The sequence below is a fragment of the Pseudonaja textilis genome, chromosome 14, assembly GCF_049901715.1.
Source record: "Pseudonaja textilis isolate UNSWEBS1 chromosome 14, rPseTex1.2, whole genome shotgun sequence".
In the NCBI taxonomy this organism is placed as follows: domain Eukaryota; kingdom Metazoa; phylum Chordata; class Lepidosauria; order Squamata; family Elapidae; genus Pseudonaja; species Pseudonaja textilis.
Genome location: NC_142003.1, coordinates 15,039,360 through 15,161,255, shown reverse-complemented (window position 1 = coordinate 15,161,255; position 121,896 = coordinate 15,039,360). Strand labels below are relative to the sequence as shown.

The 121,896-nt window shown below is 44.1% G+C and overlaps 1 protein-coding gene across 1 annotated transcript; it reads right to left on the bottom strand.

The window, feature by feature from the left end:
- Positions 1 to 1,051: 1,051 nt before the first annotated feature.
- On the bottom strand, positions 1,052 to 64,681 carry HS3ST6 (heparan sulfate-glucosamine 3-sulfotransferase 6). The gene is made up of 2 exons (XM_026704571.2): positions 64,012 to 64,681; positions 1,052 to 2,001 (listed from the first exon to the last, which is right to left on the bottom strand). The coding sequence occupies exons 1-2, from the start codon at positions 64,467 to 64,469 to the stop codon at positions 1,383 to 1,385; spliced, it is 1,077 nt and encodes a 358-aa protein (XP_026560356.2). The 5' UTR covers positions 64,470 to 64,681; the 3' UTR covers positions 1,052 to 1,382.
- Positions 64,682 to 121,896: the final 57,215 nt, after the last annotated feature.

The window sequence follows — 121,896 nt, the reverse complement described above, 5'->3', positions numbered from 1 at the left end:
ATCACCTGAAAATTGAGATGCTGACTCACATTTATGACAGTTGCAGTGTCCCGGGATCCCCTGATCCCCTTCTGCGACCTTCTGGCAAGCAAAGTCAATGGGAAAGGCAGATTCATTTAACAACCGTGTTACTCATTTAAGAACATGCAGTGGCTCACTTAACAACTGTGGCAAGAAAGGCCGCAAAATGTGGCAAATTCATTTAAATGTCTCACTTAGCAACCTAAATTTTGGGCTCAGTCAGTGGTGAGCTGCTACCAGTTTGCAACGGTTCGAGCGAACTGGTATGAATGACGATCAGTTGGCCCCGCCCGCCCTCCCCTGGGCTGTTCTGTCTTACATTTCCCTGCTTTTGCAGCTCAGCTAATTCGCACGGCAAAGTGGATTACCGCACCTCAGCTGTTCTCCTTACCAGGGAAGGCTAGAAGGTGAGCGGGAGAGGTTCAAATGGCTGTTTAATGAATGCTGCATGCGCTCACGAAGCGCACGCTCGCAGAACCGGTTGTTAAACCGGTTGCAAGCCCACCAGTGGGCTCAATTATGGTTGTAAGTCGAGGACTACCTGTACAATCAATCCCACGTGCAAGAACAAAACTGACTGGATGACACCAAGGACATTTCTGACCCAGGCAAACCCACTGTCATGGCTCCAACAAATCCACCCCCATTCAAAACGTAAGTTTCTAGCTGCATCTTTCAGAGTAAAAAATAATTGATTCATTAGGAGTGGCCATGTTGGCGTTAGCTGGGTGCAGCCAACACTAAAATACATCATTCATTTCCCCCTAGACTCTGGTTTTTCCCCCACCCCCTGCAGGTGTATTATCCAATGGGACACATCCATAGCCAAGAGTCATCAATCACGCTCTCCAGTAATAATCTTGCATGCGGACAGTTTTGGGCTGCCAAGGTGATTATCTGAGGCATTTAAGGAATGCACTGCTTTCCCGCACAACCCTTTCCACTGGCAACTAAAAAAACCAAAGGAGTCTTATTTTAGTTGACACCCTCTTTGACTTATTTTCTCTCACCCAACACGAATTCAGAAATCTTATCCATTTTGGCCAGATTTATTTAGCAGGGATATTTCAACCGATCTATGTTTCCCGTCCTTCGCTCTCGTCTTGCGGATGTCAGCCGGGCGAGGCTTAATGTCTTTCTCTCCACTACACCGTAAGCGTAACAATTCTCTCTTATTGGAAGGAAATTATATAAATTAGTAAGGGTCAGACTCAGAAAACGTTCCTCGGATGTTGCATTTCAGATGCCACCTTTGCCCAACAGGCTTTGGGGAGAAGTTAAGTCCTTCATGGGAGCTTAGAGAAGGCCTTCTGTTTGCTCCCACGGCACTCCCTCTTGCCTCCTTGGTTCCAGGAGATCTCTCAATCCCACCCAAAATCCTGCCCTGTCATTTGATAGAACTTCAAGTTGAAGGGCCTGTAAAATTCCTGCAGGCGTTGGACAATCTGCAGGTCAATTTTGGGGTGTGGCCGTCCTTTGGACTTCCCCAAACACCGGGGCCTGCTGCTCCCTTCCGGTTTCTTCAGGCAAGGGAAACCCTTGGTTTCATTGAAGTAGAAGTGCTTGTCCGTCACCACGCGTTTGAGGCCCAGGAAGTCCTGAACGCGGCCCATTTCCCCAGCTGGGTCGCTCACCAACCTCTCTCCGCTGACAAAGAGAAACTTGGAGAGAGGGAAGTAACGCAACCAGTGGTCCAGATGTTTCACGTAAAGACCAATCCTCACCGCGCTCCAGGTGATATCAATAAGACCCATGCTCAGGTTCTTGAAGGCCAGGTTTTGGAAGCTGGGGATGGTGGGATTCTTGGAAAGGGTCTGAGTGTAGTCCGAAATGGCCCTGGTCACGGGGTTGCGAACCACCACGATCAACTTGGTGTCTCTGGACATATTGTAAATGCGCTGAGGGGCTTCCTTGGTCACAAAATAACTTGGCGTTTTCTCCATGGTGATCTGTCCCTCCAGGGTCCTTGGCATCAGGTTTCTGTAGGGATGAAAACCAGACAGTTTCCTTCAAATAAACATTTTCCATTGGTTTATCGTGTTTCAGAACATGATAACTGCAGGAGCATTGAATTTTATAGGAAAACTAAGCTCACCTTTGGAACTGGGAGCTCCTAATAAATCCTTCCCATTTAAGCAAGGTTTTTAGGGCAAACTAACTTTCTTTCTTTCTTTCTTTCTTTCTTTCTTTCTTTCTTTCTTTCTTTCTTTCTTTCTTTCTTTCTTTCTTTCTCTCTCTCTCTCTCTCTCTCTTTCTTTCTCTCTCTCTCTTTCTTTCCTTTCATAAACATTTTTGAATACAGCATTTTGTCTAAGTTTACTGTTTACAAGAAAGAAAAACCATATCTAATACCATAAAATATATTTTCCCATTTACTAATAATAGTACTAATCAGAGGTGGTACTCAGCCAGTTCTGACAGGTTCTGGAGAACCGGTAGCAGAACTTTTGAGTAGTTCGGAGAACCGGCCAATCCCACCTCTGACTGGCCCCACCAACCCCATCTCTTCTCTGCCTCCCATTGAGCCCCAGCTGATCGGCTGGGTCTCCTTTGGTTGCCCTGCACAGGAGAACGGAGCTGGAAAGCAGGTTAGTGGGCTGGGGAGGGAAGGGGGATTTTACCATATCCTTCCTCTGTCATGCCTACCAAGCCCCGCCCACCAAGCCTCTCCATGCCTACCAAGCCACACCCACAGAACCATTAGTCAAAATTTATGAATCCCACCATTGCCAAGTGTACTGTTTACAAGAAACAAAAACCATAGCTAATGCTATAAAATATATTTTCCCATTTACTAATAATAGTACTAATGATACAAAAACACATAAAGTCATTTTTTCTTTATGTTTAACTCATTCATATTTTGAGTGCTTATAGCGATTATAGTTATACACCATCTCTGTTTTTAAATAAAAGCGTTCATCATTTTTCTTCCTCTAACTTCTACCCCTTGCTTCTAACCACTCATATAATCTATTCCATATCAAGTGGTAGTTGTTCCAGTTGTAGTTTTCTTAAAAGAATTTGGGATTTTAAACTTTTCATTTATGTTCATTTTGAGAAAACTCATCGAAGCCTTGCTTAAATGATGCTAATTGATACTACCTAGGCAGGGTCCCTCCCATTCTAACTTGCCATCAGAATGGTACCATCTGTGATGGGATAGAAAATTTACTTAATTTTGACCAAAATATGCATTTAGTGAAAGCTTTAAAAATAACAACAACTGGAAATACAACCAACTTTAATAATTGCTGCTAGTTTGATTTTATTGTCTGTTTTTCTAAGGACGTAAAACAATGGTGCAAAAAAACAACAACCCCTAACTAATTTATTGTTAAGGTTTATTATGGCCAAATACTGGATACGGAGATCCATCTTTATTGGGTTCAATGTTATTTAAAAATGTAGAAAGAGGATGTAGAAATGTATTTAAATATGTAGAAACAGAAAATTTATCCCAGCGGCAAAGAGCCTTGAAGAATCTTTTAACTAAACATAGCTTTATTAACATTTGGTTTGTATTTTAAATACTTCAGCCAAGTAATTATTAAAAGATTTCTTCCTTTAAATGTAACTGTACTTTTCTGTACTAAGAGTGATATGATAGCAGTCATCTGATATCTCAGGGGCTGCCACAAAGAAGAGAGGGCCGACGTCTTTTCCAAAGCACGTAAAGCGGGACAAGAAGCAATGGATGGAAATTAATCTTAGAAGATTAAAAAGCTCATGATATATTTAATCTTTTTCCTATATTTCCCTTTCATTATTCCCAACAAGAACAATTCTGGTTTAAACTCTAGGTTGCTCCTCTCCTTGATTAGTTTCCATCCGTTGTTTTTTGTCTTGCCTTTCAAGATGGTGGTCTTCAACTGAATAATTGAATTCGATTGAATATTATTCAATTATTATTCAATGGAATAATTCTTCTTCTTTGCAATCATTCAGTTGAGTTCAATTATCCAAGTCAAGGCAGTGTCCTGCTTCTACTGCAACCCCACCCCACAGAAGGGAACTAAGCGCCACAAACAAGCCACGACTTCACAACGCATCAGCCAGCAGTTGTTGCAGCAGCACAGTTGCTCAGAAAGGCAGAAATAACAAGCAGAGTAGGCAGCTCATTTTCTGGTATGACTAAATTCAGAATTATCTTGAACGGATATTTTTTAAGCTGCATCCCCTTCAGCTAATATCTGTTGATGATCCCATTCTCCATACATGCTTAGATTATTGAAAAAAATTAGGTTTCAATTTTGTCTCTCCCTTCTTCCCATCATGCTGTGCCCACAGGGTTCACATGTCAAACATTTGTGCAAATTTTTTCATTGTTCACAGGGCATTTCCAAGTGGGCAAGACAGCTGTGAACTCTTTCAGCAAGTTTTTATGGAGAAATACAGTTCTCTTTCTCTCTCTCTCTCTCCCTCCTCCCTCTCCCTCCCTCTCTTTCTCTTTCTCTCTCTGTGCCTCCCTCTCTTTCTCCCTCCCTCCCTTACCCTTCATTTCCCTCTCCCTCTTCCCTCCCTCCCTTTCTCTCTCTTTCTCTCTCCATCCTGCTCTCCCTCTCTTTCTCTCTCTTTCTCTCTCTTCCCTTCCCTCTTTCTCTCCCTCCCTCCCTCCTTTCTCCCTCTCCCCTTCCCCTCCCTCCTCCCTCCTCCCTCTCCCTATCTCCCTCCCTTTCTCTCTTTCTCTCCCTCCTTCTCTCTCTCTCTTTCCCTCCCTCTTTCCCTCTCTCTTTCTCTCTCTTTCTCTCTCCCTCCCTCCTTCCCCCTCCCTCCCTTTCTCTCCCTCCCCCTCCCTTTCTTCTCTCTCTCTCTCCCTCCCCCCGCTCTGTGCATGTGCATGTTTTATAAAAAAAGATATCGCAAGTAGTTTTGTGCCAATTAGCCTGATGGAAATTAGAGGTCAGAAATTAGGATGACTTTATGGAGTTAGATAAGACAAGCTTTATATGCGCTTGAAATATGTAAGAAAAATGCTCTTGGTTTTAAAGAGGTTAGCTCTGCTCTCCCATCTTTCTTTTTAAAAAGATCTAAATTGCTTCATGCTCATTCTCAATCCACATTCCTCCCCCCAACAGGGATAAAAAAAAACCATCAAAGATAAAATTAAAACCAGAGCTGTTTGTCAACTTCCCTCTTATGCTGTAGTCCTGTAGTAAGTTTTTAAAAGGATTTATAAAATCTTTTCTTTTTTTTCCTAAAGCAATGTTCTCTTTCCTGGTTTTTGAAAGGACATTTTCCAGAATTCCCAGAAAACATTCTTATAACTGTTTACATTTGCACTTTTTATGACATCTTTTAACTGCATCCCTACTTTAAAGAGAGGTTTAGGACAGAAGTCCAGAGAGGGGAGGTTACAAGGACAAAAGGAAATGAGGCAGGGATCAGGGCTGCAGAAACTCTGCCATAAATAACCTTTTCGACATTTGCATTTATAATGCAAATTTATAATGCAAATGTGATTAAAGCTTCGCCTCCTTTTAAATACAGGTAGTCCTCAACTGACAACAGTTCATTTAGTAACTGTTCAGAGTTACAACTGAGAAAAGTGACTTATGACTATTTTCCTTACTTACAACCCTTGTAGCATCCCCATGATGAGGTGAACAAAATTCAAATTCATACTTATGACCTTTGCTGTGTCCCAAAGTCATGCGGTCACTTTTTGTTCTGGTAACCACTTGCTCTTTCTCTTTCTCCCTAAATGTTCTGACCCAAACGCTTTTCCAATAAAACAAACACAAACCAAAGGGAACAGAAACCTTTTAAAGATTCTTACGAATCCCTGGTTAAAAGGCTGCTGCAAACTAATTAACTTTGATAAGTACGAGCTTCGCCAAAACTGTGCGAGACTGCCAAGAATCACAGATAAGAAATATTTCACAACACAAGAGTCTTCAAATACCAACTTAAGATACTGTAATGTCCACAAGGCTGAGTTTCAAAATGTCTTTGCTTCCTGCAAAGAACGTCCAATTCACAGCTGCCTTTTATCTTCTTGAAGGAGGGGCTGTTACCTTGCAGCCTTACTCCTGAGTTGCCCATGCTGCTGCAGCTGCTATTTCCTGTGAGCAATCCTGCATGCACGTGCACTTGGCACAGGCTCCTCGGGAACCTCCTCATTGCTGCTGCCAGCCCGTACAATCTCTGAAGGCAGCAGTCCACTCCTTAATGGTCCTGGCCCATCATCTGAGTCCTCGCTCTCCTCAGCCTTCTGCACCTGCTGCTGGCTAACCACAACACTTAAAGCCAGGAGAAAAAGATCAGACATGGAATTCTCCTCTCTGTCTATGGAGATTCTCAACAGGGGTGGGCTGCTGGGGGCTCACAGGAGCTCGGGAGAGCCCCTCACTAAGATTCTCTGCAGCTTGGAGAACCCCCAAATCCCACTCCTGGCTGGCCCCACCCCTCCCAGAAGTCCCCATCTGGCCTGTTTTGGATGCAGGTAAATGCAGGGTGTGCACGGAGGCTCGGGGAGGGTGAAAAATGGGCCTCCTGGAAGTTTGGGAAGACTGGAAATGGGCCTGTTTCCTGCTTCCAGAGAGCCTCCGGAGCCTGGGAAGGCTGTTTTCGTCCTTCCAGAGGCTCGAGGAAAGCCTCCGGAGCCCAGGGAGGGCAAAAATGCCCCACCCCCACTGTGGATGCAGGAGGCTGACTAGCAACTGGGCAGAGAACCCCTTGCTAAAAATTTTTTGAAATTTTTGGTTTCAAAACCTTTTGATTGCTAAATTTTTTGAAAAAAAATGCAGAGAAGAGCAACCAAGATGACAGCAATCGCAAGGGCGCTTAGACTTCTATACCGCTTCACAGTGCTTTTAAAAAGCCCTCTGAGCGGTTTACAGAATCAGCCTCTTGCCTCCCCAACAATTTGGGTCCTCATTTTACCCACCTCGGAAGGAGGGAAGGCTGAGTCAACCTGGAGCCTAGTGAGAATCGAACTGCCGAACTGCCGGCAGGTGGCAATATAAGCAGAAGTAGCCTGCAGTGCTGCATTCTAACCATTTCACCACAATGACACGTCCACTCAGTCAAATGGTCCACCTAGCCACACCCACAGAATCAGTTGCTAAACAATTTGAATCCCATCCCTGGGCTAAACCGTATGACGAACCATTGCAGGAACAAGGTATGAGAAGAGAAGGACTAAGGGTGAAATGCTAGCAGTTTTCCTGTACTTGAGAGAGTCAACCCTTTATCCTAAAGGCAGAACAAGAAATAGTGGGTGGTGTGCTGTCCAGCCAGTGTATGGGAATTGGATAGGTAGGTAGCAATTGTGAGCTGTCCCCTTAAGGGAATGCATCATGGTAAATGTAGTTAAGGCTACCTGGGAAATGTAGTCCATATCATGTGACCACATCTGTAATCCTGTTTGGTCACTCAATTGACCCTCGATGGGTTGGGGCAGTTTTCCTCACTCTTGGCTGAACTCATGGACTCATGGTAACTATTGTACTTCTATCGTTACAAGACGGGAGAAAAAGGATAGGAGATAAGCCATCCTTTTACCTACAAGACAGATATGCAAAGGATTGGTCATGAAAGAAGAACTTCATCACAAATGTGAGTTATGAGGATACCTGATGAACCAATAAAAGTACTTTGTTGTGGATGTTTTGTGGAGTTTATCTGTCTGCATCTGTACAGGATACAGAACCGGTGGAAACTAATCAAAGAGAGAAGCAACCTAGAAAAAATATTCCGGAATGTGAGAACAATTCATCGGTGGAACAGTTGGCCTTCAGAAATTGTGGAGGCCTCACCACTGGAGGTTTTCAAAAATAGATCGGAGAAGCATTTGACTGGGATGGCTCAGCGCTCCTACTAAAGTTTTAATATGGACACCATGAAAATAACAATACCCTCATTGTATTTTCATCCCATTCATTTCTTCCCAGGACTCTTTCTTTTGCTGCTTTCAATTTTCCATGATACCTGAGAATGGTTGCTGAACTCTCTGGGCCGTAGCTTTCCACAGTCTTTGGGAAAGCGAAAGGGGTACCTGCGGCTTTGTTTTGTTTTGTTTTGCAGGCTTGCTTTCCTTTCCCTACACATATTAGCCACCCAGTGAGCATCTGTTGGAATTGAATCAGCCAATAATCAACGGATCAATGAACATCCCGAGCTAGACACAGCAGGCAAAAAAAAAAAAAAAGGTGTCAGTATCTAAGAGAGAGATGGCTGGATGAGCCACAGTCAATCGTCACGGGTAAAAGATTCGGCAGCTGAAAGCACAAAGAATTAGACTGCCAAAAATGAGAAAAACATTTTTTTCTAGTGTCCAAAACAACGGCCTCTGGTTTGCAGAGCCAGATCTGAATTAATTGTGATGGAACTGTTGTCTTAGGTTCTTCGGCACCATCTAATGGATTAATGCGATGAATATTTTTAAATATTGCAAGCCTGGTTAAATGAACCTGAGGTCAATAAACCACAGAGTTAATTAATTAACCAAATGAAAGGAAACAAAGGAAGGAGTGACAGAAACACCTCTGGGAATGTTTCCTGTCATGTCAAGGGCCTCTTGAAAAAAGAACTCTGCTCACACCTCTGAGGGAAATGGTCGTCCCCTAAATACTTCAGATTAAAGTTCACTCTTATAAGTAGTCCTCGAATTACAATAGTTCATTTAGTGACCGTTTGAAGTTACAGTGGCACTGAAACAAGTGATGTAGTACCGTTTTTCACACTTATGACCATTGCAGCATCCCCAGGGTTGGTCAGATGATCAGAATCCAGATCCTTGGCCACTGGTTCATATTGCAGTGTCCAGGGCTCATGTGATAGAATAGAATAGAATAAAATTCTTTATTGGCCAAGTGTGCACGGGTGACTCAGGAGTAAGGCTGCAAGATAATGCCCCCCACCCCTTAAGAGAAACCGAGAAACCGGAGTTCTTTGCCGGAAGCAAAGAAGTTTTTGCACTAAAGCCTTGTGGACGTTCGGAGTATCCTGATTGGTGTTTGGAGACTCTTTGTGTTTGAACTATTTCTTGGCAACTTTATGTAGTGTTCTTGGCAGCCTTGCACCACCTTAGCAAGGCACATTCTTATCAGAGACAATTAGTTTGAAACAGCTTTTTAACTGGGAAGGAACGGAATGATAAAGAATCATTAAATCATTAAAAAGGTTTTGCTGTTACCTCTGTTTCGTGTTTGCTTCCTTGGAACAAGGTTTGGGTCAGAACAGATTGTCATGAAGATAAAATATGTAAGCGACAATGGCTTATGAGGAAAATGTGATTACTGATAGTTTGGCAAGAAAAATATGTTAATTATAATTGTTAGCACAAGATATATGTACCCAGTCAACACACTGTTTAAATGAAAGATGGATTTGTTGTAAATTTAAAATAAAAACTTAAAAGAAAAGAAGAAAAAAGAAATTTTGGGCTAGTTACCTGTATTAGATTACTGACTTAAAATCAGTTATATTTATTTATAGATATATGTAGCTTGATGATGAAATTAACATATTACAGGCGTACTACTAGAGAATGATCCTAAATTGAGGACTACCATATATTCCCCATGGCATGTTACTAATTTTTACAGAAGGATTTTGTTTTGTTTTAAAAGACAAAAGGCCTTCTTCCCAGGGTTTCATGTGGCAGGAGCATCTGCATTCATTTCCAATTCCACTTTAGGAAACCACAGGAAGAACCAATTAGCAAGATTTTCAGGGCAGAGTCTGTACAATTTCTCTTCTTCTCTTCTTAAAGGCTTAAAGTTAACTGAGAACGGAGGGTCAGAACAAGCAGCGTATAAAGAGATGGACGAAGACAGACTCACCCAACGTTATTTGGCCGTGTCCACCTGCACTGAATCACTAGAAAAGATAGGTAGCGGTAGTACTCAGCTTAGGACCACAATTGAGCCCAACATTTCTGTTGTTAAGTGAGAACATTGATTTAAGTAAGTTGTGCCTTGCCACATTTGTCAAGTGAATCGTGGGATCTGCTTAGTTGTTAAGTGAATCTGGCATCCCCATCGACTTTGCTTATCAGATACAGATTACAGATTAACAGAATTGGAAGGGAGCTTGTAGGTCATCTAGTCCAACCCCCTGCCCAAGCAGGACACCCTATACCATCTCTAACAAATGGCAATCCAATTCCTTCCTGAAAGCCTCCAGTGATGAAGCTCCCACAACGTCCAAAGGCAACTTCTGTTCCATTGGTTTATGGTTTTCACTGTCAGAAAGTTTCTCCTTATTTCCAGGTTGAATCTCTCCTTGTTCAGTTTCCATCCATTGTTCCTTGTCTGGCCTTGGAAAACAGCTTGACCCCCTTCCTCCTCCTCTCTATGGCAGCCCTTCCAATATTGGAAGGCTGTTATCCTGCCTCCCTTGATCCTTCTCTTCCCTAGACTAGCCAGGCCCAGTTCCTGCAACTATTCGTCGTATGTTTTAAGCTCCCATCCCCCAATCATCCTGGTTGCTCTTCTCTGCACTCTTTCTAGAGTCTCAACATCTTTTTTATAGTGTCACAAAAGGGGATCACATGACCTCCGGGATACTGCGACCGTCATAAATATGAAACCAGTTGCCAAGCATCTGAATTTTGATCACGTGACCCCAAGGATGATACCATGGTCGTAAATGGTGTGAAAAATGGTTATAGGTCACTTTTGCCAGTGCTGTTGTAACTTCAAATGGTCACTAAATAAACTGTTGTAAATCAAGGCATTTGGGTTGTTGTTGTTTTCTGCTTTGAAGGAACAACAGCAAAAATAAAATAAATCCTCAGAAAAACATCTTTCCTGATTATGAAGTGTTGCCTTTTAAAGCTCTTACAGTATAAGATCGATTTCCTGACAGAACAATTGATCAGTGGAACAACATGCCTCCAGAAGTTGTGAATGTTCAAACACTGGAAATTTTTAGGATAAGATTGGATAACCATTTGACTGAAATGATATAAGGTTTCCTGCATAACCGAGGGGTTGGACTAGAAGACCTCCAAGGTCCCTTCCAACTCTGTTATTCTATTCCATTCCATTCCATTCCTAGTCCTAGTCCTAGTCTTACTCTATTCTATTCCTATGCTATGGTATTTTATTTCTATTCTATTCTATTCTATTCTATTCTATTCTATTCTATTCTATTCTATTCTATTCTATTCTATTCTATTCCTATTCCTACTATACTCAACTCACTCTACTCTATTCTAATTCTATCCTGTCCTACCCTATCCCATATTCTATTCTATTCTATTCTATTCTATTCTATTCTATTCTATTCTATTCTATTCTATTCTATTCTATTCTATTCTATTCCTTATTCTCTACTCTACTCTACTCTACTCTACTCTACTCTACTCTACTCTACTCTACTCTACTCTACTCTACTCTACTCTACCAAGAAAACAGAAGCCTCCACCAAAACCCTACAGAAATAAACTTTTGTCTCAGTTTCATGGCCTCAATGACACCCCTCCTTCCATCATTTTCACACAGTTTTGTCCACACAGACAAAAGGGTTCCGTTCTCCATGAAGTCTAGAAGCAGCACATTTTTTCAAAGGCAAAACTCAAGATTAATGGGGACAGAACCCTTTTTTTTTTTGTACCAAAAATGTAAACTAGGCTGGGGAGGGGGGGAGGGTCCATTCGAAAAGACGACAGGCAAAGGCTGGGGAGATGTGAACCATTTTACCCTGATCCTCCCTCCCTCTGGAAAGAGAGAATTTCCCACATCAGCACATCAATTGCAAGATACAAAGGGAGCTGCAGAAACAAGACGGCCTTTGTGGACCCAGGGAAAAATCACTTTCTGGAATGGTCTGAGGGAGCTAATATGGGCCTTCTCCAGATTGTACTACATTTGTTCTGTCTTAGGCTTCCCCCAAAAGCACTAAGCAAACTCTGTGTCCCGGCAAAACCTCTTTTATTAAACGAATGTGAATTTATTGCATTCACATTCAGCCAACGGCCTGGCAGACAGTCTTGCAAAGGTATAATCATTAGCTCAGACCTTATCTATCTTGGAAAGCTGCCCAGTAAATATTTACACACTCAGTGCTGACAGGGAAGGTTTGGATTACACAGACAAATCTTCACGAGGCTGGAACGAACGAATGAACAAACAAATGAACGAACTGTTTCCTGCAAAAGCCTCCTCCCCTTTTGCTCCTCTTTTAATCCTTTTTTAAAAAATATATTTTTATTGTTTCCATTATTACAACATAAAACATCATAGTTTCAGCAGTATTTTTTGACATCTATACAGGTTTTTATCTGATATATCTTAACACAGTGTATTTACATTTATCTGATATTGATTAATGACTTTTTCTATAATTATTATTCTTAGGTTCTTATATATTGTACATATTTACATTTTACTTTCTTAAGGCTTCTTACAGTTAGATTTCTTGTCTTATTTCTTGTTTCTGCTTGCTACCCAATCATACCATTTATTCAAAATTAAAAAATATTCAAAGTATTTTCTTTCTTTCAGTTTCAGTGCTAACATATTCGTTTCAGTCCCTCTTTTAATTCTTATGGGAGGGGCCATTCGTTGTCCACCTGTGGCCTTACTCCCACGTTGACCCTGAGTTCTTAATTGTTCCTTCCTTTTGGCAGCTCTGTGAAGGCTGGGAACCAGTCCCAGAAGCTCCCACTGCCTCACTGCTGTCTGACTCCAAAGGCAGCTGATGACTGCCAGCCTGCCCTGGCCTCATCTCTGCCTCTGATGCAGAGCCCTTGTCTGAGCCCTCCTCAGCCTCCAAGACTGGCCCAGGTACCTCCAACCGGCAGGTCACAACAACATTGCCCAGAATGGTGGAGCTGGAGAAAGACTGCTAGCAGCTCCCTTAGCAGCTGGAGAAAGACTGCTGATGTCCCCCTCCCTGAGAGGATGGTGGTCCTTGACTTACAACAGTTTGCTTAGTGACCATTCAAACTTACAACGGCACTGAAAATCATGACTTTGGGCTGTTTTTTTCCCCACCGTTATGACCGTTGCAGCAGCATCCTGTTCACGTGATCCAAATTTGGACGCTTAGCAACTGGTTCATACTTATGACCGTAGCTGTGTCCCAGCAAGGTCACATGATCCCCTTTTGCGACCTTCTAACAAACAAAGTCAATGTGGAAGTTAGGATTCACTTAACAACCAGGTTACTAATTTATCAATGGCTGTGATTCATTTAACAACGGTGGCAAGAGAGATTGTAAAATGGGGCAAAATTCACTTAACAGCTGTCACGCTTAGAAGAATGGCTGCAGGATTTGGGTTTGGCCAGTCAAAAGAAAAGAAGAATTAGCGGTGACAAGATAGCAGTATGTCATGCCCTTGTTAGACTCTGAGGAAGAGGAGGAACAGCCGACAGGGTGTAGAGGTGTGGCTCCAGAGGTTGTGGAGGAGGCTGGGGAGGGGCAGAGGCCAGCTGGGCAATCAGAGGAAGAACCAGGCCCATCCCCTTTCCATTCTAGGACACGCAGGGAGGAACGGAGAAGGAAACAACTTGGCTTATGAGAGAGGAAGCGGCCATGATACCCCTCATTGGTTGCAGCTGGGGAGAGTGGTATATAAGAGAGACGGTTAAAACACAGTGTTGCCAGAAGCAAAGCATGTTTTATTTTGGGCTGAAGTTATCTTGATTGGCATCCTTCCAACAGACTGTGCCTTGTTATCTCCGTGAAGTTGGTAATTACTTATCCTGGTCCGTTGTGGAAATTCCTTCATCGTAGTTTGTTTTAGTTTTTTATTTCACCTCTATCTGCTCATTAAATTCGGACTGTATTGCTTTCTTCTGAAGATTATTTTTGAATACGTTTTATTTCCAACTGAGAATTATTGAACAGTGGGGCCAAGTTGGAGGCATTAAAGGACATTTATTTACGTTTTGGATTTTGTTACATTTGTGTTACGCTTTGAGTCATCACAGTATTCCAGTATTTGAGGGGCTGCCACAAAGAAGAGGGGGTCAATCTATTCTCCAAAGCCCCAGGGGGAAGGACAAGAAGCCATAGATGGAAACGAATCAAAGCGAGAAACAACTTGGAATTAAGGAGAAACTTCCCAAAACTGAGGACAACTAATCAATGGAACAGAAGTTGCCTCCAGAATCATGGGCGCTCCATCACTGGAGGTTTTTAAGAAGAGACTGGACAGTCACCTGAAATAGTATAGGTTCTCCTGCTTGAGTAGGGGGCTGGACTAGAAGACCTCCAAAGTCCCTTCCAGCTCATTATTCCTATTCAACGAATGGCAATTAGTAATAAAAAAGGAGAACTCTTTGATATTCTAGGACGCTGGGTCTACAAGGACGCTGTTTTACGGTGCATTAATGGTGCACAATCGCCAGTCCAAGAAGGCGTAATCCATCCTTCACCAATAGGAAACCCGTTCTCCCTCTTAATTGCTTCCTTTCTCTCCCACCCACCAGCCTTGGGAGCTCCCAGTGTTTTCCTTGAGCCTTTTCAGAAAAGCGGCCCCCGAGGAAAGGCCCGTAGGCCAGCCGACGAATCCCCGAATCGTTCTTCCTGAATCATTCTTCCTTTTGCAAATGAGTCCAGAAGGTTTCCAGGTCAGTTCAGCCCACCAGCTAATTGGCTTGAAGAGGCTGAACCCAGACGGTGTTAATGGAGACCGAAATGAGGTGATGATGACCCCTCCCCCTTTGGCAGGAGAGCTGCCCCCCCCCCTTGTCCTGCCTTGGGAAGGTCCTCATTTTGAGGCCTCCCCTCCCTTCTGCCAATCCGGTAATCTGCCTTCAATCCCTAATTAGACTTTGATAAAAAGGAAGGACCCACCGTGCTTTTCCTTCCTGCATGTAAAAAAACAAAACCCCCACAACAATAACAGGCTAAACAATATATCTTTTGGGAACAGACTGGGGCTGTTTTGGAAGGCAGAGACAAAGCTAGCATTCCAAGGGGCTAGCAGAGCCAAAGGCTAATTGGCACCCAGTGAATTCATTGGGGCCAGATTTCATACCAGGTCCAGCAAAAAAAAAAAAAAAAATAGTCCATTTGGGAGTGACCAGAGGGTGAGTAATGTGAGCAGTCAATCAATCCAGAATAGACCTGGAAGGGACCTTGGAGGTCTGCTAGTCCAACCCCCTGCTCAATCAGGAGACCTTCTACCATTTCAGATAGCTGGCGGTCCAGTCACTTCTTAAAGACTCCCAGCGATGAAGTGCCCACAATTTCTGAGGGCAAGCTGTTCCACTGGTTAATTGTTCTCACGGTTAGGACATTATTTCCAGGCTGCTTCTCTCCTTGATTAGTTTCCATCCGTTGGTTCTTGTCCTGCCTTCAGGTGCTTTGGAAAATAGGATGTCCCCCTCTTCTCCGTGTAGCCCCCTCAAATATTGGAACATTGCTACTCCAATATAGGTTAGAACCTATACCGGGGCCGATCCTACACTTTTCTCTTCGTTGCTACCTTCTTTGCTACCTTTGCTACTTTCTCAGTTGAACTGGGCCAAACCGGTAGCATTTCACCACTGCTTTGAATGCGCTGTCAGGAATCCAGCAATCACCCTAATTAAATCATGATTCTCGAGCCAACCTTCAAAAAACTTCAAAGGGTTCATTAGAGGCGACATATTGGCACTGCCCTGTATCAAGCCAACTCTGGCATATGTCATTTACAGTCCCCTATGACCCTGTTCCCCCCCTCCCTCCCCTCCGGGTGTCTCATAAACCAGATTCTCCAATTGAGCACATTCAGGGGCTGGATGTCATCCTTCATGTTCTCCAATTAAATATATTCACGGGCAAAAGCTCTGGTAGTTTAGTTACAATCTTTTAAAGATAAGAGTTGGAATGTACTTTTGCTTTCCCCCCCTTTTTATGGCAACTACTAAAACAGGCGTAGGAATGTTTTATGAGTTGACACTCATTAAATGAACTTTTGTAGGTTAAGCATTACATGAAGTTATAAACTTTCTCATCCTCATTTAACACGAAAAATAGATCGTACAAATAAATGTGGGGCATCTCTTTCTGAAAACAGAAGAGATCTCTCTGAACTTTGCTTATGAGTGCTGAATGAAACGGGGAGTTTCATTGGAACGCTGAGCGTTGGTTTATTGAAAGGAAAAACCACTTACTAAAGTCATGGTTGATTCTTGGGCAATTCCATGAACTTTCCTTGGTAAGAACACCACATCTACATAGCTGTTACACAATCAAGGAAAAGATGAGCTTGGTTTAAAGAACTGCATAGCCCCCTCATGTTCTAAAACCTCCTTTTGGCCTCTAAATCTGAAGTACTGCACAGAGTCTGTCTGTCTTCCTATACATCTGTAAGTGTGCATGAATGCGTGCACACAAACCATCTCTCTCTTTCACCTTAATATATTAAGGTCACACCCTAGTAGTTTGATTAATCTACCCCAAATTCTTTATGCAGTACACTCTTACGACTGTTCATTCAACAATAGACCCTGGGATATTCAATGGAACTTATTCATTTGCAAGCATGATTAAAATTGCAGCTTTGATACACTTACAACCAAACAAGGCAGACACAGACTTCAATGGATAATTAGAACTGCAGAAAAAAACAATTGCTACCTATCTGCCTTCCACTGAGGACCTGCATACTGCACGAGTCAAAAAGAGGGCTGTGAAAATATCCTCAGACCTCACATCCTGGACATAAATTGATTCAACTTCTACCCTTAAAACAATGCTATAGGGCACTGCACACCAGAACAACTAGATACAAGGACAGTTTTTTCCCACATGCCATCACTCTGCTAAACAACTAATTCCCAGAACACTGTCAAACTATTTACTAAGACTGTATTACTATTCTTCTTCTCATCCTTCCTATTACCCATCTCCTTTTCTACTTATGACTATAACTTTGTTGCTTGTATCTTTACGATTTATGTTGTTTTATTTAGTTTCTTAGTACAATTTATGTTGATTGCTTATTTGGTATCCTAGGACTATCACTAAGAGTTGTATCTTGTGATTTATGATGAATGTATTTTTATGATGACTATGATTTATCACTTATAGCTTTTATGTACAATGAGAGCTTATGCACTGAAGACAAATTCCTTGTGTGTCCAATCACACTCGGCCAATAAAGGATTTCTATTCCAGTCCTACCACCAGTTTCTGATTACCAGTTTCCCAGGAGTTCCAACATCAAGCTTTTCTAAAACAAAGATACTGGAACTGTAAAAAGCAGAAACTGGGTATGTCTGGTCTAGCAAAGAGAAGGACTAGGGGTGACATGATAGCTGTCTTCCAATATTTGAGAGAAGAAAGGGTCAACTTATTCTTCAAAGCATCTGAGGGCAAGACAAGTAATAAGTAGAAGCTTGTTAAAGAGAGACCTAACTTAGAAGGACAAAGAACTTTCCTGACAGCGAGAACAATTAATCCATGGAGTAGCTTTGTTTCCAGAAGTTGTGGGTGCTCTATCATGGAAGGTTTTTAAGAAGAGCCATTTGTCTGAAATAATATACGGTCTCCTGCTAGGGCAAGAGGTTGGACTAGAAGACCTCCAAGATCCTTTTCAAGTCTGTTATTCTGTATTTTGTTTTGCAAGTCCTCAGGGCAGATGAATTGTAGCCTGATATTCTTTTTCATGTCTAAATCCACCTTGGTCTTAAAAATCTAGCATTTCCCTACTTCTGATCTGAATCGCCTTTAGCTGTGTTTGTGTTCAAGGGAATTTTCTCAGTTGTTCTGATGCGGTCAAACAATATACTGGTATAGGGGTTTTTGTGTGTGTGTGTGTGCACCAACTCTGCAGGGGAGAAAGATACCAAGAATATCTCTGGGATCAAGTAGAGAAACTGGTTTTAAACACAGGTCTTCAGTTCTCCTGTTACTTGGAACTGACAGATAAAATTAAGTCAGTAGACAAAAGGAAACCTCGCTAATCAGCCATGATATGTACATGAGTCAAATCAAGAGGTTTTGTGATCTCAATTTCATCTTGTTGTTAATCAAGACCAATGGTTTAAAAAAAAGTGGTTCGAATGAACAATGATTTGTCACAATGTGCAGAGAAGTCACAACTTGTTTGGGTCGGTATGTATGCAACTGTTAAGGAATAATTCCTGAATTCTGGGAAAACCACATAAATCTTGAATTTCAACCGAAAGCTTTGAAATTCCCCAGTATTTTTGTATTGAGCTAAGACTTTTCGGCCAATACACTGGTTTCCTTTTTATCTCCAAGCCCTGGAGATGGTGACAAGCAAGCATTGAGCGACACTGAGTGAGATTCATGGGGCACGCAGAGCCATTTCCTCCGGCACGTGAGAGTTCAAGGTTATTCTGTGTGTCGTATTAAGAATTTCCAGTTGCAGATAATTGGTTCTCGTGATTTATGAAGTGTAGAAATGGGAGGAGAGAAAGGAGGAAAGGAGGTGGATTCTGTGTAATGCATGAAAAAACCTTCATTTGGGAAATTGCTTTTGACATGCCAGATCTGTTCCTAATAAATCAATTGGAGTGATAACTTCTTGGAGTGATTGATATCATGGATACTTTCTGGATGCTTGACACCTGGAAGAGCCTCACTGTGCATGCCTGCATGCGCTGCCGGCCGACAGCTGATTGTCGGGTATCTGGCAAGCATGCGCAGGGGCCGGAGCGGGGTGCACGGGGGGCATGCATGCATGCACAGGGATGCACTGCACGTGAAGGGATTGTGCATGCATGTGCAAAGACATGCGGCATGAGAGGGGGCAATTGCACGTGCATGTGCAAAGACGCACAGCGTGCAAGGAGGGAGTCGCGTGTGCATGCACAGATGCGTGGCACACAAAGGAGGGTCATGCACGCATGTGCAGGGGGCATGGGGGGGGTAGCACGCATTGCCTTCCGGTTGCTGGCATGTGAGCGTGCACACAATTATTGGCACGCGAGCTGAAAAAGGTTAGCCACCATTGCTCTAGAAGATCTCTGAGGTCCTTTCCAGCCCTAGGATTCTATGTTCAAAATCTAAATTGGAGAGCAGCAATTTTGCAGATTTTGACTGGAGAACTTTCTTTTCTAAATATACATTTGTGTTGGATGGAATGAGCCTGTAGTTGACTAAAGATGATGCATTTTAAGGCTCCTGATTTCCTGGAATTTGAGCATATATCATTATGCATATCTATGTCATATATCCGTGTTGTTCAAACTTGCAAGTTTAAGGTGCATTGACTTCACCCATCTTAAAACTGCCAAGTTTGAAAAACACCAATGTACAATCCAGACTCAGTGATGCACAAAAAAAGTAACCGATGCAATCCGGGGGCAGGGAGAGAAGACCACCAAACTGTAGCACTTCAGATGGTGGTGGGGAGGGGAGGGGGACATCATGTGTTTAGGTGGCTTACCGGGCTCACATTTATGCAATGTTAATAATGGGTAGCTCACAGGGGAGGGGAGTTGCCCTCTGTACAGCGCCCTCTGCTCTGATGGTGTCACCTAGGTGGGTAGTGAAATGTCTGCGAGAATACCCCGATCCCTTTTAGCACGGATGGTGTTACCTAGGGGGGTCATGAAATGTCTGTAAAGAAAAAATACAAGCTCAGATAGCTCCAAGGTTCCCACAGTTGTTGTTTCCTCCTCCTCCTTCTCCTCCCAGCACTGACGATGCTCCCTAGTTGGGTCATGAAATATCTGCAAGAAAGCCACCTAGCTCAGAAGTGCACCAAGGACCCCACATTATTATTATTATTATTCCTCCTCCTCCTCCTCCTCCTCCTCCTCCTCCTCCTCCTCCTCCTCCTCCTTGCACTGATGATGCTCCCTAGTTGGGTCATGAAATATCTGCAAGAAAGCCACCTAGCTCAGAAGTGCACCAAGGACCCCACATTATTATTATTATTATTCCTCCTCCTCCTCCTCCTCTTCCTCCTCCTCCTCCTCCTCCTCCTCCTCCTCCTCCTCCTCCTCCTCCTCCTTCTCCTCCTTGCACTGATGATGCTCCCTAGTTGGGTCATGAAATATCTGCAAGAAAGCCACCTAGCTCAGAAGTGCACCAAGGACCCCACATTATTATTATTATTATTCCTCCTCCTCCTCCTCCTCCTCCTCCTCCTCCTCCTCCTCCTCCTCCTCCTCCTCCTCCTCCTCCTCCTTCTCCTCCTTGCACTGATGATGCTCCCTAGTTGGGTCATAAAATATCTGCAAGAAAGCCACCTAGCTCAGAAGTGCACCAAGGACCCCACATTATTATTATTATTATTCCTCCTCCTCCTCCTCCTCTTCCTCCTCCTCCTCCTCCTCCTCCTCCTCCTCCTCCTCCTCCTCCTCCTCCTCCTCCTCCTCCTTCTCCTCCTTGCACTGATGATGCTCCCTAGTTGGGTCATGAAATATCTGCAAGAAAGCCACCTAGCTCAGAAGTGCACCAAGGACCCCACATTATTATTATTATTATTCCTCCTCCTCCTCCTCCCTCCTCCTCCTCCTCCTCCTCCTCCTCCTCCTCCTCCTCCTCCTCCTCCTCCTCCTCCTCCTCCTCCTCCTTCTCCTCCTTGCACTGATGATGCTCCCTAGTTGGGTCATGAAATATCTGCAAGAAAGCCACCTAGCTCAGAAGTGCACCAAGGACCCCACATTATTATTATTATTATTCCTCCTCCTCCTCCTCCTCCTCCTCCTCCTCCTCCTCCTCCTCCTCCTCCTCCTCCTCCTCCTCCTCCTCCTTGCACTGATGATGCTCCCTAGTTGGGTCATGAAATATCTGCAAGAAAGCCACCTAGCTCAGAAGTGCACCAAGGACCCCACATTATTATTATTATTATTCCTCCTCCTCCTCCTCCTCCTCCTCCTCCTCCTCCTCCTCCTTCTCCTCCTTGCACTGATGATGCTCCCTAGTTGGGTCATGAAATATCTGCAAGAAAGCCACCTAGCTCAGAAGTGCACCAAGGACCCCACATTATTATTATTATTATTCCTCCTCCTCCTCCTCCTCCTCCTCCTCCTCCTCCTCCTCCTCCTCCTCCTCCTCCTCCTCCTCCTTCTCCTCCTTGCACTGATGATGCTCCCTAGTTGGGTCATAAAATATCTGCAAGAAAGCCACCTAGCTCAGAAGTGCACCAAGGACCCCACATTATTATTATTATTATTATTCCTCCTCCCTCCTCCTCCTCCTCCTCCTCCTCCTCCTCCTCCTCCTCCTCCTCCTCCTCCTCCTCCTCCTCCTCCTCCTCCTTCTCCTCCTTGCACTGAGGATGCTCCCTAGTTGGGTCATGAAATATCTGCAAGAAAGCCACCTAGCTCAGAAGTGCACCAAGGACCCCACATTATTATTATTATTCCTCCTCCTCCTCCTCCTCCTCCTCCTCCTCCTCCTCCTCCTCCTCCTCCTCCTCCTCCTTCTCCTCCTCCTCCTCCTCCTCCCAGCACTGCTGATGCTCCCTAGTTGGGTCATGAAATATCTGCAAGAAAGCCACCTAGCTCAGAAGTGCACCAAGGACCCCACATTATTATTATTATTATTCCTCCTCCTCCTCCTCCTCCTCCTCCTCCTCCTCCTCCTCCTCCTCCTCCTCCTCCTCCTCCTTGCACTGATGATGCTCCCTAGTTGGGTCATGAAATATCTGCAAGAAAGCTACCTAGCTCAGAAGTGCACCAAGGACCCCACATTATTATTATTATTATTCCTCCTCCTCCTCCTCCTCTTCCTCCTCCTCCTCCTCCTCCTCCTCCTCCTCCTCCTCCTCCTCCTCCTCCTCCTCCTTCTCCTCCTTGCACTGATGATGCTCCCTAGTTGGGTCATGAAATATCTGCAAGAAAGCCACCTAGCTCAGAAGTGCACCAAGGACCCCACATTATTATTATTATTATTCCTCCTCCTCCTCCTCCTCTTCCTCCTCCTCCTCCTCCTCCTCCTCCTCCTCCTCCTCCTCCTCCTCCTCCTCCTCCTCCTCCTCCTTCTCCTCCTTGCACTGATGATGCTCCCTAGTTGGATCATGAAATATCTGCAAGAAAGCCACCTAGCTCAGAAGTGCACCAAGGACCCCACATTATTATTATTATTATTCCTCCTCCTCCTCCTCCTCTTCCTCCTCCTCCTCCTCCTCCTCCTCCTCCTCCTCCTCCTCCTCCTCCTCCTCCTCCTCCTCCCTCCTCCTCCTCCTCCTTCTCCTCCTTGCACTGATGATGCTCCCTAGTTGGGTCATGAAATATCTGCAAGAAAGCCACCTAGCTCAGAAGTGCACCAAGGACCCCACATTATTATTATTATTATTCCTCCTCCTCTTCCTCCTCCTCCTCCTCCTCCTCCTCCTCCTCCTCCTCCTCCTCCTCCTCCTCCTCCTCCTCCTCCTCCTCCTTCTCCTCCTTGCACTGATGATGCTCCCTAGTTGGGTCATGAAATATCTGCAAGAAAGCCACCTAGCTCAGAAGTGCACCAAGGACCCCACATTATTATTATTATTATTCCTCCTCCTCCTCCTCCTCCTCCTCCTCCTCCTCCTCCTCCTCCTCCTCCTCCTCCTCCTCCTCCTCCTCCTCCTCCTCCTCCTCCTCCTTCTCCTCCTTGCACTGATGATGCTCCCTAGTTGGGTCATAAAATATCTGCAAGAAAGCCACCTAGCTCAGAAGTGCACCAAGGACCCCACATTATTATTATTATTATTCCTCCTCCTCCTCCTCCTCCTCCTCCTCCTCCTCCTCCTCCTCCTCCTCCTCCTCCTCCTCCTCCTCCTCCTCCTCCTTCTCCTCCTTGCACTGATGATGCTCCCTAGTTGGGTCATGAAATATCTGCAAGAAAGCCACCTAGCTCAGAAGTGCACCAAGGACCCCACATTATTATTATTATTATTCCTCCTCCTCCTCCTCCTCCTCCTCCTCCTCCTCCTCCTCCTCCTCCTCCTCCTCCTCCTCCTCCTCCTCCTCCTCCTTGCACTGATGATGCTCCCTAGTTGGGTCATAAAATATCTGCAAGAAAGCCACCTAGCTCAGAAGTGCACCAAGGACCCCACATTATTATTATTATTCCTCCTCCTCCTCCTCCTCCTCCTCCTCCTCCTCCTCCTCCTCCTCCTCCTCCTCCTCCTCCTCCTTGCACTGATGATGCTCCCTAGTTGGGTCATGAAATATCTGCAAGAAAGCCACCTAGCTCAGAAGTGCACCAAGGACCCCACATTATTATTATTATTATTCCTCCTCCTCCTCCTCCTCCTCCTCCTCCTCCTCCTCCTCCTCCTCCTCCTCCTCCTCCTCCTCCTTCTCCTCCTTGCACTGATGATGCGCCCTAGTTGGGTCATGAAATATCTGCAAGAAAGCCACCTAGCTCAGAAGTGCACCAAGGACCCCACATTATTATTATTATTATTCTTCCTCCTCCTCCTCCTCCTCCTCCTCCTCCTCCTCCTCCTCCTCCTCCCAGCACTGATGATGCTCCCTAGTTGGGTCATGAAATATCTGCAAGAAAGCCACCTAGCTCAGAAGTGCACCAAGGACCCCACATTATTATTATTATTATTATTCCTCCTCCTCCTCCTCCTCCTCCTCCTCCTCCTCCTCCTCCTCCTCCTCCTCCTCCTCCTCCTCCTCCTCCTTCTCCTCCTTGCACTGATGATGCTCCCTAGTTGGGTCATGAAATATCTGCAAGAAAGCCACCTAGCTCAGAAGTGCACCAAGGACCCCACATTATTATTATTATTATTCCTCCTCTCCTCCTCCTCCTCCTCCTCCTCCTCCTCCTCCTCCTCCTCCTCCTCCCAGCACTGATGATGCTCCCTAGTTGGGTCATGAAATATCTGCAAGAAAGCCACCTAGCTCAGAAGTGCACCAAGGACCCCACATTATTATTATTATTATTCCTCCTCCTCCTCCTCCTCCTCCTCCTCCTCCTCCTCCTCCTCCTCCTCCTCCTCCTCCTCCTTCTCCTCCTTGCACTGATGATGCTCCCTAGTTGGGTCATAAAATATCTGCAAGAAAGCCACCTAGCTCAGAAGTGCACCAAGGACCGCACATTATTCCTCCTCCTCCTCCTCCTCCTCCTCCTCCTCCTCCTCCTCCTCCTCCTCCTCCTCCTCCTCCTCCTCCTCCTCCTCCTCCCAGCACTGATGATGCTCCCTAGTTGGGTCATGAAATATCTGCAAGAAAGCCACCTAGCTCAGAAGTGCACCAAGGACCCCACATTATTTCTCCTCCTCCTCCTCCTCCTCCTCCTCCTCCTCCTCCTCCTCCTCCTCCTCCTCCTCCTCCTCCTCCTCCTCCTCCTCCTCCTCCTCCTTCTCCTCCTTGCACTGATGATGCTCCCTAGTTGGGTCATGAAATATCTGCAAGAAAGCCACCTAGCTCAGAAGTGCACCAAGGACCCCACATTATTATTATTATTATTCCTCCTCCTCCCCTCCTCCTCCTCCTCCTCCTCCTCCTCCTCCTCCTCCTCCTCCTCCTCCTCCTCCTCCTCCTCCTCCTCCTCCTCCTCCTCCTCCTCCCTATAAGCCCTACTCCCTCTAAAGGGTGCCTGTTTTATTTCAGAGAGACGGGTATGACCATTTGTCTTGCCCTCTTCCAGTCAGGAAGCTTCTGATGTGACTGCTACGAAAGCCCACCTGGCTTTGCATGCTGCAGAAGCCCCCTCCCCACCATTCCTCTCCCCCTTCCCGAGACAGCAGGGATCCGGGGCAAACCCCTGCACAAGCTTGTTCGTTGCTTTTTCCTCTGCCAGGAAAGCAAGCAAGCCGACTGTGGTGAGAACAAGCCTCCCCCAACCCCCCGCCCACCTTCCCGGTTTTTAATTGTGTGCAGCCGAGGCTGACAGAGGCGGTAGTAAAGTCTTTGAAGGGGAGAAGTGGACCTTTTACTCCCCCCTCAGCTGGCCGGACGCATCAGCCTCCAGCTGTTCAGAGCTTTGGATGGAATGGACACCGAGCGATCACAGCGTAAAACTGACCTAAGATGCAGGCAGGGCACCTGTCCCTGGGTGCCTCCCCTGATTCTGCCTTCTGTTCCCACCCCCAGACCTGTCTGCCGTATATAGAATATACGTAGAATAACAGAGTTGGAAGGGACCTTGGAGGTCTTCTAGTCCAACCCCCTGCTTGGGCAGGAATCCCTGTACAATTTCAGTCGAATGGTTCTCAGATCTCTTCTTGAAAGAGTGATTGCAGGAACTGGGCCTGGCTAGTCTAGTGAAGAGAAGGACCAGGGGAGACAGGATAGCGATCTTCCAATAGTTGAGGGGCTGCCACAGAGAGGAGGAAGGGGGTCAAGCTATTTTCCAAGGCCAGACAAGGAATAATGGATGGAAACTGAACAAGGAGAGGTTCAACCTGGAAATAAGGAAAACTTTTCTGACAGTGATAATAATCAACCAATGGAACAGAAGTTTGCCTTTGGAAGTTGTGGGAACTTCAGCCTTGGAGGCTTTCAAGAAGAGACTGGAAATTGTGTAGGGTCTCCCGCTTGGGTGTGGGGTTGGACTAGATGACCTACAAGCTCCCTTCCAACTCTGTTAATCTGTTAAGAAAGAGCCATCCTGGTCCATAGGACAGAAAACGGATTGCCTGCAAGCAAATACCAATCACCAAAGGCTACATATGACAGATTTGCCTGCTGAATTTGGGTGGCTTGATAGGGTGGGCTTGCTTCATGATTTGTGTATTTAAATATTCCCTTTTTTTTCCGTACAAAAACAGCAGCCAAAACAACCTACAATTACCAGTAGAAATAAGAGTCCCCGCCCTCAGGCTGACATGTAAAGATAGTCTATCCTGGCAGCAAGAGAAATGATTAAAAAGGAAATTAAATAAGGCTACCATCTGATATAGCCTTCTTACCTGGGGGAAACCTCTGGTTTCATTCATTCAGACTCCACCTGATTTTAAATACTCCTCTGATCTCCCTGATATGCATTCCTAAGGCTTGCAAAATTACTCTTGACACTGGGAGTTATTAAAAAAATATAATATATGTTGAAAAGGCACCCCCATGGAAATTTTGGAGGTGAAGGTGCTAGGACCACCTTCTTCTCCACCGGGAATTTTTTCACAGTAGTTTCCCCACAGCAAAAGTATATTGCGACGACACACAATCTCAAAGCTAACAGAGCATAATCCAATAGAGCCACTTTGGGGAACCCTGGTTTCATTGGTCTTCTTGCATTGCTGCAGTGCATGGTCCCTTCTAGTGGTGGGATTCAAAAATTTCTTCTACCAGTTCTGTGGGTGTGGCATGGCTTGGTGGGTGTGGCTTGGTGGGCATGGCAGGGGAAGGATACTGCAAAATCCCATTCCCTCCACACTCCAGTAACCTGCTTTCCAGCTCCGTTTTCCTGTGCAGACAGCCAAAGAAGACGCAGCTGATCAGCTGGGACTCAATGGGAGGCAGGGAAGAGATGGGGTTGGCGGGGCCAGTCAGAGGTGGGATTGGCCGGTTCTCAGAACTACTCAAAATTTCCGCAACTGGTTCTCCAGAACTGGTCAGAACCTGCTGAATACCACCTCTGAGCCAAACCCAAATCCTGCAGCTGTTCTTCATATATTTTAGTCTCCAGGCCTTTAATCGTCTTAGTTGCTCTTCTTTTCACTTTCCCTACCCCCCAACAAAAAAAGACTCTCAACATCTTCTTTAACATTGTGGCATCCAAAGCTGGATGCAATATTTCAAGTGTGGTATTCACATGTTGACTGTGCTGTGATTTTTGTTCCCCTAAAATAAAAATATTCTGTGCATCGTCATGAGCCATTCGAAATCCCTACTTTAAAAAAAGAAAGAAAGAAAGAAAGAAAGAAAGAAAGAAAGAAAGAAAGAAAGAAAAGAGTGCCAGCCCTTTGAACGCACCAGTTTCTCACAGATGGAGCTCCAAGGTGGAAGAGGTTAGAAGCTCAGCCTCTGGAGATTCCAATCTGGAATGAATGACGGAACTGTTGATAGCTTAAGTGTACATTTGCTATATGTGCCATTTAAGCCACTTAGCACTTCTGTTCTCCATTAAACATTCTTTCTCAAAAGCCCCCATTTCAGAAAAGAGACCTACCGCTGAAGGAGAGCCTCTAATGGAAGCCAGACCAGAGAAGCTGTGATCTGCCTTTCATCAGCCCCCAAAGGAGGGGAAAAAATATAATCCCCAGATCAGCATTGAGGACCGTAGCAGCTTGTAAGAGCCGCGGTGGTGCAGTGGTGAGAGTGCAGTACTGCAGGCTAGTTCTGCTGCCTGCCGGCTGCCTGCAATTTGGCAGTTCGAATCTCACCAGGCTCAAGGTTCGGAATCTCACCAGGCTCGGCCTTCCATCCTTCAGAGGTGGGTAAAATGGGGACCCAGATTGTTGGGGGGCAAGAGGCTGACTCTATAAATTGCTTAGAGAGGGCTGGAAAGCCCTGTGAAGCTGTATATAAGTCTAAGTGCTATTGCCTTTCCTTCCTTCCTTCCTTCCTTCCTTCCTTCCTTCTTTCTTTCCTCTTAGAATGCAGCATTGCAGGCTAACTCTGCTGATTGCCAGCAGTTCAATTCTGACCAGCTCAAGTTGGCTCAGCTTTTCATCCTTCTGAGGTGGGTAAAATGAGGACCCAGATTGTTGGGGGCAAGAGGCTGACTCTATAAATTGCTTAGAGAGGGCTGGAGAGCCCTGTGAAGCTGTATATAAGTCTAAGTGCTATTGCTATTGTAAACACTGCAAGAAACCCTAACAAAGTTGTGGACCTGGAGGCATTTCCATCACAACTGCTTGCAATCACAGGAGGTGGAAAAAGCAGATGGTCGAACAAGAACTTATTGCAGTCAAGACACTTTGTTGGTTGTGACGGCGTAGGGGAGAGCTGCTTACCCTTTGCAAGATTTATCACAGCGTGTAAAGTTCTTTTCTATTTAATCACTATTCCTTTCCTTTTGGTTGACCGGGTCAAAAGCAACAAATAAGGTACCCTGGAATAGAAACTATTAAAAAAACAATAACATTGTTCCCTAAGAAGATTTTTAAACTGCGAAGCAGAGAGAAAAGGGAAAAGATTTGGTTTTTTTCCCTCCTTTTCCTATACTGACAGCTAAGAGACTTAAGCAAGAAATTGGAAAAAAATCCACTTTGACATTTAATGCTGAAAATAAAAAGTCAAAGGGATAATAAAGATTTCTGGATAATTAAAAGCTTTTGAAAACAGGAAAGGAGAGAAAAAGAATAAAAGGGCAGGATCTGGAAGGGAGGAGACTTCCTGGAATTAAAAAGAACTTACAGCAAAATCTCAACGAGACTTCCAAAAGATACATCTTAACTGAAACATCACAACAAAATAGTAAAACCCCAGGAAGAGTAAGTGGAAAAAGAGATAAGAAGAAACAGCTTGGGACTATTTGGATTACTTGGTGATCTCTGGATTCTTGGTTATTGTATTTGAATGATTAAAATCAATTGGGTGGTTGTTTAAAACTGTTTAAAATGGCTCCACTTTTAGAAGAATTGAAAATGGAACTTAAAAAGTACAAAGAAGATGCACAAGAAGGAAGAGGTTCTTTTGGCTTTGTATTTCAGTTCTTAGAAATGGAGATTTGGAACTATGAGAAACAACAAGAAATGCCTGCAGAACAAGAAGATTGCGACAAAGAAGAAGCCATCTTTAATGAATCTTAGGCGGGGGAAGAGAATGGAAAGCTTAAGATTGGGAAAAATAACCCCAAAAAAGAATAGAGTAAAAAATAAGTATAAAATCAGAAAGCAACAGAAGAGGGAAATGCAGAAGAGGGAAATGCAGAAGTAGAGAGACAAGCGGGTAAAAAGGGGAGGGAAAAGAAGAGAGGGAAGAAAGAAAGGAAAAGAAGTTATAAAGGACAGAAACAAAATATAGAGAAACAGGGCCTATTTAGAGATAATGGGTGAAAATCTAATGGAAAAAGGGATTCTGCAAAGGTACATAAGATAGTATTGTTATATTAGAAATAAAAATAATTTCAGAAAATATGAAACAATGTATGATTAAAATGTTTGATAAAATAGCTATCGTAACTCAGTGGAATGCTTGTCAATAAATAAATGTAACAAAATGAATATTTAATGATTTACAAAACATATGGGAATAGAAATAAGGGAAAAATTAATTATGGAGATTATATGTGTCTTTAAGGAAGTATGATATTTAACTGAAAAGAAATGTTAAAGATGTTAAGATTTTAATGATTATTAATGATGGAACTGAATTGGAATGGAATGAGGGTTTATAATTACATATATTTATAATCCTTTTTTAAAAAAGAATATAGTGTGCATTATAAGAATGTACCAAGCAGAATTCGATTGGAAGTTATGCATTATGTGTCATATTGAAGGTCATAACCTTAAGGTATATATTGAAGTTTAAATAAGAGTTGAATGGATATAATTAAAAGCTATAAAGGTGTCATACTCCAATTAGTAACTATAGGAGGAAATTTATTAATGAGAAAAGATAATATGAAATTGAAACAGAACAGAAAAAAGTATAAATATAATGATTTGAATTGAGATGAGATAATCAAAATAAAATTGAGAAAATTAAAAGAGGGGAAAAACTATATAGAAAATGTAGAATAGTATAAGATGTGGAATAGAAAACAAAAATGAGCATGAAATTGAGTTTGTGTCTGTATAAAGAAGTTCAACCCGGGATCATGCTATTTTCAAAAAAGATGTTGTATTTTGTATGTGTGAAAACGCAAATAAAACTTTATTTAAAAAAAGAAGAAGAAGAAGAAGAAGAGTCTGGACAACCATTTGTCTGAAATGGTGCAGGGTCTTCTGCCTGAGCAAAGGGTTGGACTAGAAGATCTCCAAGGTCCTATTCTATTCTATTCTATTCTATTCTATTCTATTCTATTCTATTCTATTTTATTCTATTCTATTCCATTCCATTCCATTCTATTCCATTCCATTCCATTCCATGCAAGAAAAGTTGTAAAACAAGACAAAATTCACTTAACAATTTTCTTACTTAGCAACATAAGTCAATTGTGTTGTAAGTTGAGGACTACCTGTACAAAACACAAAATATAATTCTAATAAACTTTGTATTTCAATAGCTCTAGGACCAGAGAGAACGGCCAGATTGTTCTCTGCCACAGACCTTAAAGACTGTACATGCTCATGTGTGTTAATGTGTAAATTTCTGAGTTCATACAACATCATAATTATAAACTGAGCAAATCGGCAAGGCTTATGCCATACCTTATTAGAAATTAGCCCAAGATTAACACATCCCAGACTTGTAACTTGTACAATGCAGCCAACCCCGTTAAATATGAAGTGCAAACCCACCCAATGAATGCTACCAGATGCTTTGTGCTGAAAAGGAAAAAATGCAGATGAGAAAAACCTGATGACCCAAAGGCTGGAATGCAGACATTTCCCATGGGTTTCTCCCAGAAATTTTGCTACCAATCTACGTTTAGAAAAAATGCAGATTGCATTCACCCACCTTTTAAACTGTATGACCAAAAGCCAACCTTTCAATTTTACATTTTAACCACCGTGTTTTCCTGAAAATGCGACCTACCCCGAAAGTAAGTCCTAGCGTGATTTTTTTTACACACATGCCCAATATAAGCCCTACCCCTAAAATAAGACCTAATTAAGTTCCTGCCCACTCGAGTGGATGGGTGAAAATTAAGCTAGGGTGGGGATGGAGGGGTGGAGCTGCCTTACTACTTACCTTTCGACAATTGTAGCCAGGCCTTGCACACCCCGACACCTGCCTTGCTGGCCCATTTCTTCTGCAGCCAGCAAGGCTGGCAAGTCTTTCTTGAAGGCCTTTGGAGGTGAGAACAAAGCTCTGGATCGATCCTGAGCTCTGTTATTGGCTGCAGAGGCCTTCAGGAAAGCCTTGCCAGCCGCAGAAGATGTTCTTGAAGGCCTCTGACAGCAAAAAGGAGGCGGGGTGTGTGTGATGCACATAGGTGAGGTTAATTCGTGGATGACATCCCCCCCAAAATAAGACCTGGTGCCTTTTTTGGTGGCAAAAAAACCTATAAGACAGGGTCTTATTTTTGGGAAAACATGGTATGTTTAAAAAAATTCCTTTTTGTTAATTTATCATTTGTTTCCCCTATATTTTTCTATTTCTCTAATTCTATATTATATCCAAAGTTTTTGGCCCACTGTCTCATTGTTTCTTTGACTTGTTCATCTTCCATTTTCAAATTTAGTAGCAAGTTATATAGTTTCTTAGTCAGTTTTTCATTGGAGTTCAACAATACCTGATCGAAGATTGCAATCAGAGAAAATTAATAAAAGTTTATTTTTTAAAAAAATCCTTTTTGAGCCTCTGGACAGGAACAACCTAGCCATCATAACAAAGACACACACACACACACACACACACACACACACAATGTCTCTAAATATATTCTTTTCTTTTCTGTTATTTCTTTAAGGATGGCTGGGGAAGGGGAGGACACCTGTCACTTCTCCTCTGCAGGTGTTTCTCCTCCAACTCCTGGGGGATTCATGCAAACAGCATCCATTAGAATGCAGAAGGCATCAAGCCCCCCCCCCCCCGGTCCATCCCCCCGTCCATCACGGGGGAGGGGGGAACAGCTTTGACTGCACCCGATACACTTGTGGTCCTCAGCAACAACATCTGTTCTCTTTCAGCCACAATGGGGAAATCAAAGCTTTTGTTGGGTCAAAAACTTGTTTAAGGAATTTTAAACAGGGGGCAGATTAGCCAGTACACAGGCCGCAATCCACCTGGGAGGGTTTCCTTAGCTGCCGTTGCTAATTCAAAGCTGGCTTGCGCGGTGATTCTTTGGTGAAAAGGGCCACCCTCTGAACTTGTTCGGCAGCGGCTGATGGAAACCCAGAAAGGAAGCCCAGATTGTGATGAGGCCCGGAGAGCTGTCATAAAACTGCTGGAGCTGAGAGAACAGCTTGGCATGGGGGTCTGAAGAACTCCAGGTGTTTTTAAAACTGACCTCAGAGAGAGAGGGAGAGGGAGGAGGGAGGGAGGGAGGGAGGGAAGGAGGGACACAGAGAGAGAGAGACATGTGGGCAGCCCCAATGAAGAGGAGAACTTGAAGGAGGCTGAGAAAGTGTGCTGGCAGATTTAACTCTTTCTTTCTTTCTTTCTTTCTTTCTTTCTTTCTTTCTTTCTTTCTTTCTTTCTTTCTTTCTTTCTTTCTTTCTCTTCCCTTCCTTTTCTTTTTCTCTTTCTCTCTTTTCCTTTCTTTCCTTCCTTTCTTCTTCCTCTTTCCTTCTTTCTTTCAGTTTCCTTCTTTCTTTTTTCTTTTTCTCTTTCTTTCTCTTTTTCTTTCTTTCTTTCCTTCTTTCTTTCTCTTTCCTTCTTTCTTTCTCTCTTTCCTTCCTTCTTTCTTTCTCTTTCCTTCTTTCTTTCTCTTTCCTTCTTTCTTTCTCTTTCCTTCTTTCTTTCCTTTTCTTTCTTTCCTTCTTTCTCTCTCTCTCTCTTTCCTTCCTTCCTTCTCTCTTTCTTATTTTCTTTCTTTTCTTTCTTTCCTTCTTTCCTTCTCTCTTTCTCTCTTTTCTCTCTCTCTGTCTCTTTCTCTCTCTCTCTCTCTCTCTCTCTACTAAGGCTAAAACATATAAAGAATAGTTGCAGGAACTGGGTTTGTCTCCTTTAGTGAAACATGTAACGTGACACTCCTAGAAATACGGCATCCTTCACTTAACCCTCCCAAGGAAAGATTGAAGGCAAACGAGGTCCAGGCTGAGGAAGAACATCAGGGCTTCAAAATCTAAGGGACCGGTTTGGTCAAAACTTAGCAGTACTTTTTGGTGATTAAAATAGGATCACCAACATGATTGCTAATGTCCGATGACGGATATGGCAAAAAGAAGTCTAGTGAAAAGAAGTAACTAGGGGTGACGCGATAGCAGTCTTCCAATATTTGACGGGCTGCCCCAAAGAAGAGGGAGTCAAGCTATTCTCCAAAGCACCAGCGAGCAAGACAAGAAACAATGGACAGCAACTAATCAAGGAGAGAAGCGACCGAGAAACAAGGATAAATTTTCTGAGTTAGTACCATTAATCAGTAGAACGAGTTGACTCCAGAAGTTGTGGGTTCTCCAACACTGGAAGTTTTTAAGAAGAGATTTGACGATTATTTGTCTGAAATGGCATAAGGCTTCCTGCTTGAGCAGGGGGTTGGACTAGAAGACCTCCAAGGTCCCTTCCAACTGTTTTATTCTGTCATTACTTACGATGTGCGCCTTCTCACCTTCAGAATGCCAGCATGTACCTAGTTAGCGGGGTCTCTCCATTGGCAAACTTCCCAGAAATGCTTATCTTGTAATGCTAGTATAAATTTCTCCCCTCAAAAATAATAATTAGATCACTCATTCGCTGCTGCTTTTATCTTGATTTCATTGGCTGTTATGACCAGGAGAGAATGGAATAACAACAGTTGAGGTTTTAATTTTAACCGATTTCTTTTACTGCTGTGTATTAAAATGCTCAGCCCATCTGGTCATTTCAAGCAATGAAGCTCTTTATAAGTGTGTGGCCAGGAGCAACTTCCCCCACCCTTCACCTTATGCTTTGCCAGAATGCCTGTACTTTCTTACCAACAAATATAAAAACACCCGTGTTAAATTTATATATATTTTAAAAAGGGTAATTAGGACAATACCAGGAAGTTCAGCACTTTACATTATTTCCTACTCTCCAGAGAGAAATTTTTTCTCATTTTTTTTTAACTTCTTTTGGTGTCCCCCATCCTAAATTTATCAGCAGGAAAATGCTTCCATGTGTTTTGGGGCCTGCTCCGTTTGTCAATCTGGCAGGGGGAAAAAATGCTCCGCGAGTAAATTACAGTCGGTGATTTGAGGGGATGTTTGTGGCTTTGGGTCCTGTTTTGGGTTACTGATGCTGGGATGGGCTCCGTCGAATTGGCCAGGAAAAGCATCTCTCCAGACAGAGCAATGAGCCAAGAGAGAGAAGAATGAAGCTCTACCGCCCACAGCAGACACCGGCAAAATGGCAGTAGCCAAAATAATTCAGAATTAGAAGAAACTTCTGAAAAAAAATAATAATAAAAACTACGGTAACACACACACATACACGTACACACATCATGTTTGAAGTACAGGCATCCATGACGAACAAGCAAAACCTTTGCAAGAAGCATGAAGCAACCGCATGCGAAGCCCTCTCTCTGGAAAAATTCACATCATTCTATTTTGTTAATAGAGGAACGGGGAGCCCACTGCCAAAGATCTGGGTTTAAATCAACACCGTGAAAATCTGCTTTAAATCAGTCGCTGAAACAAATGAAACGTATCAATATTTTTTTTTTTTAAATGGAATGCCATGAATAAAAAAAAAGAATGCTGGGCCATGCAATGTTTTAATACATTTTTTTTTCATCCCTGGGATTACATAATTTGCATCATTCACAAGATGGTATGATGTATCTGATATCATTCACCCCGGGAGCATGTCTTTTCTTCCAATAATATTTTGCAATCTGATAGGCTACATTCTGAATTCTGAATTCTTTATTGGCCAAGTGTGATTGGACACACAAGGAATTTGTCTCAGTGCAAATGCTCTTAGTGAACATAAAATAAAAGATACATTTGTCAAGAGTCAAGAATCATAAGGGACAACATTTAATAATAGTCATAGGGTACAATAAGCCATCAAATCATACTAGGAAGCAGTCAATATAAATCGTAAGGATACAAGCGACAACGTTACAGTCCCACAGTCACAAGTGGGAGGGGATGGGTGATAAGGAGTGATGAGAAGATTAATAGTAATAATAGTGCAGACTTTGTAATAGTTGGACAGTGTTGAGGGAATTATTTCTTTAGCAGAATGATGGCGTTTGGGGAAAAAACTGCCCTTGTGTCTAGTTGTTCTGGTATGCAGTGCTCTATAGCTTCGTTTTGAAGGTAGGAGTTGAAACAATTTATGTCCAGGATGTGAGGGGTCTGTAGATATTTTCACAGCCCTCTTTTTGACATTATACAGGTCCTCCATGGAAGGCAGGTTGGTAGTAATTGTTTTTTTCTGCAGTCCTAATTACTCTCTGAAGTCCGTGTCTGTCTTGTTGGGTTGCAGAACCAAACCAGACAGTTATAGAGGTGCAGATGACAATAAACCCTCTGTAGAATTGAATCAGCAGCTCCTTGGGCAGTTTGAGCTTCCTTTTAACAAAGGAAAGCTTTAATCCTTAGGACTGTATTTCCTGTCATCTGGCTTTGTATCACAAGCCAATTTGTTTTCATGAACTGCATCTGTTTTCAGCCTTGCCTTGCAGGAGGGGAGGAAGATAAGGGTTACCTTATGCCTTGCCAGATTCTCTTGTCTTCTGGTTACAGTGTGGTCCATGCAAAATATAGAATACAGAGTAATAGAGTTGGAAGGGACATTGGAAGTCTTCTAGACCAACCTTCTTCTCAAGCAGAAGACCCTGTACCACTCCAGACAAGTGGCTGTCCAGTCTTTTTTTTGCAAATCTCCAGTGATGGAGGACCCACAACTTCTGAAGGTAAGCTGTTGTTCTGCTGGTTAATTGTTCTCACTGTTGGGAACGGTTGCAGGAATAGGTTATGTCCAGTCTAGTGAAAAGAAGGAACTAGGGGAGATATGATAACAGTGTTCCAGTATCTGAGGAGCTGCCACAAAGAAGAGGGAGTCAAGCTATTTTCCAAATAACCAGAAGGCAAGACAAGAAACAATAATCAAGGAGAGAAGCAACCTGGAACTAAGGAGAAATTTTCTAACAGTGAGAGCAACCAGTGGAGCAGCTTGCCTTCAGAAGTTGTGGGTGCTCCATCCCTGGAGGCTTTCAAGAAGAGATTGGCCTAGGGTCTTCTGCTTTAGCAAGTGGTTGGACTAGAAGACCTCCAAGGTCCCTTCCATCTCTGTTATTCTGTGAAATGTTAAAGGAGAGTGTGCCTGACTGTGTTCTGGGACAGCAGGTGAGGGTAGAAGGAGGAAGACGGCTCAGGTCAAAGGACTCCTTCCTTCTTTCCCAGAACAATCAGGCAGCAATCCAGTGTGGCAGTGCAAGGCTGCTGGTCACACGCATCTCACAAGACAGGCTCCGTGGGCTGCTGGTTTCCACTGGCAGAAGGAGCGGCTCTGCCCATGTACCAGACAGCCATCTGCCTGAAAAAGATGCCACAAGGGATTGGCTCCAGCTCTGCGGGCAGGCAACTGCAAGTGTGCAGAAATTTCCTAACAGTGAGAGCAATCAACCAGTTTGCTTTCAGAAAGTTGTGGGTGCTCCGTCCCTGGAGGCTTTCAAGAAGAGATTGGCCTAGGGTCTTCTGCTTTAGCAAGGGGTTGGTCTAGAAGACCTCCAGGGTCCCATCCAGCTCTATGCTGATGGTTTGATTGTTCTGGGTGGCCTCAAGGAGCCTCCCTCGCTTCCTCCCGGGATTGCTGCATCCGAAAGCAGCCAAAGAAGCCTGTTCTTGCAAAAGATCTGACAATATTGACATGTCCAAATCCCATTTTCCGCTTGTCCAAAGTTTGCGAAAGGCGATCACATGACCCTGGGACACTGCTACCGTTGTAAATATGAGTTAGTTGCCAAGTGCCTGTATTTTGATCCCATGGCCATGGGAATACTGCAACGGCCATAAGTAGAAAAAAACAGTCATAAGTCACTCTTTAAAGTGCCGTTGTAATTTTGAACAGTTATGAAATGAACTGTTGTGACTACTTGTAGATGACATGTCACAAAAAATATTCACGTACCTCTACAGTATAAAGCCCCAGACAAGGAAAAAGGGGAGGAAAGTACTAGAAACGCCATCTTTGCACCCCCCAGGAATGTAACAGCATCACTTACCACTCAGAGCACACTTTGGTAATCAATCAGTCAATCAATCAATCAATCAATCAATCAATCTCTCTCCAATTCTATTCTCTTGCTTTCCACTTTCCATCAGACCTGAAGGGAAATCGGCACTTGCAAACAAATTATCTTTCAGAATCAATCAGCACTGGATCTTTCAAAAGTTGAACAGTGTCACCTTGGCAAGAAATTAAACAAACAGCATTGAATTTAAACAAGCAAACAAAAAAAAAATGCTCCTTGGGGAATAAAAAGCCTAAGAAATTATCTGTTGGCAACTGTCTCCAGGGTGAGGAAATGACCCTCTCTCTTTTTTCCACAAGAATAAACAGAGAGAAAAAATTAAAGAAATATGTCACAAGTCCTAAATGGAGGTTCATCTTATGAGCGAACCACAGTGGTACATTGGTTAGAGTGCAGTACTGCAGGGCTACGTCTGCTGATTGCCAGCTACCTGCAATTTGGCAATTCAAATCTCACCAGGCTCAAGGTTGGCTCAGCCTTCCCTCCTTCCGAGGTGGGTAAAACGAGGACCCAGATTGTTGGGGGCAAGAGGGAGACTGTAAACCACTTAGAGAGGGCTGTAGAGCACTGTGAAGTGGTATATAAGTCTAGGCTATAACTAATCCTTCCTCCCTCCCTCCCTTCCCTCCCTCCTTTTCCTCCCTCCCTCCCTTCCATGTTGGTGCAGTGGCTATAATTCAGTATTGCACGCTAATTCTGCCAACTGCCAGCAGTTCGATCCTCACCAGCTCAAGATTGACTCAGCCTTTCGTCCATCTGAAGTGGGTAAAACGAAGACCCAGATTGTTGGGGGCAAGAGGCTGACTCTGTAAACCACTTAGAGAGGGTTGGAAAGCCCTGTGAAGCGATATATCAGTTTAAGTGCTAGTGCTATTATCCTTCCTTCCTTCCTTCCTTCCTTCCTTCCTTCCTTCCTTCCTTCCTCCCTCCCTCCCTCCCTCCCTCCCTCCCTCCCTTTCTTCCTTCCAAGGTATACAGTGGTTAAAATACAATATTGCAGGCTAACTCTGCCAGCAATTCGATCCTGACTGACTCAAGGTTGACTCAGCCTTCCATTCTTCCGAGGTAGGTAAAATGAGGGCCCAGGTTGTTGGAGGCAAGAGGCTGATTCTGTAAACCCCTTAGAGAGGGCTGTAAAACACTGTGAAGCGGTATATAAGTCTAAGGGCTATTGCTATCTTTCTGCGTCTCTTCTTTCCCAGCTCGTAAACCTAAGATCAAACAATAAAACCATGGTGGGTTTGCAGGACAATTCACCACGGCCAACTTGCTGCAGGACAACTAACCACATCCAACTTATCATGGGATAACTTGCTGTGAGACAAGAGTTACATGAATATCAAAAAAATAATAATAGTGGAATAAAATCATTAAAGAAAAGATGCAAAAGGAGGGACAGAATGAAATGCAAACGACTAAAATTAAAATATTTTTTAAAATTTATTTCAAATAATTAAATCGAATCGTCCAATTGTCCTGGGGCGAGTTGGCTGGGGGCTAGTTGTCCCATTCCGGGTTTACAGCCCTGGGGAATGTAAGGAACAAAAGGATCCGATTCCCAGCAAGGAGCAGCAGAGAGAAATGGCTGAAGGCCGGAACAAAGGACATTCCATGGCAGGCAGCTCTGATGGCATTCCTGGGGCAAAGGCAGAGGGAACAAGGCCCACTATTCTATCCAGATGGCTTTCCTATGGGAAATACTGAATTAGAATAAAATAACAGAATTGGGAGGGACCTGGGAGGCCTTCTAGCCCAACCCCCTACTTAGGCAGGAAACCCTACGCCACTTCAGACAAAAGGTTGTCCAATCTCTTCTTTAAAAACTTCCAGTGTTGGAAGGCGGAGCTGGCGTCGCAGCGGTACAGCGTGCGATCTTGAGGCTCCAAGTTCACCGCTGATATCTCCGTTGCAGGACGGTCCCGCTAGATCTAAATCGTCCCACAGAGACGGTGATTGAAAAGGGCACATCCTGTCGATCCCAGGGACATTGCAAAGTCCCTGGTAGATCCAGGAGAAGCCCCTTTTTCCCGTGGCGGAGAGGCAGCCATTTAAGCTTCTGAAGCTGGGACAGGTCCGGAACGGAAGAAATCGGAAGAAAGCATGTCAGCTTGGTGAGATGAACTTTTACTTATTTTCTTTTGGAGAGAACACCCTAAAAGACTTAAAGTTGAATTAAAAGTGAAGAGAAAGGAGCTTAAGAGATTAAGCTAGTTAAATTGAAAGTTTCTTTTTCCCCCTTTTTATTGGAACTTGGAATTTGGCAAAGCTTCTCAATTTTAAACCAGACTGGACTTTTTATTTTTTATTTTTTTTTTAACAATTCTTTTGAAAGTCTGCTTTGATTAAGACTCTTCTTTCTGATTTGAGATTTATTTATTTCTTTTCTTAAAAAAGAAAAAGATCTTACTTTTTTTTTCTGTTCCTGGTTTTGGATACATGAGGGGAAGTGAAAGTGAAGAAAAATAAGTAGCACTGCCATCTAGAGACTTGGACATATTGTTTTCTTTTTTCTTTTACTTGTTTGTGTATTTGTGTTATACTCAAGGATTCTGAGCTTTGCAACTGAAAAAGATAGTGGGATGAGCATGGCAGTTTGTTTATACAGGTGCTCATCTGTGAAACTATAGCTAGCCGGCGTCTGGAGTTGAAGTAGAAAAAAAGAAGATTGAAGTGACCTTGAAAATACTGGAACTGGAAAATCTGAGCCTCTGTAGCCCGGAGAGGGCAAAAACGCCTCCCCCCCAGCCATGGCGCATGAGATCAACTAGGCCACGCCCACCATGGCCACGCCCACTCAACAACCAGGCAGAAAACCCTTTGCTAAAATTCTTGAATCCCACTCCTGTTTGAAAGGCATTTATGGAGTCGGGAATTAGTCTCCTCTCCAATTCTTTTCAAAACACAGTTGTGATTTATTTAATTTTTGCTGACGGCAAGGGGAAAAAGGATGCAATACCATGGACACAGGTCCTCTATTCTTTGAAGCAAGGAAAAGACTAAGGGTTGATGAAGCCTTCCTCTCCCCAAATATAGAGGAATGTACAATGTTCGAATTTAAGAAACAGCATGCAGGGCTCCCCAACCTCTCCCCATTTGTCCTGGGTGGAATTCAAAAACGCCCTCAGTCTGGTAGCCTCAAGATCATAATTTTTATGCAACACAGAAGGAAAAAGATTATATAAAGGGAGTAATCACACTCTATTAATTACACTTTAAGTGAGTTACACTGAATCAAATTAGATTTTGTCCTGGCTTGATGGTCTCTAGAGTATGACTTTGGTTGGCTAAAAGGTTGTGCCCTTTGCAATGCAGCTTCAGAACTGTGTATATCACCGACTTAAAACCAGTAGAATTAATTTTAAAATGTTTCATATTCCTCTCAGTTCACAGCTAATCCGCCCCCACTTTCCTCAGTCTTTTACTGTTTTTTTTTTTAAAAAGAAGTCAGTCACAGGGATAAGGCCACATCTTCATATCATTTGTGACTCTCCTGCATCTTCCTATTCTTTTCTACCCCTCTCCCTTACCCCTCCCACTTCACCCATGCATGTTCGCACCCTTGCGAAGAAAAAAAGTAGAAGAGTTGTAAGCCCACACCTAGAGTACTGCATCTAGTTTTGGCCGCCACACTATAGAAAAGAAATTGAGACTCTAGAAAGAGTGCAGAGAAGAACAAACTGAATATTATATGGCATGGGAATTATTTTATCAATAAGAGGCAAAAATGGAAGATAGAAGGAGATTAGTGAAATAAAGAAAGTATGTTAAAATAGAGATATAAACAAAATGATGACGGTTATTGATGTGATTATTAGGCTTACTATGTTTAATACTATCACTATATTCTTTTTTCCCCAAAAATTTTTTTATTTTTTAACAACAAACATAAACAAATACAAACATAAACACAAAACATAAAACCATCTTCCCATTGTACAGTGTGTCAGTGGTACATATCTTCTTGTGCACAATATCAACAGTCTTTCTCTTCTAGATACATTATTAAAATTCATATTATATAAATCAACTATGCATACTATATTATATTATTATTAACTCCTTATTGAACTTCAATTGTAAATTCACATTATCCTTTTCGAGCAAATTTCAACTTTTACAAAACCTAGTTCATAACATCATTCATTTCATTACAGTCAATTATAACGTATCATTACATTATTTTATCTTTACTATAATATTGTATTTATATTGTATTGTATTTTATTTCACCATTTTCTTATTTAACTATTGATAAAATAAGTCCCAAATTTGTCTTCTTGCTTTCTAATTGCTAATGTCAATTAATGTCATTTCTGCACATTCCATTATTTTCTTAATCACCTCCTCTTCTATCAGAATTTTTTCACTTTTCCAATTTTTGGCAAATACTATTCTAGCTGCTGTCAAAACATTTATAATCAAATATGACAATTCTTTACTGTATCCTTCAATAAAAACATCTCTGGTTTAAAGTCTATATGCTGTTTTGTTATTTTTTCCATACTGTTCCAATACTATCACTATATTCTTATTAGAAGATCCGTTAAGAGGGAGAAATGAATAGGTTTATTATGTTGAAAGGTGTCAAAATGCCTTTCTTTCGAGGATTCGATTTTCCCGCTGGGAGAGCTCCGGCGCAAGGATACGGACAACTGCTTGAAAGCTGGATCTTTTTATTTTTCAGGAAGGCGGAGAACAGCGAGAAGTCTGCGTTCCTGGGCTAGCTGGCTTCTTATGGTAAGTCCCTGGTTTTTTAGACCCTTTTCTCCCTTTGGAAGTTGATTTTGTGTGAGTGTTTGTATTTGTGCTTAATGTTTCAAATCCTGTTTGAGTTTGTCTTTATTTCCGCCAGAGGGCAAACTCCGCGGGGTGGCCAGATTGTATTATTGGTTTTCTGTAATCTCTTTTAGCTTTAAGATAGTTTTTCATATTTGTTCTGTGGCAATCTCCTGTCTGTCCCTTTTGTAATTTATATTTTGTGTCTTTTGTCTGTTTGTTTTGCTTATTTGATATGTCCTGTGTTTGTAAGGGTTTTCTAAATTATCTTTTGTTTCCTTTTCCTATTTGTCTAGTTTTCTTAATTACTTAGGCTTTTGTCTATAGGGATTCTTTAATACTTTTTATTGGATTCCTTTTCCTACGTAAGTTTGTTTTCTGGCTGACCTGCCCTTGGGCTTTTCCTGTTTTTGTGACACTACTGTCTTCGGGAAGTTCCCTTTCCATAATTATATACAATATTATGTTTGTAAGATTAGAAAATCAATATTAACGTAAGGTATATTGTTGTAAACTTTGATTGTTATTGCATAGAGATATTTGTAGTCAGACGACACACTCTTTAATGGAAGATAGAATGTTTACATTTAAGTTTTTTTAAAAAAAGATCTTTTTTCTAATGTGGTGACCAAAACTGGATGCAGTACTCTAGGTGTGGTTTTACTAAGGCTTTATAGAGTGGTATTAGTACCTCAGCTAAAGTAGATATGGTGTTGCCCCTCCTCTCTTTGCTTCATTTTACTCAGCGGAGTGCCCTCCGGATAAATTAGACTCTGAAATAGGTCCACCCAAGTGGCCTGTGCTAAATAGGCAAAACCTTCTACTGAAGCTGCTCTGGGGGCACCATTTTCTCCCAGGACCACAGATGTTGCAAGAGACCTGCATTCCTGGCCTGCTAACTAGCCAGAGTATCACTCCATGCGCTAATGAGTTTGCAAAAGATCTATTCAGCAAAAGAATTAGCTTTGAATTCAGAAAGTCAGCCCTTCCTCTCGGGGGCCTTTTCATTCCACATAACGTTTTCGTTTTAGGAAGATGCCCATGAGACGGGCTGGAGAGGAGGTTCCTGGTGGAACAGGGAAGGGGTTTGGCTCCAGATCCGAGTTTCCTGCATTCCGAAGCAAGAAAGCAAGTTGGCTGCAGGGACAGGAGTCCTGTCAGCAAATTGGTGGACCTGAAGTTGGAATTGAGCATCTGCCCCAGAGACTGGCAGGCAGCCTGGAGCCAAAGGGGTGAGGGGAGGAGAGCCAGGACCAGGGGGAAGAAAAGACAAACTGCAAAAAATGTAGCGGGAGTGAAATGCAAACAAGCCTCCCCCACCCCACCCTGCTTGCAGTCGCCTCACTGTTATAGCCATCTTTTCTCATAAGAAATTTAGCCACTTCTTTCTACAGGGAGTTTTTATCCATGCACTAACCCTCTCATTCTTCTTAGTTTTGTGGAATCACTAACACCAGGTTACCGAATAGAAGGGAAGGGAAGAGAATCTGGAAGGGACCTTGGAGGTCTTCTAGTCCAGCCCCATGCTCAAGCAGGAGAACGTATACAATCACAGATAAGTGACTGTCTCGTCTCTTCTTAAAAGCCTCCAGTGATGAAGTACCCATAATTTCTGAAGGCAAGCCATTCCACTACTTAATTGTCCTCACTGTCAAGAAGTTTCTCCTTAATTCCAGGTGGCTTCTTTCTTTGGTTAGTTTCCATCCATTGTTCCTTGTCCTGCCCTCTGGTGCTTTGGAGAATAATTTTACCCCTTCTTCTTTGTGGCAGCGCCGCGCCCCAAATACTGGAATACTACTATCCTGTTACCCCTAATTCTTCTTTTCTTTAGACTAGCCAAATCTAAATCCTGCATCCGTTCTTCATATGGTTTAGTCTCCAGGCCTTTGATCCTCTTAGTTGCTCTTCTCGGAACTTTTTTCCCCAAAGTCTCATCATCTGAGTTGATCTGTTTTTAATGCTAATCACTCTAGACAAGTTCAAGTCGCCAGGGCCAGATGGATGCACTCCAGAGTTCTGAAGAAACTGGCAGAGGTGATTTTGAAAAACCACGTGAACAGATAGTTCAGAATTGCTGGAGCATTGGGAGCGGGGCGGGATTGCCAGAGGACTGGAAAAGAGCTGATGTGGTTCCAGTCTACACAAAGGGGGGAAAATGGGGATCCAGGAAACTATTGACCAATCAGCCTGAAATCAATACCTGGGGAGATCCTGGAAAAGATGACCAAGCAGTGCAACGGTGAGCAATAACACAATTACTAGAAGCCAAACCTGAGTTTGGCAAAAACAGATCATGCCAGACAAACCTTAATGCCTTCTTTGACAAAGCGGCTAAATTAGTGGATAAAGGAAATGCTGCGTACATTATTTACTGAAACTGCAGTAAGGTCTTTGACAAAGTAGACCATAGCCATTGTTCTATCTCAGCAAGATAGAACAATGTAGAAAAACAGCATTACCACCAGATGGATTCATCACTGGCTGACCAGCCACATTCAATGTGTAGTCCTCGAGAGAGCGATGTGGAGGGAAGCATATAGTTGCATAACTCAAGGTTCTCTCTTAGGCCCAGTCTCCTCAACGTTTTCAAAAATGATTTAGATGAGGAGATAGGAAGGGAGTTCATCAAATGACAGCACCAAACTAGCTTGAATAGCCAATAGCCCAGAAGATAGGCTCAAGATCCAGAAGGATCTTGACAGACTTGAACACTGGGACCTATCCAACAAAGTGCAATTCAGTGGTGAGAAAAGTAAGATCCTTCACCTAGGCAAGGAGAACCAAATGCACAGGTAGAGGATGGATGATAGCTGGCTCCAAAATAGCAACTGCACGAGAGATCTAGGAGTCCTGGTAAAACACCACTTAAGCATGAACCAGCAGTGTGCTGCAGCTGCCAAAAAGCTAATCATTCATGATCTTTCTTAGTTGGCAGGCTCAGACAGGATCAACCCAGTGATTTTCAAACGGAGATGAGAGCTACAGCAGCTTTCCAGAACACAGCCTGCTGCCAGTTTGACACCTTTGAGGCTTGTAACAGGTGCAGGTAACAGGTCCTCCCAGGAATCTTGACAGTCTACCATCAATGTCAGTGAGCACTGTCATGTTTTTGCCTTGTATGATCATCTCCTGTCCTTCCCTTCTGGACAAAGAATGCTGCAGCAGCACTAAGAAGTACAACTCTCTTTCTCCAGTTCCTAGATTTACTGCACGCAGAAAGGTCCTCTTGGCATAAGTTTCACAGTGCATGTTCTAACAGGAGAGAACAGGCTTAAGGTTGGAAGGGACCTTGGAGGTCTTCTAGTCCAACCCCTTGCTCAAGCAGGAGATCCCATGCCTTTTGAGGCAAATGGTTGTCCAATCTCTTCTTAAAAACTTCCAGTGTTGTGGCATTTACAACTTCTAGAGGCAAATTGTTCCACTGGTTAATGGTTCTCACTGTCCAGAAATTTCTCCTTAATTCCAGGTTGCTTCTCTCCTGGATTAGTTTCCATCCATTGCTTCTTGTCCTGCCTTCAGGGGCTTTGGAGAATAGCTTGACTCCCTCTTCTTTGGGGCAGCCCCTGAGATATTGGAAGACTGCTATCATGTCTCCCCTAGTTCTTCTTTTCATTTGACATCTCAATTCATGCAACTGTTCTTCTTATTCCAAGTCCATTTTCCAAATCAGCCTCATTGGTTCTGCTCTAATTCTACTTCTGATTGGCACATGCTGGTTTAAAATGAGGATTAACAGATTAACAGATAACCAGAGTTGGAAGGAACCTTGTAGGTCATCTAGTCCAACCCCCTGCCCAGACAGACCCTATACCATTTCTGACAGATGGCAGTGCAATCTCTTCTTGAAAGTCTCAAGTGATGAAGCTCCCACCACTTCCGAGGACAATTTCTGTTCCATGGGTTGATTGTTCTCACTGTCAGAAAGTTTCTCCTTATTTCCAGGTTGAATCTCTCCTTGATCAGTTTCTATCCATTATTCCTTGTCTGGCCTTCGGGTGCTTTGGAAAATAGCTTGACCCCTTCCTCCTCTCTGTGGCAGCCCCTCAAATATTGGAAGACTGCTATCCTGTCTCCCCTGGTTCTTCTCTTCACTAGACTAGCCATGCCCACTTCCTGCAACTGTTCATCGTATGTTTTAACCTCCAGTCCCCTAATCATCCTGGAGCTTTTTGCTTGCTTTCCACTGAATGCATCTAGTAAAAAAAGTACTAGATATTAGCTAGTGGAGACCGAAGAATCTCTTGGGTGCAGTAATGCCCACAAATTGTCCTCCTGGGGACTCAGAACAATCATTTAATCCAGTGGTGGGATTCAAATTGTTTTACTACGGGTTCTGTGGGCGTGGCTTGGTGGGCGTGGATACTGTAAAATCTCCAGTCAGAGGGGGTATTTGCCAGTTTTCTGAACTACTCAAAATTTCCACTACCGGTTCTCCAGAACTGGGCAGAACCTGCTGAAGACCACCTCTGATTTCACCTCATATTCATGGGTGTTCCTCTCTTTAGATTTCTGGGCTCCGATGTTCCTTTCCTACTCTTCCTAAGCAACTAGTTACAAGCCAGAAACAATGCGGCTATTGCTTTCCATGCCTTTTAAGAAGGCAATTGCAACTTGGCCTTTGTTGAGTCACCCATCTGGCTCCCAATAAGGGCAAGTTAGGACTTAGCTCCTTTCTGATCTAGGCTGCTCCCGCTAGGCTGGAATGCAGGCCGTGTGCCAAGAGGGCATTTATGGTCTCAGAGTGATAAATCAATAGCAGCCAGGTAAGGCTTCCTCTCACCTGCAGGGAGGCTTAACAAGGCCAGCTCTATCTTTTCTGCAGATTAATGGGAAGAGATTACAGGTATGTTGCGAGTGGCGACTGAAAATATTAATGCCATTCTTTTCGGTTTGTAATCCAACCATCCGTCAGAATAGAGCTGGAAGGGACTGTGGAGGTCTTCTAGTTCAGGGTCTCCAACCTTGGCAACTTTAAGCTTGGAGGACTTCAACTCCCAGAATTCCCCAGCCAGCCAAGCTGGCTGGGGAATTCTGGGAGTTGAAGTCCTCCAGGCTTAAAGTTGCCAAGGTTGGAGACCCCTGTTCTAGTTCAACTCTCTGCTCAAACAGGAGACCCTCTACAATTTCAGACAAATGGTTGTCCAATTGTTGTGATAGAACTTCTGAAGGCAAGCCCTTCCACCGGTTGGGCTTGTCCACACTGTCAGGAAATTCCTCCTTAGTTCTAAGTTGCTTCTCTCCTTGAGTAGTTTCCCTCCGTTGCTTCTTGTCTTGCCCTCGGGTGCTTTGGAGAATAGCTTGGCTCCCTCTTCTTTCTGGCAACCCCTGAGATATTGGAGGACTGCTATCATGTCTCCACTAGTCCTTCTTTTCATTAAACTAGACATACCCAGTTCCTGCAACTGTTCTTCATATGTTTTAGCCTCTAGTTCCCTATTAGAATGGAATGGAATGGAATGGAATGGAATGGAATAGAATAGAATAGAATAGAATAGAATAGAATAGAATAGAATAGAATAGAATAGAATAGAAAAATTACACATAGAGTAGTAAAATTACACATAAAGCACTTTTATATTTAGCAGAAGTCCCCCAATTCTCCAAAGTTTTACTTAATACAATATTGTGCAAAACCACAAAGTTACTAAACCAAGGAACTAGCCATGTTCCAGTAAGCAAGGGTGGATATGGAAAATAACAGATAGTGTAAGATAAAATGAATAATTAAATGTACATCTCCTTTTTTGGTATAGTTTAATGAGAGAAACGCCCAGGGCTAAGCTGAGGTCACAAAATGTATAAAAGTGATGCCTCAGGAAGAGCCAGGGGTTCAGAATTTGCCATTCCAATGCCCTGAACCTTGTGCACCAATAAAAACCTGTATTCTCCAACCTTTCGTGGTCTTGTGTCCTGATTTGGAAACAGGATCTGCTGCAAGAATAGAATAGAATAGAATAGAATAGAATAGAATAGAATAGAATAGAATAGAATAGAATAGAATAGAAGTAGTAGTTATTATTATTGTTGTTATTATTCAGCAATGATCTGAAAAAGCCTGGAAAAGCCAAGGGAAAACATCAAAACCATCAAAAAGCAAAAGTTGGAATATTTTGGGCATGTGATACGACAGCTGGAAAAATATGACATCCTTCACTTAATCCTCCAGGGAAAAATTGAAGGCAAATGAGGTCCAGGCAGAAGAAGAATATCAGGGCTTCAAAACCTAAGGGACCGGTTTGGACAAAACTCAGTGCCACTTTTTCGTGCAGCTGTTAATAAAAAAATAGGGTCGCCAACACGGTCATCAACGTCTGATGATGGATAGGGCACAAGGAGAAGAAGAAAGATCTGAAGGTCTTCTTGGAAAATCATTTTTAATGGCTGACAACACAGGAGGGAAAATGGGAGGGAAGAGTATCAGGTCACAGAGTCACCATACTTTGGGCACCTAAGTAACTTGTAGGCTAAATGATAACATTTCACAGAATGAATCTTGCTTTTCACTAGCCAAGAACCATTGCACCTCTACAAGTTGCTAGCTTGCAGATAGGTTTAGCTTCACCAACTGCAACTGCCCAGGCAGCAATGGGGTTATATCCAAAGTTTGCAGAACGTTGGCATAGGTTATAATTGACCTGGGGTTATTTAAATAATACGCCTATTTGTATTTAATCCCAGTGACTACTAAATAGATTCTATGAATATTTGGAAAAGTAATATAAAGAAGAAGTGGAATGGAATGACTGCTGAAAAGAGAACAGCTGACTTCCTAACTTCCCAAGGAAAGACCAATTCACTGATATGCTTTATTTATTTTTAAAAAAATCTGAACGAATGAGTTTTTTTCGTAGGAGGCAGGAATTCTACAAATGGGTTAAGGGCAGTAGCAAAATGTGGAAATTTGCTTCAAGAGTGCTATTGCTTCCAGTCATGTGGATTCTTTTTCCATGCAGAGCAAAATTGAGGGGCTGCCCTGAAGAAGAGGGGGGTCAACTTATTCTCCAAAGCACCAGAGGGCAAGACAAGAAACGATGGATGAAAACTAATTAAGGACAGAAGCAACCTGGAATTATGGAGAAACTTCCTAACATTGAGGACAATCAATCAGCGGGGCAGCTTTGCCTTCAGAAATCGTGGGGGGCTCCATCACTGGAGGTTTTTAAGAAGAGACTGGACAGTCAGGTGTCTGAGATTGTACACAGTCTAGTGCTTGAGCAGGGGGCTGGACTAGAAGACCTCCAAGGTCCCTTTCCAGCTCTATCCTGATTGATTGATCAAAACCATTGTGGACTTTGCCGCTGTAGTTGAGACAGGCCTGGATGGTTATTCAAGGCGGGTAATAGTACTAGTACTAAGAGCATATACTTAGGGGAAAGCACCAACACCAAGTAGTTACCTCTACCTGGAGTAATCAGCAAGTCTTTTTATTTTGTATTCTTATGGTTTTTTTCCAATTCAGTTGACAAATTTGGAAACTGAGTACCAGGAGGGCAATCCTTGAAACTGGCATATTAGCCCTGACAAAACCCCGAGACTCTTGTTGTTTTTCTGAAGTTGGCACATTTTGCACCATCCTTTTACCAAACAACATCAACAACAACAACAAAGAATAAAGAATAAAGGCTGCAGGAAGTGATCATTTAGATGCAGTGATGCAAATTGGGCAATCATTACACCTTACCTTTCAAATCCTTAAACAGAATGTAGTGCCCCCTAGTGGGGAATCAGTTATTCTGCCTGGCTGGCCCCTGGTCCAGATGCTAAACCTGAACCAGCAACTTTCAGATTTTCAGATTAACAGAGTTGGAAGGGACCTTGTAGGTCATCTAGTCCAACCCCACCCCCTGCCCAAGCAGAAACCTTACACCATTTCTGACAGATGGCAGTCCAGTCTCTTCTTGAAAGCTTCCAGGGATGAAGCTCCCACAACCTCTGAAGGCAACTTCTGTTCCGTTGCTTGATTGTTCTCACTGTCATGTAATTTCTTCTTATTTCCAGGTTGAACATCTCCTTGTTCAGTTTCCATCCATTATTTCTTGTCTAGCCTTTGGGGGCTTTGGAAAATAGCCTGACCCCTTCCTCCTCTCTGTGGCAGCCCCTCAAATATTGGAAGGCTGCTATCATATCCCCCCAGTCCTTCTCTTCACTAGACTAGCCAGGCCCAGTTCCTCCAACCGTTCATCGTATGTTTTAGCCTCCAGTTAACAACTTAGCTAAACTTAACAACTCCAAACTTAACTCTGTGTTTTCTCTGTTTTGAGTTCCTTCTCTTTAAGCCACACATGGATTAAATACAGCTGAGCGAGCATCCGTTTTGGCATTTAGGGATGTTACGGTACTCCCCGAATGGTGGCCATGAGGAATTGAAATTACCGATTCACATCAGGGCTACCATCCTGTGCAGAGGCAATAAAAACATCGAATAATGGCAAGGCTGCTCGTCCCCACCTTCTTGAACTGCCAGGAATGTGCCCAGGTGATGCTTTCGTTCTGTGGTGGGGGACCATTTCCTAAGCAAGCCTTGGATAGTAGTTCTCTGTCCGTTTAACCTTCTTGGAAAGTCTTTTGGGTGCCAGAGAATTCTTGGAAATAAAGATGAAGCATAATGAGGGCTGCAGTAACGCCAGCTAGAACTGTGGAGGGAGCAAGTGGTGCAGCCAGGCGAGTAAGAGTCTCTTGCCTGACCTCTACTGGCCATCCATAGGGTGCAGCCAGGGGTTGGATTCAGCCGGTTCAGACCAGTTCGGGGCGAACCAGATGTTAAATTTATATCTGGTTCAACGAACTGGTAGTTGAACTGACCGGCTGGCCCCACCCACACTGCCCCTCCCCTCCCCTCCAAGAAGCCTCCACACGGCCCATTTTTGATGCAGGTAAGTGCAGGAGGCCCTACGGAGGCCCTTGGAGGGCGGTAAACGGGCCTTCTGGAAGTTTGGAAATGGGCCCATTTCCGGCTTCCAGAGGGCCTCTGGAACCCGCGGGAGGCTATTTTCGCCCTCACAGAGGCCTGAGGGAAGCCTCCGGACTCCGGGGAAAGCAAAAAAATGGCCCTCCCTGAAGTTCTAGTAGGCCATGCCCACCATGGCCACGCCCACCCAGCAACTGGGCAGCCAACCAATTGCTGGGATTTTTGAACCCCACCCCTGGGTGCAGCTCAGATGTGGGAGCCATGCCGGTCCCCTATTTCCTTTGCAATAAATCCAATTCCTAGATGCGAACTGTGACAATGACTAATAATAATGGCCATCAGAGTCAAGGGTCCTGGGGTTGCCAAGATAAGATATTTCTCTCTGCTACCTTTGTCAATCCATCAAATATATTGAGAAAAGCTTTCTGACCGGAGGTAGGATTCAATTTTTTTTAACAACTGGTTCTGTGGTGTGGCTTGGTGGTCATGTGACTGGCTGGGCATGGCCAACTCAATATCACTCACATCAAGGCATGGAAGGAAGGAAGGAAGGAAGGAAGGAAGGAAAAAGACAGAAAAAGAGAAGAGAAAAGAAATGACAGAAACAGAGTGAAAGAAAGAAAAAGAATGAGACAGACAGAAAGAAAGGGAGATAGAGACACAGAGAAAGGAAGAGACAGAGAAAGAGAGAGAGAAGAAAGAAAGAAGAGAAAGAAAGAAAGGAAAAGGACAGAGAGAAAGAAAGGAAGAGAAAGAAAAGAAATGACAGAGAGGAAGAAAGAAAAATTAGGCAGGCAGGCAGGCAGGCAGAAAGGGAGAAGGGGAGAAAGGGAAAAAGGGAAAAAGGGAGAAAGGGAGATAGAGACAGAGAGAAAGAAAAAGACAGAAAGAGAGAGAGAAGAAAGAAAGAAAGAAAGAAAGAAAGAAAGAAAGAAAGAAAGAAAGAAAGAAAGAAAGAAAGAAAGAAAGAAAGAAAGAAAGAAAGAAAGAAAACAACCCTAACTTAGGGCTGGTGAATCTCCTTTGCAGCCACCAAAAGTGCTTTGAAAAGCCACTTAGGAGCTTAAATCCTGGTATTAACATACGGCTTTCATTAGCTCACTTTGCAATCCCCACCCAGCTTAAGACTGTGAAAACGCTCAGGCTCCCCTTCCCCTCTTTACAAAAGGGTCAGCCGTAAGCTTTTAAGCCTACTCTCCAAACAATCAGAGTGCCTCCCTCGCCCACTTCCCCCTTGGAGCAGTTTCCTTCTCGGAGCTGGTGTTGCTGTTGATGTCAGAAACACCGGCGGAGACGTGGGGCGAAACAGCCGCTTCCCATTTCTCAGTCCGAACCTGCCACGTTTAGCTTTGCTCTCTGCCTTCCTTTCTTATTTATTTATTTATTTGCATTTATTTGATTTGACAATCGCTTACAAGATAATAGGTATAAGAATATATATAGTTATGAATACATGAAATGGGTACATATAAGAAAAATAAAAAGAGACAATAGGACAGGGACGGTAGGCACGTTAGGTAGGCGCTTATGCACACCCCCTACAGACCTCTTAGGAAAGGGGTGAGGTCAATAGTAGACAGTCTAAGGTTAAAGTTTTGGGGGTTTGGGGATGAAACCACAGAGTCAGGTAGAGGATTCCAGACATTGACCACTCTGTTGCTGAAGTCGTATTTCCTGCAATCAAGTTAACCTTGAGTTTATATCTATTGTGTGCTCTTGTGTTGTTATGGTTGAAGCTGAAGTATTCATTGACAGGCAGGACGTTGCAATGTATGATTTTATATACCGTACTTAGATCAGACCGAAGACGGGCTAATTCAAGGTTTTCTAGGTCTAGAATTTCAAGTATGGTGGCATAAGGTATTCTACAATGAATAGAGGAGTGGAGAACTCTTCTTGTGAAATATTTCTGGACTTTCTCAACTATCAGATACGTAATGTGGGTTCCAGACTGATGAGCTGTATTCGAGTATTGGTCTAGCAAATGTTTTGTATGCTCTAGTTAGTAATGTGATATGACCAGAGAAAAAGCTACGTACGTGTTCCCCCTCCCATCAAAGCTGCAGAATAGACTGGGGTGGGGGGCAGACAAAGGGAAGAAGACCCCTTCCCGGATTGGAACAATTGAGCTGTGTTTGTGAGATGACAGGATTCCCCACTTTTTTTTTGGAAAAAAAATTATTAAGTAATTATTAAAATTTGGACACAGTGCGACTTTCCTGGCATTTGTCTTTGCCATACATACATAATGCTCCAACACTGGAGGTTTTTAAGAAGAGATTGGACAACTGTTTGTCTGAAATGGTATAGGGTCTCTTGCTTGAGCAGGGGCTGGACTAGAAGACCTCCAAGGTCCCTTTAACCTGTATTCTATTCTAATTCTAACCTCCAAGGTCCCTTCCAGCTCTAATGTATTCTAACAACTGGTTTGCACCTTATTGGACACTAACAAGATGACCAGGCAGGGAGGGCCTGGGAGAGTTACTGGGTTTACATGGAAATTCTTTGTGTGTCTAATCACACTTGGCCAATAAAGAATTCTAATTCTCATTCTGATTCTACTCTACTCTACTCTAATTCAATTTACGCAACGCTACTCTACTCTACTCTAATTCTATTCTACTCTACTATTCTATTCTATTGTATTCTACTCTACTCTAACTCTATTCTATTTTATTCTATTGTATTCTACTCTGCTCTACTCTACTCTACTCTAATTTTATTCTACTTTAATTATATTCTATTCTACTCTACTCTAATTCTATTTTATTCTACTCTACTCTACTCTACTTCTATTCTACTCTACTCTAATTCTATTCTATTCTGTTGTATTCTACTCTACTCTACTCTAATTCTATTCTATTCTATTCTAATTCTATTCTATTCTATTGTATTCTACTCTACTCTTAATTCTATTCTACTCTACTCTTATTCTATTCTATTCTATTCTATTCTATTCTATTCTATTCTATTCTATTCTATTCTATTCTATTCTATTCTATTCTATTCTATTCTAAATCCTCAGATCTGGCTTTGCTTAGGCTGTAACCACTTGGCTTTAGTAAAAGTATATCTTGAACCGCAAATGGAGTCCAGGATCTTTCTTTCTTAAATGTCCAAGCTGGGACAGGGAAAGGGTGACCAAGTTTTCTTTTTTAAAAAAACCCAATACATTTCCCTGAGAAAGGAAGCAAACATTCCAGGCTGAAATCCTCAAATTCTGAAGTGTTTGTCCTGACCCTGAAAAGCTTCTCCGAAATCAGAACCTGATATTTCAGAGTTGGGGTGTTTTTCCCTCAGAGGGTTTTTGGTTTTTTTTTTTTTGTTATTTTTGCACACTCCTCATCTCTGTCCCTGCCTGGGAACCCAAACCTGTTTGCCAGGTTGAGTCAATTTGCTTTGACTAGAATTACCTGGGCTGCATTCAAAGAGTTTGCACACAAAGAGCTTGATTTGGTTCTCGCTGTAACACAGATAACAGTTCAATTGCAAGCATATCGGCCCTGGAAATCTATACACTAGTAGCAGGAATTCCAGGAAAACAACAGAGAAAACAGACTTTTTATCATCTTCCCATAACTCACTGAGCGTTGTGATTCGCCGGCAGCCGGTGCATATGGCAGCGGAATCGGACAGTGGGGAAGAACGGGGACCAGTCTGGAGAGGACTCGGATGAGGGTCCTGCATCTGATGCAGAGATGGGGCCAGGACCATCTGGGAGTGGGGTGCTGCCTTTGGAGCCTCTGGAGTCTGGTAGAAGTGGGGCAGAGGAACAAGGGGAGCCTGTTCCCAGGGTGTATGTGCACAGAGCTGCTAGAAGGCAAGAGAAGCTGAGACAAAAGGGGCAACTTGGGAGTGAGGCTGGGAGGTGACCGCCCCTCCCATCAGGTATAAAGGACTGGCAAAGATGATGAAACCTTTGCAGGAAGCAAAGTCATTTGTTCGGTTCAGATTCATTCTTGCAGCTCTTTGTACTTCAGTTGGTTTTTTTTTTTCTAGTTCATTTGATACTTCTGTTATTGGCAGAAAAGAAAGGTGGGTGCTTATCTCGAGGGACTGTTTGAGATTAATTCCAGCTGGGAATGAAAACAATTCCCGGCGTTGCAATAAAATAAGTCTTGTTTTTAAAATAAGCGTGTGCGTAATTACGGTCTCAGAAGCCTTGGTCAGAACACTGATGTTTCAAATCTCAAAGTTTAAAACCAGGGAGAGTTATAGATAGATACTATCTTTGGTATCCCAAAAGATGCCAAGGAATATTATCTTTGTTTGCAAAAGTTAGGCAAGAAGTGGGCCAGTGATGGGATTCAAATTGTTTTACCACCAGTTCAGTGGGCATGGCTTGCGGGACGTGGCTTGCTGGGGTGCTTTGCCTAACACGGTTGTGCAGCTTTCCCCACAACCAGCTGAGACCTGCAGGGCCAATCAGCTGAGAGGATAAAGAAAACTCTGCACTTTTCTCTTCATTGTCCTCTCAGCTGATTGATTTTTTTCTCTCCTCTCAGCTGATCATTGGATTTTTTGTTTTTACTACCAGGTCGGCTGAACCAGTCCAAACCGGTAGTATACCACTACTGATGTGGGCTCTTCCTACAGACCTCGTTTGACACTCAAAACTTCAGCTGCTCAGTCCAGACACATTCTGCACTTTTGCATATTTCCCAGGGAGTCTCACATTTCATCTACCAGCAAGACACTCTAGAACAGGGATCACCAACCTTTTGGACCTCAGGGGCCACCAAACTCATAATTGTAAATCCCATGGACCAGAGACCCTCGGAAAATCCCCAAAAAAGTCTGCAGGAAAATTTCCCACCCCATTTTCCTACCGATCAATCATTCTTTACTTGGGATCACAGGATACCATCTCCAGCTCCATTCTCAGGGGGGAGAGAGAGAGAGAGAGAGAGAGAGAGAGAGAGAGACTGAGACTTTTGGCTTCATGCAAGGAAAGCAGAAGAAGCTGCAGAAGTCTTTCTTTCTCTCCCCCAAACTCCACCAGAAATTAGTCTTTGTGAGACTTGTCGTTCTGGCGCAGCCTCTTGGAGTAGGATGCCTAGCAGGGTCCCAAACACTCATTTGGGAGTTTGGGGGAGAGAAAGAAAGATTTTTGCTGCTTTCCTTGCGTGCCTTCCTTACAGGATTAGGCCAGTCATTTCTTCTAACAACCGGTTCTCCAAACTGCTTAGAATGTTAACAACCAGTTCTAGTGAATAGGTGCGAACTGGTAAAATCCCATCCCTGCCCTACTCCAAAAATAAGCCCTAGTTAAGATCGTCAGCCAGACACACATTTAGTACCATATTTCCCTTAAAATAAGACCTAATCAGAAAATAAGCCCCAATGCGTCTTTTGGAGCAAAAATTAACATAAAACCCGGTCTTATTTTCAGGGAAACACAGTAGTCTTTTTTTTTTAGAAAAAAAAGGAGTGGGACTCTGATTGTGTGATCACAGTTGCCATCTTGATTTTTCTGACTCGTCTCGCCCCGTTCATGATCATCCTAAAGTGGGAAATTGTCAAGTGTCCGTAGTTTCAATTCTCAAAATTAACCCCCATGATTCATGAGATCGCCAAAATCAAAAGGTTTTTGCATCCTGAAGGAAGATCAAGAAAAATGCGTGAAGTTTCAGCAATAAGTCTAGGTCTCTCCAAGAAACTGCGATACTCGGAGCAATCTGTCCTGTTTTGATGGGGGAAGAGCTGGTGCGTGACATGTTACCGACCCCCTGAGCTACACGGTTACACCCATATGCGTGTAAAGTTCTCCGAAACCCTGAAGCAATCCGGCACGCCTGCTTGTTCAGAAAGAGTTGTAAATACACACTGGCTATTTGCAGGCGAAATGAATAAACACTTTCTTCTAAACACCACCAACCACAAAATGTTTTTCTGCGCCACTTTTATGCATAAAGAGGACTCATTCACGTGCCATCTGAAGCTATTACTATTATTAGCCGTAGAAATATGGCACGAAGAAGAACGAACACACCACTGATTGAATCTGGAGAGCGTTGCGGATGTTCTGATGGCTGCATGATTTGAATTTAAAGGCTATGCTTAGATCCCAATTATCTGCTGAACTCCCTCCTCAAAGTCTAATCCACTCAGAAAAATGCAAGAGGAGATAGAAAGGAAGGACAGCTAACCAGGAATCGGTCAAGCAAGCCAAGATTATTTCTCCGACTCATAAAACCGGCTCTGTTAACTATGATTAAAACACACCAGGGCCCACTAGGAGCATGAAAACAGCACACCATTTACTAAACGAAATACAGAAAAATAAATAAACAAAATAAAAATGGAAAATGAACAAAACAGGTTCTTATCTTCATGCATAACTTTTTGGAGTGCCTTCCCTCAAAGACCAGGGTGGGAATGGGGGTTACCCACCCAACACCCAGAAAATTAATACTAAATTAAAAGGTAGCATAACCATCCAGGTGAATATAAGTAGTCGTGGATTTACCACCACAATCGAGCCCAAACTTTCTGTTGTTAAGTGAGACATCTATTAAGTGAGTTTTGCCCTATTTTATGACCTTCCTTGCTACGGTCATTAAGTGAATCACTGCAGTTGATAAATTAGTAACTTGGTTATTAAGTGAATCTGGTTTCCCTCCCCCTTGATTTTGCTTATCACAAGATTGCATAAGGGGGTCACGTGACCCTGGGATACAGCAACGGTCACAAGTATGAAGCAGTCACCAAGCACCTGAATGTTGATATACAGGGGTATGCTTCAAAGGTCATAACTGTGAAAAACAATCGTAAGTTGCTCTCTTTTTTTGGTGCCATCGTAATTTTAAACAGTCTCTAAAGGAATTGTTGTAAGTCAGGGACTACCTGTATATATTAATCCCATGACTGAGAGAAGATGGAGAGAAGCTATTTAATTGAGCAAGGCTTCCATAGCCCGGCGGAGGCCATTTTCGCCCTCCCAGAGGCCCGAGGGAAGCCTCCGGACTCTGGGGAAGGCAAAAAAACAGCCCTCCCGGAAGTTCCGGTAGGCCACACCCACCATGGCCACGCCCACCCAGCAACTGGACAGCAAAACGGTCGCTGGGGTTTTTGAATCCCACCCCTGAACCAAGGCCCATTGATCTGAACCTGGGAACAACCTGGGGAGGTGAAGGAACTTGGGGATTCTCTCCGAAAACCTTAAATGAATTTAGCCTCCATGCTGCCAAGAAGAGTGTCTTCCTTGACTGAGCTGAGACATGTTTTAAAACCGCACTTCGCCTCTTCCCTGAATTTAATTGTGGCAAGAAATCATTAAGAGGGATGGTTATTGCTTGTTTACCTGTTGCAACCTCACCCCTTTTCCACTGTAGCTGGAATTCATCAGTCTAGCTGTGCCCGGACAGGTGGGGTTTGCAAAAACTTCCCTGCACTTATCTGAATTTAGCCTGTTGCATAGCTGTTCACTGCCGCGGGAGTAACTAAAACTCCTTTTTCTAAACTTGAGGTTTAGCCTAAGCCCTAGGGAAATATAACCCAAACCTTTTAAGGGTTTAGATTAGGGGCACGGGCAGTGTGTGTGTTTGTAGCAAAGCAACAACAACAACAACAACATAACAGTCACACTGGCACAACCTGATGCACATAGAAAAGGGAAGTCTCCAGAGGTGATTTTGCAGCTGCAGTTTTGCACTGCTTTTAAGGCCTCTCTGCAAATGCTGCTGGCTTGAATTAATGATTTCCTTAAGTCCTGGACGGTCATAAATGCATTTGTGCCAACAAGGAAAACTGTTCTACTTCTTGCTTTGTTCATTTACTGATTCAATTTGCATCCTGCCCTCTCTATTGAATCGGACAGTCTTCTTCTGCTCCAAACTCAAGGGTTAAAAGGGTTTAGCAATCTGGGGAATTACTCATGGCTTTCTAACTGAAGGTTTCTTTTGTTATTAACAAAGGGCCCAAGTTGCAGAAAAAGGTAGGGCTAAGAAAAGCATCAAAAAAAAAAAAAAAAACACCAGGGAAAGATACTACCCTTTGCCTTTTGTTGAGTTGCATAATATATTGACAAAGCAAAAGAACTTCTTTCTTTAAGGAATGACAATGGCTGATCAGAGGCCATCTATGAAATATTTCAAGCTGGATCCACAGACCTGCCTTCAGGATTAAACACTGCATGGGAAAACAGAAAGAGACTTGGGTCGGTGCAGAAGGAGTTAGTGGCTCAAAACATTATTATTATTTTTAAACCATTTAAATCGAACAATTCCACAGGTGCAGGAGGTGGGGTCAACATGCTGGCAATTAAAAAGCTTTTGGCACAATTTGGAATTTCTCGGCTTAGTCAACTATTTCAGAAATGTTGACACTACTTTAAAAGATTCCCCCAGGAGCTCAGCTTCTACAATTCTTTCTCCAACCCCCAAGCACATATCCACACCCAGATTTAAATATATCTCCATCCCCCTGCAACTGTATGCAATCTTAAATATACCTGAGCCAACTTTCTCTGCCAAAGGGAAAACGAGTAAAAGAAACAGACATAAGTTTAACAAGCTTACAAACAAGAAAGAGGGGGGAACGAAAGATAAACGTTAAAGCCAGTAGGTTTAGTTCCTACTTTTTACACAGATCAAGAGATTATGATGGAGCTGCAGTTAAGGCTGAGAACTGAGCAGGTGGTTAACTCTTCTCTGGAAAACCACGGGGAGGTGTACCATTTAATCTTCAGCACGGTTAGACCGAAGTAAACATTGCCAGAACTTTGACTGACTCTCAGCAGAGGACAACACTTGGTTAAACCTGTCTAATTCTAAAGCCCAGCAGGATTTAGTCTGGGTTGGTCCTGAGGAACCACCAGAAAATTTCAGGACCTTAGATTACTTAGAGTAGTGGTTTTTTTTTCAAATCTTGGCATCTTGAAGATGCTTATACTTCAATCCCAGAATTCTGCAGCCACCCAAAATGACTTGTACAGTGTTGCCAACAAGATTACTTGTTGCTTGTACTTATTACTGGAGGCTAAAAGATATGATGAATGGCTGCAGGAACTGGGCACAGCTAGTCTAGTGAAGAGAAGGACCAGGGGAGACAGGAGAGCAGTGCTTCAATATTTGGGGGGTGCCACAGGCAGATGGTAGTCAAACTATTTTCCAAAGCACCTAAAAGCCAGGCTAGGAATAATAGATGGAAACTGAACAAGGAGAGATTCAACCTGGAAATAAGGAGAAACTTTCTGACAGTGAGAACAATCAACCAATGGAACAGAAGTTGCCTTCAGAAGTTGTGAGAGCTTCATCGCTGCAGGCTTTCAAGAAGAGACTGGGCTGCTATTTGTCAGAAATGGTGTAGGGTCTCCTGCTTGGGCAGGGGGTTAGACTAGATGACCTACAAGGTCCCTTCCAACTCTGTTAATCTGTTATTTACACCAGTGAACCTCCATTACTACTTATTGAGCTTAACTGAAATGCAAGTTTAAGATTAGGTTCACATGTTATGAGCATGTTAAAATACATGTTATGTTGACATAACATGGGATTACCCTAGCTCATGAAGCATTACGGCTGCCTGTTAAGACCATGCCTTGGTACCAGCAACCTAAATGATTCAGCTTCTTTTAATCAATTTACATATATCGTATCTGAGATGTATTTGAAAAAGGGAGGAGCTTTGATCACGTGATCATGGGTTGCCATCTTGGCTTTTTTTATTAACCCATTGCATGGACATCCCTACTTGTTATGACAGAGTTTCAAAGTATACAAGTACTGTTTGGAAATACAGTGGAGACAAGGCAGCACCCCGTGGGGGGGTCAAGGCGGCACCCCGTGGGACTACTGTGGGACTTCTGAATATAAACTGACAAAGTTCTGGAACACAATACCCCGGATATCACGACTGTGGAGAAGAAAAAAGTGTGGATCATCGACTTTGCCATCATACCTGGTGATAACAGAATCGACGAGAAACAACTTGAAAAAGTCACCAGATATCAGGACTTGAGAATCGAACTGCAGAGACTCTGGCATAAACCAGTGCAGGTGGTTCCAGTGGTACTGGACACACTGGGTGCTGCTGTGCCTAAAGACCTAGGCAAGCACTTGAAAACAATTGGCGCTGGCAAGATCACCATTGGTCAGAGGCAGAAGGCCACCTTACTGGGATCTGCTCACATAATCCGCCAATACATCACACAGTCCTAAACACTTGGGAAGTGTTCGACTAGTGATTTGTGATACGAAACCCAGCATGGTTATCTCGTTTGCTATGTATACTGTCATTTTTGTGTATAATAATAATAATAATAATAATAATAATAATAATAATAATAATAATAACAACAACAACAACAACAATAACAACAATAACAACAATAACAACAACAACAACAACAAATCATTATTGTGCCCACCTGCCCTATAACACCAAACAAATACACTGGAATATTAATTTATGAAACAACCTGGATCATTGCATGTGCTTAGATGCTGATGTGTTTCTGTAACCCCCTGAGCCATAAGCTTTTCAATTTAGCCTTGTCATGGGGGCCTGGTGGGTTGTTGTCTCCCTTCCAGAAATGAACCACCCCAGTGCTAAGATCTCATAACAGGAAATTAGGCGTTTGCAAAATGTGATTTTACCCAGAGGCCGATTTGCATACATTGACAATGAATTGAAAAGGCTTTTTTTAAAAAAAATGGGTGGGGTGGGCTGGAAACAAGAAGTTGCGAACAGCGCTAATGTTTTGCTCGGGATGATCCCCCACGTGGGATCTGACGGGATCTGACAGGATCACTGCTTCTGGGGGCCTGATCGCTCCGGCAGCAGGATTCGAACAGTGAAACAGCGCCATGCCTCCCCTCCATTCTGAAACGGGAAGAGGATTGTAACGTCCTCAACAGGCTCTCCGGCCATTATGAGAGGGACCTGACTCTTTTCACGGCTTCTCTCCAAAAAACTCTTTGTCCCGTCAATTAAGAATGCACAAAGGTCTGGGTGCAAGGAGCAGCCCTTCTGCAATCCTTCCAACCATTCCCCCCCCACCGCCCCATGACACACACACACTCCACGTCTTCTTTTGTTTATATATTTTGCTCAAGAAGTTTGAATTTCTTGGGTGTGGTGGGGGGAAACAGAAGCTTCATTATCCTGCTGTTACACCAGGGATAATGCATATCCATGGCTTGAAATGAAGCCCCCCCCGCCCCGCCCCCCCCAGTTCTTAACTCTAAATGCTTTTATTGATTTTGGGAAGCATTCACCACAAGGAGCTGGAGGCCTGTCGTGATCCCAGGAGCAGCAAAACAAAACCCAAATCCCCGAGAGAGGCTCTCGAGACCAATACAAAAAACGAAAAGGGTTTTTATTATTCGGTTCAAATCAAGTTTGCAATAGACTTGAAGCTGTGGTGCACACCATTTATTTATATGTACAGCGAGGTATATATATATATACCCCCTGACATCAAGAACTAGTAGCCGGTTCACAAACCATTAATCAAATTAGTTGTAAAATAGCTAATTGGGGAAGAAACTGCAAAAGGCAACTGAGAGAAGAAGAAGAAGATTAAAGGCAAACTTGCTCTTCCACATAGTATTTATTCCTGCCTCTCTCTACATAAAGGCAGCACTTTTGATTTAGCTAATAAGTGCTACCGTGCAGCGTTTCTGCTTATTTATTTGAAAGACATTTCCCAGGATCTGGCTCTGAAATTATCCTTTTTTGAGGGCTGCTCAAAAGGGGAAGGAAACCCCAAGAAGTTTAGACCCTGATTTCGAATCTATCTCACCGCTGTCTTCTGAGATTGCATTCAGGGGAACCCAAATTTGCAGGAAATCATTAAGAGAAGAGAAGGAATGTAGAAGAAGAAGAAGAAGAAAAATAAAGGATGGAGAAATAAGGACAACTAGAAGGCTGAAAATGGGATCAGAGCATCAACCATCCTGATTTCACTTTCAACAGGGTGGAAGTGAACCCAAATTTGCAGGACATTATTATTGACACAAGAGAAGGAACGTAGAAGAAGAAGAAAAGGATGGGGAAATAAGGGCAATTAGAAGGCTGAAAATGGGATCAGAGCCTCCACCATCCTGACTTCACTTTCAAGATAGTGTGGAGAGGAAGGGGGCTATAAGAACAGAAACTTTCTGCAGAATAGAAAAGGCTCAAAGCCTAAAACGACAGAGCAAGGCACCCAGGAGAAATACCTGAACCTCAATTAATCATCTGGTTTTTTTTTTTTTTAAGGGGGTTTCATAGCCGACTCGCTTTTGTTAACTTTTTGCCTTTGTGAAATCTAGAGCCCCTTTGAAGTCACAGAAGCAGACAAGCCGCCATAGACTTCAAAAGCAGGCAGCTTTCAGCCTGGGAAAGTCAGGATTTCTTTTCTACCCCGAGATCCCATAATAGAAACTATTATAAAAAGTAGGAGGAAGGTAGAAAAAAGCAGCGGCTGAATTGGGCTCAGGGTTTCATCCATTGTGGAACAGAGCTGGGCTCATCATCTTCCAGAGCCGCCCCGTATCTAGCAACGAAGTCTTGTCTGAACAAGGCTGGAGCGGTCAGGGAAGACACTTTTTAAACTCCTGGCTGCTGTCAGCCTTTGCCATTTAAGAACCAGACCGGCTGACCCCTTTTGCAGGAGGACCTCCTAACACAAGGGAAGGGGCTAGGGAGGAGAAAGACACCATCATCAATACAACCTCTCAAGTTTGCAGCAGCGCTGCTGAGTTTCCAAAGAAAACCCAACCGTTAGGCTGAGTTATTTGTGCCTGTCCAAAGCAAAACTTTACTGAAGAGGGAGGGAAAAAAGCAACAGGAGGAACCAGGGAAGCAAGGTGCGCAAAGCAGAGGGACAACTCCAGTGGAAATGACTCGGGGCAACGTTTCTTCTCAGCAGAGCCAGGGTGGGCAGTGGCACAAAGTTAGTTTATTTATTTCGCGCAGAGGTCTCCAAACGGGGCAACTTTAAGACCTGCGGACTTCCATTCTCAGAATTCTCCAGCCAACTACCCGGAACTCCACAAGTCTTAAAGTTGCCCCGTTTGGAGACCCCTCATTTAGCGTATGGCAGCGGCACGAAGTAAATCAATAAAAACCCAAAGGGCAAAAAAATAAAATAAATAAAATAAAAGCGGATTCGAGGAGGAAGAGGACGGACTCGGGAGGAGGCATTGGCGGGGGGCGGCTCTTCAGCCCTCTGCGGGGCGGCCAGATGAATAATTGAGTTTTGGACCGGGCCGAAGAAACTGTCCTCCTGGCTTGGCTAATGAGACCCATTTTAACTACATCACCCATTTCCCACTTCCATCCCGCTCCTGTCTTCTAGAGGATTTCCCACTTCCATCCCATCCCAGGCAAGTTGGGGAAGGCCGCCCGGGATCGGCTCCGCTCGGGGCTTGGGAAACTATCATTTCCAGCCCCTCAGAACGGAAGGAAGCTTCTTGGATGAAGAAGCAAAACGTCTTCCAGCAAATAAGCAAAGACCGTCCAGTTGCCTTTTGGGGGCAGGGGGGAAGCGCCTTGGGGGATATTTTCCAACCCGGAGCAGCTCCGGAGACCGGGCGGAGGAGCCCAGGGACTCCAAGCCAGCGCAGCGCTGGATGGCGGAGCGAGGGCGCAAGTGGCGCGCAACCTCCTGGCCCGGAGGACGGAGCCCTCTTACCTGTACCAGAGCAGCCCCTTCTCGTAGCAGCGGTCGAAAAAGTGCGGCTCTGCTCCGACGGCTCTCACGTCCGGGTGGACGCGCAGGAACTCGAGCAGCGCGCGGGTCCCGCCTTTCTTCACGCCGACGATGATGGCCTGCGGGAACTTCTTCTGGCCGGAGCCGCTGGCCACGGGCAGAGCCCCGGCCGGAGCATCCTCCTCGGCTCCGGCGGCTTCGTCTTCTTCTTCTTCCTCCTCCTCCTCTTCTTCCTCCTCTTCCTGCCCGGGGGGCTCGGGAGGGCGCTGGGGGAAGAGGGGCGGGCGGGCCTGGGGGGGCCAGCCGGGCGGGCCGGGCCGGCGGAGGGGCTGGCAGGGGCCGGTCAGGCAGTAGAAGAAGTAGGTGCAGAGGAGCAGCATGGCCAGGGCGAGCGGGGCGCGCGGAAGCCCCCCCAGCGGCCCGCCGCGGCTACATCCCATGGGCGGTGGGCGCCCCCGGGCAAGGCGGAGTCCTGGCGGCCGGCTGGGGCGGCGAGGGCATCGCTCCCCCGGAGGGCGCGGGCCGGGCCGTCCCCTCGCCGCTCCCTAGGCAGCCGAGCCGGCCCCGGTCCGGTCCTTTCAGCCCCCACCCAGCCTTATTTGGGCGCCGCCCCCCAGGCCGCGGCGCACTTGCCCTCCCGACCGGCTTCTGCTGCTGCTGCTGCGGCTGCGGCTGCAGCTTCGCTCGCCAGCCCAGCCTTCAGCCGGCGCGGGGCGGGGCGCGGCGAGGCGGGGCTGGAGAGACGCACCTTCCTGCCCTGACGGGCTCCCGGGCCGGCTCGTCCTCTGGCAGGCGCCCCGCTTTCCCCACCGAGCCTTCCCTGGGCAGGCAGGGAGCCCCCGCCGGCGCTCCCCCGGGGGAGGAGGCGCCTTGGAGAGGAGCTGCCACCCCCAGGAGACGCGCAGCGGCGTCGCTGTGCGGGACTTCGCTTCTCCCTCGGCCGGGGGCCACCTCCTTCGCCGTCGAGGGTCTCCGCTCCAAGATGCGCGCTCCCGGGAGGCGAGGAGGGGGGCTCTCAGATCATCAGAGGGGGAAGGGACCTTGGAGGTCATCTAGCCCACCCACTCCCGCCCAAGCAGGAGAGACACCCTACACCATTTCTGTCAGATAGGCAGCCCAGTCTCTTCTTGAAAGCCACGAAGCTCTCGCAACTTCCGAGGGCAACTTCTGTTCCATTGGCTTCTCCTGGGGTGGGGTGCGGGGCGCGAGCGATCCTCTGGAAGGCGGCAGACCTGCGTTGCGCCCCTTCCCACCTTTCGGGATGCGAGAATAGGGGCTTCTTCTGAAGGGGGGGTTGGGGTCGCGAGCGATCCTCTGGAAGGCAGCAGACGTGCGCTGCGCCCCTTCCCACCAGCCGGCTCGATCCTCGAGGGCCGCAGCTTCTGAGCGCGTCCCCGCAGCCTCTCCTGGGAGGGGAAATTACCCTTCTCCCCAGTTTGGCACTGATCGGAGTTGAAAAATTGACCTGCCCTTAAATTGACCTGCCCATTGATCAAAAAGGAATTTCTTTTCCCCTAAAGAAAACCAGGAAAACCAACCGTCTTGTTCACACAACTTGCAAACCTTCCACTCCTTTCCTTTTTTTAGCTTAGCACGATTGCGGAGTTCACACAATGTGCAAGGCCCAAGTGGGGGCCAGAGGTTGATTTAGCAAGGAATCTATCCCAGAATCTTATGGTTGTGCTGACCTACTTTCGATAGATTTCTTCATATTCTTGGTGGTGTGGTTCCAAAATGCACACAATTGCTCCCTTTTCTGGTTCACAATTAATTTGTTTTTAAAAGCTAATTTCAGTCACCTCCCACTTGTCTGGATTCCTGTGCAGGCTTCAAAGTTAATGAAGCCAAGAAGCAGACAAAGGAGGGGTGTACATATAGTTATACACGTTTAAAGTATAATTCTAAAGATACTTCTTGGATGAAAAAAAAAATATCCCGTCGCAGTCAGCAAACGCAAGTTAATATTCACAGACACACAAAAGCATCTTAACAATTAATGCTCAAATTGTACACTTGCGTCAGATATTAGGATGGGGAAAGGTTATGGTGTCATTGCAGTTTGGACCAGGCACTTTAGAAATGCGAGCCTTATGATGCAATTGCTAAAAAGCTGCTATTCTTGAGTAGCATAAGGCCAAATTCAGGCAAATAGCAATAGCACTTAGACTTACATACCACTTTACGGGGCTTTACAGCCCTCTCTAAGTGGTTTACAGAGTCAGCCACTTGTCCCCAACTAGCTGAGTCCTCATTTTTGGTCAGGACTGAACTGCTGGCAGTCAGCAGAATTAGCCTGCAATACTGCATTCTAACCACAAGGAAGGAAGGAAGGAAGGAAGGAAGGAAGGAAGGAAGGAAGGAAGGAAGGAAGGAAGGAAGGGCAATAGCACTAGCACTTAGACTTATATACCACTTCACTATACTTTTACAGCCATCTCTAAGCAGTTTACACAATCAGCCTCTTGCCCCCAACAATCTGGGTCCTTATTTTACCCACCTCAGGAGGATGGAAGGCTGAGTCAACCTTGAGCCTGGTGGGATTCGAACTGCCAAATTGCAGGCAGCCGGCAGTCAGCAGAAGTAGCCCTGCAGTACTGCGCTCTAACCACTGCGCCACCACGGCTCATAATTGATAATTGTCCCATTGCTTCTCTCTTGCTCATCAAATTGCAGCTGGAATATTGACTCGGTTGTGATCCCCACATTTAAAAGATGACCCCCTAAAACTTGGGACATGTCCTGGGCGAGGTGGGGGGGCAGGAAGAGTGGGAGGGGTAAAGCCAGAGACCCCAGCCAGGCAGCGTTTGGCAGATCTGAGGCCAGGAAAGAAATAGTAAGAAGGGTGTTACTGGGTTGGGAGAAACGGGTAGAATATACCTCTCTCTGGCTTGGTACAAATACGGCTGGACTCCTCCATCCTCCAATATCCTCTCTTCTTTGTGGCAGCCCCTCAAATACTGGAATACTACTATCATGCCACCCCTAATTCTTCTTTTCTTTAGCCTAGCCAAGCTCAAATCCTGCAGCCCTTCTTCATATGTTTTAGTCTTTGGGCCTTTGATCATCTTAGTCACACTTTTCTCTCAACTTTTTCCAAAGTCTCAACATCTTTTTTTGTAGTATGGTGACCAAAATTGGTTGTAGTATTCTAGGTGTGGTCTTACTAGGTTTTTATAAAGCGGCACTAATACTTCATGTGATCTTGATTCTGTGCCTCTGTTTATACAACCCAGGATTGAATAAATGGTGCCTGAATTTTGCTGAAGGGGCACAAAGAGATACTTTTCAGTTACAGTGACTTTCACCTGTAATATCATCGCTGTCCCCTACTTGCCCGTTGTAGAGATGGAGCAACTACTGGTTCTCATTTGAATGATGACGGAGGTAATTTTGCTGTTTTTAATCAATATATGAACCAAATCTCACTTGCCGATTACAGTTGAAAGCTGAACGCTCAACTATCAGAACTTTACAAGTCCTCTGAGTTTGTTGCTTCTTTTTTTTTTTTTTTTAAAAGCAAGTTTATTGCAGAAACATCCGTGCAAAAGACTGCATATTTATCAAAACAATGCAGAAAAATGGCATCACTTTAGGAAAATTTGATGGGAAACTGTCAGTGGAGCAAACTGACAAACAAAACATGTAGATATTTGGGGAAGCTGAATTGAAGGTGCCACAACACCAATTAATGAATGGGAAAACAAGGGAAAAAACGAACGAAACTGAAACAGATGCTTTCAGCTTTTTCTTCTACCTCTCCTCTCCTCAAATGTTCACCCAAATCTTATAGAATACTTTTCACAGAAATACAGTTTAGTAATAAAGTATAAAGTAAATGCTCCAGAATCTACAGCAATGCTTTTACAGCCTTGGAAAAAAATGGAACAAATGTTAGATTCCTACTTTTCTGAGACATTTGGAAGGAGGTGGAGGAGAAAGGAGAAAAGGAGAAATGAGAGGTAAGAGAAAGAGGAGGAGGAGGAGGAGGAGGAGGAGGAGGAGGAGGAAGGGAGGGAGGGAGGGAGGGAGGGATGGAGGAGGGAGAAAGAAGGAAGTAACACTATAAGAACAAAAGTGTCACCATGCCAAAAATAAACATAACATCTGTGAGTAAACTTAAAATATATACAAAAGTTTGAACCAGCCAAGGGAGATCTCCTTTCTTCCCATGGCAAGAGCAACAAAACAAATGTGGTATATACTGTATGTATATAATTTATAATCTCCCTTGAACTTTCAAGATACTGCAGGATACAAATCAAAGGCAAATGCGCAAATGTGTCCCCAACCCAGGACTGGAATTAAAGAAAGATCAAACAACATTTGGGAACGGAATGGTAGGTTAAATGAGTGGGAGGGGAGTAAATGGTGTTTGATAGCACACATTCAATTAATATTTTTGCAATTGAATTTCCTCCCCTGTAATTTCTCAAGCCTTAATTACTGTTTGCAATCATTTCTATCATGAGAAGGGATTTGCAGGGAAAACCCACTTCTTTTCTGCTGGATTTTAAAATAAAAAAGGGAAACATTATAAATAAACAGCAATTAGTTTGGTGGTAGCCTCATGCCAATCAATTAATGCTTGCAATTGTCAGTTTTAATTAAAGAACCTCAGATTTTTATGTAGGTGAGTTATGTGCACATGTTCACAAGCATCAGTATATGTAGTTTCTTTTACTTCATCATCCGAAAATGAAGTTTAAAGTTCTGGTTCACATGACACGTTAATCCATAATGTACTTTAAATACAGTTCGTTAAGCAAGCCATATTGGCTGCATTCATACATTGTGCAGAAGTATGAATCATAGTTTGCAAATCCAAGCATCTGGCTTCCCACAGTGCAACATAAAAACCAGCCAGGAGATCTTGATTATCAGGAATAATTTTACATTTAGTTGGAGAATAATTAGCAAACAAACCCTTTGCAAAGTATTCCTCTATAAAGCTCAAGCACTCATTAGAGACTAAGAACTTAGAATAATATGATTGTCTCTTTGACTGTACACTGATCAGCATACATTAAAATGAAATTTCATTGAATGCAGCTCTCAAAAGGCTCATCACCTCATTCATTATTTTCAAAAATATGTGTATTTTTGTTTTACTATGAGCTTTAAAAAATCTGGAGAAGTATGAATGATGAAGAATAGGTCACTTTGAGTTTGTATGTTAGTTTATAATTGCAAAAATTAAGTTTGCATTCAAGTATAAATTAAACAAATCTGTACTCTGTTCTGAGTAAAAAAATAAATTAGTTAATTGATGGTTGCTATATCGGTATGTGTCTTTGCTGCTAACTTATAGTGACTATGTCTATGAAGATTCTCAGTCATCCAGGTCATTTTTCAAAAGGCAACTGGACTTCCTTGTTTTGGTTCAAGATGTTTCACTTCTCATCTAAGAAGTTTCTTCAGTTCTGACAGAATGGTGGAGAATAGAAGCATTTATATTCCATGTAGTCATCTGGTTATTAGTCCTCTTTCTGAGAGTCATTGAAGCCACGTGGAGGTACTGAGAATAGTCACTGCCGGATGTTGGTGAACACTGATGTGTCATCCAAAATGTTGTGGCATAGCACCTTTGACACATGTAAGATAGGTTCACCATCACTGGACTAGAAGTTATTCCCTGCTAATTTCTAGGCCAGCATCTTCACCACCATATCACACTGGCTCTAATAATTACTGTGATTTGTCACACAGCCAGATTGTCATGCCCCTGTCAGAGTCTGAATCCAAGGAGGAAGACGAACAGCTGACAGGGGTGGAGGTGTGGCTCCGTTGGCTGTGGAGGAAACTGGGGAAGGGCAAAGTCCAGCTGGGCAGAGCAGAAGAGAGGTAGAACAAGGGAGACGGGGTTCAGAGGAAGACCCAGGCCCACTCCCTCTTCCTCCTAGGGCACTCAGGGAGGAACAGAGAAGAGAGCAACGTGGGTTGTGTGGCTTACGAGGGAGGAAAGGGCCCTGATTCCCTTCATTAGCCACACCTGGGAAGAGAGTTTAAAGGAGAAGCAGCTCAGAGCTGCATTTGCCAGGAACAAATGTGAGTTTATCTTGTGTTGACTGCGGTTATCTGTGTTCCTGGCATCCTCCCAACTGATTTACTGCTATTTCCCTTCTGGAACTTCTTATCTTGCCCTGCCAGATTAATTACCTCATCTTGCATCGATTGGACTTAAAGTTTTCTGTTGACAGCTTGAATCTCTGCAGCCAAAGGCTGCTCCTGGGAGAGTTTTTCACCAGACCAGAAGGTAAACCAGGACCTTGGGGGCAAAGTTTGATGCTAATAAAGGGATTACTACTTATTATCTGGCTGTGTTGCCTTTGTGCCATGCCGCAGGTCATAACACAGTTGTTCGGGCTGGATTTGGCTTTTTTGTACACCTATCGAGTCTTTCCCAAGGACCTGGGACAGGCAGATGTGGATGTTTTGAGTTGTTAGAGGTAGCGTTGCAGGATGTAAGCTGTTCCGAGTAAAGCTGCTTTCTGCAACTGACCCAGGCTGAATTTGTCAATGCCGAGGATGCTTAAATAGCGCTCCAGTTGGTTTGGGATTACACCCAAGGTAATTACTATTACTTTTGTTTGCTTTTACCACAGTCATTCTATTACTATTTGTAGGTCTTTGTCTTTTGTTAGCGTCTCCAGTTCCCTCTCTTCTATTCTGCCATTTCCAAGTACTGGAATCATTATCATTATCCAGACTTTTTGTATTACTATTATTACAACAGTTATTATGGTAGTACCCTCAGTCAACCAGATGTTTAAGACTGAATTTGGCATTTTTGTCCAAATATAGAGTTCTTCACCTTTGCAAAGAGCCATGGAAAAACACATGCTAGGCATCCCAAGACAAAATAGAAAGACCTGCACATGGGTTAGAGAACAAACGAAAGTATACAATATCGTCAAGAGAGTAAAAGAATGGAGATGGAAGTTGTGATGACGTTGGGAGGGGGGATACAAAATAAACACAGTCACAAAAAACCCAGTGAAACTCCTTTGATTCCATCACTTTGCTTCCAAGTTCCAAATATTCTTGACTGAAGACAAAAAACTCCCACACAAACGGTTACAAGAAAGAGGGAAAAAACAACACAAACCAGGCAAAATAAGGGCTGGAGGACATCCGCAGATAACAGAACACACGCCGGGAAGGATGCCAAACTCCGAGAGGAACAACAAACTAGAGATATTTCCACACTTTGTTTCCAACGCTCGCTCGTACACATGTCCGTCCTCTTATTCAGTTGTCACAGCTGCAGCCCATGAGGAGAATCAAGGCCTTTTCCTCCTCCATACACCACGCCGTTCACGTCTCTCCCTCATCCTCTCCTCCCTGCGTGCCCTAGGATGGAGAGGGGATGGGCCTGGGTCCTCCTCTGACTGCCCATCCGGCCTCTGCCCTTCCCCAGCCTCCTCCACCACCTCCGGAGCCACACTCCCACTCCCTGTCGGCTGTTCCTCCTCTCCCTCAGAGTCAGTCTCCACCAGGGGCATGACAGAAATGGGATCGTCACCTAGCAAGAAGAACTGAGGGCAGGTGGACCAAGGTGGTCATAGAATGGATCCCACTTGATAAAAAGCGTCCACAAAAGAGACCTCAAACAAGGTGGATTGATAACATCAGCAAGTATGGCGGGCCCAATTGGCAAAAGGAAACTCAGGACTGCATGGGTTGGAAACAGGCGGAAGAGGCCTTCGTCCTACAGTGGATAGAAATAGTTAAAATGATGATGGTGGTGGTGGTGATGATGGGGGTCAGTGGTGGGATTCAATTTTTTTTACTACCGGTTCTGTGGGTGTGACATGGTGGGCATGGCTTGGTGGGCATGGCAGGGGAAGGCTATACTGCAAAATCCCCATTCCCTCTTCAGCCCACTAACCTGCTTTCCAGCTCCTTTCTCCTGTGCAAGGCAACCACTTTCTCCTGTGCAGGGTGACCTTGAAGCAGCATCTCGAGGAAATGCAATACTTACTTTCGCTTTCCCCCAAGGCTTCTCCATTATATTTCCCCTTCTCCCCAGAGTTCATGGCAGTCTGCCACTGAAGAGTAGCAAAGCACAAGTAAGCATCACGTGGCAGCTGACATCAGCTACAGTTTTAGGGACCAAACATAGCAAAAGTGCCTAAGGAAATTCTCAGTCATCCAAGCAATGGTTGTTCCAAAGGTGCTTTTTTTTTCAAAAGGCAACTGGACCTTGTTTTTCCTTGAAAACGTTTCACTTCTCATTCAAGAAGCTTCCTCAGCTCTGGTGGAATTCCCTACCGTTCAGTCAGAACCGAAGCAGTTTCTTGGATGAGAAGCGAAATGTCTTCAAGGAAAAACAAAGAAAACCCAGTTGCCTCTTGAGTGCATCACCAGATAACGAAGGCCAAACCCAACCCAATCCAACCATCATTTCTTTGTTTAGAGAATATGTTGCAAGGCCTGACTCTTTTGCCCCTTCCATGCCTGTCCAACCTTGCCAGAAAAAATTTCCTTTACCTGCTGCCAGGGTTTTTAAAAAGGCACCAATTCTAGTTCTGGGGATCTTAGTGCCAAGGTTCCAAGTAATATACCCATAGCAAACAGAATTCCTAGGCAGGTAGATTCCTTAAAAGAACTGTTTTATTGGATACATCATATTGGCACAAACTGATGAAAACCAACGCTAGCAGTTCCCTTGTTTTCCACCTCATTAAAAGTAGAAGTTTCCCACTTTTCCCCAAACAATCAGTCACATGCTCCAATCAAGGTGCTGTCTGGTTGCTTGGCAACTTCATTCCTCCTCTCTTCAGCCACCTGTGAGAATGTCCTTGGTTCCCAGAGTAAACTATTTTGTTTTGGCTATTAACCACCCCCCAGCTATCTCTATTTCCCCCCCTTCCTAACTCTCATCTCCATTGTGGCAACCCTGAACCCTCAAAGATGGCCTTAGTCAAGCCAGCTTCAGAGTTGACATTTCGAAGACCCAAAGCCTTATGTTTTTCCTCCTCCATTGACTTGGACTTGGCTTGCTTCAGTTTGGCTGATATTCCTGATTCTTACTGCATGACTTTACATGCCAGTAGCTACTTCAGGTTAAGAATGTGGGATCCAAGATAACATAAAAATGTAAGAGAAGATCTTACTATGATTTATAACAACGGCAATCAGGATTAAGGAACATGTGTTGGCCAATCCATCCTAGGGCATTTCCAGAGCTCTTTTTTTTTTTTTTTCTGGTTTTGTGTTCTGAGGAGAGAGAATTCACCAGCTCCCTCCAGTGGGCAAGTCGAAGCTTGAAAGTCACCTGGGATTTGCTGAAGTTGGCTCTGAGGAAGAGACGTTCTTGCAAGTTTCTGAATTTAATTGGAATCTGAAATCCTTGGAAAGACAACAAAGGAGATTATTTCACGGATCCCTCGATAAACTAAATTCCAACTGAAAGGCCCTTGAATGATCTCTAGGCTCATCCAGGAGTGCTAATCAGAAATCACTGCCACGATCTCTTTTAGAAGAACTCCGAGTATATTTTTTTTTGTCATTTTTTTTCCAAACTGAAGGACATGTTAAGAAATACAAACGGTGCAGCTAAAAGGTGCCCCTGCTGCCCAAACTCAGATTTCTTTTTCCTGGTTACCCCCCTCCTCCCCCCCAGTTAATTTTCTCTTGAACTGACATCACATGAAGTTCTAATACTGTTTTACAAAGATCTCCCTTGGAATATTGCATCCAGTTAGCAATAGCACTTATATCCCACTTTACAGTGCTTTCCAGCCCTCTCTAAGCAGTTTACACAGTCAGCCTCTTGCCCCCAACAATCTGGGTCCTCATTTTACCAACCTTGGAAGGATGGAAGGCTGAGTCGATCTTGAGCTGGTCAGGATTGAATTCCTGGCTGTGGGCAGAGTCAGCCTGCAATACTGCATTCTAACCATTGTGCACCATGGATGGGTGGGTGATTGGGTGGGTGAATGGAAGGAAGGAAGGAAGGAAGGAAGGAAGGAAGGAAGGAAGGAAGGAAGGAAGGAAGGAAGGAAGGAAGGAAGGAAGGAAGGAAGGGAGGGAGGGAGGGAGGAGAAAAGGATTTACAATAGCCATAGCAATAGCCCTAACTTATATTCTGCTTCAAAGCCCTCTCCAAACCGTTTACAGAGTCAGCCTATTGCCCCCAACCATCTGGCTCCTCATTTTACCGATCTTGGAAGGATGGAAGGCTGAGTCAACCTGGAACCAGTCAGGATCGAACTGCTGACAGTTGGCAGAATTTGCCTGCAATGCTGCATCCTAACCACTGTGCCACCACAGCTGCTAGAATGATTACCATGGAATTGACATTTAATACTCATCACTATTTGTAATATACCGGGTTTTTTTTTTTTCCTGATGAAAGCTCAGAATATATGAAAAGTCAGCTAGAAAACAACGGACACATTTCCTTGTGGCTTTTGCTGTAGTAAATTCACCTCCACTACTAATTTCTTTGTGGGTTGTGTTGAATTTATTCCTTTGTCAAATTTATTTCTTTGTCGGTAAAACATAAATTGAACACAAAATTCATTTGTCGCGAAAGCAACTGCCTGCGAAGGCTCCTGGATTGGGGCTGGGAGGCGAAAGTGGAAGCAGTATGCTCCGTCCCATAATTGGGTAGACCAGGTTGTCCTGATAGGCAGGTCTCACCGGGGTGGGGCGAACCCTCCTTTGTGCATTGTAGCTTGATGTAGTATTAGATTTTTGCATTGCATTGGTGATCTTCTTTGGTTGCCCTGCACAGGAGAACAGAGCTGGAAAGCAGGTTACTGGGGTGGGGAGGGAATGGGATTTTGCAGTAACCTTCCCCCAGGAGTGGGGAGGGAATGGAGATTTTGCAGTATTCTTCCCCTGCCACGCCCACCAAGCCACGCCCATAGAACCAGTAGTTAAAAAAAATGGAATCCCACCACTGAAAACCCCTTGCCTTTTCTGCCCCTATCCTTTCTCATAGACCTGATGAAAACTATTACTTCTGAATGGCTTTCAAAGGAAGAGAACATTTGGGTGAAATTCCTACTGAGGAAGCACAACATCCTTGTATTTCCTTAGTAATGAGATGCTCCAGGGTTGTGAGGAAATATCCTGCCTTTTACTGGACAATTTTTGCAGTTTCTTTGCTTCCCACATTTTCCTTCAGTCCTGTGGGACTGAAAAGCAGTAAGTGGAAACAGCCAGGGAATGTATACTTAGAATACCAGCTGTTGTACCCTTGGAGGCCTCCAGCTAAGACAGATCAGAAAAATTACCAAGAAGAATATGGAAGAAATTCCCAACTACCCTAAGAAAATAGTAAATGAACATCCCAAAGGTGCTTTGTCAAGAGGCAACTGGACTTTGTTTGTATTTTTTCTTGAAGATGTTTAATTTCTCATCCACAACTGAAGAAGGTTCTTGGATAAGAAATGAAACGTCTTCAAGAAAACAACAAAGAAAGTCAGTCCAGGTGCCTCTTAAAGAAGCACCTGTCAACTTATGGTTGCTTGTGTGCTTTGCTACCATATAGCACAGTCTCTGCCATGAACTCTGGGCAGAGGGGCTGGGATGGGGGGATGCTTGAGGGAAAGCGGAAGCACTTCTATATCTCCCCAAGATGATGCTTCAAGGTCGTCCAGTTGAGAGAGGAAGGCCGCTTGCATACCGATCTAACGTTTGAAGTGTCCGTTCTGAAAACTTCTTGCTTGAACTTGATGGGTCAAGGGGAGGTCAATGAGGGGAGGTCAATTAAGGGAGGAAAAATTGAACTTGGGGATTTGGGCTCATGACTCCCAGTTCTGGTTATGCATTACTACAATATGCTTGACTTCTAATACAATTAAACCTTTCTCAATAAAGGAAGCTAAGAATCATTTCTGTTTATAGGTTTAAGTGCTGACAGCTCTGACGGTACATTTGGGACAACCTGGATGACTGAGAATTTCCTATTTTTAGTAGGTGAACAGATGAAACAGCCTATTTCTCAGGGGAGGAAAACTGGAATATTTGAGAGCATACATGGAGGAGCCTTGGAAAAGTGGCTGAGTAGTAATCTTTAGATTTCACAGAACATGAGAGATGGAAAAGCCCCTTGGTAGGGGGATGCATACCATAGCTTTTGATACCATGGTATCCTTCTGGGTCGGCTCTGGAGTTTGGAAGTGGGAGGCACTGTGTTGCACTGGTTTTCTTCCTTTCTCCATGGTGCATGAGTATGGATAGCGGTGGTGGTATTGTATTGGTCCAGCCCATCAAGATCCATCTGGATCTTGAGCCTATCTTCTAGGGTGTTGGCTATTCCTGCCAGCTTAGTATCATCCACAAATTTGGTAAGTTCCCCTTCTATTCCTTCATCTAAATCGGGTTGCTGGAGGCCTGCACACCAAAAGAGAAGTGTTTGGCTCATGTTAGGACATGCCATCCCCAAAGATATGCCTTTGGACTCTCGTGAGTAAATCTGTTGCATTTCAGTTTGTGGGGTGGAGAAACAGCCCTTCTGCAGCCTCCCAAGGGTGCATCTTTTGAAGTGCTGGTGCAAATGAGAAGCTGTTCTCTGATGGGACAGTTCAAATCTGTTTCTGGAAGGTGATTCCCCCTCCTTTCTCTTTGATCTTTATTAATAATGCAGGAATTTGAAATCAAGGAGAAGGGAAAAGTTATCCTGCCCTTCCAGTTAAGTAAACATCGTCTGCTGTGGTTTCTGTCTGGCTTGGAAAATTTTCTGTTCGGGATGGTTGGAATTGTCCAGATTGCCACATTCTAGGGAAGCCGTTTTGTTTAATCGGAAACACATTTCTATGAGCTTGTAGCTTCTTCTCGTTTTGTGGGCAAAGTTTCCCAAAGTGGAGGCCCCATGAAATTAGCTGTTCAAAGCCAAGTACCACCAGTCACAGGCTGCTGGTTAGAGGAGGGTGCTCGCACTGTCTCTGTGTGAGTTGCTGCTGAAGGAAACAGGCAAACCAAAGCAATGCTTGGCTTGCCAAGGTCAACACAGCCTGCGATATTTGTCCATAGGGAAACAGAGACAGGGAGTTGACAGGTGAACAAACAGGCTATAAAACTATATAGGCTGAGTCTACATACTTTCGGGCTTTTCTAAAAAATTTATGCTGTGCCAAATAACTGTAAAAGAGTCTTCCTCACATGTTATGCAAAAAATAATAATAATCTGGGTTTAGTTAATCTACTGAGTCTACTAAGATATCTGCATTCATTTCTTATTCAGAGCTTTCCCTAGCATGGAAAGCTCTTAAACACAAATGTTTTAAAAGCAATAAAATACATGGGATTTTAACAAAAGGAATTTAACTTTAGCAACTATCGCTGGATGTTTCACAAATCAATGAATGTTGTGAGAATTTTGAACTGAATCTTGAACTGCTGAAGGATGCTATTCGTTGCTGATTCCATTTGGCCAATCTGCATTTCTGGCATTTGAATAACAGAATAACAGAGTTGGAAGGGACCTTGGAGGTCTTCTAGTCCAACCCCCTGCTCAAGCATGAGACCCTATACCATTTCAGGCTGTTTCTTTTTTAGTGCCTCCAGTGATGGAGTACCTACAATTTCTGAAGGCAAGCTGTTCCATGGGTTGGTTGCTTTCACCATTAGGACATTTCTCCTTAGTTCTAGGTTGCTTCTCTCCTTGATTAGTTTCCATCCATTGCTTCTTGTCCTACCTTCAGGTGCTTTGGAGAATAGCTTGACTCCCTCTTCTTTGGGGCAGCCCTTGAGATATTGGAAGGCTGCTATCATGTTTCCCCTAGTCCTTCTTTTCATTAAACTAGACATACCCAATTCCAGCAACCATTCTTCATATGTTTTAGTCTCCAGATCCCTAATCATTCTTGCTGCTCTTCTCTGCACTCTTTCCAGAATCCGAACATCTTTTTATAGAATAGAGTAGAATAGAGTAGAGTGGAGTGGAGTGGAGTGGAGTGGAATGGAATGGAATGGAATGGAATGGAATGGAATGGAATGGAATGGAATGGAATGGAATAACTTTGTTGTCACTTTGAACGTACACTAATTGGCATACATTAAAAATGAAATTTCATTGCATATAGCTCTTAAAAAGTCACCATCTCCAATTTTACACTCCATAAGCATGACAAGATAAATAAATACAAAACTATGTACATATACCAACATATATTATATGACGCAGAGAAACAAGATTACAAGAAAGAATACAGTCTAGTTATACATGTTTATGGTGAGAAAAAAGAATCTTGTGAGTTTACCAGATGGATGGCATAAGTAACAACGCTGTTACAGAATCTGGTAGTCCTGCCGTATTGTGGTGACCAGAGCTGGATGCAGTAGGCAATATTCTGCATACAGCATCTCTTCAGACCCATTTGCAGCAGTCTGGATCTCTTGGGGCTCAGCATATGATAGAAACTTGGCCGTTGCTATATCAGGTTATGTTTGATTTGGGGGACATAAGCAATGATATGTACACAAGGTGTGTTAACTTGCATTTAGTGCACTGTGTGAATGCAGGCAGGGAAGAACGGCAACAGAATAAGCTATACAGGGAAAGAGACGGTTCCTTCCTGCCTTTTGTTCCTCTTGAAATCTGGCTCAGCATGAACAGTGTTGTGCAGCTGTGATGCCTCTACACACAGACACAGACATTTATAACCACTGGTCTCCTTGTTGGAGGTTCTCCCTGTTGGTCGACTTTCATGTATGTGTTCTCATTCTGTCCTCTGAACCCACACACTGAGGCAACTTTACAAAGGCATCAGTTCAAACCATCCCCAGCTCCGTACAGCTGCGAGTTTGTCTGCCCCCTTTATGAGTTTTTGTGGTACATTAATATTTCACCCAGCAAGACAGTCTGGCTACACTTGATTACACCGATTTCTTTGGGAAGGATGCTTTCTCAGCTGGTAACCAACCTTTGATACAACCTGGGAGCCAGTTGATCTAGAGGCTGTATATATTTCTGGATGGATGGATGGATGGATGGATAGAGATAGATAGATAGATAGATAGATAGATAGATAGATAGATAGATAGATAGATGATAGATAGATGATAGATAGATAGACAGACAGATAGATGATAGATAGATAGATAGATAGATAGATAGATAGATAGATAGATAGATAGATAGATAGATAGATAGATAGATGATAGATAGATGATAGATGATAGATGATAGATGATAGATGATAGATAGATAGATAGATGATAGATAGACAGACAGACAGACAGATAGATGACAGATAGATAGATAGATGATAGATAGATAGATGATAGATAGATGATAGATAGATAGACAGACAGACAGATAGATAGATAGATAGATAGATAGATAGATAGATAGATAGATAGATAGATAGATAGATAGATCGAGCTTCTGGAAATGACTCCAGGATCAACTGGCTACTGAGATGTATCAAAGGTTGCTTTCCAAAAATACACAAGAATCAACATTAATATTTGTTGGCACTTTCCCTTGGCTTAAAACATACATTTTTGTACACTATTTTCTACAAATCAGGGATTTTAAAACAGCATTGTAAGCTTTTCTTCAGCCAAGATGGATGGAAACCAATCAAGGAGAGAAGCCGTCTAGAACTGAGGAGAAATATCCTGGTGGTGAGCCTTCGGAACTTGTGGGTGCTCCATCCTTGGAGGTTCTCAAGAAGAGACTGGACAGCCATTTGTCCAAAGTGGTGTGGGGTCTTCTCCTTGAAAAGGAGGTTGGGTTGGACTAGAAGACCTCCAAAATCCCTTCCAACTCGGTTATTCTGTTAGTCTGAAAACTGCAAAAATAGAATATGGCTAGTAAATAGCAGCAAAGAATAATGCAGAAGCTGTGGTTTGGGGGTTGTGCAGATCTCTAATAATGTTGCTTTTCTAGTTCACTTTCCAAATCCCAATAAATGGGGAGTCAGATCAATCTGCAGGAATAGGATTTACCTATTATATATCATATTTTTAATAGAATATTAATACCATTATTTGTAACAATAATTGTAATTTCAATATTACAATTAAACAAAATATTGACCATATCAGATACAGTGGTACCTTGGTACTCAGCTGCTTTGAAACTCACTGAATTTGGTACTTAACTCATTTTGACATGGAAATCTTGTCCCAGTATTCATCATTGGTTTGGTACTCAATGCACAAGCTAAAACTTATTGGTGTTAGCTGCCTTGGGACTTACTACATTATTCCTTATAGGAAAAATTGTTTGGTACTCATCACTCCTCCCAGAACCAGTTAATGTTGAGGTGCCACTATAGAGTAAATAGGATTTGTGTCTATCACTTGGTTAGCCTGAGAAGTATTTGGTAAACACCCATGATTTCAAAGGCTGTGCCCTGTGGCTAGGAATAAATACATAAATAAATCAACCTGGACTTGGAACATTAGCAAAAAGTGCTTGCAAACTAGGGTTGGCTTTTAATTTCATCCTCATGGTGAAGAATTACTAAGTTGGAGAGAAATGGGGGGATAATTCTAATTCATTTCTTGCTGTTCAGGACAGACATGAAAAGAAACTTCAGACTAATTTTGGAAATGGAAGTAAAATAGAAAATTAATTGACTGGGACTACATAAAAGGGTACAAAAAATGCCCTTTTAGTAACTTCAGAGAAATAAAGATGCTCCAGGTGGGCCTTTCAGTGTACAATGAAAATAATTAATTGAGAAAATGTTACAGAGCTTCAAATCATTCCATTCTCCAACAATAAACAGGAGATATTCAAGCTTCGGTCCAGCCGTGTTTTATCCGAATGGAGAGCTTCCTCTGAAACCAAAGCATCATTCGTGATAGTTATGGGTCATCTCAGAACCTCCATCGTATGAGGTTTGGTAGGGCTATTTCCATATCCACAGAGATCGACTGTCAACTCTGAAGCTGGCCTAACTGTGGCCGTTTTCTTTTCTGTAATTTTCCTCGATGGAGGTTTCTCTACGCATTGCTTCAGGGGGTGGTGTAGAGATAGCTGGGGTATTGTAGCCAAAATAAAATTATTTTCCCTGGGAATCAAGGACATTCGTGCAGGTGTTTGAAAGATGGAGACCAGAGGTGGGATTCGGCAGGTTCTGACCAGTTCTGGAGAACCAGTAGTGGAAATTTTGAGTAATTTGGAGAACCGGCAAATACCACCTCTGACTGGCCCCGCCAACCCCATCTATGTTCTACCTCCTGAGTCCCAGCTGATTGGCTGGGTCTTCTTTGGTTGCCCTGCACAGGAGAACGGAGCTGGAAAGCAGGTTACTGGGGTATGGAGGGAATGGGATTTTTCAGTAACCTTCCCCTGCCATGCCCACCAAGACACACCACACCCACCAAGCCATGCTCACAGAACCGGTAGTAAAAAAATTTTGAATCCTACTACTGGTGGAGACTGAAGTCACCTAGAAATTGGACTATCTGCTGATTGGACCATGTGACTAGTCCCTTTGGGGGGAAATGACAAAGTTTTACTTTTAATTGGGTGTAAAACTGGCAGGAACTTAGAGCTGGTTTTCCACCAAGTTTGTGCCAATATGATATGTCCCAATAAAATGTTCTTTGAGGAATATGCCCGCCTCAGAGTTCTCATTGTTGGGGATGTATTCAGGGGTGGGATTGAGAATTTTTAACAACTGGTTCTATGGGCATGGCTTAGGTAGAGGGCATGGCTTGGTGGTCATGTTATTGACTGGGTGTGACCAACTCAATATTACTCACATCAAGGCATGCATCTCCTCGCTTGGCCTCTCATGACTGTGGGGATGCTGCAATAGTCGTAAGTGTGAAAAATGGTCATAAGTCACTTTTTTCAGTGCCATTATAACTCTGCATGGTCACTCCACACAAGCAAAGTACCAGCAAAGGAGGGGGAAAAAAATTCCAGAGAAGTTCCTGAGTTTGTATCTGTTGCGTGCTCTTGTATTGTTGTGGATGAAGCTGAAGTTGTCATTGACTAGTAGGATGTTGCATATAATTTTGTGTACTACAGATAATTTTGTGTACTACAGATAATTTTGTGTACTACTGCTATTCTCCAAGAACTGACACTGACAAAAAAAGAGGCTGAGGTCTGAGGATGCAAAACCCACAACCATTGCAGATTTCATGAAATAAAATTGCATCCTCAACTCATTTTTGCCTCTTCCTAAAAAAAAACCCCCCCAAAAAACAACAGCTGTAGCTTTGAGCTTATTGATTTCAAGCTTTTAAGTTCCCAAGAACTTTTTGTCATCCAGAATGGTTAAAATTTAAGAAAAGGAAGAACCTGGCAAACCTTCTTAAACAGAGTAACATCTGGAATTTATATTTCCTAAACTGAAGAGGGGGGAGCATATTTCTTCTTCCCAGAAGGCTTGGGAACAGTTCCTGGTGTAACATGACACCACTCTGTATCCAACCCCGGCAACTTTAAGACATTACCCCAGGATAATGTTGCAGGATCCAATCTGGGTCCAACTCTGGGACCAGATAGTCATCCAAGCTCTCAGACTCGTGCTGGAGCGCATTCTTAGGGAACTTCTCTCTACTGAAATGTGTGTTTTAGGCCAGTGGCCCCCAACCTTTTTTGAACCAGGGACCGGTTTCATGATTATTTATTCTTCCACGGACCGGTACCTGAGTAACGTGAGACTCCACCACCATCGGGACGGCTCTTCGTTCGAAGCCGCCCCCCCCTTCGACGAAACTAAGGCGTAAGCACCCAAACGCCGCTTTCCAACCGAAAACCCGGAAGTGCCATTGAAACAAGATGGCGGCGCCCAAGCTTTGCGGCCCGGTAAAAAATGATTCACGGACCGATCCCGGTCCAAGGACCGGTGCTTGGGGACTCCTGCTTTAGGCTACTCTGTACGTTACCAGATTGCAAGAACATAAGCAAGTGGTCAGATGAGGAGATCCAAACTTGTTGGTAGCTTTACATTGCAGTGAACAAGGACATACATTCAATTTCGTAGCTATTAAGATTGTTGGAGGAGCAGGTACAAAAATAGGCAGGAGTGCTGACTTTCTACCAGCTTATCAAGCACTTAAGAGCCAAAGACTTGGCAGCACAAGGAAACAACAACCAACGACTTAATAGTCAGCCATCAACACCCCAATCAACAACTAAAAAGCCACACACAACCAGGCACCACGTAGATACAATGCATAGACTATCCCAAAGCACAAATTCTGGTTGAGAGAAGTTCCCTGAGGATGGGCTCCAGAACAAGTAGGATAGCTCAGAAGACTAAACCAGGGGATTGATCCAGATTGGATCCTTCAAAGATATGTGCCTTCTCTGATGAGCCGGGGCATGGCACAGAGGCAACACAAGTCAGCTGACAGGTCAAACTGCCTCTTTATTGCTCCAAATTTCCCCCAGACACTCCCATGTTTCTCGCAAAGTGATCACACACACACACACACACACACACACACACACACACCTTCAGCAGCCTTTGGCTGCAAGTAGTCCAGCACAAAGCTGTGAGCACAACAGCTGCCAAAACAAGAAACCCAGCAGGGATAAGTCAATTAATCTGGGAAGAAATAAAGCAAGAAGTCCAGGAAACATCCAACAATGCAATGGCACATAACCCTCAATGAATTCAGCATTTGTTCTTGACAAATGACCCTCCCCACAGAGTCTCTTTAAGTCTCAGTCTCCAGGTGTGCCTTGTGGAGAGGGGCGGGGTGCTCTCCTCCTGAGTTGTCTGGTCAGCCTGCGCTGTTCCTGCCTTCTCTCCACTCTCCGTGCTCAAAGATCAGGAGGGGGCAGTCCTTACTCATCGCCTGAGCTCTGTCTCTAATGTTTCCTGCTTAGCCTCTCTTGGTCATCCTGCCCCCCTTCCTCCCTGCCTACAAGCCATCCCAATCCTGAAAGGCCCTGGCCTGTCTCGGCCTGCTCCTCCCCATATTCCTCCGAAGCTAACAAAGCCTCCTCCTCAATCTCCGGCTCATCTTCCTCTGCAGAGTCAGCCTCCTATGAGAGCATGACATCTTCTCTTACAGAGTTAAGGTTAGGAATTGGCCACTAAAATGAAATACAAGGACATTCAGGATCAGTAGCAAATATCACCATCATTATCTCATTGGCCAGTTGTCACTGGACATTGCAATGCCGGAGAAGAATGAATGAGTGAGGGTGTCAGCATTCCAATGAAACTCCCCATACTCATTCAGCATTCAGAAACAAAGTTCATCCAAGTTAGAATTTATTAGAGAAGTCATATTGGCACATCTGGGAAAATCCGAACCTGAGAGTTCTGGGTTGTCCCTTCCCAAAAGAGACATTCAAAGATCCATCCCCTGCACACCCATCAGTCCGTCACATGGCCCAATCAAATGTCATCCCAACTGGAGCCATTCCTCCAGACACTCCTCTCCAGGTGCAGGGCCACATGTCCTTGACTCTGTGAGAAAGAATGTTGTTGAGTCTAATCTTCTATCTCTCTACTCAATCCCCCCCCTCCCAAATTCCCAGGCACCGAATGCAGCAGCCTTGAAGCTTTCAAGTGAAATAGGGCTTCCAAGGCTGACAGGGGGTGCACCTTGTAACAATACAGTGAAGCTGTTGTGTCTTTTCTGACTGCCTGTCATGGGATCCCAAGAGGAGTTGCAGACGATGATGGGATGCTTGGTCTGCCCTCCTGGCATCTCCAAACACCTTTGGTCACAGGTAGCAGCGTTGCAGGACTTCCAGGCTATCCCTTGTTGCTCCCTGTCTGATCCAAGGACCAGGGCTCCTCAGAAGTACAAGGACAAGATAGGGGCAGGCTTCAGATCCTGAGTTGCACCTGCCAACTTGCTTTTGGAGATGCCCCTGGTGCCCCTATCAAGAGGGCTCTTCCCGTGTGCTGAGCGGGTTTGAACTGAGTTTAATTTGCCCAGAACAATCTGGTCTTTCTGCAGAGAACAAGCAACCAGAAGATCTGGGCTGTTTGTTCAATTCCAAAAGGAATGATGAGTTAGTTACAAAGCCATTAGGGCTTTTGCCAACATCTTGATTCAAACCGCCTGGTTTCCCCATATTTCCCCAACAACTCAGCACTTTATATTGATTTGCCTTTGAAAGGGGTTTTGGCTTACTTAATGGGAAATCATCCCGTTCATTAATTCCTAGGAAAAAAAAGACAGAGGAATCGTGTGGGGAGGGAAGCAAAGACCCCGGGCTTATGAAGCCCAAGTGGCAGCTCTGGTTCTGACAGTTTTACACACACACACACACACACACACACACACACACCTGGCAGGTTCCAAAAACATCTGTTCAAGTTATATAAGGAAAGAAAACCATGGTATTCAAACCCTGCCATTAGTTTGAGGACAGCATTCAAGACGAGGGGTGGGCTTCGACAATTTTAGCAAAGGGCTCTCTGCCCAGTTGCTGGGTAGACGTGGCCATGGTGGGCATGACATATTCGGTCTCCTACACCACGGTGGGTGGGGTTTTTGCCCTCCCTGGGCTCCCGAGGGCTTTCCTCGAGCCTCCAGGATGGCGAAAATGGCCTCCCTGTGCTCTGGAGCGTCTCTGGAAGCCAGAAATGGGCCCGTTTCCAGCCTTCCTGAACTTCTGGGTGGCCTATTTTTCACCCTCCCTGAGCTTCCACGTGCGCCCTGCACTTACCTGCATCCAAAACGGGCCCTTTTGGAGACTCCTGGGAGTGGCAGGGTGGGGCGGGGTGGGCCATCCAAGAGTGGGATTTGGGGATTCTCAAAATGAGCAAGGACTTTTTGAAAACTAGGAAGCCTTGTATGGACTTTTTATTGCTAGAAGAAAAGAATAAGGTAGGAAATATTTGATAGAATATTTGTTCCCTCTCTCATCTTTCCCTTAACTCGTTATACTTTTATGGTATTCAAATATTCTAATAAATAAATAAATAAATGCATTGCCTTTCGCAAGCTTGAGTTTACCAGGGAATCTGAGAAGGTGAGGCAATCCTAGACTGCATAAACAGATGGATAGCCTCAAGAAACAAGGGAGATGAGCAACCTAGAACTAAGGAGGAATTTCCTAACAATAAGAGCAGGTTCAAATGTTTTTGCCACCAGTTCAGTGGGCTCACTTTGCGTGTGTGCACACTTTGCGTGCACACATGCACCAAATTTGCATTTCGCGCAGGCGACAGAGTGGTCAATGTCTGGAACTCACTACCTGATTCTGTTGCCACCTGCTCAAACCCCTACACTCCTTTCCCCTCAAACTAACCTCTTTTGACCTTACCCCATTCCCAAGAGGTCTGCAAGGGGAGGTGCATAAGCGCACCATTGTGCCTACCGCCCCTGTCCTATTGTCCCCAATTATTAGCTCCTATTTCTTGTATTTAAACTTGTGTTTATTCTTGTTTCTGTAAGCTTTTGATAGATAAATAAAATAAAAATTTTTAAAAAATAAAATTCTAGTGGGTGGTTTCCAGTTCAGTTTTACTTCCTGCACTTTCCCGGTCAGTCTCTCTAACTGGATGCAAACAAGGAGAATTTCCATCCATTATTTCTTGTCTTGCTTTCTGGTGTTTTGGAGAGTTGGCTGATCCTTTCTTCTTTGTGCTAACATTGCAAAACTGCTTATCATGTCAACCCCAGACCTTCTTTTCACAAGACTAGACATACCCCATTCCTGCAACCGTTCTTCATATGTTTTAGCCTCCAACCCTCTAATTATTGTTGTTCTTTTCTGCACGCTTTCCACTCTCAACTCTGCACTCTTTCCAGAGTCTCAACATCTTTTTTTGTATCATGGCAACCCAAACAAGATGCAATATTCCAAGTGTGGTCTTACCAAGGCATTATAAAGTGGTCTCAACACTTCATGCGATCTTGATTCTATCCCTCAGTTAATGCAGCCTAGAATTGTATTGGCTTTTTGCTTGCTGCTGCACACTGCAGACTCACATTTAAGTGATTGTCCAGGGGACTTCAAGATCCCTCTCATTTTTGATAAAACAGATGGATGGGACCAGACGGTGATCAGAGGATTCCTTGGGGATAGGGTGGAAGATTTGCATAGCCCACTTTAAGATTTCCTGGCAAACATCTGGATTATCATATCACAATGCCAATCTTTCTTGCAGGAGCTCAGGGCTACGGGATGATCACTGATAACAGATGACAGATAATCAGAGTTGGAAGGGACCTTGTAGGTCATCTAGTCCAACCCCCTGCCCAAGCTCGAGACCCTACATCATTTCTGACAGATGGGAGTCCAATCTCTTCATGAAAGCCTCCAGGGGTGAAGCTCCCAGAATTTCTGGAGGACTTCTGTTCCATGGGTTGACTGTTCTCACTGTCAGAAAAGTTATCCTTATTTCCAGGTTGAATCTCTCCTTGTTCATTTTTCATCCATTATTCCTTGTCTGAACTTCAGGTGCTTTGGAGAATAGCTTGACCCCTTCCTCCTCTCTGTGGCAGCCCCTCAAATATTGGAAGGCTGCTATCCTGCCTCCCCCGGTCCTTCTCTTCGCTAGACTAGCCAGGCCCAGTTCCTGCAACTGTTCATCGTATGTTTTAGCCTCCAGTCCCCTAATCATCCTGGTTGCTCTTCTCTGCACTCTTTCTTGAGTCTCAGCATCTTTTTTTATAGTGTGATGACCAAAACTGGATACAGTGCTCTTACTAAGTCTTACTAAGTCTTACTAAGTCTTTATAGAGTGGTATTAGTACCTCCCTTGATCTTGATTGTATCCCTCTGTAAACACACCTTGATGATTTGAAGACCCTCCATGGACTCTGAGCGAGGGGCCTGGGAAATCCCACAAAGGGGCTGTTTGGGGAACAACTTCCTGATCTAGGCCAAAAAGTAGTAGATGTTTCAAGAAGGAACAAGATGGTGAGGTTTTGAGAACCGAGAAGCTGCAGTAATGTATTTGCCTGATTGCCAAGGGGAAAAAAAGTTCTTCTGGTAGCCTCTCCGAAGGAAGGATGTACTGATTCTCCGCTCTCTAATGCCAGGATGTGGCTAGCCTCAAATGTCTATTATCTGACCATTGTCTTGGTTGTGTTTCTTCCTCAAGGTTACTCCTCCTGCCCATTATGTGGGTTGATGCAGTAATGGATGCAGAAACCAAAGATATCAATTTGTGCTCAGCAACCAAAAGGCAAAGCGGATAAATCTTAGTTCTGCATTTACATGGAGACAATATCATCCAACTTTCCAAGGTTATAGATCAGGGGTGCCCAAGGCCCCGGGCCATGGACCAGTACCAGGCTGCAGCATACCAGAAACAAGGCCACACAGATCTGTGGGATACAGGCAGCATGTAAGACCACATGCCCTCCGGTTCACAGAAAAATTTCTCTCCACGAAACCAGTCCCTGGTGCCCAAAAGGTTGGGAGCCTCTGGTAGAGATAACAGAAGAGGAGGTGATAAGTGCAAGAACTCTTGGGAATAAACTAGCTGAAAAGGCTGCTAGTTTTCATGCTCGTTCTTGGAAACCCACCATCAAGCCACCCTCAAAATATGAGACAGAAACTCTGATCTGCGGTCTCATCCAGAGTCTGCCGATCATATTTTGACAAACCAGAGCAAAATGAGATGATTGTTCTGACCAAGACTTCCTGAGACCATAATTAAGCACAAGCTTAGTCCAAACAACTCTTGTTTTATTTTATAACTCTTTGTTTTATTTTATGGGAATTATGTTCAGCCGGTAATGAATCCCAAACAGTCCCTCGAGATAAGCACCCACCTTTCTCTCCTTTGAATGGCTGCCAACAACTAAAGAGCCAAATTAGCTGTAAAAAACCAACCAAAGTACAAAGTCCACACAGAACTTCAAGGATTAATCCAAACAGAGCGAGCGACTTTGCTTCCTGCAAAGTTTTCTCTACCTTTGCATTTCCTTTATACCTTATGGGAGGGGCAATCACCTCTAAGCCTTACTCCTGAGTTGCCCCATATATCTCAGCTGCTCTTGCCTTCTGGCAGCTCTGTGCATATGTGCACTGGGAACAGGCTCCCTGTTGTGAGAACAATTAATCAGTGGAACGGCTTGCCTTCAGAAGAGGTGGGTGCTCCATCACTGGAGGCCTTCAAAAAGAGACCATTTGTCTGAAATGGTATAGGGTCTCCCGCTTAAGCAGGGGGCTGGACTAGAAGACCTCCAAGGTCCCTTCCAGCTCTGTTATTCTGTGAAATAAAAATATTATTTTCTTATTTACTAAAATATGTTAAACCATGCATCACAAACACAGTGCCTGCCCTATGCACTGTGGAATCAAGAAGGTTAGGTGCCATTTGAGTTGTGTTCCCAACTTAGTTCACAGCAAATTGGGATTCTCTGGAGAAAAGTTAAGGGGTACCAATATTTTCTGTCACGTCTGTAGAGGAGTTATTTTCATCCTCCTCCCTCAATAAGTTTTATTATGCTCCTTAAAAGCCCCAAAATGGTAAGAGTCAAGAAAATAGCCAAACAGAGGTTTGATAAGAGTAAACCACAATTGGCTACTTCACTCTCCTTAGGAAATAAAAAGAGTATTTCGGGCAGAGCCCCAAGTCTTCTGGTCTAATTCATGATATCTCGGGGTTTTAAAACGCTCCTTGATAGCTACTGTAAAGATAAATGGATAAATTACCAGGAAATGCAGCCATTCTAATGTTTCTGCTGAGGGTTTTTTCCCTCAACTCTCTGGAGATTTGGTGGAAATTATTTTTTAAGTTGAAGCATTTACTTCCCCCCCGCTTTCCAACTCTATACTTTCTCAGTGCATTAACAAACAAATTTATATTCCAAAAGAAATGAAACAATCCAGTTGAGGTAGAAAAATCCCTTCAGAGTCATATCTAAACTTCCTGGGACTGAGATCATTGATGGAAGATAACTAGAATCAGGGCAGCCTCAAGTTAAATCTTCAATCAAGGCTAAATTTGACAATATGCTAATTTGGGTTTGTTTTTTTTTGTCTATGCCTTTTTTTCATTTGACCCAGATTCCCCACACACTGAAGCGAAGTTCACACAACATGTTTCATGGCCAACAATTTCCTTGCTTTGCCCAATACATTTGTCAAGCCATGCATAGCAGGGGCCCAATCAGGGAAGCAAGGACGGTGCAGATGGGTTATTCGTATGTACAATAAATATTACATAATGCTTGCAATATATGTTCATGCAACGTTTAGGAGCAAAGGATAGAATCTCAGAAACTGCATCCTGCATCCTCTTGTCTTATGTTCATGCAGGTGGAGTCCTACAGATACAAATTAACAGAATTGGAAGGGACCTTGTAGGTCATCTAGTCCAAACCCCCACCCAAGCAGGAGAAGACCCAGATGGCAGTCCAGTCTCTTCTTGAAAGCTTCCAGGGATGAAGCTCCCACAACTTCCAAGGGCAACTTCTGTTCCATGGGTTGATTGTTCTCTCTGTCAGAAAATTCCTCCTTATTTCCAGGTTGAATCTCTCTGTTAAGTTTGAGCAATGAGAGGCTGAACCAGAGCATGAGTGCAACAGTACTTTATTTTACAAATAAAGGGCTGACCGTGCTTGCCAAGCCTGGAACTGGCTCACAGCAATCAGCACCAGTTGGACCCCGCAGCCTGCTTTTATAGCTGGCTGCTGGGGAGAACCAACCAATGGGAAATGGGGGAATAACGCCCACACAAAGTGAGTGGACCTGAGTGAGAACTCCTTGAGTCCTCAGGACATAACACCCCTTCCCCCCAGATGCGAACACGCATAGTCCTTGAGGTAGATGGGGGGTTTGTGTTGGCGCCCGGAGCGGCGCAACTCGGGAACATTGTCTGACTGTTCGGTATCAGTCTGTGACGGTTGAGCTGGCATAGTGTCGCCAACACTCTCTCTGGACTGGGCATCCTCGGAAACCACCGGGTTGGTTTCTGGGGTCAAGCTCTTGAGGGTTGGATCCGGTTGGTCAACTCTCTGGGCACTGTTGTCCGAGTTTGGGCTGACCGGAACGACCGCTGGCGCAGACTGGTCACTGGGTGCGGTGTGGCTGGGTGGCGGATGAGACGGTTCCCCTTCGACTGGAGACTCTGGATTCTTGTTTGCGAGGTTGCTGAGGCGCCTTCTGAGTTGGTCTATGTGTCTCCTCCAGGCGCGACCATCCTCCAGCCTTACTCTATACGATCTCGGCCCGGTGCGGCGATGACCTCGCCCGGAATCCAAAGTGGGTCCCCAGCGAAATTCCTTGCGAATATCGGCTCCTGTAACATAAAATGTCTAACCCCGAAGTGAAAGCGAGGGGAGAGTCAACGCAGTATTGTGGGTGCAGTCTATCTAATACAGTCCTCAGGCGCGGCCCATCAGAAGTTCCGCTGGGGACTTATTGGTGACTGTACAGGGGGTTGAGTGCTGGCTCATCAGGAACCGTGAGAGTTTGTGGTGCCAGTCATCTCTGCCAAACCTAGCGAGAGCCTCTTTGGTGGTCCTGACGGCCCTTTCAGCCAACCCATTACTCGCAGGGTGAAATGGGGCTGTGAAAATGTGGCGAATGCCTAGGTTGGCTGCAAAACGGCTGAATTCTACTGATGCGAACTGTGGGCCATTATCGGAGACCAAGGAGTCGGGTAGTCCATGTGTAACGAACAGGCGCGTTAACACGTTGGTGATTGCTAGTGTGGTGGTCGTGGATAGCTGCGCCACGTCTATCCACTTGGAATAAGCGTCCACGACCACTAGGAACATCTTTCCATGCACGGGGCTGGCCAGATCGATATGGATTCTAGACCAAGGGCGCTGGCGCTCTCCCATCTGGTAGGGGTGGCGATGGGGGAGCAGGACGGGATTCCTGGCAAATGCTGCAGGAACTTACCCAATTGACAATGTCCTCGTCTAGACCCGGCCACCACACGTAGCTGCGTGCCAACGCCTTCATTCTCACAATGCCGGGTGTCCCTCGTGCAACGCTTCCAGGACTCGGGTACGCAGCGAGGTCGGAATGACCACTCGAGTGCCCCACAGAAGACAACCCTGCAAACTGGACAGCTCCTGCATGCGAGTCTTAAAGGGTGCGAATTTGTTATCAACATTGCCTCCCGGCCACCCCCTCCTCACCCAGTCGAGCACCTGGGCGGCGTTTGGTCTGCCTTGGTTTTGGCGGCGATGTCAAGGGCGGTGATGGGCAGGTCCAACTGGGTGATTTCAAAAATGGCATTGACAGGAGCTGGGTCTTCAGCCGGAGCGGGTAAGGGGCAGCGACTGAGCGCGTCAGCGTGGGATAGGATTTTGCCGGGCGGTGGATAAGTTTGTATGAGTAGGCCGCTAGGAAAAGTGTCCATCTTGTCATCCGAGGGAGAGGACTTGAGGTGTCTGTTTGTCGCCGGCCAGTAGGCCCAGGAGGGGCTTATGGTCGGTGACCAGTTCAAGAAGTGGCCAAAAGGAATTCGTGAAACTTTTTCACGGCTGCAACAGCTGCTAGGGCTTCCTTGTCTATTTGGCTGTAATTTCGCTCCGTGGCCGAGAGCGTCCTGGAGAAAAAGGCGATGGGGGCCTCGGCGCCATTGGCGAGTCGGTGACAAGGACCGCCCCAATTCCAAAAGGGGATGCGTCTGCTGCCAGTACTAAAGGAAGGTTGGGGTCGAATTGTATGAGCACTGCCTCTGGCGTAAGTAGTGATTTGACGGCGTTAAACGCCTGGTCTTCTTTGTGCCCCCAGTGCCACGGTGACTTTTTGTCTAGTAATCTGTGTAGGGTTCGGCTACTGAGGCTTTATGGGGCAAAAAGGATGCATAAAAGTTTAGGAGCCCCAAGAAAGCTTGTAGCTCCGTTTTGGAGGTCGGTGTGGGAGCTTCGTGGATCGCCCTGACCTTGGACTCCAGGGGTGAATGCCAGAGGCGTCAATTTTATAACCCAGAAAGTCCACCTGTCTAGTGGCAATGGCGCATTTTCTTTTTTAACTTGAGGCCATGCTGTCTGAACCTCTCTAACACTGCTCGCACTCTCTGGAAGAGTTGGGGTCTGTCCTGGCCGAGACCAAGATGTCGTCGAGTAGGGTACTACACCAGGAGGCCCTGTAAAATCCGCTCCATGAGGGATTGAAAAATACCCGAGGGCAACACTTACGCCAAATTGGAGACGCTTGCATCGGAAGGCACCCCTGTGAGTGACGATGGTCTGAAGTTCCGCTGTTTGGTTATCAACAGGGAACTGTTGATATGCTTGAGACATGTCCAATTTAGCAAAAATACTGCCCGGTTCGAATGTGTGCAATAAGTGCTGAATGACGGGCACGGGTAGGCGCTAACTTGTAAATATTTATTGATTGTTGTCTTGTAGTCCGAGCAGATTCTCCGGCTACCATCTTTTTGAGGGGTGTGACAATGGGCGTCTCCCACTTGGCGAAATCTGTTGGCTCAATGACCCCTTGTTTTAGTAGTTTATCCAATTCAGCGTCTAGTTTTGGTCGAATAGCAAATGGAACTCTACGTGGTTTTAATCTGATTGGGACTGCCTGGGGGTCAACGGTGAACGAGATGGGGTTCCATTATAACACCCCAGCTCCTCGCTGAACACATCTGCGTAGTCAGCGAATAAGGAGTCAGTGTCTGAGGTTGAGACAGCATGGACTCCTGTTAACCCTAGGCCGAGGTGGGGAAACCAATCGAGCCCCAATAAGGTGGGTAGATTGCCGTTAACTACCACTAGAGGTAGGTGGCCTTTAAAAGCTCTAAAACTGACAAGGAACTTGCCTCTGCCGATCACGGGAATGGCCTTCCCCTGGTAGTCCTTCAGACCGAACTGGCATCTCTGAAGCCGGGTAGTAGATAGGCTGGGGTGGAGTCTCTTGAGGGTGTTCCACGAGATTATTGAGAGCGCTGACCCTGTGTCAACCTCTATGTGGCACGGTTTACCTTCTAGGGAAACGGAGAGAGAAATTTTACTAACAGAGTGGCAAGTACGCCTGGCAAGGCGGTGCGATGCACAGTTTAATACTTGCCTCTGTGGTCCCGAGTGCGAGGACGGGGTCTTTGTGCAGCGCTTTGGGGGCTTGGCAGACTCTCGCAATGTGCCCCCTCTTATGGCAGTTGTTGCAAACGGCTCCTTTAAACTTGCAGGTGGCCCTTTGATGGGATCCCCCACAGGCTAGGCACAGGGTGATGTGCTTGGGTGGACCGGTGTATTCTTGTTTGGCCCCTACCTGCGACCGTCTGTCATTGGTGAGGCGATGGACATCGTTCTCATCGTTGTGGCCTTCCTCCGCTTCCACCTCTTCGGAATGGACTGGGAACGCTGCTAGCTTGGCGCTTGGGCCCTGAATTTCGGTGGCTGAGTTCGTTGCTAGCTCGGCTGCTAGGGCCTCCTCTACCGCTGCGCGAGGTTGAGGTCTTTTTAGCTAGCAGTCGCCTCTGTAGGTTGAGATCCTTGACCCCACAAACTAATTGATCGAGGAGCATGTCCTCCAGGTATGTTCCAAACCCGCAGTGCAGGGCTGCTGTTCTGAGGGCGGCCATATATTGGTTGATGGTCTCCTTACTTGATTGCTTCCTCATTCGGAACGTGAACCTCCTGGCGATTTGTGAAGGCCTGGGAGCGTAGTGGTTTGTGAGGATCTCAAGCAACTCGGACCATGGAACGTTTTTCAATTCTCTCGGCGCCACGAGTGCTGCAGCGGTATCGTAAGCGGTGGCTCCGCAGTAGATTAGGAAATAGGATTTTTCCGATGCTCTCCGCATCCGACAGGCCGACCGCATCGATGTAATGGTTGAAACGGTTCTTATACGATTCCCACTTCTCTTCGTCTGGTTTAAACGCTGGGAATACTGGATTGGAACTCATGGTGCTGGAACGGCTGGGCTACCTGCGGAAAAATCTCTCTGGGACTACGAACGCTCGTGAGTTACTAGTGATATCAGCTCTGGAGAGGTTTTTTGCTACCCTCTCTTTCTCTCTCTCTGGGTTACCACGTTGGCTGCTAGCCGTTGGAGGTGTCTTGATTCGCGCCAAAAAGTGGGCGTTAGTGACTCTCTACAGCGCTGTGCTGTGATTCCTACTGGCTCGAAATTCAAATGACACCCGTTTGAATTTGCGCCAAGTGCAGAGCGGCTGCGGCTGCGCAGCGCTTCACTTTCCCCATAGCGGGGCTAACAAGCGGCTACAGACGCTTCTAACTATTTGACTCAGACCGCTTTCTCTGGCTGCGGATCTGCGTTTGCTCTTTTGATCGCTCGTTTCGCTAGCTGACCGCTCTCTCTGGCTGCGGATCAGCGTTTCCCTTGTCGCCAGCCGATCGCTCTCTCTGGGCTGTAGATCGGTGGCTAGTGACTCAGCGGTTGCAAGGTGCTTCTGGTAGCCATCCCATCCTCGTCGCCAGTGTTAAGTTTGAGCAATGAGAGGCTGAACCAGAGCATGAGTGCAACAGTACTTTATTTTACAAATAAAGGGCTGACCGTGCTTGCCAAGCCTGGAACTGGCTCACAGCAATCAGCACCAGTTGGACCCCGCAGCCTGCTTTTATAGCTGGCTGCTGGGGAGAACCAACCAATGGGAAATGGGGGAATAACGCCCACACAAAGTGAGTGGACCTGAGTGAGAACTCCTTGAGTCCTCAGGACATAACACTCTCCTTGGTCAGTTTCCATCCATTGTTCCTTGTCTGGCCTTCAGGTGCTTTGGAAAATAGCTTGACCCCCTCCTCCTCTCTGGGGCAGCCCCTCAGAGACTGCTATCTTGTCTCCCCTGGCCCTTCTCTTCCTTATACTAGACCAGTTCCTGCAACCGTTCATCGTATGTTTTAGCCTCCAGTCCCCTCATCATCCTGGTTACTCTTCTCTGTACTCTTTCTAGAGTCTCAGCATCTTTTTCATAGTGTGGTGACCAAAAGTGGATGCAGTACTTAGATGTGGTCTTGCTAAGACTTTATAGAGTGGTATTAATACCTCACTGGATCTTGACTGTATTCCTCTCTGGACACTTAGTAAAGCTAATCCCTCTTTCCCAGGAGAGGAAAAATGTAGAGAAACTGCCAGAAGAGGTTTGAATCAACACCAGAACCAGCAAACATGGCTTCAAAATGACAGAGAACCCTCCTTCCAAATGCCCTGTTTCCATCTTTGGATCATTCCTCAAATTCTGAGAGGGGAGATGTGACATGTTTCTTTGATGAGTAGTCTTCTGGGTGCTCTTGGGAATGGCCTGGGAATAAAGAGGTCTGGCTTTGGAAGAAATAGAATAGGCTAGAAGAACAGAGTTGGAAGGCATCTTGGAGGTCATCTGGTCCAACCCTCTGCCTAGGCAGGAAACCCTACACCACTTCAGACAAATGGTTATCCAATCTCTTCTTAACAACTTCCAGTGTTGGAGCATTCACAACTTCTGGAGTTGTGAGTTGTTCCACTGATTAATTGTTCTCACAGTTAGAAAATTCCTCCTTAGTTCTAGTTTGCTTTTCTCCTTGATTAGTTTCCACCCATTGCTTCTTGTCCTGCGCTCAGGTGATTTGGAGAATAGTTTGACTCCCTCTTCTTTGGGGCAGCCCCTGAGATATTGGAACATTGCTATCATGCCTCCCCTAGTCCTTCTTTTCATTAAACTAGACATACCCAAATCCAGCAAATGTTCTTTATATATTTTAGCCTCCAGCTCCCTCATCATAAATGGTTGTAGGTGCTTCTTTATACCTGGAAGCCACCTGAACTAAGGGCCTACACACTTGCCACTGTGAAAAAGAAGCGCAAATGTGAAGAGACAGAGAGAGCCTGGATTTATTTCCAGTTCAGTTTTTGGGCATCCTGTATAGAACAGATGCTGTCTGTACATGCTTCCCGTCACCTTCACAGCCTTTAATATTCCAAAATATCCCTGAAGACAGTGACTACCACAACTTCAGTATTATCAGGACTTGGGTTCACTCACATAATTTTTAAAAAATGATTTTATTAATGGTGCTGACCTTTTTTTTTTTTAGTAAAATAGGGAAGCTGGGTTAAGGCTAAATTGAAACCCCAGCATAGGGAAAAATTCTGATCGGCAGCATTGTCTTTACAGGGATGATGTCACAGGCCTCCCATATGCCTCCCTGGTGTTCTTCCAACCCAAAACAGATGATTGGCTGCAGACCAATAGTTTGATTTAATGGATCTATCTGGCCACTTAAAAAGGTTTACCTGGCTACTAGAGAGAGTTTGGGAGAAGAGTAACAGAGATGGTGGGATTGGTTTTAACTATTTGCCTTCTAGAAGGAAGCAAGGATCAAAAAGTCGAGGTAGCATCCTTGGTTGCCTAGTCGTGGTCACCATATTGACTCCCATCCAAACACCACTGCACATGGACACAACTATGTCTGGCTGCATCTCCTATGGCAGACATTTGTGACTATGTGTAAGCCTTTTCCTATGACAACCGTTTTGTGAGAGTGTCATATTTGCCCCCTTGTGCTATCACTCTGTTGAACTCCTCATTCCCACTGTCTTAGGTCTAAGGATGTTTACCCATGTAGTAGGGCATGATGATGATGATGATGATGATGATGATGATCATCATCATCATCATCATCATCATCATCATCATCATCATCCCTATTGGTATTTTATGATTACGGTATATTATTTTGTTGTTTGTATGTACACTGAGAGCTTATGGACCAGAGACAAATTTCTTCTACGTCTAATCACACTCAGCTTCCCTTCCTTTCCCTTCCCTTCCTCCTATTCTATTCTATTCTATTCTAGTCTAGTCTAGTCTAGTCTAGTCTAGTCTTTTTTTTTATTTTCTACTCTATTTCTATCCTATTCTATTCTTTTCATTCTTCTATTGTATTCTTTTCATTCTTTTCTTCTCTTCTTTTCATTCTCCTATCCAATCCTATCCTATCCTATCCATTTGTTTGCAATATTCCCCATGTAACTACCCCCATCTCCAAAGCTCACTGGCTGCCTTGCCGAAGACTAAACCAAAGCCACCAAATCTCCCAGGAGTAGCAAAACACCTCCACGAAGGGCTGAGAGCAAAAGAATGACAAATTTCAAATGTTCCTTGTTACTTCAGGGAAGTAAAACAAGTTGTGCTAGCAAGAAAAGAGAGAGAGAGAGAGAGCTGCTTGTCCTACCACTGCTTGTCCTGTTGTCGGCCAAAATGTGTTGACCGACCATAGGAATCCTTTTGTAAGAAGCCAAATTCAACTCTGGTCAATTTACCAGAATAAAAGAGATGGAAGCCATTCAAATTGGGTAAAGCCATTAGCAAACGTTAAGGTGTCATTTGTCCTAAGAATTTAAGGCCCAAGAAGAGGGATTTTATTGAATTGCCTGCAGGCCATTCCCTGACATGGAAACTTTTATATAATGACACAAGCATACACACATGGAAAACACACTCAATTCCCCAGCCTGGAATCATCTGGTTACGGCTGTTGGGGAATTATTGTCACTGCTTTGCTTTGTGTGAAGATGAAGGGCCTGGTATGTTCTTCCCTCTACTGCTTTTAATTGCTGTCGGTTTGAGAGGGATATTTTTTAATTAAATCCAGTTCCAAAGCTTACACTCATGTCATCTGCTATGATCAAAAACATACATTCCGCTTTGTTTAACAGACCCAGCAGAAGACTTGGTCTTGTTTCATAACTCTGCGGCCACAGAATTGCTCCAAGCCGGAATCGGACTTTTATCATCCATTGTAGAAAGGAGGTTGGCCGGAGGCAAAGGAAGAGAAAACCCACTGAGTTCAACCAAAAATAGTTTTGAGCAGAAGCTTTGGACAAAGAAACAAAGCTTGCAATTTTGAGTCGGTGATTTTGTTCACACATTGCTCTGATTATGGTTTTGGGTTGTTGTTTTTTAACAACGTATTTTTTTCCCCCACCAGAATGGCTGCTTGTTCCATCCATAAGCAAACCTTACAGGTCAGCACACTATAAAAAAGATGTTGAGACTCTAGAAAGAGTGCAGAGAAGAGCAATCAAGATAGAGGCTAAAACATACGATGAATGGTTGCAGGAACTAGGCCTGGCTAGTCTAGTGAAGAGAAGGACCAGGGGAGACATGAAAGCAGTCTTCCAATATTTGAGAGCCTTCCACAGAGAGGAGGAAGGGGTCGAGGTGTTTTTCAAGGCACCTGAAGACAAGGAATAATAGATGGAAACTAATCAAGGAGAGATTCAGCCTGGAAATAAAGAGAAATTTTCTGACAGTGAGAACAATTAACCAGAAGTTGCCTCCAGAAGTTTCATCCCCGGAGGCTTTCAAGAAGAGAGTGGACGGCCATCTGTCAGAAATGGCGTAGGGTCTGTTTGGTGGTGGTGGTGGGGTTGGACTAGAATCTAGATGGCCTACAATGTCCTTTCCAACTCTGTTAATCTGTATCTGTAATCTGTGTGTACAGTGGGAGTTGCAAAAATGGGATGAAATCTTCAACTCCCTTCTTTCCACAAACAGAACTGAGGAAGGCCACTTTCCGAGCCAAAGGTGCACTGGGAATTTTGAATGCATTGGCAACTATTTATTTCTAAATGGCTACTGTGAGCAGACACGATGGATTCCCATTAGATGCTACCACAAAGTCATGGATGTTTATGTGGGCAGCTTCCCCACATTTACAAAAGCGTGCCAGAAAACTCAGGTTCAGCAATCAGGAAAATCAACGAAGCAAAAAGCAAGCTACTTTGGCTGGGATTCCTGTGGCACTCAAAGGCTCCCTTGCCAACTCAGACGATTCTGACAGCCGGTGTTTTGTTTTGCTGTCGTACAATTTCCTATTGTTTAAAATGAGATAATGCTTTAAAAAGTCAGCAGAGTGATGGGTACCAAGAGAAGTGACTGGAAATATCTGGTGCGGTCAGCTAGAGAATTTCCTAATCCTGAAGTAGAGTGCATTGTATAGCCTCCTAAATAGGCATTAGGTTATATCTAAACATCGCTACTGTCATTTCTGTCACTGAGCAATCATCTGTGCCCAACCACAATGATATCTAAAAGTCAGCATGTGGGAAGTGCATCATATAAAGTCTACAATTAAATATGCACCAAAAGGCAAGTCAAAAAACAATGGTTGGAAACTGATCAAGAAGAGAAGCAAGCTGGAATTAAGGAGAGACTTTTTTTTTTTGAAAATTTTATTTGGGTTTTCACAAAAACAAAATACAAATAAAACATCTTTTTTGAAAATAGCATGGTCCCAGGTTATCACTTCTTCATACAGACACAAAACTCAATTTCATGCTCATTTTTATATTCTTTTCCATATCTTATTACCATTTTATATTTATCTACATATATGTAAATAAAACACATTCCATTCCAATTCAATTCTACCATTAATATGCATTAAAATCTTAACATCTTTAACATTTCTTTTCAATTGAATATCATACTTCCTTGGGAACACTTATAAGCTTTCCATAGTTAATTCTTTTTTCCCCATATTTCTCACTTATATCTAATAATTAAAAAGAGACGAGAGACGAGGTTTCGGTCTGTCGCCGAAGAAACTCAAACCGGAAGTCCACTGGAATTAAGGAGAAACTTCTTAACAGTGAGGACAATCAACCAGTGGAACAGCTTTGCCTTCAGAAGTTGTGGGGGCTCCATCACTGGAGGTTTTTAAGAAGAGACTAGACAGTCACTTGTCTGAGATGGTATAGGTTCTCCTGCATGAGCAGGGGGTTGGACTAGAAGACCTCCAAGGTCCTTTCCAATTCTAATATTCTGTGTTCTAACATCTGATAGGTAAAGGTAAAGATTCCCCTCGCACATATGTGCCAGTTGTTTCCAGCTCTAGGGGGCGGTGCTCATCTCCATTACAAAGCCAAAGAACCTGTGCTGTCCTAAGACGCCTCCATGGTCATGTGGTTGGCAGGACTAAACACCAAAGGTGCATGGAACGCTGTTACCTTCACACCAAAGTGGTCCCTATTTTTCTACTTGCATTTTTTACATGCTTTCAGGACTGATAGGTTGGCAGAAGCTGGGACAAGGAACGGGAGCTCACTCCATTATGTGGTGCTAGGGATTCAAACCACCAAAACTGCCCACCTTTCTGATCGACAAGCTCAGTGTCTCAGCCACTGAGCCAACATGTCCCTAACATCCGATACAGATCCATAATTTATGCCATTTGCATGATGATGTCATCACAAACATGTTGTCATTTGTCTCCTGTAGATACATCAGAGAGCTTGGCGTATACCAGGCCTACTTGGAGATGCAGGGTTGGCGCTTGGCCCTTCTTGCTTCTAAGCAGGTTATCAGACAAGTGAGTTATTAGATTTAGGAAACAACTCAAAGGGATTGTTGTGTTCAGAGCCAAAGCTTTGCTGCTTTTGACTTTGACTAACAGCCCTTCCCCTTCTCAGTCGATTGACCGTGATCTTCATCATTCCTGGGAGAGCAAGACCACTAAGGTGGTTATGGTCTAAAAGATTTGGAGTCGCTAGATCAGGGACGGTCAGCCTTCTTGCGCCAGTGGTGGTATTCAGCTGGTTCGCACCGGATCGCGTGAACCGGTAGCAAGGATTTGGCATGGGTCGCGAACCGGCGGTAAGTTCTGGCTGGCCACGCCCCCAATCCGGTCGCCCTCCCACCTGATGCTGGGCTCACCCCGCCTGCCTGACATTCACCCAAGGTATTTCTTTCTTTTTTTTCTCCCTCCCGACAATCAGCTGTTCATACGATCAGCTGTGCCGGGATTCCCCTGGCTGAGCCCCAGGAAGGCAAAAAATGGCTCAGCCCTGCCCCCCATCCATGTTTCACCCTCCTGAGCTTCAGAGGAGCCTTATGGGAGCAAAAACGCCCCCCCCCCGAGGCTCTTCTGAAGCCAGGAAGCTCTCAAAATGGAGGGGGTGCTGCATGCACCTCCCATGCTCTGTTTTTTACTTCCTGAGCCGCAGGAGGAGCCTTATGGGAGCAAAAATGCCTCCCCCAGAGGCTCCTCTGAGGCCCAGAAGGCCCCCAAAAACAGGTGCGGGGGGGGGTGGCTGCAAAAAAGCAAAAAAAAAAGCCACACCCACCCAGTCACAATGGCCACACCCACCAAACCACACCACCAGAACTGGTAGTAAAAAAATTTGAATCCCACCGCTGTCTTGCGCCATTATGGAGTGGAATGGAATGGAGTGGAATGGAACAGGAGCAGAACTAGAACAAGAGTGAGAGCAAGAACAAGAACAGAACAAGAATAGAACAAGACAGGACAGGACAGAACAGGACAGAACAGCTCATAGGAAACTCATAGAATAGTGCAAAACACGTATTCCAGTAGAGAGGTGTCCTTTGAGGATGGGGTCCAGCACAAATCTGAAAGCTTGGAAGATTAAACCTCTAGTCCCAGGTTGGATCTTGCTCAGCCATAGGAAACTATGGAGCCTGTGTCTCACTTCAAGGCATTCTTAGAAATTAAGATTATTTGGGAAGTGGGTTCTTTGCTTTGCACAGACCTCAGGCAAAAACTGTCCCCAGTGTTTATCCCCCACCCCCCATGGCTGAGCTCACCGGAAGCCCTTTAGACTTGGGACGGCTTCTGTCCAAGGCTCAGAAAACAAACTCCGTTGCCAAGCCCCTTTCCAGTTAATTCTGCCTATTCTCTTTTCTGATGTCCGAACAGAGCATCAACAAAACATGGCAGGGGAGGAGGAAGGACATAAAAAGACAAAGCAGAGAAAACACCCCCACCCCCCAAAAGCAAAATGAACCCTGAAGCAATTAAAAACAATCTGCTTCCAATCAATCCAGCTCCCTCTCTGTGGCTTGACGAAGCCTGGTGGTTAAGCCAGACCTGAGCTCTAAATGCTTTTAAGAGGAACTTGGTTTGAGAAAATATGTGTGTGTGTATGTGTGTGTGTGTGTGTGTGTGCAAAGGAGTCATTCACATTTGCTCGGATCTCAGTAGTTCTCCTAAATTCATACCATCAACATTTGGATACATGAAAGTCAGATTTTTAAGCACCGGAGCCCTGCGGGAGGCACCGCAAGAATTGATAATGGGGGATCATGTGAAAGATTCATCTCTGATCTATGAAAGGAAAAAAGGAGGCTGGAGAAAAACAGCCTTTTGATTCAATTCAGAAGAGAGATGATGAAAGGGGCCTTGGAGGTCTTCTTATCCCTGCTCAAACCCTAGGTACCATTTCAGGCGCATGGCCATCCAGTCTCTCCTTAAAAACCTCCACGGATGAACTTTTTTCAAGAGGTAATGGGATTTTCTGGTTTTTTTTTAAGGTGTTTTGCTCATCATCCAAGGAGCTTCTCGGCACTGAAGATGAGATGGATGAGAAGCAAAACGTTTTTAAAAAAAACGCAAGAAAGTCCAGTTGCCTCTTGAAAAAGCACCTTTGGGACAACCAGCACCTGGATGGCTGAGAATCTCCATAGATCTCCAGTGATGAAATACCATTCCTGAAGGAAACTTCTGAAGGAAAATCATTTCGATGATTAATTGTCCTGCTGTTAGGATGTTTCTCTTTAATTCTAGGTTGATTCTCTTCTTGATTAGTTTGCATCCATAGTTTCTTATCTTGTCTTTTGGTGCTTTGGAAAATAAGTTGACCCCCTCCTCTTTGTGGCAGCTCCTCAAATACTGGAATATTGCTATGTCACCCCTAATTCTTATTTTCTCGAAGACTAGCCATGCCCAAATCCTGCAACCATTTGTCGTATGTTTTAGTCTTCAAGCCTTTAATCATCTTAGCTGCTCTTCTCTGTGTTTTTTGCACCTTCTGGGGAATGCTATGATTTCTGCTCAGAAATCTCCATCAAGGGAAATTAATGCCATACAGATTGTCCTTAAAATATCTGCTCTGGGTTTGTGCTGCTCACATGTAAGAACTGTTGGCTTTGAAGTCTTTTCTTTTTTAAGAAGAAAATCTGGATGTTCTTTTGTTGTCAAGAGAAACATGATAAGACATGAAACCGAAAGGTTGAACTGCAATTAATCACTGTGGTTTTACAAGCAACAAATCACAGATTTCAAGTGGACAACTTAAAAGGGTGTTTTCCCCAGCCTCTTTCCATCTTTTCTGCAGCATCCCCCCCAAACCTCTCTCTGTGCGTGTGTTTGTGAGGAGGATGTTACATAAGAAAGTCAAGGAAAGGCTGGGATACACATGAAAACCTAATTCTTGCAAATTGATGCTACGTTAATATATTTATCCAAGGGGGGAAAGTTGTCTCCAGCACGAATCCAATCTAAAGCCTCAACTCCATCCTACCCAGCTGTTTGCATCATTTCAGAAGAATTATAGGTTCTTCTGCTTGAACATGGGGCTGGACTAACAGACAGATTAACAGATTTGGAAGGGACCTTGTAGGTCATCTAGTCCAACCCCCCACCCAAGCAGGAGACTCTACACCATTTCTGACAGATGGCAGTCCAATCTCTTCATGAAAGTCTGAAGTGATGAAGCTCCCAAAACTTCTGTTCCATTGGTTGATTATTCTCATGTCAGAAAATTCCTCCTTATTTCCAGGTTGAATCTCTCCTTGTTCAGTTTCCATCCATTATTCCTTGTCTGGCCTTTGGGTGCCTTGGAAAATAGCTCCTCTCTGTGGCAGTCCCTCAAATATTGGAAGACTGATATCCTGTCTCCCCTGGTCCTTCTCTTCCCCAGACTAGCCAGGCCCAGTTCCTGCAACCTTTCATTGTATGTTTCAGCCTCCAGTCCCCTCATCATCCTGGTTGCTCTTCTCTTCACTCTTTCTAGAGTCTCAACATCTTTTTTTATAGTGTGGTGACCAAAACTGGATGCAGTACTCTAGGTGTGGCCTTACTAAGGCTTTTTGGACTAGAAGACCTCCAAGGTCCCTTCCTATTCTGTTCTGTTCTGTTCTGTTCCATTCCGTTTGCTTTTGTCAATCATTCCAACTTGGTAAGTTAGAAAAGAAAGACTCTCAGGCCCATGTTTAGCCAAAGGGATACTTTATTAAAGCCAAGTGGTTACAGAAGAAGCAAAGCTGAATCTGGAGTCTTTGTGCTCAAAACAAATGGTTAAGTTTCCCTTGTTCCCCTCCACCTTCCTGGTTATCAAAGAGTGTCCCATTAGGTGCTACAAATTGTTTGGGTAAAAGTCCCTGTCTTTGCAGGCTGGATGGTTCTGCATTGGTTTGCTTTGACCTTGGAACAGCCGAGGCGATGCATAGTTTCGATTCCTCATTCTAACCATCCCCTTATTCCATGTTTGTCCTACACAGTGGTTGTTGCAATTCTTACTTTGTATGTTGTAGATGTCTCTAGTTTTTTTTTTTCTGGGACTGCTGGGTCTTTTGGATTGCATAGGAAGTTTTGAAGGGCTTTAATTGGCTTGTGTGCTATACCGATTCCATGTGGTTGTAGTAGTCTGTTGGTGGTTTCTGAGATATTTCTCTACTAGAAACAGAATACCTTATGCCACCAGACTTGAAATTTTAGGCTTAGACAACTTAGAACTACTCCGCCTTTGGTCCAACCTAAGGGTAGTACATAAAATTATCTCTTGCAATGTCCTACCCATCAATGACTACTTCAGCTTCAACCGCAACAATACAAGAGCAACCAACAGATACAAACTCAATGTAAACCGCACCAAACTTGATTGCAAGAAATACGACTTCAGCAACTGAGTGGTCAATGCCTGGAACACACTACCTGACTCTGTTGTTACATCCTCAAACCCCCAAAATGTTAACCTTAAACTGTCTACCATAGACCTCACTCCATTCCTAAGAGGTCTATAAGGGGTCATGCATAAGCACACCAGCATGCCTGCCATCCCTGTCCTAATGTTCCCTTTTATTCGTATCCATTTCATGTATTCATAATCATGTTTATACTTATACCTGTTATCTTGACATAATAAATAAATAAATTAAAATTAAATAAATATTCTTTTTTTATAAAAAGTTTTTTTTTTATTTTTACAACAAAAGCAACAAATAAAAAACATCTTTCAATTTTACACTGTGTTGGTTGGATGTATATATCTTGGGCGCATAGTAAGATTGTTATACATTTCTTATTTGATTATATTCACAAACCATTCTAGTCAACAATCTACACCATATTATTCCATTATTGTATTTATCATTAACCATATAATTTCTATCCTATGTCATCTTGGAAATTAAATATTCTTGATGTGTGACAGAGTAATTATTTTTAGGGTTTATGTTGGTTGCATTGTATTGGGTTGAACGGCCGGGGACTTTTTGATAAAGTCACGTGGATATATATTTTGTTGGAGAGTCTCTGTGTCTCATAAGACCTTGACCTGAATCTGAAGGGACGCAGTACAATAGATGTGGCTCAATTAACGCACGGATTCTGAATGAGGTAACTTCAACTCTTCCAGATATTTACCCTTCAAAAAGACATCCATGGCCTGTGTTAAAAATTCTGCAGCTGGGACCATCAGCTAACTCTCCGAGTCTTTTTTTAAGCATGACGGATGAACAAATACATTTTTCTAACCATCTCGTAAAGTCGAATCTCTGTAGCCCCGCAGGGCCAGGTGAGAAACACCACTGATCCATCTTCCTCAGGCAAACATTTTTTTCCAGGCAGGCCCAGGCTAGTTGGAACCACGCTAGTCATTATCTCCCTAATTAACACGCACCATGTGGGATGAAAACAAATCTCGCTGCTTTGAACACACTTCAAGTAGATTTTTTTCCTCTGATGAAGCAAAACTTGTTGAAATGGACTAGCCATCCCCCCGCCATTTGGTGAGCAAACCCTTTTGGGTGTGCTTGAGCTAGGAAACAAGATAGATGAAGTTATTAAAGAGAATATGCAGACAAGCAGAGATGTTAAACTTATCCAGATGTTTGGGGGCTTTCCTGATCCACTCTTGACAGGTGGGAGCTCAGGGGGAGAGGAGGAAAGTACTCATGGAAAGATGGCTTTTGTTTTAATTGTCCTTTTTAGTCTATCAGTCAGGCTACGTGATGATTTTATGGCCGTAATGATACATGGACCGCCAGTTGCTTCAGGCGCCACTGAAATTGGTGGTCTTCCCAGGAAAATACAGGAGAAGAGCTGCTGTTGGTGTTTGGGGTTGTCCCTTTGGGGTCCCTCAGGAAGTTGGGAGTGACCTACTTCATTCTCCTCAAATCCCCCTGCCCCTCCCCCCCCAAAGACCCCTGGGCAATTGTTCTCTTTTGTCCTCTGGAGATAAGACTAAATTCACATAGAAAAGACAGAAGAGCAGTGGTGGGATTCCATTTTTTTTTACTACCGGTTCTGTGGGCGTGGCAGGGGAAGGATACTGTAAAATCTCCAGTCAGAAATGGGATTGGCCGGTTCTCCTAACAACTCAAAATTCTCCAGAACTGGTCAGAACCTGCTGAATACCACCTCTGGAGAAGAGGCATCCATCTCTCTATTCTTAATATATTTTGAGTAATGAATAAAACCCACAGAGGTGTGGAAGAATAGAAGCAGCAAACCCCAAAAGCCAATGCAATCCTAGATTGCATTAACAGAGGGATAGAATCAACATCATGTGAAGTACTAGTACTGCTCTACAAAGCCTTGGTAGGACCACACCTAGAGTACTGCATCCAGTTTTGGACACTACACTATAAAAAAGATATTGAGACTCTGGAAAGAGTGCAGAGAAGAAGAACAAGAATGATTAGTAGGCTGGAGGTTAAAACATACAGTGAACGGTTGCAGGAACTGGGCATGGATAGTCTAGTGAAAAGAAGGACCAGGGGAGACAGGATAGCAGTCTTCCAATAGTTGAGGGGCTGCCACAGGGAGGAAGGAGTCAAGCTATGTTCCAAGGCACCAGAAGGCCAGACAAGAAACAATGGATAGAAACTTATCAAGGAGAGATCCAACCTAGAACTAAGGAGAAATTCTCTGACAGTGAGAACAAACCAGTGAAACAGAAGTTGCCTTCAGAAGTTGTGGGTGCTTCATCATTGGAAGTTTTTAAGAAGAGATTGGATAGCCATTTATCAGAAACATTATAGGTCTCCTATAAACATTAAAAGTCTCTAAGCTTCCTTCGAACTCTGTTACTATTGAAGCCTATCAAAATTCAAACTTAGTTATCTTCAGAGTAATTGCATTACATCTAATTAACTTAAAGTCTCCATTTTTTGTACATATAGTTGCCAAGGTTGACAAATACTTGAGGGATGCAGGCAGCCCCCATCTCCCTCAGTTTTGGCCCTTCAGAATCAGAGCAAGCTTTACATCGCTCTCAATATGTCCAAGTGCCACCCTTCAGGTGGCAACAGGCAGGATTAAAGGGGAAGTTATATCTGCTTCTGGGTGCAATCCAAGGTGTGGAGATCACCTTTAGTTTAAAGCCCTTCATGGCATGAGTCCAGGTTACTTGAGGGACCATCTCACCTCACTGAGATAGAAACTCAAGAACACGCCATCTTCTGTTGCCTATCCTATAGAGGCCCAAGATCTAGGCCAGAGGTCTCCAAACTTGGCAACTTTAAGACTTGTGGACTTCAACTCCCCAAATTCACATCTTTAAGTCCGCAAGTCTTAAAGTTGTCAAAGGTGGAGACCCCTGGTCTAGGCTGAGTTTTTCCTGATCGGTGGGAGCACATTATGGGCAGTGTCTGCTTGAGGATGATGGTCCCTGCACCATAGCTAATGTGGAAAGTTTTGTGCAGCTGTTTGTAAACTTCAACAGGCATGTTCTGACCATAGCACCAGTTAAATATAGTACATTAATTTGATATTTGCTTTTCTTTTATGGACGCCATCAATTTTAGCCTTGTTATTTTTTTTAACTTTGATAGAACCCATCCAATTCTGATTTTATTTTTATTACTATTTGCATTTTAGTCCACAATTGGATATGCATGCCCACTGCTTTCAACACATTTTAACTCTGCACGGATGGGCAAATTGGAGCCATCATTCTGATTGTTTTGATTGTTTCTATTGCTTTTACTGTCCATTTGCACTGGTCTATGATCATAATAATAAAGTTTCGACTATCTTGTAAACTTTCATGGTTGTCTAATTCTGATGGTTTCTTTCTCTCTGAATAATCTCTGAAAGGTCACTACTAATAGCTGCAGAAAGAAGGGGCATCATTTGTGAGAGCAGGGAGTTTTAAAAAATATTTCTGACAGCCTTGCTATTTATTGCATTTCTTGCCATAACCAAAAGCTTCAAAGTGTGCAAATTCCTCTCAGAAGTCTTAAGCAAAAAGAGGTCAGTGTTTAGCAGTCAAATATGCCGTTGATTTTCCTGCCCCCTAAAATGTATGAATTCTGTGAAACCAACTGTGGCATACAAGATGGGCTGAATTTGCAAAAAGTCTCCATAGGTGTCAGACCTGCTCCGGTTTGATCCCTCAAGGAAGAAAAACCCTCGACTCCATTTGGATTAAGTGAAAGTCACTTTGACTAAGAGATGCTCATTGCAGTAAAATCTGAGTTTCCGCGCTAAAAAGAAAAACTATTCCCTTCAATTTCGTCCTCCCGCCCACCCCCCATGACCAGTCCAAACCCAGCCAATGCGATGTTGCCTGGATGCTTCCGAGGAGTTTCAGCTTTCCACACTCAGGAAAAGTGTACTTGAAGATGCCTTGGTATGATCCGGTTCCCTGGTGATCTGCTTTTCCTCAGCTGTAATCCCCCCTCCCAAATTCCTACGCAAGAATGCATGCAAGTTTATTGCTACCCATTTGGTTCTCCCTAGTGCTTTCTCCTTCCCCTGCCCACGCCAGTGCAGCGCCAAACCAAAGATGATGGATCTAACAATAGGTTATCAGCCTCAATGGGTCCAATTTTTACCAGGTGGGAAATGTAGATACCAGAAGGTATTTGTGATGACCCAGAGGGGTCTGGCACAAGGGCAACACAGTCAAATAAGCAATAAGAATCCCTTTATTATCTCCCACTTTGCCCCCAATGTCCAGGTTACCTTTGGCTGGAGAAAAACTCTCCCAGGAAGAGCCTTTAACTGTAGAAAATTTGGTCCAAAACAAGATACATACAAACTGTAACTAAAAATCCAAACAAATCAAACTGAAGAAAATTAGCTTGACAGGGCAGGAGGAGGAATTTCAGACTTGAAAACATGGCAAAACTCACACAGTTGAGAAGACGCCAGGAACACAGATAAGCCACTATGATACAAGATAAATTCATGTTTGCTCCCAACAACTTGCTTTGCCCAGCTTCCCTTTTTAAACACTGTGTTCTCAGCTGCAGCTAATGAAGGGAATCAGGGCCCTCTCCTCCCCCGAAAGCCATGCAACCCACATTGCTCCCTTTGCCGTTCTTCCCTGCATGCCCTAGGATGAAGAGGGGGTAGACCTGGGTCTTCCTCCAAATTACTTCTGCCTTGCTCTACCTCTCACCTGCTCTGCCCAGCCAGATTGTGCCCTTCTCCAGTTTCTTCCACAGCCAACGGAGCCACACCCCCACCCCCTGTCAGCTGTTCGGCCTCCCCATCCGAATCAGATTCCAAAAGGGGCATGACAGTATTTAAAACTGGTTTATCAGCCAGTTCTATGACTATGTGCTAGCCCATACAAGTAGGCCTTGACTTACAACAGTTCATTTAGTCATGGTTCAAAGTTACAACGGCATTGAAAAAAGTGACTTACGGCCATTGCAGCATCCCCATGGTCATGTGATTCAAATTCAGACATTCTGGCAACTGGCTCATGTTTATGACAGTTGCAATGTTCAGTGGTCTTGTTATCCCCTTTTGCCACCTTCTGACAAGCAAAGTCAACGGGAAAGCCAGATTCACAGAATAACTGGGTTACTAAGAACTGCAATGTTACTCATTATAGATTAACCGAGATGGAAGGGAGTCCAACTAGTCCAGCCCCCCGCCCAAGCAGGAGGAGACCCTACAACATTTTTGACAGATGGAAGTCCAGTCTCTTCTTGAAAGCTTCCAGTGATGAAGCTCCCACAACTTCCGAAGGCAACTTCTGTTCCATTGGTTGATTGTTCTCACTGTCGGAAAATGTCTCCTTATTTCCAGGTTGAATCTCCCCTTGTTCAGTTTCTATCCATTGTTCCTTGCCTGGCCTTCGGGTGCCTTGGAAAATAGCTTGACTCTCTTCCTCTCTGTGATTCTAAATGAATCACTTAACAACTGCAGCAAGAAAATGGAGCAAAATTCACTTAAGAAATATCTCACTTAGCAACAGAAATTCTGGGCTCAATTGGGGTCGTACCTCAAGGATTACCTGTCTTGACTGCAAGCTCTTCTTTCGTCATAACCAATTTCAGTGCCTACCTTGTTGGGGGTCACCCAAACCTTTGCTTCAAAGAGCCTCATTTCCTTTGTGATAAGAGCAAACATCTGTCTCTGCCAACCCCAGGACTGAACAAGTCTTAGCAGCCCCAGAGATGGAGGTTTATCTGTTGAATGATAGCCTTTATTTCAGAGATCTCCCTGAACACCTGGAGACTGAGAGGGACTTGGCTGCGGAAGCAGGTGAAGATTGAAGAGAGGAGCTTTGATCTCTCCAACAGGTGCATGAAAGGGAGGGGGAAGAGGTGAGCCAGGGAGCAACTCCTCGAGAGCAGCAAAGTTTCCCAAACTTTGGAACTTTTCTGAGACACACTTTCCACAGGACACAAAGCAATAGCACTTTTAGGCTTATATACCGCTTCACAATGCTCTGCAGTCCTCTCTAAGTGGTTTACAAAGTCAGCCTCTTGTCCCCCAACAATCTGGGTCCTCATTTTTACCAACCTCGGAAGGAAGGATGGAAGGCTGAGTCAACCTTCAGCCTAGTGAGATTCAAACTGTTGGCTGTGGGCAGAGTCAGCCTGCAATACTGCATTCTAACCACTGAACCATTATGGTGAGAGAGGCAGAGAGGTAGGTGGATGGAGGGATGATAAAGAGATAAATAGCAATAGCACTTATACTCTGCTCCTTAGTGCTTCATAGCCCCCTCTAAGCAGTTTTCAGAGTCAGCCTCTTGCCCCCAACAATCTGGGTCCTCATTTCACCAACCTTGGAAGGATGGAAGGTTGAGTCAACCTTGAGCCGGTCAGGATTAAAGTCCTGGCAGTGAGCAGTGAATTAGCCTGCAAATACTATATTCTAGCTACTGTGAAGGAAGGAAGGAAGGAAGGAAGGAAGGAAGGAAGGAAGGAAGGAAGGAAGGAAGGAAGGAAGGAAGGAAGGAAGGAAAGGAAGAGCTATAGCAGTAGCCCTTAGACTTATATACCGCTTCACGGTGCTTTCCAGTCCCCTCTAAGCAGTTTACAGAGTCAACCTCTTGCCTCCAACAATCTGCGTCCTCATTTTACCAACCTCGGAAGGATGGAAGTCTGAGTCAACTTTGAGTAGGTCAGGATCAAACTCCTGGCAATGAGCAATGAATTATCCTGAAAATGCTGCCTTCTAATTTATTTTAAATTTTTTAGAGAAGACTACGGGTGAACAAATCAGCTAAGATCGGATTCAAATCACCCATGTAAATCACCCATTTAAACAGTCAAGTGCATTTGATCAATATGTGTGTAAAGAGGTGTAAAAGCCCCTCAGATCTTTGGATCGATATAAAGGCTCCTGGCTCAATTAAAGAATGCAATGGAAGCAACCATTTGGATCAAATCACTTTAAATTAAAGCTTTTAAAAGCACAGCTCTTGTAAAGACAATTAGCTTTTATAAGGACCAGTTTGGTGACTCTTCCAGCGTGAATCTTTTTCCTGATTGAAATGAAGAGCCAAACAGCTTCTCTTACAAAAGTGCTTGATTCCTATTTTGGCTGAAAAGAACAAAGAAATAAACAGAGTTGGAAGCGATCTTGGAGGTCTTCTAATCTAACCTCCCACTTGTGCAGGAAACCCTATGCAATTTCAGACAAGTGGCTGTCCAGTCTCTTCTTGAAAGCCTCCAGTGATGGAGGACCTACAACTTCTGAAGGCGAGAGGTCCCACTGGTTTACTGTTCTCACTGTCAGGAAATTTCTCCATAGTTCTAGGTTTTTTTCTCTCTCCTTGGTTAGTGCCCATCCATTGCTTCCTGTCTTGACTTCTGGTCCTTTTGGAAAATAGCTTGACCCCCTCCTCTTTGTAGGAGCCCAAATATTGGAACACTGCTACCATGTCTCCCTTAATCCTTCTTTCAGTTAGAATTAGGACACAGTCTAAAAATCTGGTTGAAGGAGCAGAGATTCAGACTGAGATTGAAATAAGTGAGCAAATAAAGACCGAACTTGAATGAGTTCAGCTTTCAAAGGATTGATGAAACTCCATCCCTGAAATACTCATCAAATCTGATGATGTTCAGGCTGAATTTCTGCATTTAGTTGTTGAGCGATCCTGGAGTTTCAGATAGTAGAAGAAGGAAAATATTTTCAAATAGGAAGGAATGGAGGGAACACAGAATTCCAGGTCAGGGAGACTTAAAACTAGGAAGTGATAGAGCTGATCTGTATTCCCTCCTGGAAAACATTGGGTCAATGGCCTGAAATCAGCATGGATTTGTCAAGAAGGCCTACCAGATTAAACCTGTTTGCATTTGAGAAAAAAATCCATCTCTAGTCTCATGTTAGATGTTATTCCTCATGATACCTGCATTATACCAAGGAGTTTGCAGGAGCCTGAATGCACTTATCCTTAACTGGCAACATTTTGAGGTAGACCAAAGAACAGACTGCACAATAACTATTGTAATTCCGCTTTGTTGGGTTGCGTTTAATAACAGAACCTTGAAACCCTGTATCAGAGATTCTCTTCCTTCACTCTTAAATTAAAAAGAATTGAGGTGGGGCTGTCTGAACTCTTTCTTATTTCTCCCTTTCAAGATCTAAGCTGGTGCTTACTTAATGGCTGTTGAATTCCTACTTCAAAGCTATCTCCATCCTCCTCTGCATTATCGCTGCATGCAAGCCCAGCCTTACAATTTGATTCAGGTGGAAGAGTTGCTCTCATGACAGGCCAGGACAGGTAGCAAGATATGGGCAAGTGCCTCTAAAAAACAAAACAAAAAGAAGAACAAAACCCAACTTTACTCATCGGTTGCAAAAAATGAAAAAGCAGCTGAGAGATAGTGAGTCATCCCAGTTCTGCAGCTGTTAAAACCTTGTTAGTGGTGAGGACAGAAAGGAAGCACCAATAGTTCTGGGTTGTTATTCATTCTCTCGCTGTGTGCGTGTTCATGAAAAAAATGTAGCAGAACTGGAGAACTTAAATTGACTGAAAGGATGCAATTTCTTACATGCTGGAGGGATTGCTGTGTATAATCTAAAACAAGAGTCCCCTTTCTAGGATAAAATGCTGCAGGTGGAAAGGATCATATCAGCCAGCATTCTACTCAGTGTAGAATCTATAATATTTAAGAATAATAACAGAGTTGGAAGGGACCTGGAGGTATTCTAGTCCAACTGCCTGCTCAAGCTGGAGACCCTGTTGAGGTAATTCCCCATTAGGAGAATGAGCACATACAGGGAGACGTATTTGAGAGTAGTGTTTGAATAATACACATACAGCACACAGATACACTGTACAGTAAATGTAGGTTTTTACTTCCATAAACGTTAAGCAAAGACCAAAATAGGCAGTCCAAAAGTCATTCACAGTTAAATCAGTCAGTTTTTTTCAATCCAGGCATAATCCAAATATCAAAGTCCAGTGTCAAAAAACAGTTCAGTAACAAACTTACATCAAATCCAGAAAATATCAGTCACTTAGGAAAAATGGAGGAACGGCAATACTTTCCAACAGAAGGAAACAGAGAGACTTATTCACACTCTCTTCTGAGACTAAGGCCAAACAACCCAGGTTTCTGGCTCCATCTTGTGGCCATTTGAGTAATCACACCCAAGTGCAGTTTTTAGCATGCTCTTAAAGAGACAGTTTTAAAATGTCTATCCTGGTTTATATATTTCTAACCCAATACCTGTTAGGTGACTTATATTCCTAACAGATCCTATACCAGTGGTGGGATTCAATTTTTTTTTACTACTGGTTCTGTGGGTGTGGCTTGGTGGGCGTGACATAGCTTGGTGCGCATGGCAGGAGAAGGACACTGCAAAATCTCCCTTCCCTCCCCACCCCACTAACCTGCTTTCCAGGTCTGTTCTCCTATGCAGGGCAACCAAAGAAGACCCACTCCATCAGCTGGGACTCAATGGGAGGCAGAGAATAGATGACCGCGCCAATCAGAGGGAGTATTTGCCAGTACTCCGAATTACTCAAAATTTCCTCTACCAGTTTTCCAGAACTGGTCAGAGCCTGCTGAATACCACCTCTGCCCTATACCATTCCAGAATAACTGAGGAAAAGAATTGGAAGAGACCTTGAAGGTCTTCTAGTCCAACCCCCTGCTCATACTATTTCAGAGAAGTAGCTGTCCAGTCTCTTGTTGAAAGCCTCCAGCTATGGAGCACCTACAACTTCTTAAAGCAAGCCGTTCCACTAGTTAATTGTCCTCACCATTATAAAATTTCTAGTTGATGTCTATTACTATCAGGAAGTTTGTTAATATTTAGTCTGAATCTACTTTCTTATAGTTTTAACCCTTTAGTTCTGATGTTCACCTTTGCTGAAAGGATGGAGAAGTTCGACTTTTATTTGATAACCCCCTGAAGATGTTCTCCTATTTCCCCCTCAATCTGAACTGAAGAATCTTCTTGGGTAAGAAGTGAAACGTCTTCAAGGAAAAACAAAGAAAGCACAGTTGCCTTTTGACAAAGCACCTCTGGGACAACCAGGACCTGAATGGCTGAGCATCTCCATAGACTCCCCCAGTCTTCTCTTCTGAAGAATAAATATTAGTTCCTTCTAGAACTGGTGTGTCATGTCCCTGGTGGAGTCAGACTCAGAGGAAGAGGAGGAACAGCCGACAGGGAATGGAAGTGTGGCTCTGGAGGTTGTGGAGGAGGCTGGGGAAGGGCAGAGGCCGGCTGGGCAGTCAGAGGAAGACCCAGGCCCATCCCCTCTCCATCCTAGGTCACGCAGGGAGGAGAGGATAAGGGAGAGACGTGGTCTACTCAGGAGGAGAGGGCCTTGATCCTCTTCATGCGCTGCAGCTGTGACAACTGGATAAGAGTTTGGACCTGCGTTCTGGCAAACGCTGGAGACAAAGCGTGTTTTATTTTGGTTTGAGTTTATCTTGGCTGGCATTCTTCCAACAGACTCCTTGAATGCGATAAATACTTCTCCTGTTCCATTGTGGAAATTTCATCATTGTAGTTTGTTTTTTTTATTTTCATCTCTATCTGCTCATTAAATTTGGACTGTATTGCTTTCTTTCGAAGACTATTTTTGAGTACATTTTATCTCCAACTGAGAATTATCGAACAGTGCGGCCAGGCTGGAGACATTATAAAGGACATTTATTTACGTTTTGGATTTTGTTACATTTGTGGTACGCTCTGGGTCATCACACGGTGTCCTGGGGTTGCGTGATCCGCTTTTTGCAACCTTCTGACGAATAAAATAAACGGTGAAATCATTCGCTTAACAACCGTGGGCAAAACTCACTTAAAACAGGGGAAAACTCGCTTAACACATTTCTCACTTAGAAACATAAATGTTGAGCTCAGTTGTGATTGTATGTTGAGGACCACCTGTATCGAGAAGCTGGATCAACGGATAGAAACAAGGCAAAGGAACTTCAACAGGACAAATGCAAGCTCCTCTTTTGGATAGAGGAGGAAAAATATCAAACCGCATCTAGAATATTACATCCCGCTCTCAGCAGGCATTTTAGGAATGGCATTGATCTGCTGGAAAGTCTCGTGAGCTGAGCTGCCCGGATTGGAGGAAAAACGTACAAATATCGAATGTAGGGATTGGGTTTGTTTAGCCTGGAGAAGAGAAGACTGTAGGGAGACATAGCAGCTCTTTCCAAACATTTGAAGGGCTATTGATGGGCCAGAGATGTTCAAAACTCCTTCCAAAAAGGGGGAAAAAGTAATGGACTTAGAATGTTAGGATAGAGTGCCGGGAAGGAGATTTTTGGCAGGACTCTATGAGGAATCTCCTAATGGTAAAAACTGGAACTGGCTGCCTTGGGAGATGGTGGATTCTTCTTCCCCAGTGTTGGTTCAAGACAGGATGAATGACCATCGATCACTTTTCCTGCTATCACACACTCCAGCACTGGTCAAGAGCTTGGACTGGATGATAGAATAGAATAACGAAGTTGGAAGGGACCTTGGAGGTCTTCTAGTCCAACCCCCTGATTAGGCAGGAAATCCTACACCACTTCAGACAAATGGTTGTCCAATCTCTTCTTAAAAACTTCCAGTGTTGGAGCATTTACGACTTCTGGAGGGAAGCTGTTTCACTGATCAATTGTTCTGTCAGGAAAATTACTTATTTAGAACTAAGTTAGTCAACGATTACTTCAGCTTCAACCACAAAAACACAGGAGCACACAACAGATACAAACTCAATGTAAATCACTTCAAACTTGATTGCAGAAAGTCCGACTTCAGCACCAGAGTGGTCAATGCCTGGAATGCACTACCTGACTCTGTTGTTCCATCCTCTAATCCCAAAAACTTTATCCTTAAACCTCTATTGACCTCACTCCATTCCTAAGAGGTCTGTAAGGAGCGTGCATAAGTGCACAATCGTGCCTACCGTGCCTGTCCTATTGTCCCCATTTATTCTTACCTATTTCCTGTATTCTTACTTATGTTTATTCTTATACCTATTATCTTGTACTGACAAATCAAATCAATAAGTAAAAAATAAAAACAAATAAGTTACTTCTCTCCTTGATTAGTTTCCACCCGTTGCTTCTTGTCCTGGTCTCTGGTGCTTTGGAGAATAGCTTGACTCCCTCTTCTTTGGGGCAGCCCCTGAGATATCTGAACACTGCTATCATGCCTCCCCTGATCTTTCTCTTCACTAGACTAGTCATGCCCAGTTCCAGAAACTGTTCTTCATTATGTTTTAGCATCCAGTGCCTTAATCAACTTTGTTGTTATTCTCTTCACTCTTTCTAGAGTCTCAACATCTTGTTTACATCATGAGGACCCAAACTGAATGCAGTATTCCAAGTGTGGCTTGACCATGGCCTTATAAAGTGGTATTCACACTTCACGTGATCTTGAAGATCATTTCCAAGTCTTCTGTTCCATGATTCAGATTCTGTAATAAATGCATTGTGCACCATTCTGTGCGTCGACATGGACGAGGCTGTGAGTTTTATTCCAAAACGATGTTGGGGTCTCTGCCAGCAGAACCAGTTTGGCAATATAGTTTTATTATAGAATGCCGAACATATTAGGAGTAGAAATTTGGCCAGGGAAAACAGGAAAATGCAGGGCATGGTTGCCTTCAGGTCAGTGCTGGGATTCAAAAATTTTTACTACCAGTTCTGTGGGTATGGCTTTGTGGGCATGGTGTGGCGTGGCTTGGTGGGTGTGGCAGGAGAAGGATACTGCAAAATCCCATTCCCTCCCCACCATACTAACCTGCTTTCCAGCTCCCTTCTCCTGTGCAGGGCAACCAAAGAAGACCCAGCCGATCAGCTGGGACTCGATGGGAGGCAGAGAAGAGATGGGGACATTTCAGGTAGTGCTAAATGTGGATTAAGTTCTGGTAACATCCAAGGCAGGGAGGGATAGCAAGTTTAGAGACAGGGATTAGGAGGAACTATGAGAATCTGGGATCAATTAAAGCATCGCTCCATATGAAGCTGCCAAGACAGAAAAATGACTTGGAGTCAAGAATGAAGATGGATGCAAAACCACTTAACTGCAGTTCCTTTTTACAGGGGAAAAGCAATACTGGAACTGCATGAATAGCTCTCGCTTTTGGGGGTGGTTTGTTTGGAAGATTTGTTGCAATGTTTTTTTGCTAATCATTTAGAATGTAGAATGGGGGCAGGGGAGAATCTCTAGCCCAACTCTGTAGGAAAAAAACAACAAAATCTAATGTCCTGCTCGCTAAGCCGAACCAAAAAGAAAAAGAGAAAACCTTTCTGTGTTTAAAGGCCACCTCCAACATTGACTATAAAACTTGCAGATAAATGTCACAAACTGTTGATGTTACAAGATTTATATTTTTTGTTGTTTGTCTTTTTAAAATGATAAAAGATTAAATAAAGTTTATTTTTTTAAAAAAAACTTGCGGATTACAGATTAACAGAGGTGGAAGGGATTTTGTAGGTCATCTAGTCCAACCCCCCAGGCCAAGCAAGAGACCCTACACCATTTCTGACCGATGGCAGTCCAGTCTCTTCTTGAAAGCCTCCAGGGATGAAGCTCCCACAACCTCTGAAGGCAACTTCTGTTCCATTCGGTTGAATGTTCTGTCAGGAAATTCCTCCTTATTTCCAGGTTGAATCTCTCCTTGATCAGTTTCCATCCATTATTCCTTGTCTGGCCTTTGGGGGCTTTGGAATATAGCTTGACCCTCTCCTCTCTGTGGCAGCCCCTCAAATGTTGGAAGACTTCTATCCTGTCTCCCCTGGTCCTACTCATCTAATTCGTTTATGAAGATATTGAAGAGTCCTGGGCCTAAGACGGAACCTTGTGGCACCCCACTGCTTACTTCCCTCCATGTAGTTTTAGACCCATTAAGGACTACTCATTGAGTATGGTTTGCCAGCCAGTTACACACCCCACAGGTCAGAACAGGGAAACCCACAACTTATATTTCTACACAGACATGCATGTTACCAGAGTACTGATGCTGGTATCTCAAACAGGCTAACATCCCCCTCTAGTGGAAGTTCTGATTCCATTCTTGTTAAACTATCTTTACTTGGCTTCTTTCTGAACAAACTTGTTTCTTGGGGATAGGCTGTAATTACAGGTGCGCTGATATCTGAGCGGTCCCTGCATCATCAGCAACCGACCCACAATTGACTGTGGAAAATGAATAATAGAAAAGAGTAGTAGAATAGAATAGAAGCTTAAATTGAGGATGGGGTAACAAATGGTAGCATAAACGCTTCCGTTCCACTCTTGATAAAACCTGAAACTTGCATTCTGTATCTTTTGGGGGGCAATTGTAGAAAAAGAGAAGAGGAGAAAAGAAGAGAAGAGAAGAGAGAGGAGAGGAGATGAGATGAGAGAGGAGAGGAGCGGAAAGGAGAGGAGACAAGATGAGACAAGAAAGGACAGAAGAAGAGAGAAAGAGAAGAGAAGAGAAGAGAAGAGAAGAGAAGAGAAGAGAAGAGAAGAGAAGAGAAGAGAAGAGAAGAGAAGAGGAGAGAGAGGAGAGGAGATGAGAGAGAGAGAGGAGAGGAGAGGAGAGGAGAGGAGAGGAGAGGAGAGGAGAGAAGAGAAGAGAAGAGAAGAGAAGAGAAGAGAAGAGAAGAGAAGAGGAGAGAGAGGAGAGGAGATGAGAGAGGAGAGGAGAGGAGAGGAGAGGAGAGAAGAGAAGAGAAGAGAAGAGAAGAGAAGAGAAGAGAAGAGAAGAGAAGAGAAGAGAAGAGAAGAGAAGAGAAGAGAAGAGCCAGGCATTCTTCAAAAAGGAAGATAAAAGGATTGATTCCAGATTATTACATTTTTAAAATTCTGTTTTGATAAACAAAGTTGCACATAAGCAAGCATTCACATTTGCAGAAAGATGTAAAGAACACAGAATAACAGAATTGGAAGGGACCTTGGAGGTCTTCTAGTCCAACCCTCTGCTCAGGCAGGAAACCCTAAACCATTGTGGACAAACGGTTGTCCAATCTCTTCTTAAAAACCTCCCATGCTGGAGCACCCACAGCCTTCCACTGGCAAATTGTTCTAACGGTCAGGAAATTTTCCCTTCCTTCTAGTTGCTTCTCTCCTTGATTAGCTTCCACCCGTTGCTTCTTGCCCGGTCCTGCTTTGGAGAATAGCTTGACTCCCTCCTCTTTGTGATAGCCCCAGCACTGCTCTCAGGTCACCCCTAGTCTTTCTTTTCATTAAACTAAGGTAAAAGTTCCCCTCGCACATCCGTGCTAGCTGTTCCCGGCACTAGGGGGCGGTGCTCATCTCCATTGCAAAGCCGAAGAGCCAGCGCTGCTGTCCAAAGACGTCTCCGTGGTCATGTGGCCGGCAGGACTAAACGCTGAAGGCACACAGAACGCTGTTACTTTCCCACCAAAGGGGTCTCTATTTTTCTACTTGCATTTTTACAGGCTCTCAAACTGCTAGGTTGGCAGAAGCTGGGACAAGGAACAGGAGCTCACTCTGTCACGCGGCACTAGGGATTCGAACCGCCGAACTGCTGATCTCTCTGATCGACAAGCTCAGCGCCTTAGCCAGTGAGCCACTGCATCCATCTTTAAACTAGCCATACTCAGTTCCTGCAACTTTCCTTCATGTATGCCCTTCTCTTTTTATGTGTGTTGCATCCACACACAAAGATAAGATGCCCTTGATCCGGCAATATAAAAATACTTAAAACATAGTAATAAAAAACAAAAGATGGCAATATATAAAATGTACCCCTGGTGAGGAGGAGTTGTCGAAGCCCACAAAAGGCTGTAAATTTTTGACTGTGCCAAAGAAATGAAATAGTTATGAGGGAGCATCCAATTTTAGCGTATTTCCATTGAGTAGGCAGAAAAGATTCTTTGCACTGCAAAAATTGCTTGGAGGTGGGAGATACTTCTAATGTAATCTCCTGGATCCCCTGCATAGATTACCTGTGACTATGTAGGACAGGCGGGAAGGAAGCTAACCACCAGATTGCAAGAACACAAGTGAGTGGTCAGAGGAAGAGACTCCTTGGTAGCTTCACATACTGCAATGAAGAACGACACACATTCAATTCTGCAGCTACTAAGATTGTTGGAAGAGCAGGCACAAAAACAGCCAGGGAAGTGATTGAAGCCTGAGAAACATGCCCCTTGTCGGTCAACAGGTGTGCTGGTTTACCACTAGCTTCATGAGGTACTTAGGAGCCGAGGACTTGGCAGCAGAGGTGGTATTCTGACCAGTTCTGGAGAACCAATAGCGGAAATTTTGAGTAGTTTGGAAACCTGGCAAATACTGCCTCTGACTGGCCCCGCCAACCCCATCTCTTCTCTGCCTCCCATTGAGTCCCAGCTGATTGGCTGGGTCTTCTTTGGTTGCCCTGCACAGGAGCACAGAGCTGGAAAGCAGGTTAGTGGGGTGGGGAGGGAAGGGGGATTTTGCAGTAACCTTCCCCTAGGAGT

Excerpts from the sequence above, each read along its gene's own strand:
- HS3ST6 (XM_026704571.2), bottom strand. The coding sequence starts at position 64,469 with ATGGGATGTAGCCGCGGCGGGCCGCTGGGGGGGCTTCCGCGCGCCCCG. Across the intron at positions 2,002-64,011 it reads AAGGGGCTGCTCTGGTACAG|AAACCTGATGCCAAGGACCC; the intron begins GTAAGAGGGCTC and ends TCATCCCTACAG.